This window comes from Chiroxiphia lanceolata, chromosome 3 (assembly GCF_009829145.1).
Source record: "Chiroxiphia lanceolata isolate bChiLan1 chromosome 3, bChiLan1.pri, whole genome shotgun sequence".
NCBI classification, from domain to species: Eukaryota; Metazoa; Chordata; class Aves; order Passeriformes; family Pipridae; genus Chiroxiphia; species Chiroxiphia lanceolata.
Genome location: NC_045639.1, coordinates 102,728,695 through 102,872,873, shown reverse-complemented (window position 1 = coordinate 102,872,873; position 144,179 = coordinate 102,728,695). Strand labels below are relative to the sequence as shown.

General features: G+C 40.0%; 1 protein-coding gene and 1 long non-coding RNA gene across 7 annotated transcripts; one reads left to right on the top strand and one right to left on the bottom strand.

Annotated features, from left to right (window-relative positions):
• Nucleotides 1-7,781: 7,781 nt before the first annotated feature.
• On the top strand, nt 7,782-12,279 carry LOC116785042. Its single transcript, XR_004356358.1, has 3 exons — nt 7,782-7,914; nt 8,083-8,205; nt 11,889-12,279. It is a non-coding gene; the product is annotated as an uncharacterized LOC116785042 (long non-coding RNA).
• A 50,232-nt stretch (nt 12,280-62,511) lies between these two features.
• On the bottom strand, nt 62,512-142,020 carry LPIN1 (lipin 1). Of its 6 annotated transcripts, none has more exons than XM_032684322.1 (22): nt 141,984-142,020; nt 120,976-121,032; nt 101,142-101,342; nt 99,736-99,831; nt 98,193-98,530; nt 97,722-97,841; nt 96,524-96,631; nt 92,355-92,484; nt 90,144-90,453; nt 88,581-88,674; nt 87,239-87,426; nt 86,288-86,381; nt 83,858-83,927; nt 81,976-82,068; nt 80,274-80,347; nt 78,166-78,310; nt 76,398-76,546; nt 74,751-74,837; nt 72,223-72,375; nt 68,980-69,094; nt 66,873-66,976; nt 62,512-66,021 (listed from the first exon to the last, which is right to left on the bottom strand). In XM_032684322.1, the coding sequence occupies exons 2-22, from the start codon at nt 121,021-121,023 to the stop codon at nt 65,862-65,864; spliced, it is 2,877 nt and encodes a 958-aa protein (XP_032540213.1). In that variant the 5' UTR covers nt 121,024-121,032; nt 141,984-142,020; the 3' UTR covers nt 62,512-65,861. The 6 variants fall into 6 exon arrangements, with proteins under 6 accessions (XP_032540213.1, XP_032540211.1, XP_032540214.1 ...); XM_032684320.1 differs by lacking the exon at nt 141,984-142,020 and adding an exon at nt 141,771-141,939; XM_032684323.1 differs by lacking the exons at nt 96,524-96,631; nt 141,984-142,020 and adding an exon at nt 141,771-141,938.
• Nucleotides 142,021-144,179: the final 2,159 nt, after the last annotated feature.

Here is a 144,179-nt window from a genome sequence, read left to right as displayed (position 1 = left end):
ATTTTGAAATCTTTGTCTATTCATTCTTTCATGATTGTCCAATACTATACAGTAGTACATACACAATTTCATCCTAAAACAGATAGGCCATGATGCCTACCAGGCATAATACCATGATGCATAAACAGGCATGCCATGATTAAGATATTTTCTTGAGGACTTCAGACAGCCACTGGAAGTTAGGCAGGATGAATGAAGTCTGCTCTGACTAAAGGAAAATTTTCTTATTCATTCTTATATTCATTCTATGTTGCAATATAAAAGCATATAAAAACAACATGAGCAATGTGTTTTCCTTTACAGTCTCTCACACTAGCCTTAAATATGATTTCCTCCACAGTGACTTCTCAAAGGCATTGGGCAATCTGGATATAATTCATTTGACTTGTATTTTGCAGGGTCATATTCTCCCATGTTAGTGCTTTGCCATAAAGGGACTTGAATGAAGAGCATCCCAGAACACAGGCAGATTCTGAAGGAATTTTTTTTCAAAGTAGTAAGCTGGTTGCTTATTATGGCCTACTATGTGGAACATAGTCAAAAGGTACAATCTGAGCGTCTAGCCTCAGTTAAATGGAGAGGGGACTTGTTTCATGGTCAAATACTTAGACTCCCTGGAACAATTTGTTTGATTCCTGGAAGAGCTGACTTGGATGCTGAGATTTCCAAGGTTCCACTGGATGCCGTGGTACTTGCTGTGGGAGCAGCTTCAGCCTGCTAGCCAAAAAAATTAAAAACCTGAAGTCCTCTTACTTGTGGTAAATTTTACACACTGTGGCAGGTTTCACATGACTCCAATGAGTCATGATCTATGGCCAAACCAGTCCTTGTAGTCAGTGGTACAAAATATGTCATTGTGGTTATTTGGTTATTTCTGTCATTCCAGCTGTAGCTGTAGGTAAAAGTCCTTGGTGATTAGTCATAAAATACGCCTTAAAATGGCCTGGGATAAAAAAAAAGTTTTGAAGTGATGCAACATTCAAAGGTATTGGTACAAAGTGTCCCATAAACTTTATATGGGTTTTAGCTCAGGCCCTGCAGGAACATACTTTACTAAGAGGGCAGGAAAAGTCGACAGTCAGGAGGTGATTGTCATCTTTACATAAACCTCACGTCTGACTGCTGGGAGTAGGAATTCCAGCTGGGAATGTTCAAGCCACTGTCTGTGTTGAAGTTATGTCATCAATAATGTAACTCTTGGCTGGAGTAATTTCAAATAATAAAAGTTTCTGTAGTTTGTAAAACTGGGTTTTGAATATATAGAAGGCAGTTCAATATCTCAGCATTGCTCTCTAAACATCATCTTTCACTCTAAAACAGTGTTAAGGGCCAAATTCTCTGTGTGGATTCAATCCAGACTCTGAAATTGAAGTTTTAAGTTCTGCACAGGATTGATAGCCATCTAAATACACTGGTCATGAGTAGTGAACAGTTTAATTCACACACAACCCTGCAAGGAGTGGCAATCGACCAGCCAGAACATTTCATTTGTTTCTTTTTTTATAAATGTCAGGAGGGTTATTGGGGAATTTTATTAGAAAGGCAGCTGGAAGAAGAAATACATCAGGTGAAATTAAAAAGAGCAGAATGAGGCTTAATAATGTCTCATAATTCATAGTAAAGTTTAAACCAAGCAGAGAAGCAACATGTGATAAGTCTCAGAGTCACTTGTGGAAAAAACCAAAAGCCAAAGAAAGCACAAAAGTGTGCTCTTCCTGCCCTGTAGGAGCAGCAGCATCCTGAAACTGTCACTTCCTTGGGGTTCTTGTGCTCAGCTACCAGAGCAGCTGCAGTATATATAACTTTCTGTTACAGGCAAATGTAACACACTGTGACTAATAGTCTGTTGCACAGTGACTTTGGAGAGGTGAGATTTATTGTATTATTCTCCTATGGGATACAGCCTTCCTAATTCAAGTTATGGATGTAAAGGAAGTAGTGCTAGGGCATGGGCATGAATGATGGAATTCAGAAATCCACCCTTCTCGTTTGTTGGCAGGACTCTGGCACATTTTCAGACAGTTAGTGGTCTTTCAGTCTTGTTTCAGGCACTGGATGCACCAGAAACCCTTCCAGTAGGTGAGTTGTAATTTCAGTGGGGAGAGGAAAAGTGAGAGACTTTAATGGCATGGGTATGGCTACATTGTGCTATGTTGCTTTGGAGCTGAAGACAGGCTCTTGCCATGCTCAGTTTATTAGCTTGGGTCTTTTCTTAGATGCTTAAACAAGCGCAGAGGTTCTAGATCTCTCTAGAAGTGCTCTAAGTATTCAGATTTCTAGATATGGGGAATTTGCAGCGTTATGTTTGGAATTCAGCATTTCACTGAGTACCCATTTGGATAAGGCAGCAAGGTCCACACTTTGATTTGTTACAACTGAGAAGCACCACGGGGTGTCTGCAATTCCTTCCACCCCTCTACAATCATGTAGTGTTTCCAGCAGCAACCTACATACAGTGATCTGATAACATCAATGTGCTCTTAACAGCAGTGATATTATTTAATGACTTATTAAGTATTCCCAGCAAAAAAGAACATGTTCAACAAAATAATGTCTTTTCTTTGAATTAATTATTACAATAAAGCTGAAGATTTTGTTAACTCAGAGCAAATTACTTAAACAAACTCTATCAAGCAGACTAATATTTTAATTGAATAAGTAGTTCAAGGCAGAGAAAACCAGCAGTGCTTACATTTAGGGAGCCATGGTGCTACCATTTCTGAAACCTTCAGAGTCAAACTCACTTCTAACATATTTTATACTCTGCTTTTGACTTTTCTAAAGGTTCTCATAAGATTGAAGAATTTCTAATTTTAATATAGGAGGTGCAAATGTATATAACAGTTATTTCTTTTAAAATACTCTGTATGTTCTACCACCCACGGTAAACTTGTCTTGGCACCAAACACACCTCTGAGTTTGCTCAGCCTTAATACCACTTTGCATCATTCCTTGAGCATCACTTTACATGGATTTGCAGCCCACATTTATTAACAGTTACCCATTTGGGCCCCCTTTATCAGCAGCAACAACTGAAATCATCTGGCTTAGACTTCTCTTTAGCAGCAGCAGTCCTTCTTGTCAAACCAGTGGATTGGGAAGTGTTCCTCCCCATATGGAAGCCATACAGCATCCATATATACAGCAGGCTTTCGCTGATGTTACTGGGATTTGAAGAATGGTGTTGATCCTTATTTGTAAGGCACTAAATAAGATATTTCAAATCTTGCAGGAAAATATTTCCACGGAGCCATTCTGTGATCCAGTTCTTCTTGTGATATCCTTGAATTCATCCATGGGAATCACTCACACCTTGTGGAGCACAGCACCCAAGCCAAGGAAAAGTCTTATACCACTTCTTTCGCATACAACAGCTATGGGAGCTTGAAAGAGGCAGAGGCAGTGTTGAAGATCTCTATTAGCTGCTTGATGCTTCATAACTCATTGTCTCACCCCTTAGGACTCAAAGTGTTGTCCCTATACCTGCTGGAAAATAGCAGCATTTATCATTCCAAGACATGACAGTAGCAGCAGTGGCAGATGGGCATACAGTATCCAGCATGTCTATAGGTCTTTGAGAAAAGTACAATAAGAAATCTTCTGAGGCTGTTTAGTTAATACAGTTTAGGTATCGATGAGTGAAAACAAATCAAAGAGAGAGGAAATTAAATTCATGGGACAGATATTTGTCACACTACTTAATACAGTGCTAGATGCTTCCATGATAAAGACAGATTGATTTTTAACTCACATATTCAAAGAAGTGTTGTGCATTCATGCTGTTTGGGGTATATTGAATTGCCAACCTTTCACAGCCTTCCAGGCTAACCTTGAGGCAGCCCTGAGATAGGAAGGAGTAGGCATAAAGTAATTCAAGCTGCTCGTTCTTGAGCACACAGAAAAAGCCCTTGATTCACTTTTTTAGTATCATTAGATGCTGAGACCACAATCAGGAGTGGACACTTTCTATATTCAGACAAAAAACAGAAGGTAAGCAGGACAGTAATCAGAAATCTCTAACCTATTCCACATCTGGGTGAGATTAAAAGAGAATGTGCTGAGATGTGTTTTTGTTTCCTCCTTAGGAAAAATACCCCATTACAAACGAAAAAGCTATTCATCTTCTGCACGTTGGCTAAAAGTCATGTCAATTAAAGCAATAACAGCTTTAATCAGACCTACCTTTCTAGGTCTTCTCATTTGAATCTAACTGCAGAGAAGTTAAGGCTATGAAACAACCGTCTGAGCTATGAAACAACAGTCTGAGTTATGAAAAATGTCTTTACAGGACATTTTAGGAGAAAAATCCAAAACTTTAGCTCTGTCTTGCGGCCCTCTACTCTGAGACACAAACCCTCTGGTGATCCAACTACTCAAGCTGTCTCACAGGGGAAAGCAAGAGGAAACCTTGTCAGCTATTATTGATTATTAATTCATTATCATATTTTATTGTAGCCTTCCTGTTCTGTGACAGAAAAGCTGTGTCAAGCAATTTATAGGTCTTTTGAACTTCCAGGTTAAAATGACAGTGGCTATTAAATAGTGAGCTGTTATAAAAGAAGCTAAGGCCCCATAAAAGGAGTAAAATGGGATGAAAGGTGTCTCCAGAGATCTTCATCTCATCTCCCACAGACTTACACTAGTCCACTGGTTTCTGATTAATAGCTCATTAGGGGGTGGGGTAAATTTCTAAGAGGAGAGAAAAATGTCTATTAAAGTGGCATGACCTGCTAAAAACAGCAGATATAATCTCCTTCTTCTAAGGACAGTAAACAAACATTTGGTGATGAATCAGTATGGTCATTAAGCATTGACCTTAACTATCTTTATACTGATAATCCACCATTATGTGAGGTGAAATTTGAGAGATCTTGAGCTTTCCATCAAAAGTTATCAGTCTTCCAAGAAATGTTCTGGGCCAGATTAAATAAATCACCTTTTATTCCTTTGCATATGCATGTCTGGGGGAAAAAATATTAAAGTTGTTGGTACCTTTCATGTAATTTAGATATTTAAGTAAACATCATTTAAGAATATTCAACACATTACATTCCATCAGCTGCATGGATGCAAAGGAGATATTTGCAGAATTAGTTTTTTGGGAAAAAGATGTGGTACTTTACTTCATTTTTAAAAGGGAGAGATATAAGGGGTTTTGTTGAGTTGGGTTTTTTTTGCTTGGGTTTTTTTTTATGTTAAAATACAAAGCTGAATATTTGTAGTATTTTTCTTTTTTCATGTGTGTTCAAAAAAAAAGAGAGATGGAGTAACTCTTTTTTACTTAGTTTAAATTCATTAATAATTTCAGCTCAGCTGCACCTGCATTTTTGAAAAATCAACCACTTTTTGCAAAACTTCTTCTTATAATCAAATATATCAGCTCAAAAATACAGTGTCAAGCTGTCTGAAAGTATTCACTCCTTAAAGACAGTGGATGTGCAACTAAGTTTATAGAATTATAGCCTAAGAAAGGGAGGAAGACTGAGTCTCACTCTAAATCAGACATCTGAAGCATTCATAAAACTTACGTATTATGTGAATTCTAGAGCAGACAAGTAATCTAGTTCTATTTTATATGGTCCACTGATAAATTCAGTAGAATTCTCAAAGAAGTATTGGTCATACATACTCAAAGAGAAGTATATGGGAGATGTGGAGGATGACTGTATGCAATGGCCAATTTCTGAGGCCTGTTTTAGCCTTCTTTGCAACCAGCCCTTTCCATGAACTGTGGAAATGTCCATGAGGACCATTGTGCTCACCCAAACAGAGATCTTTGGATTCCCAGGCCCTCTCAAGGACACAGTAGTCCTCTTTGCCCCATTTCTTCTCCTCTCTCACTCATCAGACACAACTGACAATGTCTTTCTGTTGCTCATGTGAGAGCATAAAACAGTTTCATTTTTAACTTTCAACAAATATTTTCAAACAAACAAACAAAATTATGAGCATTTATAAGTGTTTTGAAGCAACTTCTCTTCTGTTAGTTTGTTCTCTTACACTTATGCATATTTTAAACATCCAGAACTTTCTCAAATACCATAACGAACCACCTCTTTTTTTCCTTCTGAAGCTTTCTTTGTGTGGCTTCGTTTGATGGCCCTGTTCTTGCACAGGCCAAGAGAGCAGAGGTAGATGAAATTCCACCCTACATGACTTTCCTAATTCTAGAGAATAGGTACTCTCTGAAAAGTACTTTTCAGTTTCTGCAGAAAGGTCTCTCTTACTTTTCCTGACTTTTTTTTTTTTTTGAACCTAGAAGAATTTTATTTCCTATTTCCCATTCAGAAATGTTCATCCACCCAAATTTGGTGTCCCATCAATTAAAGGCCATCAAGCTGTCTTGCTTGCAGATGTTACGGCAAGGGAACAAATTGTCCACATCATTTTTACTGGAATTGCAGGCCTGAATTCAGCAACTTGTTAAAGCAGTAATTGCAGCAATACTCAGAGTGGGTCTTTCTTTGTATTCGCTTTTATGTTTTTTTCTCCAGTCACTGCAGAATAGGATCTGTCCTAGTCAGCACCAACACAAGGCCCATCAGTGCTTTTGCTTCTCATCCTCTGCTTTATGCAGTGAGGGCTAGCAAAGACACTGCCTTCCCACAGCAGTTTCTATCCAAACATCTGATATTTTAGCCCTGCTGTTCACATCTCTGTGTGTTCATGTTTAAATGAAACCACTCTTCATCTTCCTTGATGGTGTCCTAGTTCTGTGTTGCTCACATCATTGTACCATATGTGCAATATGGATGTGTTATTCCTAGTATAGCAGTTAAACCCCATATGCTTCAGCCTGTGGGAAAGAAAATATTATATACACAGTCAACAGGCTATCTCTCATGTAAGAGTTTGTACAATGCATTAAAATGGATTTTCCAGTAAGACTCAATATTCATCATTCTTGAGTTAATCAAGCAAATTCTGCAACCATGCTTGAAACTCATTTATTTATTCCCTAAAAGTCAGGAGAAGTAAGTACCTCTACAATATGATGTCCACATAAATAGCAACCAGTACAAAAGAAGAAGTGAGGAGCACGTAAAACTCCAGCGTCGGGAGCTGCTGGCTCACAGGATTGGCTATGAAGTTTACTTTACTATATAGATATAGGGTTCTTTAATACCTCGAGATAGCATCAAGAGAATAAGTCGTGGACTTGTTCCCAAGGAATTGCTTAATTAATTTAGGGGAGTAAGGACACCGCACAAGCTAGACAAAAAATGTTTCACTGTGATTCAACATATACTATTAATCCACAACATTTAAGGCAAAATCCAACTAATTCCACAATGCTTAAATCAAGATTCAATCCAACAACAACACTTAAAGTTCAATCCCTCAAGCTCCAAACTACCCCACGCATCAAGAAAGGAAAGAGAAAGAAACAGAAGGATCAAGAAGAGAGAAGGAGAAAGAAAGAGAGATAGCTACCACTGAAGCCTTGTAAAAGACCAGTTCTCACTCAACCAGATAGCAGGGCCACGACACGAGGCAAACACATGCCCTTGGTTTTATCCACTCTGATCCCCATGGCCAACTCCCCCAGGCAGGGTCTCTGACCCACCAGCCACTCTGGGGTTCCAGGCCAGAGTGAGGGGTAGTGTTCTCACTGAATCTGTCAATCTGAGGCTGGGTTAGAGGCTGCAGGAGACTCGGTGTGTTATAGTTTTCCCAGGCTTTCTATGGCAGCTACTCCAGGGCTTCCCCATGTGGGTTCCAATGGCTGCCATGAGGGATATGATGCCACCCCACCTCTGTGAGGTTCAAACTATCCCTTCCCTCTCCACACACATACACACATACACACACACACAAAGTCCCCACAAGTTAGTTCTGACCCAGTAATAACTTATCTGGTGTCTAACAAAGCACACAAGAGGGAATGAGGAGAACATGGTCTCTACAGTCAATGTATGTCACCTTGTATTTTAGTGTTACCTATGTATGCCAACCTTCCGAAGGTTATTCTGCTCTTATATATTATGGCATTTAGTACAACCAAATAGTAGATGATGTAAGTCAATTCTGCAGTTCTTTACCTCTGGAATAAGGTTTAAGGCTAATTCTTTATTGTTCCAGAATCAAGCACTATGTAATGCAGAGATAACCTAGCGCCCTTCCTATGGAAAGAATATAAGTAATGAGACAACATTCCGTTAGGAAACTGTTGATATACACAATAGTGGACTGTGCTCTGTTCAGGTAAGCTCACGATGAATTACCCTTTTAAGAAGTTATCTTCTTAAGTAAAAGTTTAAGACTTCATTGTCTCCCAGGGTGAGATCTTAACTGCAGAGAGATTTTACAATGAAGTTGTGATTTCAATGTGTCTAAAATAACCACTATTTCCTGTATGCCTTGGGAGTACCCAGATGACCGCAAATTATTTAAATAATATGCAAAAGAACATTTGAGGATTTAAACTGTGACATCCATGTTCTCAGTAGAACCACATGGTGTATGTTTTCAAGACTTCTTCATTTACAGATTTTAGAAAGTACTCTAAAATATTATTATTAAAATTAGCACGGTGAAGTGGTTTTTTTAAGTGCCTGCTAGCTACTCAAAGATACCAGTGTCTGTTGTGATTTTTGGAACAACCAGCTGTCTCTCTTCTCCCTTGATGTGGTCCTCCTTACTTTTTTTCAAACATTTCTTAAGTATCTAAAAACAGTTAAAGCCATCAAAACCATTCAAACAAACCCAAAAAGAGAGGTAATTGCCTCAAGTTTGTGTCTTGTAAACACTAATATAGCACATTTTAATGTAAACCTTTTAGCATATCACTTTTGATCATTAATAACTCATGGAAGATGGAATAATAAAATCCATACCAAGTCCAATGCTATTTAACAGTCAGCAATGAGGAACATATATTCAAGCTCCAAGCTGGTCAAATTCACAGGACATTTCTCGCTGTCAGCCTTCCAGCTAGAAAACAGGCCCTGACATATTTTAGTTTGCACTTCTGAAATACAGTTTAATTTACCTCTGAGTCACTTGAAAAGTCTGATACACAGTGATAAGAAGAGAACCCAGTGCAAGACATGATGTATGAGTGTCTGCATAAATTCATCCATCATCCCCAGGAAGGGGAGGAAAGGGAAGGGAATAAGATAGCAGTACTGTCCTGGGGAGATCATCACTGAAGGGACAGCATCAGGAGCACTTGCACAGAATGACACGAGAAAGACCTCTGTCACTTATTCAGCTTTATACAGTTCAAAAAGCCTTTGCAGCTCTCACAGCCTCGCTTCAGACACATCAGACAATATTTGTTCCAAGCACTCTGTTGGAAGGAAAGACAGAATGGCTGTTGAAAATAGCTGAATAGCAAGTAAAGCAAAGGTGTCGATCTCCTCCCCCTCTATGACACCCAGACTTTTCACCAGACAATATGGTAAGAGAAAGGCTGAAATTTGTTTGGCTTAATCTGATGAATTGATGCATAGTTGTTGGTTTGGGGAAGTGGTTGTGCTTTACTTTTCCGATCACTGAAAACAAAGTGCAGATATATTTGTCAAGTTTTGATTTTACCATCAGTGATCATAAATCAACTAGTGATGTAGCACATTCTAGAGTTCTTTGGTACTTAGCAAGCTGTAGAAGTAGTGAATCATCCCAGCAAAAACACTATATTGTCAAAGTAGATCCACTCTGGTCAGCTCTGAGATCACAGTTCTGCACTTAATGAAGGGCCTGATCTCTTCGGAGGATGAGGCCAGATGGAGGCCACATGAGCCTGCCTTGACAGGGACTCTGGCCCAGATTCTGAAATCTGCATGCATATTAGAGAATTCTCCAGTGCCAAAGAAGGGATTTAAACCTTCAGTTTGAAAAATTCATATCTATCTCTTACATCTGCCAAACTCCTCAATTACCAAATTCACCTTTTTTTAATCTGGTTCCTCAGGTAGAAGACTTCCTTATGCTAACAGGAACAGTGAGGGAATGAGTGAGAACATACACACATGCATGCACACAGCCTTCAAAAGGCCCATTAACAGCAGACAGCATTTCAAGCTGTATGATAGTATAGTGCATTAAAATGCACTCCTAATACATTATTTGTTGTGTGACTGAGTAGAAACAGCATATGCAAATTGATTCTAAGCATGCTATGTAATTCCCATGTATATGAGCTGTGCAAATGGGAATTCAAGTTTGTTATGAGCACTGACGGAGACACAATCTCTGGTTGTTTCATTTTTTTCTAACTCTGAGTCATCAGTCTCACTGACTGATAATGAATTTGAATACCAGTCTGTATAATACCTTCTCATTCTCAATCATATACCCTCCTGTCATCATATCATTTCCCGGGAAATACAGCTGGAATCACATCTCTCAGTGATGAGGTGAGAGATTGTTTTTTCTGGAGGAGAAGGAAATATTTGTCACCTCAATAACTTAAAAATTGATGCTTTCAAGAACTGTCTGCATTACAGTGTCGTGGAGTTTGGGAGCATTGTATCACTTACCTGGTGAGTTTTTGTCTTCATGGCAACTGAGAATATGCCCATTAGGCTCAGAGAGGGCAATATGACATGAGTGAGTGAAGTGACACTGAGTGGCATGCAGCCGTGAAAAGCAAATGCACGTTGAATCATCCATTTGCAGGACCATGTTGTTCATTGATGCAATTTTCAGTGTGCTCTTAAAAAATTATGGTGGCTTAGAGGGGTCTCTTTCCCACCCTTCTCATTATTCTATTTTTTCCCCTCACACATTCTTTCAAGTGCCTTTATGAAATTATGGCCATAGAGACAATGTCTAGCCTAGAGTTGCCTGTGGGGGATGTGTGGTTTATTTGCTACTAGAAAAAGAATATTGAAAGTGGGATGACAGATCTACAGATCTCTTCTATGAATTCATCCTGAGTCTTCTGTAAAGTCAAAAAGATTCTCAAGTAACAAATCCAGGATGAATTTCCAAGTGATTGAAGTCTTAGGTTTAAGAAGCCGTGGAAGGATAATAAAAACTGTATGGACTGAGGCAGATGACTGAGTGGCATCTCTCTTTCTGCCTACATGCATCAGAAGAAATTTTCCTTGAGAGCAGCTTAACCCATGATTAATCCCACACAGCCTAATCAGGCCACCAGCACAGTTCACAACATTTCTGATAGGATGTGGTGCTTACAAATGGAGAAAAGCTGGCAACCTCAAAGGGAGAAGCCTCTAGCAGGAGAGCATGCCATGCAGAGTCAGGGGCACAGCTTCCCGTCGCTAAGCACAGCCTCCAATTGCCAGGCACAGCTTCCCACCACCAGTCACAGGCACAAACAACTTCTGCCTCCTAACCACTAGTGCACCTCTTCACCTTTTGAAGCTGCCTGCACACAGCAGAGAAGACAGTTTCCTCCATCTGCCTTTGATACACAACAGTGCACACTGATATCTGTATGAACACAGAGCAGCCTCGAGCTGACGGATAGGAAAACTCCCTGCAGGGTATCCTGATGTCTTCTCTGGAGTTCAGGAACCTCAGTTCAGGAGCTGACAGGCTTATTCATGATCTCTTTCAGACCCATCCAATTTTATACAGTAACCTTAGCAGTTAGGCAGCAAATGATCCAGGTTTCGGCCTCCCTCAGCCAGAGGTCAAGCTGCTTTTACTGGCTCCTCAGATCATCACTGAACAGTTAAGGATGCTCCACTCCTCCTGAAGGAGCTAAACTAAATGCTACTAAAGTTCAGTGGTTGCAACACTTATCCAGGTTACAGGAAATCCTAGCTATGGTACCTATTTATGAATTATTTGTGTACTATACAATGGATGGACAATTTAGGCACAAAGACCAAGATGCAGCCTCTTCTTTTCACTGTCCTAATCACCAGCACAGATGATGATGTACCTTCTACCTCTTATTTTCACATCCTCAGGCTGGGACAGGATGTATGATGAGAGTGATTCCTTGAGTAAGGGGCAGGATGGACAGACAGAAAGATGGATGGAGAACCAATAAGATCAGGGAAAGACCAGAGTGAAAAGCAAAGACTGAAAAACAGAAGAGAGACTTCTGAGGAGAATACCACTGATCAGGAGTTGGAAACAAGTTTCAGGTCACACGCAAACAGAGCACCAATTCTGAAGGGCAGGAAGTGATAATAACAGGAAGGAAGGAACGTGGAGAACTACTACAGGATTCGGGGACAAGAATTTAATAAGCAGAATCCAGAGAGAAGGTATGAGAACAGAAGTTAATGAGGAGAGTAGAGCAGTAGCACACCCTTCTTTCAAGAACTTACTAATTAATATCTTATTCCTCTGGTTTTGCTTTCTAACAAACTGAGACACATTGGCAAAAGTGTATGTCTCCATCGCCCTCTAGTGCCAGGTTCTCTTTGGAGATGTGCGGCAGTTGGGAGCCGTTGGCCACACTAGGAAGGAAGCAGGTCCGAAGAGCCCAAGCTTCTTGGAAACCTGAAAGGGATCAAAAGCAGGAAACTGGGAGATCTTTTTCCCTTTGTTATTAAAAATAAACATAGTAAATTGCATCCAAAAGTCTAAAGTAAAAGATAATTGAGCTCAAAGAGCCATGCACATGACCACTTAACTAAAAAATGTCAACAAGTAATTGTCCTTCAGTGTTGCTGACCTTACTTGACTTTGTGCTGGATAATATTCATGTTCATTTAGCATTACTTGCTTAGACATTGAACAGGATGTATGTAAGAGCTGGGGTCAAATAACAAGAAGAAAAAAAACTTTCCCACTCTGTTTATTCATTTATTTATTTTGGATGTGCAAGTTTATTCTTCTGGGCTTAAAGGTCAAATGAAGATACAAGAACATGGAAACTGGGTAGTGGAGGGAAGACTGTTTAAAACCCTTTTGATCTTCATTTGTCCACACTTTATTGATAAATTTTCTTATTATTTAGTTTTACTTGTACAAACTTAGTGCTGACTGGCAGGATACCGTGCATTCATGTAAAATATAGAAATATGTACTTTCAAAACTGATGTTTATGTATTTCAGGTAGAGATGTGGAAACTTTAAGGAATCCTCTCTACAGGGGATTTATTTCAACAGGTGCAAATTCCTGCTATTAAACCTATTGCTGAGATTTGGTTTAGTCTAATTTAGTCAAACCTCTGCTAAAACGCAGCAATTCTCAAAATGCCTTTAAAACTTGTAGCACAACCTGTTCCTTAAAGCTGTCTTCTCCCACCCAGATGTCTTACTTTGATTGCTTAACCCACTGCAGAGTTTCTCCACTTCTTCCCTGAATCAGCTTAAATTCAGACCTGAAAGTCCTTGGTCTCTAAAGGAAGTTGTAGAATACTTGCTGTTCTCTAGAACCAAAAAATTATTCAAAAACAAAAAGCTTGCAATTTTGACCTACTACATCAGAAGGACTCATCTGAAAACCAAGTAGTGTATGTGGCCACTCTACAGGACCAGAACCGATACCCACTGGAAGTAGAGACAAAACCCCAGAGCAGAGACACTGGTGAAAATTGTCCACTTGACTCCTGCATTCAAAACAGGTATGAAAACACATCAGTTGCTCACATCCCAAAGACCTTTAAACCTACCTCTGTGGCTGGTCACACATCTTAGCGTTTGCTAATCATGATTACTGAAAAGCAAAGCATGGGATTGACAGCTGGATAAGTAACAGCTGCAGATCGTTTCTAGAGCCCAGGACTCTCAGTTCCAGCTGATATGTTGCAGATTAACTAGATACTATTAATTTCCCTCACAGCTCCCCTGGGATACCAATATTCTTGATAGTTCTGAAGCCATAAGCCAAACTGAAACAAAACCATTCCTAACCACTAATCTTTCTTCCTTTTAACTTTGCAAAACAGAATAGTTAAGGTGGAAAGACATCTATAATAAAAATAACTTAGTGCTCCTTTTGCATAAGAACAGCCACATTTTTAACAAATATTAGGGAATCATCCAAGCCTGTTACACTATGAAAAAAACAAGAAAAATATTTTCAGAGATCTGCCTCTGAAACCAAAAGATAGATAGGACTTAGCAGTCAGAATGGCTGATGCACTTTGAAAAATGTGCATGGCCCCAGTATGTGTTTTATAAAACTATGTTTTACACTTTATAGAGCTCGAACTGGCCATGCACACTTTATTAAGTATGTGGAAACAGCTGTTCACAATTAAGTTCTTTATTCTTCAAATACCTACTACTGGGCACAGAACTGACTGCCATATGTTAATCCAAGTCACTGATCTATATCTCCATATAGACATACTCCACAGTATTCTTAAACTGCTTCTCTTTAAAATAATGTTAGTTTTCCTGCATAGAAAAAAAAGGGAAACTCAGAGCCCAATTGTCTTCTCATTCACACCAACATGAATCAAGGTCATGGAGCTGTGCTGATGAAAGCAGATGTAAAATAGAGCGATGCTCAGATCCCTAGAGCCCATTTTAATTTTTGCAAGTCACATATGTAAAAATTAAAACAAACACCTGCCAAGCTGCTACCAATGAAAGAGGTCAAACTTTCAGAGAACAGCAGAGCTTCTCTTCATGACAGATATCCTTTCCACAGGAAGGAGGAATTGTGTGTCACCACTGTTACACATAAAGCATGCAAACAGGCAGGAACAGCCTTGTCAGAAAGCTACTTTCCTTGACTTTATGTACACCTTTTCCCTTGGCATTATTAAAATATGCAGGAATGGAATATTCTGTTACTTCTGCAGAACAAGATACGCAAAGGAAATGGTTTGGCAAGCTTTTTTCCAAGTGTAAAGGGCTTTCTTAGTTCCCAGTAGCCCTGCCAACAAAATTAAAGCTTTTCAAAAACACTCAAGTTAGTCTTTCCTTAGGATGTATTTAAATGTTCCTAAGTCTACTAAGGTACTTCCTTTCTTTAGAATTCTTTGTGTCCAAATGACAAGTAATTACCAAAGATGAACGTGTTTCAACAGATACTTAAACAAAACTCAAGAAAGTAACTCCTTATGTGTAGGGAGCCTCAGACATTTGAGGCTGTCTGATAGAGCAAGATATTTGAACAGGTGTTCAGCCTGAGCAAACACACAATTCTGGATGCAAAACCAGAGTGAAACCCTGAATCCACTGTTTAGAGAAGACACATTTCCTAATGCCTACATAGTAAGTGAAAGTTCAGTCCCTTGTCTGTTTGTTAACTGTGTCCAGCCCCAAGACAGCAGTGACATGGAGCACCAGAAAATCAGGTTTTGTGGCATGTCTTCCTTTCTGGGACATGCAATCAGCCCTGCATGAAGCTCCTTTGGAACTTAATCTCACCAGGACAGGATAAACACAGCAAACACTGCTCAAAGGAAAGCCAGTTCCCAAGCAGTACTCACTGTGAGACGTGAGTGCTGTAATGGCATATGACACATCACAAAAAGTCATCAACCAAGATCATTTGGGATTTCCCATTGCAGCCTGAGTGCTTCATTGTAAGAATGGAGGTACTTGAAATAATACTGAGCCCAGTTATGTAGAAATCAAGTTTAGGTAAGATGTACAGTGGCCATATGGTTACTATAATATATCACAGTCACATAGGCTTGAATATGTGATAATAGATTCATAGGTAATGGTTTAATACTAGCCATATGTTAGCAGTATAGATACAGCTGCTAGGAAAAAGGTCTGGGCACAATCAAAGGGATTGAGTTAGTCAGTGTTTGCCAAACTCACAGGATTTAGCCACAGTAATAACTAGATTTTACCTTGTGTTTTTCATATTAATTTCCCAATGAAACTATGTTTTTAATGGTCACACTAATACTTGCTCCAATAGGCTGAAGTCATGTGAAAACTGGTGTTTCTTTGAAAGTTAGGAGGAAATTGAAGATTAGCTTCAAGGTTCTTGGAAAAGCAACACAAATCTTCATTAGGGCAGTAATGAGCATTAATGCACTGTAACTAAAATGGTCTGTTACCTCTTCTTGTTAGAAACAGGATGATAGATGGAGACCATTTCCTCTTTCTGATTACCATTGCAGTTCTAATGATTTTTGTGCATAAATACATGATTGAACCGATCACAGAAAAAAACAAGAACATAAGGCAGTGATTTGGTCATATAACTATCTTTCTCCCTCTAGAGACAAAGCCATTTAATGTTAATGTTAAGGACATGGATAGTACACAATGACAAAAATGTTCATGTCTTCCTATGAATTCTGGAGAGAAGGTTTTTGTTGTTTTCTCTCTAACATTACAGGACCTACCTGTTGTAGATGATGTATGTAAAAGGAATAACCTTCATTTCCATGGATTTCCTCTTCCTCTCACTATTTCTCATTTATTACCATGCTTGTGGTTCTACTTCAAAACAGATTTCTAGGTGCATCTTATGAGAATATCAGTTAGTGTACTAGACCTAGTATCATACTCCATTAGTGTGCAGTGCTTTGAAGTGCTTGAGAAAAGGATGGTGTTTTGACACTTGTTTCTTTATAATAACTTTTTAATCACAACCAGAAGAAATATGAGTTATAAATTTGCATAGAAACACATATAAATATTATCAAGCAAAAAATCTACCTTGAGACTGAATAAATATTAGTCACTTAAGATTAAAAAGTGTTCCTCATACGTTGCAATTATCCCATTGTTGAGTAGTCAAAAAATAAGGAAGTCAGAAATTCTCCTGGAAAACAATCCAAGTTTTAAGACATTAAATTGTATTGTAAAGACACTAAACATACCTCCACTATCAAGCTGCACCCTGTAATAGGCAAACGAAAAATAAATCATAAATAAACTAACAAAATACCATTATTATATAGGATTTTTAATATTTATAGTGCTTCTTTAAACCATTTCAAAGATAGATTCAATTTTTTTAAATGTTTTTATTCTTCAGTACAATCATAATATCTTAATACCTTGTACAGTATATAATCTAGGTTAACTTTTAAAGGTAGAAGACAAAGAGGGAAACATATGTTGCCTGTTTTGTGGGGTTTTTTTCCCTAAATGTTTTCTAAATTATCTTCCAAAATATTGACAAAAATAAAGTACCTAACTATTTCATCAAAATATTATACTGAGATTCTAGTGTGAACAGCAGGAAGGCCCAAGCATCCCAGCACATATGCAAAAGTACATAACCCAGATATGCAACAGTTCTTTCCAGTATAATATCTTCAGTCATTTCCAATCAAAACACATAACTGGTGGCCGTGAATTCTGGCTCAGAGGCAAAATTGAGGAGAAGGAATGCACAAATTATGTTGCAATGTACAGATTAGGAAACTCCTAACTCCCACCTTCTTCGGTATCCTATGATCTTTATTAAACATGAGCCAGTAATGTACCCAGGTAGCCAAGAAGGCCAATGGCATCCTGGCTTGTATCAGAACTAGTGTTCAGCAGGACCAGGGACTTCCCTAGTCCTTGGACTAGGCAGGGGATCACCTCACTGTACTCAAGCACTGGTGAGGTCACACCTCGAATTCTGTGTTTGGTTTTGGGCACCTCAGTACAAGAAAGATATTGAGGCACTGAAGCATGTCCAGAGAAGGGCAGTGGAGATGGTGAAGGGTCTGGAGAACAAGTCCTGTGAGGAGCAGCTGAGGGAGCTGGGTGTGTTTAGCCTGGAGCAAAGGAGGTTCAGGGGGGATCTTATTGCTCTACAACTACCTGAAAGGAGGTTGTAGCCAGGTGGGGGTTGATCTCTTCTCCCAAGTAACAAGTGACAGAGGAAGTTGTCTCAAGATGTACCAGAGGAGGTTTAGGTTGGTTATTAGCAAAAATTTCTTCACTGAAAGGGTTGTCAAGCATTGGAACAGGCTGCCCAGGGAAGTAGTGGAATCACCATCCCTGAAGAGATTTTGAAGACATTTTAAAGACATGTAGATGTGTCACTTAGGGACATGGTTTAGTGGTGGGCTTGGCAGTGTTAGGTTAACTGTTTGACTTGACGGTCTTAGAGGTCTTTTCCAACCTAAATCATTCTATTACGGTATTATTTCTGTTTTTCTGATATATGGTAATATTCCAATGAGCTTATAGACTTATCTGGTGGCCCAATATGTTCCCCTACTTTCTAATTCTCAGTCCCACAGCAGAGTTGCCAAGAGTAGAAATGTCAAGAGCAGAAAAAATCCCTTACCCAGGAAGACATCACGATTTGCCACATCCCCAGCAGTGTCTGTATGCCCAACTGTATTTGGTTATTATGTCCTGGCACTGGCCCTTTAGGTCAGGTAGCTGACCTGTGGTTTTGTCCTTCCATGCTGAAGCCGAAGAAAGTTGGCAACTTCCCATATCTGTATGCAGATACAGGTTAGGGTGGTTCTTCACAGCCCCAGCCAAAGAAGGAAAATAGCAGCAGCCTTCACACCTAGATTTTTTGTCTTCCAAGAGGTATTAAATCTTAATAGATTTTTACTAATAAATATATCTCAGTGTGTTTTATGTCCCAACATCTCACATAGAATATTTAATGGAAAAATCCCTCTATAGGTAAGTACCAGTTCAGTCATGGAAAATTACATCTCTACAAACACCCTCTGTTGTGGCGTTAGTTCTTGAAGTGATCAAGGAAAGTGTGACCCAAGTGGGACTAATTTGGCCCTTCACATATGGCATATAAAACTGTGCATAGGAGACCACTAATTCAGGGAAGAGGCCAGCCTAGCATTAATTGCGTCTCTAGGCTACACATTCTTCAGCTGATGCAAGTGAAAAAATACAGATGTCATTTTGGCCCATGGACAGACACCATATTTTTTTCCTGATGCCACAGAAAAGTCAATCACAAATGAAGTGGCTAATAAAGAGCACGTATTATAACAGCTCTCAAGCTTAAACAATTCAGTGCTTCACATCAAAACATCCATGCAAATAAAGAAAAAAAGTGCAATCATCAAATTTAACTTTCCTACAGCAAAGAAGTTGCCATATTTTGGCTATAAATTTCTTCATAAAAGTGACACCTATTAATATGAATTTTATATCATATTAAACTACAAAAAGCTCATAAAGAATTATACCATGCAATACAATTTTTCTTTGTGTTCTGTCTTTCCTGTAAACTGTGTCTCCAAATAATTTACAGAATGAAATCATACTATTTAATTTTATGATTTGTATTATTAGTTCATATAACTCTCATGCCATGTACCTGGAGTTCTCCTTGGACCTGGTTGGAATAGACCATGCAGTCACTTTGTCTAGCCTCAACAGGATAAGCAGACAGGGGCCAGGCCAGTGGCCCTTTTTGCCCTTTATGTCTCCCCTCTCTCTTCCTCCCAATAGCAGCCAAGAATTAGTCACAGCTGCATTTCTTCAGGTTTTATAAGGCTGTCTTAAGCCCTGCTTCCAAAAGGGAGGAGAAGCCAAGCTTGGGCACTGCAACCCATTTAAATTCCACCAGCATTTATTATTAAATGCAGAGCTTAATCATTTATTAAGGGCGGAATTGTGGAAAAATGCAGAACCTTGAAATCCTTCTGCTGCTATTACTGCTATGTAGGGCACTTACAGGTACACATTCTCAGTCTTTAGGACATTTTGCAAAGTGCTCTGTTACTCTGCTGTGACTGATTAAAGTCCTGCTCAGACTCCTCTCCTGCACTGGCAGAGCCTCCTGGTGGCATCTGCACACGAAGCTCTGGGACAGTCCATGCCCTAGAAATATATTCCATTGCCAAGGCCTCTGCAAGCATCACAGGACACAGGAAGAGAGATGCCACTACAATTTCATTTTCTCTTGTTTGTCTGAGAAAGACATTGTCTCAGCTGCAGCATGTAGCAAATGTGTCACTATATGGGCAATCCAGGACATGAAACATCATTCACCACGAAACAGTCAAGCAAACTGCAAACTGAGAATCCCATGTCTGTCCTGTCTCTCAGTTTGCTGGCACAGAAGACAAAAGTAAAATTCCCACTGCTTGCAACACCAGAAGGCATCATGAACAACCCTGAAAGGTGTTCACCTGGCTAGCTGATCTGACACTATTTCGGAAAAGAAGACATTTCATTTTCTAGCTCCCTGCTGCAGAGACAGCCAGATGAATTATTTACTTCCTATGCTCAGCCACCCTACAGCTCTGCTGTGCACCACCACACAGATGCAGCTTTGGCCCCGACGGCCACGGGCAGACGAGAGCTGGACTCTCGGCCAGCAGCCAGGAGGCAGCGGGAATCAGGCCGGGGTCAGGGGCAGTGCAGCCGGCAGAGGCAGCACGCAGGGTCACACAGCCCTCACCATCTGCCGAGGGGCCGGGACTGGCTCACACCACGGGAGATCAAGGACTTTGCAGTGGAAGAATGAGGAAGTGAAGCTGGGGGAGATGTTGTATGGCAAGGGCTAAAATTTTGCGTTATCTTCAGAATTGTAACCAGCCTAAAATCCATGGGGCCATGCTGATTCCTTCCTTTTTAAAACATCTCTACTTCATTGGAGTGGTGCCTAAAAACTGCCTCTGCCAAGCAGAGAGTACAGACATGATAATGCCATTACTGAAATGTAGCTGCCTTACATAAAAGAGAATTATTTTTTAAATCCTCTGCAATCCTGAGCTGTTACAATCATGTTATATAAATATATGCTAATATTGTTATTTACCCAACTGTGCCTCTTTCTCTTTTGCTCCTCATTTGCTTGCCACATAGATGATCTCACTATAAAATTTTGCAGATGTGTTTGTGATTCACAAGCCATAATTTTACCAGTTTTCCTTTTTTTTCTTTCACTCACGCTTCTGGCTCACACAATGATCTGAGTAAAGCTTAGCCTCCCTGGTGATGTGCAGATCCACCTGAAGCCCTTGCCACTGTTAACAAATATTCCAGTGGTGGTACAGAGATCATCCCTCAGAAACTGCAGCTTGATTTAAATTCACTCACTGCAGCTCCTCATCTCGCAGCCCTGCTGCATTTAATTGGCCTCTGAAAGTACATCTTTCTTATATCTTGATCATTTGGAATAGGAGTTGAGAGGGGAGGAGGGAAGTGAGGGGGAAATCTGCAAGGAGTGAAAGAGGAAGACACAGGAGGGGCAATAGGCAGGTATTGCACCTTGGAGTGAGTTATCGCAATATGGTCCTCAGAAACGTTATAGCGCAGATCCTCAGACAAGATGAAGAAATGTAGCTAGAAGTCTGGATAATTGCACTTCTTCCTAAGAGAAATGGATTTTAAAATCTTGGAATAATTTATTTAGTAAAGTTCATCAACACCAGTAAACGAAACAGTGCCATGGTACATCCTGAGGATATGAACATCATTGTCTATGCTGATAAATTTTTTAAACAGCACAATTTTGTCCTGAGCCAGGCAGAATTCATCCAGATAATTCCCATTTGGGAACCGATACAGTTCTGGAGTTGGCAAAGGCCAAGGCCCATCCCCGACAGGCAGTCTGGATGTAGCCACCTGTTTTAGCCTGTGAATGAATTCAATGCAATGAATTCAGCTAAACCAGACCAGGACCTCACACTCAGAAAAGAGGTTTCCTCTTTATAGATATAAGTGTGCAAACAGTAAATCCCATCTTGAAAGGATAAAAAAGTTGGAGGAAATGGATATTTTGCTATTTAGGACTAAAGATGTCTTTATAGCTCATCAAGTTCACAGAAAATTCTCAAAAAGACCAAATTTACAGCCATAATCTGTTTAAATCTCCTCCAGACAAACAAATAGCACAAATCTCTTGGCACCATTCCCTGGGTAAGTGCTGCAGCCAGGAGGCTATTTTGAAGATTATGAGCAGAAATTCCTGTCCCGAAGACAGCTGAGGGAAGGTGAGTCCTCTGCAAGCCAGCGCCTGGAGCCACAGCCCTTGGTGTGGTGTGCACTTTGGCCAGCTCTCCACACAGGCTCACCTCTCTGCTCAGCTTGCACTCTTCATCAAGGCTCTTCAGTCTATGCATGTCCCTAAAAATCAAGGGCTGGATCCACATAAGGTACAAACAGTACATCTTCCATGGGTTTCAGCATCTACTCACGTGCTTCTACAGAGGTATTTAGGTGGTCTACAGAGGCTTGGTGGACTCTTCATAAAACTAAAGTCACAAGTCCAGCAAAAAAAACATATTTCTATCTACAAAGCTGTGTACTGGCACTGCATCCTCATGTTGCAGGGAAAATCACTACTGTAATTAATTTAAGAATGTGTCCTTTCTAAACCACACTTCAATCGAGTTGTATTTTTGAATAATTAAGCTTTAAAAAGGAAGTCTAATGAGACTAATGGCTATCAAATTACTAGATTTTGAAAATCATTGATTTTCTCATTTCCACTCATACATGGCTGCTAAAATTAATTGATTTCATTTGCATATAGAGATTACATTTGCTTTGACTTCCAGAATGTTTCTCTCCCAAGTTTCTCATCAAACTTTCAATATTCATTTTCATAAAAAGGCAAGTGATCCTTTAACTATGCTCATTTGCATAGGAACTGAGACATTATCCCTCATCTAAATAAGCACTATTTTAATTATCCTTTTTGTTTGAATATATTCTATCCCAGAGTGCTTAGATATTTCAGCTGTGCTCATCACCATGGTATCTGAACAGCTTCCCAAAATTATAATAGAAATCTCTAACATTATTTTAAACCTTTTGATTTATCTCCTTTCTTAGAGAATTTTTTTCCTTTCTCTTTTCTGCCACATCAGTTAAGCTAAGTAATTTTTTCCACCCCTTACCAACTTTGTGCTTTCTGCCTCATAACTTTCCCTTCTCCTGCCCCTTCTCTCACTCCCTAGTTGAACAGGAAGGCTGAGCTGTTCACGTATTTGGAAAAGGCTAAGGTGTCAAATGACTTGTCTTTCTCCCACTGTAAAATGTAGCATTAGGAAAAAAGGAGATTCTTTCCAAGAGGACTTATCCTAACAGCAAAGACAGGAATATAAAAATAAATCTAGATAACGATATGTCAATTTAATACTAGTGAAATATGTTGATGCTAACCATTTATCCAGACATATGTCTACTTAGTACCACTAGCCAGCTTCTATCAACAAGAAAGATGCATCATGATCAGTACATTTCTCCTTACCATCTCTCCTTCATACCATTATTCTGTTCTGCTAAACTGCCTACATGGTTTATTTGCTATTTTTAAAGTATTAAATGATGCTTATTGGTTCACAAGTTTATTAGTACTTTAGAAAATAGCTAGAAAGTAAAGATCTGTTTTTACAAGTTCCTTGCTGGTGGAGACTTGTTCTTTAATAATTTGTTTTTGTCAAATTATGGACAGGAAGTTAGATCAAATAAGTATAGTTAGAATTATGTTCTGAATTGGATGTATTTGTGGTCATTCCAGTCTCTACTCGATGAGGGAGCCACTGCAGAAAAGTCTTGAGGAGAAGACTTGTGTGAACCAAACTGGCTGTGCCCTGAGGCTGCAGGCTTTAGGTGCTGTGGGAGGCTGCGAGCCCCTGGCTGAAAGGGCTCTCCTAGAGGGGATTTTGAAGAGGATTCCTACAGTCAGACATCAAATCAAGCTACTCTGCCTAAAAGTAACATTTCTCTAATGTTGGTAGAGTGACATTTTGAATCAGTAGCTGTTTTTCTTCAAGGTACAATTTTATCTAAAAATGTAATTTATCAGAGGAAGAGATGAGGATGCCCTGAAAATCTTAGTCTCTCTTGACTGCTGGTACTCTAGTAAGAGAAGGCCTTATTGGTTGGCTATCCAGTATTAGTAAGGACTAATTCAAGTGTAGGTTCAATACATTCATCCGGTCCTTTGCCTGTCTGCTGAGAAGAGTGGCACTTTCACTGGAATAGGAATTGTGACGTGAATGCATTTTTCTGAGCTCTCAGTGAGTTATCCCATTTTATGAGACTTGATCACAAGTAATCTGAACTTGAATCCGGTAATAAGTCCATTTTGGTTTTCCTAGGTAGTGATGATCTGTGTTCTGGATGGCGCTACTGAAGTTGGTGCAAGTCATATGCTTGCTTCTAAGGAACTACAGCATTGCAAAGTGGCATAGGTCCCAACTTCTAGCGTCCTAACATGCCTTTGATGTTTTGGTTTTGTCTTGTGTTATTGCTAGGAGTTACTCCTCTCAAGCAACAGGTTTACTGCATGAATATACTAGCCAGAAGTACGCCTAAACCAGAAATTAGGAGAATATTTCAAACTATTACAAGATTTCAGTTCCTAAAAATTTCATCTACCTGGAGAAATGGAGGTGGAAAATTCAAGCTGAAGTTGATGATTTTCTGCAGGTTTAATCTTCCAGAGATTAAAAAGTTCAAACGGCTGAACCACTAAGAAAACCAGAAGCATATTTAATCCAGTAGACTATCTGATGCCAACTCTGTTCAGAAATGTAAATTGAAAAGTAAAGCAGTATTTTGGAGGCTTGAGCATAATTTAAAATGTGCTGAATCTTGGAATCCTGACTATTTTGACTGTCCAAGTGTTCATACGACTTTTCGTTTTCCAAATCTTTGCTAATATTCTCTTGAACTCCATATTATTTTACCTATGGCTATGTCAGACTGAATGTACCCAGTCTGATCCCATCACAACTAAATAGTTTTGTGCTTCGTTGAGAGCTGGGAATTCCCTGTAGGAATTAGCCAGGAAGTCGTGGCCGAATACTAGAGTACAGAAATCAAATGAGTAGGAATATTTGTTTTGCTGCATCATCATTACCGAAATGATAGATGTGAACAGAATAAAAAATAAAACCAAAAATGTGTGTGCCTTGCCAAAGGAGAACATATTGAAAATACTTCCCTGTCACTGTCTGCACTGGTTTTGAGTGTTATCGTCTGTACTTACACAGCAATGGAACGAGAGTATGTGAGATCACATTACCTAAACCAAATAATTAGTGTCAGATGGTCATTCTCATTTTGGATACACACAGGTTAGTTCTTAGAAAACTATCCATGTAAGTGATATGTCACAAAGGCAGACTGTATGGACCACAACAACAATATCAATTAGGTGCTGACCACTGGTAGTTTCACTGGTATTTGGTTTGTGTATCATTTAGAAGTTGGGTAACTTCTGAAATCTGTGAGCTTTCTGAAGTCTGCAAGAAACATATTTTGGCATTTGTAAGGAGACTACAGAGAATAACAGTTTGAGTGGCTATATATTACTGTACAAAAAAAAAAAAAGGAAAAAACCACAAACTTTGTTCCTGTAAATATAAACCCAAACTCATGATTCAACCAGACACATGAACATATGTGCAACCTTAGGCTCAGAAATTTTACTATTGACATTTAGATTAGGAATGTTGCTTAAATCAGGCTTTTAATTACTGGGATTTTTTTTTCCTCGTGACTCTCATATATCCTTACGGTGATCTGATATGCCCTAAACCAGATTTCCACTGAATTAATTTGAACAAAGATATTGAAGACCTATTTGTATCTTTCATCAGAGATTTTGGCTGTATTCTTATTCAAAATTCGTAAGAAGATCTAGCCACAGAAATTTCTAGGTGTACATTTGAAGAAGAAAAGGAGGTAAGGGGTGTTTAGTTATTTTCAGACACAAATATACTTTCCTGAAAGCACACTGAATTAGGCTTCTCCATAAAAAGTCCATGAGGATATTTAAAGGAGTAGAAATTTATTTTTTTTTTTGTTGATAATGAACCTAAACACCTTCTTTACGTGGCTGCTATTAAAAGGAGAGGATTATTTGTTTGCATACATTTATTTTAACTTGCTCTTAAAATAGTTGGGGTTTTATTTTATTGTAACTGAGTGAGGACTGAGAACACTCACTGCTCATTTGATGAGCATTGCTGAGTGTGGAAAATATTCTGATTTTTGTGTATACAAGTGTGTTAGATTGAAACGTATGCAACTTCAACATTTCTAAACAATAATGCCTCAGATGGTCTTAATGGAGTAAATCACTGCTCAGTACAGTCTCTACAGGCAAAGAAAGGAATGTAGAACAATGCAAAACCCCTGCTTTTTCAAAACAGCCTCCTAATTAAAATTTCATAATGGCAACTTACAGTGGTGATAACATGCTGATATCCTAGAGCCAAACAAATTTAGGAAACAAAGAAATTTTTATCCAACTTACAGTCAAAGTCTAAATATTGTAAATTGATCCCCTTACATCAAGATAAGCAATATTGTCACGAAAGCAACCTGAGGCTTGCTGCTTAAAAAGGCCAGCCTGTGTATTGTTTGGTTTTTGTTTTTGTGAATGTTAATGTTTTCTTATCCTTAAATCAGTCCTTTTTGGAAAGGAAACTGTTAAATTCTGAGTATGTTCATTAGAAGCTCTTGGAGAACAAAATGCAGAACTAAATGAAGCATGAATACCATCCAGAAATTGCTCTGAGGATGTACTGTGAGCCATAGATTTTAAACAGGCTTTGCTGGTTCGGGTGCGCCCCTTGTTTAGGGTTTTGTCTGAGGTTTTTTCAAGTAGAATTACATGAAGGTATGTAGTGGAGTAATGAACCAAGGCATTTTAATGAATAGCTTACTATATGACTATTGGTCATAATAGCCATAAACGTGTTTATATAGACAATGATTTGGGGATGCAGAAATCAACCAAGATGCATGCTCTGTCACTGTAGAATGAACTGACTTCATTCACATGATCATGCTCTACAGTAATGATAATAATATATATAATTATAACATAATCATATAATATAATAATATTATTATTTTAATGTCTGAGTCATTCCATTACTAAAGAGCAGGCATTATGGACTGTAAATTGAGTCTCTAAGGCCACAAAAGAAAAAGTAATGGTCCAGTGTTCCTGTAGGAACTCGCAAAGGCAACGTGCCTAAAGGCATCACCCAGGACAGAAGAACAAACTGTAACAAGTATTTTGCTAACTGCAGCATGTACTCCCCTTGGCTACTCTGTGCTCTGACATTATCCAGTGCACAAAAGAAGGAGATTTCTAGCAAGGCCAGCATCATTAAGGACCCTGTCCCTGTGTCAGTGCTGCTCGGAGGCTCAAGCAAACTTTTATTGCAACTGAAAGGAAGAGGAAGTGCAAACATCTTGAAAACATGAAGGGAAAGCCAGGACAAAGCTGGATTTTTATTTTCCTGGGAACCTGGAGGAGGAACATAAATTATTTCAAGATTTTTTAATATCTGCAGTTACACCTTGGTAATGAAATCCCACCCTCCCTGCTCAGTTCATTTGACCAAGCATAGACATATCATGCTATCTACCTGGTCTCCTGCCACTGCTGCTGTTACTCCAAAAAGTTAGAGTTCTTTCCTAGGTCCTGCATCATATTGCTATGTCCATACAGATGTACATATCATAGAGAATCTCCAGCGGTAGTAGGTGTCTTGTCTGAAATACAGAAAGGAACCTTCCAGGTGGAATTCTACTCAAGCATAGGACACCTAAATAAAGGTAGATATCTGCTGGAAGTGTCTGTTCCCTTTTGTAGGTCACTGGAGAGCTAGTTAGTACACCCAGCACAGTCACTCAAAGCTCCCTATAGCAGACAGGTAGTAGATGGGCATCTAAATTGCTTTTTAGTCTTCTCTGACAGCACTGTCTTTCCATTGACTGTCACTGAAGTTTAGACTCTTCCAACACAAGTGCAGCTTGATGTAGACACTTAGATATCTTGAGGGCAAAATCTTCTGTTGAAAACTCTAACCATTAGGCCATAGGCTGCTCTAATTACTGGGGTAGACCAATATTGGTTTTAATACCCCCTTTAAGAGGTTTTAATACCCCCTTTAAAAGCAGACTCATTTTACAGAGGATAAATAAGAAATCATTGTATAACTGAGAGACAAATGAATAGATTTGTACTCAAGGTCAAAGAGTAGTTCAGGGGACTCTTGAGGTAAATAAGGATCATATATTCCTGCCAAAAAGACATAACATTGTCAGGGTTCCTTACCTTCAGAAAATGTAGATTAGTCTGCCACAGTTAAACGGAATGATCAAGCAAGAAAATTAAAACAGAAAGAATGAAAATATTGAAATTAGGCAAGCAATGCAAAATATTTTAAGTACTCACTTCTACAAATAATCAAGGTGAGTTAATTGCCCCTGCATTTTTTGAACGGTATTTCCCTCCAAAGAAGGAAGCCAATTTTAATTGGACAACTTTAGTGGTGGCGGTTGTGTTTGTTTATTTGTTTGAAGTTACGCTACAGATTCTTGTCAGCTGCTCTAGGAGCAAAAGAGAAATGTTGCCTGCTTAACATCTGCTGTCAGATTATGTTGCCTCTGCTATCAGAAATGAATGCAGAAGACCAATTCAAGTTCCTGTCAGCTGTGATGCCTTTTGGACATGTTTCAATCAAGCAGCAGGCTTTTCTTTACACTTAAAGAACCATTAGAACAACAAAAGTCTTAGGGAAAACACATTTTGATTGCAATTGTAAACTAATGTCTAATTCATTTAAATTATCATGTATTAAGTAAATATTTTAACTAATTTGCAATCCATCACACATAATTCTAGCTCTGTCTTGATATTAAATATTTTTTCCTTCTCCAAATTCTAATCAATAGCAAGCAAAACAACTTTTCAAGTTGGTGCTGCAGCAATCTGATATGTCAGTGTAAATACCCACAAATTCTCACTAATGGTTATATGATATTTCACATATTAACTACTGATGGTTCCCACACCTCACAGAGAACTTGGTAAAAGTTAATGATAAACCAAATCATACCTCAGACAATTCATTTCCATCTGATGTGTCAGCTAAGCTCAGATTTTATGGATCCCATGCCCAGGCAAATCTTTAAGGTGTCCCTGGGCCGACTATCTGTAGTATAGGGAGTTACAATGTAAATTCTCATGTCAAACAATTGTCACAACAATCTGAAATCCATCACAGCAATGAGCAGGAATGAATCAACCTTGACATTTGTGAAAGGGCTGTATGGGTTCCTGTGTGAATCACCTTTTTCCTATCCAAGTACTCATCAACAACTACAGCTCTCTCATTTTCCACACAAAAAGAAACAAAATGTTATGACACCTATTCTAGCAATGTAATTACACCATTTGGTGTTCTCCCAAAGCCTCTATTTCTAGAGCCAAGCAATTAGCCAAGTATCTCAGTTTTCAGTCTCTTTCACAGAGGCTTCCAGGAGAAAGCTTGGAAATGTTATGCTACCCCTGCAGGCTCATAAACCAAAGGCAAATAAGAGTAGTTAATAACACTTCCTCATTTCTAAAGTTCACTATTTTAAGCCAGTCACATGCTTTCGGATGATCTCTCTTGTGATATAGTTCAGCTACACTGTTTTCAGCTGTGATGTTGATGTTAATGTCCACTTACCACACCTGTAAAGGGAACTCTCCTATTGTGGGATAGCCCTTTCTGGGCTAAACATCTGTAGTGCTGTCTCATTTGACATCAATTAATCTGTTAAGTCTGTTAAATCAAATAATCTGTTAAACCAACAAAGTTGGTTTCTGTTTGAGCAGTGTCCAGCTGATCCCATCACAATGGTGGTGCCATGATATTTTTTTTTTAACTAATGTCTGAAGTTTTTCATCAGACCTACTTCAAGATCTACTACCCTCAGCAAGAGTAGATGCATCAGGCCTAGCCTACATGGCTTACCAGGAAAGAACAAAAGAAAAGTAGTTACACAGACTGGAAAGGAGGGTGACTAGCCTCAGAAAGACTGTGCTCAAACACAGAAAAGCAGCTGCTAAGAGGAAAGAAGTGTTCTTTTCTCTGTGTCTAAGGGCAGGAAAGAAAAAAGCATAATGAGCTTAAATGACAATGTAAAGGAGAAGCAAGAAAGAAATGATAGATTAGTGTAATAGACTTCCTGGGAATGCTATGAGGCATCTTTAGAAATAGGATGCCCTTAATAACTCATAAGAGTCAAACGTATCGGTGATCTAGGACTGGAAGGCTGGAATATTTAATTTCCTGTGATTCTTTCAGAGCTGCTTCTCTATGACTTTCTGCACAGGCTGTCTGTGAACTGCACCCGGTAAGTGGGACATGTCCCAGGTATGTTGGTCTAACAGAGGAAATGTTAGGGTTGCATGTGAGGGTTGTACTAATCAAGCATCCCTCAGATATGAAACCCTAGACTGAGATTTACAAGCCTAGACTGAGATTTCTGCAGCTAGTAACAATAATATACTAAACTAACCCAAAAGAATTTAACCATTAAACTGAATTTGGATACTCTGCATTGTTGTTCGGGGAAAGAAATCCAGTAAAAAGCTACCTATGTGTCATGTACTAAAACATCAATTTTTATGTACATGGCACATAGGATGGAATTTATGTCCCTGTATTAAGCTCCCACAGTTCCTACCAAGTTTTTGTATAAAAACTGGTGCATCATAAATTTATTGCTGTCTTAAACTGCCTGTTAGAGGCAGTGCTAGGTGAAAGAAAAAAAAAAAGTGAGAGAATTAAAGTCTTTTAAATTCCAGAGCTTCCTCAGCACCAAGGCACCTCAGAGTCTCAGACATGAGCAGCTTTTCCACTCTGTGTGAGAAGAAGGATGGAGTGAAGGAAGGCAGTGTGTTATCTACACTCTTGACAGTCTATTTTAGTGGAGAAAGCAGAAGGACACTGCCATGTGTATGCTTCAGGAGCAGGCAGGTGCTGACAGGGCTTTAGGGGTTCCTCACTGGCAGCACTGGATCCTGTGGGACCTGGCTGCTGCTCTGCCCTGTTCTCCCCTCAGCTCCCAGCAGGGACCATACTGGGCACTGAGCTGCTCAACACGTGCAAGGTCACACTGGCTGAACACAGGGATCTGCAACTTCAGTGGCCTCAGGTTGACATGTTTTTTTTAGTTGGGTGACATTTTTTTATTTAGGCTCATCATCTTCGCATCTTAAAAATCATGGATCTATCTCTGCATCACTACCTTGCAGGCTTTGATCACTCAAATCCACAATCTGTTCAGCTCATTACAAAAGCTAACACTGACATGTATTCTTTATTGGTTTTTTTCCTTATTCTAACCAATGTCTGTCTTTAAATTCTGATGAGTAAAACAGGTCTCTTTTCAGGATGATGGGGAAATATCTAGAAAATTCCACAGAGAAATAAAGCAATTCTATGCTAATTTCTTGAAGATGGACAAAGCAGCAAAACAAAGAGGACTTCTCCTTCTGATGTGGGAGCATTTTTATTTTCTGAGAGCTGGAATCCAGCAAACTTTCCACTCAATTCACATTTTGAAAAGATGGATTAACTTGTTCTCGGCTGGGATTACCATCTCCGAGGTCCTGTAGCAGCAGAGTGGCAGGGTAGGTCATAGGGAGAAGCCAAAACAAACTTTCAAGACAAACTCATTTGTAACCTTAGCTATGAAGAATCACGCTGTAATAATGTTAAAAACAAAATCAATGCCAGTGAGTGGAAAAGGAGAGGAAAAATACTGTACATACTGGAGAACTATGTCTTTCTGCTCTGCTGACTCACAGCTTAAACATGGTACAAGTCAGGTGACATTACCACAGTGATAAATCTGATCTGTATCTACAGGAGAAGGCTCCTGAGCCAATCTTCTGTTGAATCCTAAGGAAATCATTGCCATATGTGAATATTTTTTAGTGGTGCCTTCTGACAAAATACATATTTTCCATTCTTTATTGAGCTGTTTATCTAGACTGTAATTATGATAAACTTCTCCAATGGTTCATTTTCCCCAGATTCATATGGAACAGATTAAAAGTAAGTTTCCATAACAAAAATTACTTAGATGTAGAGCTATGAGACCTCCCTCTCCTCTTCCTCTCAGACGAGCTTCACAGCCCCATGCGAGTGGCCCCATTTGTGGCTTCCCAGAACTCAACTGCACATGCTGAAGAGGCACCACCACTCCTCCATGAGGCTGCACATGGCCAGGTGCTGCCATTGAGAGCTCTGAACCACTGCTGCAGTGTGGTGAATGCAGCAGGATACCATATATTCACATTTTCCATTCCTTTTAAGGTGTTTTCCTCCTCAGTGAACAAAGGAATCTGGATCTGACTCCTAAAAGAGACACTTAAGGATGGGGAAAGGCGTTTGCTTCATATGTGCACACCTATATAGTCTTAGTCAAAGTACTTGAATACAAGGACTAGAGATAATAAAAATTTTTGTCTCAATAATGTATGTGAACATGCACAGCAGGTCCATTTGTACTTCAGCTGGGTGTTTATCCTTTCAAAGCAGCCAAGGCTACCTGACATTTCTTTTTGTATAACCATGTTTTCGTTTGAAGCTTGGAGAAACTTTCTGAGATTTCATACTTGCCATTTTTCATGCTACCTGATTTTTTAAAAGTTGCTAAGACCTTTAAAAAGAAAAAAAAAAGAAGAAGAAGAAAAAAGAAAAAACAACTGCCAAGAAACATTTTTAAAAATGTACTTGCAAAGCTTTGGGATTCTGTGTTTTGCAGGAACCCTGTGTGGCGGAAACAGTGTGGCTTTTGTTAAGGATAAACCTCATTTATTCATTTTTATTCCCTGTGAAATATATACACATCCTAAAAATGTACAAGTCTTTGACAAGTGGTAGTTTACACATATTTCATAAAGACTCGCCAGAGTTTAACAGCTAAAATCTCCAGGCAGTCTGTCTTCACTGAGCATGTCCCAGCTTCTCAGAAGTTCTGCATATGCTGAACTCTATGTGTTTCACAGTCACTGGAAAAAGAAAGTTTTTGAAAAAATAGTATTTAGCATCACAGGTTATAGGAATGGAAAAAGTTTTTCTCTGTAAAGGCTGTTCCCCCATGTCCTGAGGCAGTCCTGAGCACAGGATGTGACCCCAGGGAGTTGGTGTCTCTTGCACTCTCAGTCGACCCACTGCTGAAACAAAGTATCACAGAGAAGAGTGATATCTACCTCCTGTTGAACAAGGATAAGTAGCAGATCAAAAGCTATCAAGAAAAAGAAGTATGTAGAAAAGTGGAGTTTTGTAAAGGAGAACACTATGTCTAGATATTGCCAAGGAATAGAGACTGGGACTAATCCATGGAAATACAGAAACATTGAATAGTTTGGTTTGGAAAGGACCTTTACAGGTCATATAGTTCATACCCCCTGCCATGAACAGGGACATCTTCAAGTAGATCATGTTGCTTAGAGCCCTGTCCAATCTGACCTTGAATGTTTCCAGGGATGGGTCAACTACCACTTCTCTGGGCATCTCTCTCATAAAAAATCACTTCCATATATCTAGTCTGAATATGCCTTCTTTTAGTTTAAAATCATTCCCCTTGTCCTATTGCTCCAGCCCTCGCTAAAAATTCCATCTTCAAGTCTGTCTGGGAAGGATCCAGCACACTGGAAAGCCTGGAAGGGGCATAGTGGCTAGAGCCCTTAAACAGTAAGGTGTGCCATAGGTCCAAGCAGTGGCCATAATCATGCTGAGGGAAGAGATGGGAATATTTGTGTGCAAAGAAACTGTGCTCAGGGATGGGATGAGGTCCGCATTGCAGAGACTGGATACCAGTGCAGAGGAATAAAGGTCACAGAAAGAAGTTTGAGGGCTGACAAAGACTGACTGAATATTTGGTGAGGGAAAAGTTTTGGGAAAGGAAAAGAGTGAGAATGGGATAAGAATTCCCAAATGGGGCATACCTTGACTTTCTGAGACTTCCATAGTATTAAGTGAAGAGCTAGGCATGGGACTGGAACAGGACTGGAATGGGACTGAAACAAAAACAGGAAGCCCAATAGTTCTACTTAAGGGGTGGAAAAGCTGAACATGACCATCCTCAGAGCTACTAAGCCCAAAATCTTTCAGCTCAGTCCTTTGCCTGACTACCTCTCCCATTCCTTGCTAGTGTACATGTGTGAAATTTGCAGCATCCCTGTTACATCCAGCAGCCAAGTTCTGCTAGATGCAGATAAGCTTATAAGCATTCAGTTACCTGCATGGGACAGTACAAAGGAATTACTGGGAAGAGGAGATCAGCTCAAACCTCTTGAATGTGAACAAAATCTGATATTATTTAGTTCTAAAACTTGAGGAAAAGATCATGAGATTGGTGACCTCGATGGTCCTCCCTTGTTGTAGTGCACAGTCGGTACCCTTAGCTCTCCTAGGATACTTCTGCCCCGTCCTGAGCTTTGGAAGTGCCACAGACACTGTAAGGCATTGGCCAAGGTCCTGGCACTCTCTGTACTGGATGAGGGGACTCAACTCACTAGTATGCTCTCCAGAGCAAGGACAAAGTAGAAGGGCCAGAAAAAGCTTGGTTGTAACAGGGAGATCCAGGAAGGAAATGATTTTATATCTGTGCAATGGGAAGCTCATAATGTAATTTCTTCTTGTTCATGGCTGGATATAACAACCCTGGTTTAAATGGTTTGCAGAGTTTCTTATATGATCTTTGTGTCAGAGGCAGGGAGGAAATCCAGTTCTCCTGAATGACACTCATCTACCTCAGCCACCAGACAACCCGCTTTCTCCCTCTTCCCCCTTCATTCATCTCACATCTTCCAACTTGGGCAACAAATGAGTCAGGGGACTTAACAGACAACAGATGCCTTCCCAAGTCTGATTCATCCCCCTGACTGAGTGGGAAAAATCATATGTAACTATTTAATTCAATATTGTAACCTAAGAAAGTGAATGGAAAACCACAAACATTAATTCTGGTATTTTGTTAATTTTTAAATCTCTGCATCTGCAACCATAGAACTGTTCTTTTAAGAGTTGTTGGATACTGGATGAGATTTTTTTTCTTTCATTTTGTTTTCTGGTACAACCTAGCTTAGACTGCACCACATAAAATCAGTTTTGGAATCCCAGGGCAACAGGAGCACAGAGATTCACTTTGATTTATCTTTTCTGACTCACTATAGTAAAAAATCTGAAACTGCTAACTTATTATAGTTCAATCCAAAAAGATAGTCATATCCAAACAAAAGGATATAAAAAATACTTAGACTCATTTGTATTTCTACATGTACTTGGTCTCCTTGTACTGTTTCTGTATATACAGATGCATCTTTTCCTGATATGTGCTTTTATAGGAGTCCTAATCCTTGAGGCCTTTGGAGAGCTGCAGGCTGGCCTGGTGGCAAATGTGTTGCACAACACAGAGAACAGTTCTGAAAATACACACACACACACAAACACAGGTTAAAATGCTCCAAATGAGTCACATGTTTTCATTATCCATTCCATGAGCTGCAAACATTTGCCATGAATTATAATAATGCATTCAATTCCCAGCAGAAAAGTTGTCGGCAAAGGAAGAAAAACAAAGTCTTCTGCAGAGTGTATCACACCAAAGCTGTCAGCTGTGCAAGGGTTCATAGAACTGGCACATTCAGATCAGATGAGCGTTCATTTTAATACACTCCTAATCCTCTTTTGTTCTCATGAGCTATTATTTGAAAGGGATTCTGCATTCTCATTATCTTCTCTTTCACACTCCTGATACACGCCAGAGAAATGCAGAGGGTCTGGATAGCACTAGAAAATAACCTCACCAGACATTTCCTTCCTGACTACAGGTATACTTGCTGGATTTGATGATGAGCTATGAAGATTTTTCAAGTATCAGTGTTAAGGGTATGATTTCTAAGCAAACTCTTAAAATGTCTCTAATTTAGAGATATTTCCCAATCCTACCATTAATTCTTCAAGTACTTGGCAATAGAAAATTCTCCATAAAATAAATATGAAGGACATTGAAATATTTTGCCCTACTTGATATGGCTAGGCTTTTTAAAGCTTCTTGAACTGTTCATGAAGAAATGGGAACAGGGAAAGAGCTATACTTACAAGATCAGCCTGAAATTTAGCTAGTGGCTCCCGCTCTGTGCCTGACCTACTGACACAGGGGCTGATTTGGATCCAAAATCCTATCAACCAGTTCCCAAAAAGGGAAAGATTATAGCACAATAAGCAAGTGAGTCTTTTCAGACTGTGTGATCTTGTCCACTCTTTGATTATGAAGGGTACAGAGGAGTTATTTCTACCATTATTAATTCTAATTTGCCAGTTTTAAGTGCCCCTAGTAGTAATTGAGAAGACCACTCAAAGCCAAAAGCCAGCTTACTCTGAGACAAGATCTGTATCCTCTTTCACAGCAGTGCTTGAGACCCGAAATCCAACTGTAAGGCCAGTAGGCTCAGAGCTTGGAGAAAGCTCACGAAGATTCCTGCCTGAATCTCCCTACCTGCAGAACCTGCCAGCTCTCCCCAAACAAGTCAACACAGAGGCACGTGCAGACTGTACTGAGATGTCATCTCGCACCCTGAGCTTATCTGACAAGCTTATCTAAGGGTCCCTTATGAGCATCTGAGTCAGACTTTGCCTCTGAATCACCTTCTGGAAACCTTTTCTTACCACTGTGAAGAAAGAGAATTTGGGAGATTTCCTAAGTAATTCACACTTGACTTTGTGAATACCACGTTCCTTATACTTGCTCTTATTTACAAGTCAGGCAAGCTTTTAGCACAGAAACAAACCAGAGAAGTTCAGACCCAGATATTTTCAAGGCCTCTAAACACAGCTTGGAACTCCAGCATCTCTTTAAGTATCAATTGATGGGTCTTCAAATTCAAACAGATCACTTGGTCTATCATGCAGTGTTTTATTAACTCCAACAAACTTCTGTATTTGCTATTAGTTGTTTAGTTCTGCTGGAAATATGAATAAATTGCTGTAAATATGATGCTGTTAAAAAAGGGCCATCATTTCATACCTACACTCCTCATTACAGAAAATGAAATATCAAGGAAACGTCAAGTCAAGAGCAGAAAAGCACTAAGATATAATTTCTAGCAAATTTTCAGCATGTCTTTCACTGAGTCTTGTAATTTCACTTTTAGGCACAAAGGGTGTAGTACACCAAGTGCAAATGTCATAAATCTACAGTTTACAGTCTTTCTAACCTGAATGGCTAATAAGTCTAACACATTCGTTTTTCAGTACAAATTAAGCCTGTCAGAATGACTCACACTTCTATATAAAGGAAGTTCTAAACATATTTAAAGGGAAATTTAGCTGTCAAAGTCAGTTAGTTTGTTGGGGTAAGAGGAATCCCATGTTTCTTTGTAACCTTTCAGAGAACATGGTATTTGGCAGATTGCAGACCTGTTCAAGATAAGTGGTTTTAAAATGTGTTTGTGTATGTTTGTGTGTGTGAAAGAGAGCAATTACAGACTCTGGAGAGCAATTCTGGAGAAGTTGAAGTCATACTTCTTTACCCATTATTATTAGCCAGGGTCTTTCTGTAAGTTAGTGAGGTCTGAGGAAGGGCTTGCATACCCGTTTTTTCTCCACAATTACATAAGATCATATATTGAAAAACTTTACTCTCCCTACAAATCCTGCCTTGCTAGTGCCCCCAGTTATAACACTGCTGCTTCTTGCATTTCAAGATCATCTTTCATTGCTAGTTTCTGAAATGTCTTATATAAATATTGGTGCACAGAATGATCTTTTCCTGAAAAAAGATCTAGCAAAGCAAAATCTTGTAAGCTAAACATGGCTGAAAGCCAAACAATTCTGCTTTATAATTTTTCCAAGCGAAATGGGTAAAATTTAGAGAAATGCAGAAGTTCTTCATCAATGTCATTGGTCAGCTAGCTAAGAAGCTAATTTTCTCTTCAGACATTGTTTCAGTGGACATATTCGGAGCAGCTCTTAGTGAGTCCCCTCTTATTGTTTGTGAAAGAGACCCTGGAAAGGCGAAATGATGTGCCAAGAACACAGAGCAACTTAGTTGCTTCTCCTGGTGTTAGTATACACCCTACTGCGCAAAGAGACACAGGGACACTTCCCATGGCACTTTGAGCTCACGATGTTGCGTTCAGACCCTCATTTCCCTGTTCATACCTGGAGGCCCACATACTGGATGAACCACTGCCTAAAAGGCAAGCCAGTAAATGCCAGTACGTCTGTCTCCAAAGCACAGGCTAAAATTCACAGCTTGAAGTCCCACCAGAAAGTAAGAACATCATTTGAACCACAAGTGCACCAAACCTGCAAAAGCTCTGAGACAAAACAAAAGAGAAGCAAGAGGAAGTCTGAGTCTGGAGCATGGTTGTTAAAGCACTCAGCCAGAAAGAGGAGGATGCTGCTGGGGGAAGGATGACTTATAACTAGAGAGACAGTGGGAAAGGGGCCAATACCCTTGCTGATTTACCGTGGGCTATGCTGCTTCATTCTGAGGGAGCTGGCAATAAGGGTCCCAAGATTCTTCCCCTAAGCTCTGCTCCTGGACTACAGCTGACATCCCTGAACTGAGGTTAATGAAAAAAAAAAAAATCTGAGAAATACAGGAAGACTGAGGTACCAGGGAAGAACTCTGTTCTACATTCTAAGACAAACTGGCCTTACCTCCAGGTTATATACATAAGCTTCTTCAATTTACTGCCCTTAGGAACCCCAGGCATGCCCCTTAGGCAAGCTGGATCACAGTAAAACAGCTAGAGCCTTTCCCTAGATACCTGGAAAACTTAACCAGAGAAGTCATAGTTAGCACTGAGTATGGACCCTGTGATTTGCAGTCTTAGGCTTTAAACACTGATAAACCATCTCATTCCTTCCTTAGCAGATATGGCCTTCTGTGTGTTTCAGCTCCTTTTTCACCATTAGTGCAACATGCCCCAGATACTGCTGGAGCTGCAGAGGGATGTCACTCCTGGCTTTTCCTCCTTCTTAGTATCCCTTTCAAAGAAAAAATTTTCAAAAAAATATACCAAAGGAACTTTTAACATGCCACTGCCTACTTTATCTGTGGGCAGGTAATGCTGAATTCACCCACTACTGGAATTCTTGGATTTTAATGGCACATTTGAACTTTTAATTTCCATTCAAAAGAAGCTAAATTAGATGGTGTCCTGAGACAGGTGGGCACAACATCCTTTTGCAGGGATAATTTTCAGTTAAAACTGTAGCCTACTTTCAAGCTCACTTTTCTTCGAATTCTTTATTTCTTCTAACTGAGAGTGTTAATAAGCCAATATGGCATGAACAACAGATCGTGAGAGATTGCCATTAACTAATCAAAAGAAAAATTGCCTTTCTAAAGGATTATATTTAGCTCCTTTTTTTGGGAAGGGAAAGGAAGCTCAGCATCAACTGAACTGTTTCAGGTCAGGCCAGTCACCATGGCAACAAATTTTTCTGATATTAGAAAGTATCACTTGGGAAGTGTGGTTGGGATAATAACATCATGAATCATTTTCATATATTCACTCTGGACTCAGGACTTAAAGGAACTACATCCTTTTCTTTTGAAAAAAACTACAACATATTGAGCAAGATACAGATATGCAAATAACAGCGAGTATCAAAGAAACCTGGTGATCTCAGCCAAATATAGGCCTTGATAATTTTGGCTGGCAGAAACCCAAATTTAGCTACCTAGTAACCTGATTGACACTCATGGATGTCCTAACCTTTCTTTTCCCTTCTAACTACAGTACAACAGCATTTGTCTGCTATTTAGCTATAATTAGATGCACAGATTCAGAATATTTCCAAGCAACAGAATATTACCTTGAAGAATATTACCTTTCTGACCAGCAAAATATTACCTTGTGACTATACTTGAATTGTTTCAATTCTTGTCACACTGGATTGAGCTGCATTTAAAATATATTGGTTTTGATTTTAACAGGAAGGATAAATATGTAATTTGACTACACTCAGGGATTTTCAGTCTGTATGGTCATCCTTTTCCCTTTTTTCCTCTCCAGAGGTAGGCACATAGCTTCTGAAAGTACTTGAAAAGAACTGCTTAATGATATGGTTGCTTATTAAATTAAGTCTTTTGGAGGTTTTTCTCTGATTACATGAGAAATGTTGGATTCAGTGCTGGTATTAGGGATGAAATCTGATGTGTACAAGGTAGAAGGTCAGACACATCTATAAACTGTAATAAAAGCAATGAAGACTTTTTCTTGTCATCTAAACAAGGCCAAATTCTCTGATTGGACCAAGGGGCCAGTTACCTCAACTTCATTGATTCAATCAAATATTACACTGCAGGATAAAGCAGTGTACTACAAGCACATAAATGTGTCTTACAATTTTCATCCAGGAGAGTAAAGAAAAATTTTCATGGGTATCATATTGTGAGGAAGGGTGAGCCAAATTCTGATTTCTCTTTCATGCATGTAAGCCCTATGTTGCCAAGTGAAACTTCTCAGGATTTAAAAGATGGTAAAATGAGCTCAGGATACAGCCCAACACATTACATGAGGTAATGCCCACCCATATAGCTGGCTGGAGAGTTTCCCTATGGCCCAGGGAAGAAGGGCTCGTTCTGCGCAGGGGTCACCTGTTGAAGCTCCACAGCCTCTGTTCTGCATAAGGTCAGACTAGATAATCAGACTTCTCCCTTTTGGCCTTGGAATCTATGAAGCTATTAAATGAAAACAAATGTTACAATTAATCAAGATGCTTTTCCTCTGCTCCTACCCACCAGGTTAGTCATAACAAACTGGCCTCTCCAGACATGGCTACTTCAACTGTTGTTTGGTGCAACACTGGCAAGAATTAAAGGCACAAGAGGTGTCAATTTTTCAGCTTCATTTTTGCATCAGTTCCCTGCTGCAACTGAAATCCTGAAATCCTTACTCAGTTCTTGCTTAGCTAAAGCTCAAATCGAGTTGTGCCTTTGGAAGTCCTGATTAAGTAATTTCAAGGACTGGATGCAGTAGGTGTTGTTAGACTGAGTAATATGTCAGCTGCAGCCTGCAACAGAGCATTCATCACTCATGTAGATGGAGTTTAACCTCCTAAAATGGAAACCTGTTGCATCAGTTTTGTGCAAAGGATTGAATTATTATAATTAAGTGCAAACAGGATGCATCAGATATTTTTACTTGGATTCTGACCTCCTAACATATATGGCATGGTCATAAGGCATGTCCAATCTGTGCTGCAGAACCTGAGACCTATCTGTGGGATCACAAAGCACACGAAAATAAAGATTCTTTTCATAGTAAAAATACAACATCTTAACAATACTACCAAATTATTGTTATCCAAAATAATAATACTGAAATAATAATATTGAAAATAATCATTCTCAGTCATATTAGTTGCTCAGTGTAATAGTTCAACTTCCTCCTGTGAATAAAAAATTAGAAATTATTAAATCTGAAATGCTGAGTGTTTTGCCAAGAGTTGACACCAAATAGAATGTACACGCTACAAGATATACACACTTTGGTTACAAAATTTGATCTTTGTTACCACATAAAGCCTTGGAAAATGGGATTTATGAAGCTGAAGTTTTCTTCTGCTGTGTATAATGTAGGTTGTTTATTGTCCTCAATACAATGATCGGAACAAAGATCTTTGCTCTGAGGATAATCTTTTCAAAGAAATTTTCAGAGCTTAATTTCCAGACAAGATATAAAGTGAAAATACATGCTTCCTCCTTTTTCCCCTCGTATACCTACCAGCCTGTACTATTTGAATCACCATAACGGAGTAAGAGAAATGGCGGAAGAGTAAGAAATTTTCAGTTATTCTGAGAAAAAATAGAAAACAGCAGTTGTAAGATTGGTTGAATATGAAAAAAAATATACACTATTTCCTGTTTAAATGTATTACAGTTAACCTTTGCTGTCATTCTTCAGGCTTAGGCATGTGAATTACCAGACATGCTGGTAGAATATAACCTGACAATTTGATGGAGTGAGTTTGAAATGGCAAGATCTCCTGTGATTATCAAAACTGGGAATGGCTGATATGGGCTTTCCTATCAGATTAAATAAAACCTTCTAATACAACTATTATATAAATGAACATATCGTTATATGAATGACTCAGAGAGTTTTAGCATTTGTATTGAAATGACTTTGTGTTTTGTATCCTACCCTATGAGAAAAGGCAGCACTTTGGTGCCCACATGTAGCCATTTTGCACTTTTTTTAGGTGTCATAAAATGTCTGAGATCCCCACATGGGGCTGGCAGAGACAACCTGCTGCTTCCGAAGGTAGAGCTGGAGGCCAGCCAGGATACTCTAGAGCATCTATCATGGCAATCATCATCAAAGTTCAGTCAGCTGACCTGAGCCTGAGGCATCCCAGTTTGCACTGTATTAGCAGAGATCTACTGGATACAGTCAGCAGAGTCTGGAGGGTGACTCAACTTATCTAAGTGTAGACAGACAGTACCTAAGCAGCCAAATGACACGCTGGTTTTCAGTGACTGCATTAGCTAGATCTCCACCGATTATAACAGTCTAGACACCTAGTTTATGTATAAATGGGTATACATGGACATGTGGAGTCCTAATCTCTAATGGATTCCCAACCACAATGCCCAACTGCCCAAAATGTTTGATGTTGTTTCAGATCACTCATGGCATCCAACTGCTTTTCAAGGAAGGCAAAGGTCTATCGTGCATCCTACATTACACCTGCCATCGTTATGAGGATGCTTCAGACACTTTTTAGCATATTAGCTGGCACTAAAAACATAAATTCAGGCAGCTGACCTAAGTCCATAACTCTTTGCCTTCCTTCTATAATACCTTCAGCAACTGCCAGTGTGTTCCAGACTGCAAAGACTGCAGCCTCTAATAAAGACTAAGCACACTTAAGGTAACATTGGGTAGAATTGGGCAATTAATTAGTCAATTGGTCATCCAGTCTGGGTGTTGGGAAAAACTCAACTCACTAGACCCTTAAGCTGATGGCAATCGGCACCCTTGCTGTCTCATCATCCATCACCACTCTCATTTAGTGGTATTTTAAATCTTTCTTGTCCATGACTGCATTGACAAAATAGATTATCAGGGGCAATCAACCTCAAACTGCCCAGAAGAGGGTCAAATTAATAACTGGGAGGAGGTGCTCCAAAATTGTCAAGGGCAATCAGAATTAATGCTTGAGAAGAAATAAAACCAAGTAGATGAAATCCAAGAAATTGGGGCTTCCCTGAGGGATGACGAAAACACTTTAGAATAATGGCCTAATTATTTAATTCTGAATTTCAGTGAAAATCCTATAAAAGTACTTAAAACACCCCCATTAGCACTAAATGAGCTCATCTTGATTAATGTTATTAAAACAATTGCCAAAGGGTTTAGTAATGATTAAGTCTTTTATCTCAGGTGATAAATTCTTAACATTCTGGCTACATTAGGATAAAGCATAAAAATAAAAGTTTATTTGCATTTTAATGTTTTTAATTTATTATATTCCTTCTTTGTCCCTCAATCAGACTAAGCAACACATGCACATTTCCACTCTAATCTTAGTAAATGTGGCACAGGAAAATTATGCAATAATTTTCCCACTGTTTCAGTTGGGTACTGAGGTGCTTCAACCTATTCTTCCCACTAAGTTTGAACACTATTCAAGGCACCAAATTAGAAGATTAAACTCTTTAATGACTCTTCACAGTTAACAGCATGGGATGGGTTCAGTCAGAGAGTCTGACCCACTGCCTGACTCAATCTGCCTCTTTGTACTGTTCTACCTTAGACACCTTCATCAAATACCTACATTTAGGTGGATGACTCCCAGTCTTCAAACCCTGCCTAGGCACGTAATTAGAGTAAGAATCCGAGCCCAGCTGAACCCATTAAAAAGACCCCTGTTGATTTCAATGGTGAATTTGCCTAGACTTACTCTACTGGTAATTGAAAATCACATTTGATAGCTTTCACATCTATCCCACCGTGTCCTGGCCTTTCCCTCTCAGGAGTCTCAGAAGAATAAAATTGAAACCAAGCATGAGTTTTGTTTGTGACAAACACATGAGGGAGCCAGGACACAGGAGTCCCGCACCACCCAGGAGCAGGACATCTCACATGTGGAGAATGTTTGTCCTCACCCACCTTCATCCTCACCAGGACAGCAGGGAGAGAAGCAGAGGAAACAACTGTGGTGCTGCCTTCCTCTGCCAGTGCTGATTATGGACCATAGCAGAGAAAGTCATGTTATTTTTCCAAGGTAGCTCTGTTGCTACTGTGGATCAGACAACCAGGAAAACTCCAGCTGCCCTGTCTGCAGTAGAGGAGGTCTCACTCTGAAATAACTCTTAGTGCCCAGAATCTTGTATGTAAGTGCCATTTGCGGAGGCAAAAATATGCAGGATGTTTTTATTTGCATGGGTCAAACATTAGAGTGTGCAGCAAACAACCTTCTTTGAAGAACTTCAGAAGTTCTAATCCTTTTTCTTCATACATATGTGTGCATATGTCCTTCTATCCCTCAATCCCAATGACAAGTGTATATTGATGTCACTCTAGAGATGCTGGTAACAGTTTTGTTGTTATTCAGATTCAAATGGTGTCCTGTGCATGTCAGAATATCTTGAGAAGACCCTTAGAGTCCTTGCTTTTCTCAGGTTCCTGACACATCCCCAGGCACTTTCCTTCAGTCAGGGGTGAGAGCAAACTGTGACTCATGAGTACTCAAGCTATGCTGCACTGAGAATGATAACGGGCTGCTTTTCCTTATCTTCTCTGTTACAGGCTCTTCTGGCTGCATCAGGGCACGCTGAGGTTTGCTTTTGGACAGATGGAAAAGGCAGATTTGGCAGGCTTTCTTCTCATGTGGTGTCAGATGAGCTGCAGATGAGTGTCAGATGTTCTTAGCACTGAGTAATTATACAAATATCTCTGTGATAGCCCTGGAAGACAGGTGCAGGCAGCACCATTGCCCTTCTTACTGCTTTTTGTATACGTGGCATCATCATCATCATCATCACCATCATCATGGCTCGGCTTCACGAATGAAGATTTGGGAAGGCTCTATCCACATTTGTTACAAGTGCGCTGGTGGCTAAAAAGGCCAATACGAGATAGACAAGCCTGGTTGGAAAAGGTGCAGCAGAAAGACTCCTTAGGTGGTATATTCTGCAAGACACGATTCTTTCTGCGTTGTCTTTTCTCCTCGAGAGTGATCCTGCGTGTGTTCTCAAAGGAAGCAGCAGATGGTGTGTCTCCAGGCCTCCCGATTGGAGGCCAGAGTAGACCAGTTATGTTGATCAATATGGCCAAGGCTGAGATGTTGTTTCAGGGAGTCCTTGTATCTTCTCTTTGGGGCTCCTCTCTTGCGGCAGCCAGTGGCAAGTTCACCATAAAGCAAGATCTTAGGGAGGCGGTGATCTTTCATCCTGGAGACGTGTCCTGCCCAACGCAGCTGTGTTCTCAGCAACATGGCCTCAATACTTGTGACTGCTGCTTGTTCTAGAACAGATGTATTGGTCACATAATCTGACCAGTGGATGTTTAGGATTGTGCGGAGGCAGCGTTGATGGAAGTGTTCTGAGAGTTGCAGGTGGTGGTGGTAGATGACCCATGATTCGGATCCATATAAAAGAGTAGACAGCACTATGGCTCTGTAAACACTGATCTTTGTACTTTTCTTCAAGTGTTTATTTTGCCAAACTCTTTTATGGAGTTTTCCGAAAGCTCTATATGCCTTTGCTAACCTGTTGTCTAACTCTCTGTCAATCTTACCATCCGAGGAGACGAGGCTACCTAGGTAATTAAACTGCTGAACTGATTTGATCTTTGATTCACCAATGGTGATAGGGGGATGATGGAAGACTTCCTGAGGTGCAGGTTGATAGAGAACGTCAGCTTTCTTTAAGCTGACTTCCAGCCCAAAGAGCTCAGCAGCCTCTGCAAAGCAGGATGTTAAACGCTGCAGAGCTGCTTCTGTGTGAGTGACAAGGGTGGCGTCATCAGCATAAAGCAGCTCTCAGACATGGCATCATATACATTTGCACAGGAAGTTCCACCTGAATATGAGGAAGAACTTCTTTACTGTGCAGGTGATTGAGCACTGGAACAGGTTCCCAGAGTGGTTGTGGGATCTCCTCACTGGAGACATTCCAGAACCGTCTGGATGCAATCCTGTGCAATGCGCTCTAGGATGACCCTGCTTAAGCAGGGAAGTTGGACCAGCTGGTCCACTGTAGCCCTTTCAAACTGACCCATTCAGTCATTCTGTGATCTCCTCCTCAGAGGTACTGAGTGGCAAGAAGACCTGAGGATCTCCCATTCTTGGGTAAACACGATGCAAAGAGCTATAGGCAACACGTGAAAAGCAGACACAGTGGACTTACAGCCACTAGCTGCAAAGCCAGCATCCTGTGTGAGCATGTACAGCCTCTGGCGAAGCCTGAAGGGCCAAAGCTGGGCTGTTCTAACTGGTTATGTCATCTCTGCATGGACCTCTGTCACGTCTCTGGAATGTGCCACAGACCTGGCTTCACACCACACAGTGCCCCCAAAGCCCTGCAGACATCAGTAATTCCTTGTGTTTTGCACAAGTGACACACAGAGCAACCCACTATGGCTTGATAGAGCACTACAGGTATAAGAGTCCTGCTAGCAACTCCCTTTGGTGACATCAAGAAATGCTGAAGAGGAAAGAAAAAGGTGGCTTCAATCTTGTTATGTCTCTTGGTCAACCTGCTTTCACATATTGTTATCAGGTTTTAGAGATGCTGACAAAGAGCTCATTTGATCTGAAGTGACCCTTACCCGAAGAAGGTTTCTGATGCTGTTTGTGTTCCTGTATATGGAACAGCTCTTGGTCTGTACAAAGGGAAGTGACAAAGAAACCTGAGCCTGTAAATGAAGACCTGGGAAATAAAAACACCAAGGGATTTCATGAAAAAAAGTAAACCCAAACCAGTTTTAATTTCTTTCTCTGACTGGAGTAGTTTGGTTTTTTTTTTTAAGTTACTCATAGATTGTGCAAAAGCTCTGCTTTTCCACTTCCTGAAATTTCTTCAACAACTTGAAAGTTCTGATGAATTCTCTGGAAATGTATAGAGTATGAAATGTCCTCAAGCCTTTTTTCCTTTCATCCCACATTTTGCAGCATGTAGTCATTACTGTATAGCATTTTGTAACTTGCTTGTCTTCACCAAAGCTTTTGCAAAATGTCCTTATTTGTTGCCAGTGAAAAACCCCCTTGATGTTTTGATTAGTTTCTCCCTACATACCAATGAACTGGCAGCAACATGTGCTTTCTTACAGCTTTCTGGAAAATATAATATCCCACTTTAATTCACAAACTTTGACTCCCAAGGATTCACTTGGCCCCTGATTTTTTTCTCTCTGGCTCTATTTAGTCTCTTACAGAAGTCCAGAACTTTTCCTTACCCAGAATTGACTTTCAATCTTGATTCTCTCCCCCCTATCCAGTTTCTCCTGCTCTAGGATGTTTTTCTTATTTCCAAAATGAAGATTCCTAGTCCTACAGGTGAACCCTGTACAGCCCACAGGAGTCTGTCCAACCACATCCATACATAACAGTTAAGTAGAACCAGGACACAAGAACAGATCACCATCATCCAAACTGGAGAATAGTTAAGCAATGCCAGGACCACTTCTGAACTGGACCTGCCAGCATCCTACAACCAGTTCCTGGGTACATCTAGACCAGAGACTGTTCACTAGCCTAGTTAGATGCAGCCACCCTGTTTTGAAGGCAGAGAGTTTAACAGTACAGACATTGCCAGATGGCTTCAGAGACAGAAAATGAGTCCTGAACAGATGTACTCTTGGGGTCCCAGTGGTGCCTTCTCAGAATCTGCTGCATTTGTTCAAACAAAAGCAGGTGTATTGGAGGCTGTTAACAGTCCTGACCATTTAATGTGTCTCCATCTTTCAGAAGAATGTGTGCCCACATGAGCCCTGAACACTGTTTGCAGGTGTTCATCTTTCAATTTCACTCTGGCATGGGTTCTTCCTAAGCCTCCTCCCCATCCAGACACTCCCCACACCAACGAAGTCCTCATCAGTGGGGTTGGCTGTACTATGCCAAGTGACTACTGCTACTCTGGTTAATTCCCACTGAGAGGTAATGCTGAATTTAGCTGTAGATGTTTTTATCCCAGCTAAAACTGGCAAGTCTGTGTGCTTTCTGTATGGGGGAAGGGACTGTGAAAAAACAGAAGAGCCCCATTCAGTTGCACAAGCTTCATGAGCAATTAGTAACTCAGAGTGGAAAGAAATCATGAACCAAATCATAGGAAATGGCAACGGAGCTACAAAGTTGACATCATAGTTTATTGGAATTATTTAAACATCTTAGACATATGTGCAAAGCTCAGTGGAGAACTCCAATGCTACATGCCAGTTAAAATTAGCTTTTCATTCAGGATCAAGTCAAATATCCTTCTGACTTCATACTGGAGTGCTTTACTCATCTTTTTATACATGGCATCTAAATAAAGTCTCTGTCACAATTAGCTGTGCTGAAACAACCTTGGGTATCACATGATGATGCATATGCTTTAGCTGATGTGCATCCAGAGAGAAAGCTAACCAGAACCACAGGATATTTCAGCCCTCGAGGGGAGGGAAGTGAGCAACTCTGCTGTGGAAAGTAGCTGGAAGTCATCCAGCTTCTCCAGGGCAGTCAGTCATGAATATCCTGCTTTGGCCACAGAGGGGTTGTGGAGGAAGCAGGCTCACAACAATTGGGAAAGATTTGTAACCACAGGAGTCAAATGAATGAAGCCAAGAGCCTGCCAAGTGATGCAATTCATGGGGAAAAGGGAAAGGAAAAAAAAAAAAGGAGAAGAAAAAAATACCCAAACCTCCTCAGCTCCTACACAGGAGCATTCATCATTCACTGTGACCTTCCAGGAATGTGCTGACAGACACAAAGCATTTTGTATGACATTGTGCCAGTGAACTGGAATGACTGTGCTCACAGCATTGTTCCTAACAGCAGGGCACCATCTTCTGGAGGCTGCACAGGCTGTCCCACCACTCCCGGGGCAGTGCAGGCCAGGCAGCGGGGGGATGATGCACCATCCCTTTGAAAGAAATCGAGGATCTAAAAAAAACCAAAACAGTGTTCAGAACTCATATTAAAACCAGCCGCTGCCTCAATTAGGCACAGGCGCCTGAGTGCCTGAAGGGGTGCTGGAAGGGTTGGGGTGCTATGCTGGGATGGGATGGAGCTGGGGAGGCCTCTTCAAAATGTCTTATGTTCTGAGCTGACATTGTTGTGCTGTTCATTGGCACAGCACAGCCATCAATGGACAGACAGAAAAGGAAAAAAAGGTGTTACCAGAGAATCGTAGAATAGTTTGTGTTGGAATGGACCTTAAAAATCATCTAGTTAGCTACTAAAATCACTCTGGCAGCAGAAGTGGAACAAGATGGGATGTGGTTAGGGTGGCAGGCATTTTTCCTGCAGCTGCGACTCTGCTGGGGACCTTGCTGCCCTGGGTGGTGTCAGCGGGGCTGTAGCACCATGGTGTTTGCAGACACCGTGTTGCCAGGGCAGCTCTGCTTCTTTACCAGCAGAAGATGTGGCTTTGGGGGTTTAGAAGTCATATCAAGCCATGTTAAGTGCAGATGACAGTGTCTTATTCTTCAGAAATACCTCAAGGGCTCTGTTCATTTCCTTTTAAGTGGGGCAAACCTTATTCCCTGGTCATGAGCCAGGCAACAGATTGCTGGTTTGGTTGTGCCTCCAGTGTCATCTTTCAGACTCTCTTTGTAGACTCCATTGCCCCACCTTTTCTACCCAGTCCAAACACTAACTCAGTGTAATTTACTTTTGCTTGAGTACAAGTACAGTCAATTGTGTTCTCCCCTGTCCAATGCTGTTGTCCAAACTCTTAGACTCATTAGAAAAAAAAATTATCTGCTTCATTTTACATCTGCAAAACTAAGTCCCAAGACTTTTGATGTCTGACATACATATCTTGCTATTCTGTTCTTATTAAAACAGACATCACATATTTTAGCTGAGGGACAATGCCATGAACAGAAGTGTCTGGGCACCTGGGTATGTCTAGGAGCACAAGCTGTTCACCCTCAGCTGAAGCGTGGCTGAGCAGCTAGAATGTTTCACAAACTCTCCTTTTCTGTCTTTTTCCTGCAACCATTCCAGCACATCACATCATGAGAAGGGAGAAGTGATACAAGGGTACGTGGCACTAGACTGCCCTTGCCATCGCGGTGTCTGCCTTGCTGAGGACTTCAACTGGTAATTCAGAGGAGGCAGGACAGCAGGAAAAAAAATCACTTTTGGTGTGATTCTTGGGACAGAAGGATAAAAAAACCAAAACCATACATGGTATAACTCTTGGGACTGCCCTGTGCAAGGCCAGGGGTTGGACTTCACTGTAGGTCCCTTCCAACTCAGGATACTCTGTGATTCTGTGATTTTATACTGTCGCTAGAGATGGTACAGCTGCACAACAGGCCTGGATGCTGTTGGACAGACCTTGTGCCTGAGAGTATCTGTCACAGGAGGAGAGAAGTGGAGCCTGCCCAACAGGAGGAACTGATGTTGGGTAGCGAGGTCCTGGAGATCCTGGCCACAACTGTGGGTGCACGCTAGGAGGTCCCCATATGTCTTCCTGGATTTCAATAAAGCAGACTGGAGTAGGTTCATCTGGACAAGAAGAAATAAAATTAACAGTTACAAAAAAAAAGGCACCAAGATACCACTGTCTCCATAGTGTCTTCTACAAAGGCAGGGAAGACAGGGAGAGAACTTGCTCAGATGATATGAAGACAGAGACTGGAAAGGTAAGTAGCCAGTACAGGAATAAGTGTAGGATTACAGTCCAAGCTAAGAGAGGTAGGATGTGGGAAAACATTTGGAGGAAATAACAATTGCTACAACCCTCTGACAAAAAGTGAGTAGAAGATGCCAAGATAAACTTACTCTTCTGTTCTTGCCTAGAGCTACATTTTCAGGACCATCCATGTGATGAAATGATCAGTCAGGCAGAGATAAAGGATTCACAGTACCTCTGTATAGTACTGTTACTGTAAAGCTGGGTGCTCAGAGATGTCCAGTATGCTTTAGACAAGCATTTGCGTTTCTCACTTCGAAACCAAACACGCTGCTGCATTTCTCACAGTCCAGCTGTAGCCCTCTGTCTACCACTGATGCTGTGGGCTGCGGTCACAAGGCTGTTCCCATGCCCCTCACTAGCTTACTTCTTGGCATCCACTTCTGGGAACAGCCATCAATGTGCCCTGTGTATCTGGGAGCATGTGATCCTGGGCAAGTCCCTTATACCCTGCATACCATGTCTAAACTTGCCGGAAAAGTTCCCAGGGATTTCCTCACTAATTGCCCAATGGTCTCTTAGAGTGTTTATTGGAAAGTGAGGAGTCAATCAAAGCAAACCTGTAGGAAATCATAAAAAGATCAGATCTGATCTCAGCTGTGGGTAACTGCCTGGCTAGACAAAGTAAAAGCTTACAGATACAATTCCTTTAAGAGACTCACTTCCTCCTATTCCACGCCTGATGCAAGAGCTGATTTTTATGAGATAATCAGCCAGAGTTCTCCAGTTATCTAAGAGAAGGCTTCACCTCCCAGTGAGCCACGATATGCTAAGCCCACCTGGTGCCTGATGGTGTAATTTAACTGGTGGTAGTTTGCACCAGCAGATACCAAAGACAGATCTGACTCGGTATCTGCAATGTTAGTGAAAGGGAGTGTGTCCACTACATAACAGTGGGTTATGTGGGTTTCTGGCAGCGCAGCATCAGAAAGTCTATCAAATAAAGAGTATTGTCATCTTGTGTGGGACATTCATTCCCAGGTATTCCAAGCCTCTTGTGCTTGCAATGTCCCACTGAATCACTTCTCTCTCTATAAAGACAAGAGATTTGTGTCCACCTTTGCAAAACAAAGGCTGAATTTTCTCACCACTTCACTGATTTATGCTGAAGATCAGGAGGACTGACACAACGCTCTTTAAAAACAAGGTTATGGTGAGGTCTCCCATGATCCCTTGCTACATTATGGCTATCACAATTTATCAGAAAAGCAGGGCTACCACACTGTGGTAAGCAAATGAACACAATGTTTTCTTTATCATAAATTCAAAGCATATTGCATTCAATAATTGCCAATTTCTTTCTTCTAATTCCACACATATTGAGACATGGAAAATTTGGCATAGGGAGGCTTTTAAGGAGGAAATTGCATCTTAAATTTTTTAATATATTTCCATAACTTCTAAGCTTTTTGAGAGTTCCTGATGTATTAGTGGATCTCAGTCCTGAGAGCTGAATTTAAACGACCATAAAAGGACTTAAATTTCAGATGATGGGTGCTCAGCCATTCTGAAATTCAGGCATTATTACAATGTTTCCAGTTAAGCACCCAAAGTCATTAGTCACTTCTGAAAACCTTGGCATAGAGTAAAAGAGAAAATCTCCAACTGAGCTAACATCCTTTATGCAAAGTCTCATAAAACAAAAACTAAAAAAAATGTCCTAAAGCCCGTGAGTGAGTCAATCTCATTCATTGTGACTGTGGTAAGTTGTAAATTATTTTTATTTAATAATAGCTAATACCTGGCTTTTATAAAGCTGCTTTTTTTTTATCAATGCACTATAAATGTATTATAATCTTTAAATGCAGCATCGTGGAGCCATTAGCACAAGAATTTAGTCAGTGTAGACAGACCATCATAGCAAAAGAATCTAGCTAAACAAAATATACACCAAAGTATTTGCTCCTTAGAAGACAATGGGAAATTTTAAACAGGCAAAAATTCTGATGCCTTTCTCACATATTATTCTTGAGAATACTTTTTTCAGGCAGATCAAAGACAGCTGTGTTAATATTTCCTTCTCTGTTTTCTTTTGACTCCTCCTACCAAGCCAAAGGGAAGGGGGCTGTATCACAGATCCCAGCAAGGTTTTCTATCCTGGCCTCCAGATCAGAAAGGTAGGAGGTTGCACCATGGTTGCACAGAGCCTCCCAGGACCACTTGCAGAGCAGTTGTTTAGGCATTACCCCAAGACTGTATCCAAAACGGACTCCTGGCCAATAAGCCCCAGCAACTGACTCAACAGTCAAGGAGCCAAAATTATCCTCAGCACCACCATCAGCCTAGGGGATTTAAATATCCCAGGGTACTTACGGGGGTACCAGCAGTTTGACTGCAAGAGCAGACTCATTCAGGATGTGGCAGCACTGTGTTTTACCACAGAGCAATGTACTGCAAGACGAGCTATCACCCACCTGCATGGACCTCATCAAGCAGAAGAGCTGCTTGGCAGATGGGTCTTGCTCTTTCAGACTCAGGATTTCAGCCTTGCACAGTCAGCAAGCGACAGTGCTGGGCAGTGACCAGAGAAGCCAAAGTGGCAGTGGTTGCTCAACACCCCTGTTTCGTCCAGCACAAGGTCTGTGCCAGACACATCACCCTGCAGCTTAGATAAGCTCCAAACTGAGTCTAAGCTGGACTGAGCTCTACTTGTCTCACCACAGTACTTTTGCTGTTTGGGGCCAAGTTTCCTGAGCACTCTTACACAGGGTTGAAAATATGTGAGAAACCAGGATGAAGCTGCGAATGCAGCCAGTCACCTGGCTCCTGTATGTAGGCCTTAGAAAGATCACTTTATAAGTATTTCTGTGCCATGTTTCCACATGAATCCAGTGCATCATTACTCCTAGCTAAAACTGCTTGCTGGAGAGGGCAGTCTGAGGGTTGATAAGGGTGGGGCATCTCTGGCAGTTTTCAAGAGGTTGGTAAATAAAATAAGTCCTTGTGAAATCTTTGCAGTCAGCCTTGGGGCCACAAGCAGCTGTTGTTTGGTTCCTGCCACAGCCCAACAGCACAGCCTCCCAACAACAGAGAAGCAGATGGACATATAGGCAGGATCAGGTCCAACACAGCCCTGTCTCACATCCATCTGAAATAGAAACAGGTCCTGACACTTGCACACAAAAGAGAGCTCGTGAGGGAGGTAAGGACTAAACACATAGGAAGAGTGCAATTTGAAATGCAGAAGAGCTGGATGCAGAAGAAGAGAGAAATACATAATAGGCACTTAGCCACCCAAAACACAAAAGCAAATGTCCTGCCTAGATGCAGTAAACACATTTTTCTGGATATTTGTCTTTCTAGCCCTATCTTAGAAACCTGCGGTTATGTGTTAATTTTATGCATTCATTTAACAGTCAAACCATCCCTCTGTCTCATTTTTACCTAGTTTTAGAAGTTAAAAAGGAAATCTCATTTGCAAATCAAACAAAATTCTAAGTAAAATAATTCCAGATAAAAAACCCAAGTCAACACCTGACAAATAGTCACATAAAAAAAAATTTAAAAAGCATTTTAAAGAGTTAAAGATTGTAATATATTTGTAGTGCCCATCATTAAAATAAATATTACTTTTTCATCTCTAAGTGCAAAATATGAAATAGTCACATACAACAAAATATTTCACCAAAAAAGGAACATAAAAATTATTATTCCACTCCCGAAAACAGGCAGTGGTTTTATTTGACTTATGTGCTTACATCTCTTGGATTTAATAAGTGTTTGCTTACCGCTATTGAAGGTCATACATGTGGTTATTTACTCATACATACAAATCAGTTTCACAGGTAAATCACAAGGAAACTAATTTGACTAGACATTTGAAATTTGCTATATTTTTGTAAGCATGAATTGCAATCAAAGCATTATTTTCAGCAATGTTTATTGGTGTTATCTGCAACATTCCCCACCAAACACTCTTTCTTCAAAGCCAATGTTTAGAAATTCTCATTAGTCAAAATTCTATCTCTGTATTTGTCACAGGGACATTTTGGAAATGTTATCCCCAGGTCAACACTTATCTTGTTGCATTTTAATGGACAGTGTGAGCCCTTCTGATTTGCATAATAGCTGATGGTTTCAAATCCTGCTGGAGCTAACACCATATTATCCCCTTTCGCAAGAGTACCTGGGTAGCAGTGACCTGGACACCTCACTGTGGTCATTATTCAGACGATGTCATAACTGCTCAGAGCTTCTGAAAACCAGCCTGCATTTAATAGGTAGCTAAAAATACATAGGTATGGGTTTGCTTATAAGCCAGAGCCCTCTAGCCTCCCATCCTGCCCACATGCCAGTGTCATCAACTATTTCATTTTCTCCTCGGCAGTAGGGGTTTGCAAGTGCTCTGATACAGAACTACATTACTGTCACTTAGCAACCTTTGCCATGGCCCTGAATAAAGTGTCTTATCGAGGAATTCATGTAAGTTTGGCATTTATAACCAAATCAAAGGATTTTCTCTCTCTCACAAAATAATTAAAGGATGGTATTTAAAGATTAAAATAAACCTATGAGGGCTTTTTCTCTCTGACAGAAATAGAAACAAGGAAATACTGATCTAAAGTTCTGTTGCCAGTTACTGAAACTGCATTTACCTAGTTTTTAACCTTTTGCCTGGTTGTTGTGAAAGGACATTGCTGAGTTGGGAACCAGGAACAACTGGCTTGGACATTGCCCCTTACCAGACCCTCCATCAGGTTTTTGCTACATTTAAAGCTTAGTTGTAAGAACAACTTTAGTGGGAGATGTGATTGTCTCCTGATTTATTCATGTAAGTGTAACTTTTAGGTTGGATGACTTTCAGCATTATGGTTTATTTCCTTTTTTAATGTAAATAATAATAAAGTATTGTCAAGTATACATGAGAAAATTTGAAGCAGCATAACCACATAAGAAACTCCTTCAGATTTAACAACACACATATTGACAATGTGGCAACACTGTTTGCATATATCAAGCCAGTGACTATTTAAAAATACATCCCAGTAGCCTTCAATGGCTGAAAATAGCTGTAAGTGCACGTTCATCTGCTGAGCAGACTGTGGGTGACCGTCGTCTCTCTGCACCTCTTGGCACTCTCCACCAGCAACCCGCCCACCCTTGGGTACCTCTCCCTTGGCTCATGGAGACAATTCAGGGTGGGGAGGGAAACTGAGGCAGGGATGTGTGTGGCTGGAGATACCTTGTACTGTGGGTTTCGCAGCAAGGAGGGCCTCGAGGGGACCATGGATGCTGGGTATACAAACCAGGACACTGGTGCTCAGGTCCATCAACAAGGGTCAGGATGGGACTGAAAGCCAGGAGCTGGCTAAGCCAGCTGTGAGGGTACCAGTCCTGCTTAGCCTTCCTCAGAGGAGGGGTTCCCACGCCTGGCTGAGAACGGCCCCCTGAGTGGCCCTGGGAGGCACTGAGCAGGAGATACAGGTGTGTCAGGCTCTTGGAGTGATTTTTTTTTCCCACAAGACACCACTAAAAAAGGAAATGAGAAGTGGCCTTTTTCATGGCTGAGATTCGCTCTGGAGGGCTGTTTCTTGCCTGCTGCTTTCCTCCTATGTTGCAACACAGGAAATTTGCTTCTGCTAACACCTGGTGTTGTTTCAAACAGCCAGATGGTCCTAACCTCAGTCTCCGGTAATTGATGGCCTACTTGTCTAACCCTGTAACTATCTCTCACTTTAGACACAGATGCTGCATCTCTCTAAATACTGTTCCACATTAAAATATCCTACCTTCCTGTTTCGTGTATCAATCAATGCAGCAATTCTTACAGAAGCCAGCAATGGCCTGTGTAAACCAGGAGACAGTGGGTGTAAGCAAGCAGAGATAAAATTATGCAGACTTAAATTACAAACTGGATGTGCGGTTGAAGGATTTAGGCTCACATTGCAAAATTAGCTGGGACATAACCAGCAAGCAAACAGACATCATGCAGTGACCCCAAGAGTAGATGTTAGTCCACAAAAGCCAGGATGCCCTGGTGTATATACTGTTCTCTGTTACAATGACTAATGCTAATTTGGTGCCTCTCTGCACCAGCCTAACTCACTACCTATTTCCAGCAAATCCAAATAGCCTTATACTTGCAATATCCATTTTTCTGGGTTCTTCTGGTAGATGGCTCTCTTCTTCTAGGTGGGCTCTATTTGTAGGTGGTCTCTTACTGCAGGGATCATAATGAGGCATCCTAAAGACTACCACAGTACCAGGAGGCATTATTAGCCTTTATGAGTTTAAAGGCCAGAAGCTTTTACTCGACAAATTAGGATCTGCCCCAAGCTCCTTGTCTCCTCTCAATCTTGTTCTGAACAGATTGAAGGCTAACAGAGTACCTGGGCTGACAACAGACTCAGGAAATGGAAGCTTAAGTTACTGAGGCTACCAAGATGTTTTTGTCTCCTGATGCTAAATGGAGACAGTATTCTTCACTCTAATGGGTCAAGAAAGATAAAACTTGACTGTCAGAAGCTGAACCACTGGTGGTTGTTCAAATACCTTTTTTGCATGACCCTTCAGCTTCATATCGCAGCATCTACTAGGCATTAGTGCCTTGTTAGCAAAGGCATATAGTGCTTTCAGAAAACTCCATAAAAGTGTTTGGCAAAATAAACACTTGAAGAAAAGTACAAAGATCAGTGTTTACAGAGCCATAGTGCTGTCGACTCTTTTATATGGTTCTGAATCATGGGTCATCTACCACCACCACCTGCGACTCCTAGAACACTTCCATCAACACTGTCTCTACACAATCCTAAACATCCGCTGGTCAGATTATGTGACCAATACATCTGTTCTAGAACAAGCAGCAGTTACAAGTATTGAGGCCGTGTTGCTGAGAACACAGCTGCGTTGGGCAGGGCACGTCTCAAGGATGAAGGACCACCACCTCCCTAAGATTGTGCTCTATGGTGAACTTGCCACTGGCTGCTGCAAGAGAGGAGCCCCAAAGAGGAGATACAAGGACTCCCTGAAACAACATCTCAGCCTTGGCCATATTGATCAACATAACTGGTCTACTCTGGCCTCAAATCGGGAGGCCTGGAGACACACCATCTATAACGCTGCTGCTTCCTTTGAGAATGCACACAGGATCACTCTCGAGGAGAAAAGACAATGTAGAAAGAATCGTGTCTTGCAGAATATACCACCTAAGGAGTCTTTCTGCTGTGCCTTTTGTAATCGGACTTGTCTATCTCGTATTGGCCTTATTAGCCACCAGTGTGCCTGTAACAAATGTGGATAGAGCCTTTCCCAAATCTTCGTTCGCAAAGCCAAGCCATGATGAGTACCTTGTTTGCAGATCATGCCTGGAACAGAGGAACTGCCATCATCCCTGTCTTCTGCTTGAAGCACAGCGAAGGATTCACCTCAATCAACACAAGATTTCTGTGTCAGGGCACGGACTGGATCCAGTTCCTTACTTGGGACCAGGTTTTTCTTCCTTATCAGTCCCTCTATTTTGAGCAGATGGTTTTGATCCTGCAGTTTCTTTACATATGGTGTGGTACCATTCATGGACTCATCCGAATGTGGTTATGTCCATGCTCTCAAGTTCACTGATAGACACCAGGCATGTCACTTTATAAGGTCTGCCCACAATTATACGATGATTACTATAAGAATAAAGAGGTCAGGTATAGAATTGGCATGGACACAGTAAAATTGAGGTTCCAGTTTCATGTGACATAGACAGAAGCATAAGGTCCTGCTTCCCTCTGAGTCCATTTAGTTCACTAACACAGAACAAAACTATCCCAGAAGTACAGTGGAGCAGAAAATCAGGAGGAATAAAAGAGGAAACAGAGAGAGTGACTTTTTCCTTCAGGCAGTAACAAAACTGCAGATCAGATCAGCCACCCAAGAATACATAGCCTTGGTTTACAAGAATGTACTAGGTCAAAAGAAATGGAAGTGTTTCCATATCAATGATGTGCAGAAGAGCAATCCAGAGCTAGAGGAAATGAGCTTTGCAGAGAGGTGCAATACCTGTGCAGGCTCTCAAGTTGTGCAGAGACTGCATTAGAAAGCAATGCAGGTGTGAACAGCTGAACTGCTCCCTAAGTCACTGTAATTCCATACAATCTGTTACTGACACAAAACAAACAATCCCCCCAAAACCCACCCCACTCCATCATACTTTGAGAAAAAAAACATTTCTCATGTTGTTGTCATTCACACAATACATCAGCAAGAAACAAAGTTCACAATACAGAGTACTGTATTTTTATATATTTGGATCCCTATAGGAAAGGAGTATGATAATATTGGGTCTTCCTCTTTGTTTCTTCTCAGTACATTTCCAATAAAACTCCTTCAGTTTCTGAGTCTCACAATTTTTCCTTCCAATTGTTGTCTCTGCCAACTCAAGAGTGGAGAAGGGTAACAGGAAGGTCACATTTGAAGCATGATCTGTTGAATTTCTGCATTTCCAACATGCTTATTTGCTCTCAGGTATGATTTTTCTGTATATCCCCATTCACACTTCAACTCTAAGAAGCCTGTGCTAGCAGAGCTTTTAGATTTTTCAGGCCTTTTGCAGAACTGCAGCTTCCCTAACATAGGTTAATATTGCACAGGTTTGCACCAGACAGGTGAAAGCAGTTCAGGATCAGAGAGTGCCTCCTCTTGAGTTTCAACTGAACTACAGATGAACTGAAGCACCTTCTTAAGGCATAGGAAGAGCCCAGCTCATACCAAAACCTCCAGAAGGAGAGGTCCCAATATCTCATTACCCAGCCAGCTGGGACACGCATAAGGAAAGGATCTACAGCTCAGCCCCAAACCCCAGATCTGGCTCTTCCCAGGTACAGCGTAGATACATAAGCAAAGTGTCAGGGCACAAGCCTCAGCTCTGGCACACAGTATGCTGACAACAAGGTCCCCAGCATGACCTGAGCCAGGGCAACCAGCGTTCATCCAAGCAAGGGCTGGGCAAGCCTGAGGGTCAGCAGAGGCCAGCAATTCCCCTATGTGGCAGGCAAGCAGCTGTACACTCGCCAAGCGAGCCCGTTGGTGAGGGTGCCTAAAAACAACCCCTGCCCTTTACTGGGCAGTGATTTGTCTGCACAGACATAGCCACCAAGCCCAAAATATAAATAGTTGTATCTAGCAATGGGGAATGGAAACTATCCTGGTCATTGGTTTTGATGTATTTATGGCTGTTTTTAACGTAAATCTATGTTTTCAGTGCTAACGGTCCGAGCCCGCTGAGGATTCTGCCCTTCCGCCACCATATTTTTGGCAAAACTCAGAAACAAATACATCCACATCTCCTACCTCTTTGGCTCCAGTATTCTAAAGGGATGAGAGGGATCATGAATTCGACAGAAATCTGTAGCTCTTGCTATTCACATTTCAGATGGCAATTATAACTGTCCATATCTGAGCAGCCATTCAGATGCTAAGGGAGCTGCTCCTGTGTCAGTAAAATCAGAGAAAGGCCTCCACTGTTTGGTTTATAGCCAATAAATATCCAAAAATTAAAGGGCCAACACATATTGAGATACCAGGAAAAATGTCTTTTTTTGCCCGTGTTAACAGCAATGTTCTAAGATAAAGCTGCTATTTTAAAATATGACTTATTTTCACTTTGCACTAGTGTTTTTAACTGTCCCGAAAAGAAGGATGTTTATACAATTTTGCAAAGAAACATGAACTGTTCTACTCCATTTACATCTCTTTGTTCCAAAATGTATTCCTCTTGTTGAGATTCCAGCAGACAAGGAAAGCAGACACAGCGGTTACTTTCCAACGTGAAACTTAAAACCACAATCTCCCGCTCAGAAAACACAGAATGAGTCACAGGAAGGGGCCACTTGCTTGCAAAACTCATTAAAAGCAAGGCAAGGCAAAATGGATTTCCTGTATCAATAAATAGATTGCTGGCAGTAGGCAGAACACCTGACAGTGCTGGAGGCTAAAAACCAGTCCAAGGGTAACCATTAGTAAAGCCAGATCAATTCTTCAGCTCAGAAACTGTATCTTCCCAGCACACAGTTTTCTTGGAATTACTTAGCTTAATCCAGCAAAGTGCTTAAGAACATGCCTAAGTTTCAGCTCAGGGAGGGATGAGTTAAACACTTGCTTAAATAGGGTGAAAAATGATGATGTCTGTATTTATTCACTGAAGTAAGCCATATTAAAAGGATGCACGCATGGTACCACAGAGGTGTACATACTGCAGGTGAAAACTTTGTTTCCCAAGTCCATGAAATAATAAAGAAGCCCTAGTCCTTACATAAGCTTAAAATTTAGCTGTAACTGCAACTTAGTTTTGCTCTTAGCAGTGTCCCTTGGACACTTGAGTATAGATTTCCTTTTGTTCAATGTTATTCCCTTCTGTTTGGGAAATGAAGCCAAAATGGCTTTCTCACCTTTTCTGTGCAGCGCAGACATGTGGGATTTCAGGCAGTGCTGCTTAAGGGGTAAAAGGCAGAGCTCAGTACCTGACCCAGTACCACCCACGGTCAGCACAAGGGTAGGAACAAGAAGGTGCTTTTTACCCATTTTTTCTGGTTTTGTTCCCTTTTTCAAGTTCCTCCTAGAAGAAAACTAATTTCTCATTTTACCTTTACTTTTCTCCCTCACATCCCAATGACTGGAAAGGTCTTAATGAAGATCTCTTCCCAAACCATCCAGCAGCTGTAATTCCTCAGCACCACTGCTGGGTGCTCCTTAGAGCCAGTCTCTTGCCTCTGATCTACAACCAACCCTTTCATTGCATATCTCCAACATGCTACAGAAGAGAATGAGGGGCTGTATTTTACTGCAAGCAAAAGAGTGGGGACTATCTAAGGTTGTGGCACTGTGAGTATATTCCATTCACCACCATTCTTTGCTGGACTTCTATGAAAAGAAAAAAAAAACCACACAACAAAACAAAGAAAAACATACTAAGAACAACCTTCAGACTTCACTTTTTATGCCTTCATGGAAGAGCTGAAAGTTATAATAATAATTTTAGGCACTATCTCAGCACAAGCCATGTTCTGCCTGCCTCTTGGAATGAACTATCCTGAGGTACTTGATAGCATATGCAATGCATATTGAATTGAGACTATTTATTTATAAGGACAAACACATAGCATTCTGGAAATATTCCCTTCATTACTCATGGCGTCAAAAAAACTCTAACAACTCCATACTCTTCCATCCTCAGGAGCTTCCTCCCTCAGACTGCTGTATCTCTAGTGTTAATGGGATATTCCAGGAGCAATGAGTATGTCCTTAAAAAGTTTTGTTTGCTGATGCACAAGCACCATTTCTCTGACTTCGGATTAAAAGGGCACCTTCATTTCAAAGTCTGTCTCCAGAGCTCCAGGGTAAATGTTTATACAAGCAAGAGACACACGGAAAATAGAGAAGACTGAAGAAGCAGTGACCGCAGGCTGCCCAAATACGGCTGCTTTTGTATTTTTAACAGAGAACTTGAGATGTCGCAGAGCCTTATCAACCCCAAACATCTTTGTTTTCATACCAGCACACACGAGCCTGGCAGCATCATTACACTGTAGTCAGTTTGCTCAGCAAACCTGGCAGTGGGAGAAAAAGGCAGCTCAGTGTTCTCAGGGACAGGAGATAAAAAAAGGGTATTGGTTTCTCCACAGCAGAATGGCCAATGTCAAAGAAGAGGAGAAAGAAAAAAGACACAAAAAAATAGACTATCTGGTCTCACTGCCATGAGTGACAACATCTCCATTCAAAACAGATGGCTAGTTTTTGCTTAGGTCACACTAGGAATTACACAAAATGAAGATTCAAAAAAATTCTGGGGTGGGTTGGATTCCCAGCAGCTCCAATTTGCTCTAGTTCCTGTCTGATTGCTTTTGGCTTCAAAGTGCTGCTCCCATATCCCAAAACAGCTAGACCAGACCCTGGTCCCATCTCTCTCAGCAAACTCTTTGCATCTGAAAAGGCTCTGGGTAAAACACTGTAGCCAAACTGCAAAAATAGTGCAAGTTACACTGATATCCCCAATAAGAAACAGGTAACAGAGACTGGAGCTACAAAAGCCACACTTTACAGGTTTCAGTAGTTCTTCAAAAGCACTCTGCCATTGTCAAAGGATACAGAAAAATAGAAAAGTCAGGAAAAAATTTATATTTGCCTTTATTACAATATATATTTCTACTCTTGTTGCATTCAGATCAAAATGAAGCGTTAAAATTATTTTCATCATTGCAGTAGCACATACATATACAGAGTAAATACTGTATATAAATAGGCTTTGAAATAATAATAATCCATATCTATAAATAAAAATACCCAATACCCTCTTTCTCATCCCTCCCCAAATTACAGCAGTAACATTTTATCTTCAATGTAACTAATGCCACAAGTATGGTATTCTTTTCCTCTCGTGACCCAGCTGAAGTGGTGTGGCCATCAGCTTGAAGAAAATAAACTGCTGCATATACTGTTGCATGAACTGAACATAGTGTGATTTAATGTGTCTGCATATTTATGTTAGTATATTCTTTCTGTAACAAAACCCAGCATTACACTGCAAACAAAGTTGGTATTTTTTCTTTCACAGAAAGAGTAGGAATTCATTAAACGATCCCTTTTTCTTCTATATGAATTAACAAAGCAGTTTAAATATTATGCTAAAATTAATCAGCTACCAAATCAAAATGTCTTATACTTTCTGGAAAAGTATGGTGATGTTTCTAGCAGGTCAAACCCTTGATTTTCATGTGTCTTTTTTGTGAGCAAATCTGATAAACATTTTACAAACACACATTCCTGACACTGTTCAGCTATATTTCAACTTTCAGATACACAGGGGTACAAGCATGTCAGCGGTAAGGCGTTTAATGTCACAGAATCGCAGAAATGTTGGTCAGAAGAGACCCCTGGAGGTCATGCAGTCCAACTTCATCCTTGAAGCAGATGATTGCCAGCGCTGGATCAAGTCAGCCATAACCCTGTTTAACCAAGTCTTGAAAAGCTCTGGGACAGATTCTGCAGCATCTCAGGGTTACCTGTACCAGCTTCACCACAGCTACAGTCTGACAGAACTAAAACAGACCCTTATTCACACTATCATTTGGTTTGAAATACAAATGGTGACAAACAACCTTGGATTACCTATTTATTAATTTATAAATAAACATATCACATCGTTTAATTGTGGAGAATTTTCAGGGAGCATATTTTCTGTTGGGAGTTGCTTGTGTAATATCTTAGGAAAATAGATATTTACTATTGTTAAGGATAAATACAACAAAACTGACAGCCTCTAATTGAAAAGAAGGGTTAGTTAGGTTTATTTTACATAATAAATGGATTGAAATAGGCCTTTACCAAAACTGAATTTCAATAGGATGCAGCTAGGACATTTACCCATTTATTCAATCATTAATTATAAATATTATTAGATGATTAAAGGAACGTGTGGCTATATTTAGAGACGCAACTATCTCAGTTTGGCAACCTGCAATCCCCACCGACTGTCTTTCAGAAAATCCACCCCACATTTCTTCCATCTTTAAGTACAAAGATATTTGCATTTTCTTCAAACTTCCAAGAGAGAACAATCAATCTGCATTTGTTCCTCATTGTGTCTAATCCTGGTATCTCCAAAGGGGACATGCATCTTGCCTGAAGCAGAAGCGTTCATGTGAAAGGAAGACCTAGGGAGTGCTCACCACTGCACACTGCAGCTGTGTAAAGGATTGCACTTGTATTCATTACTATTGAAGGCACAGAGAAAACTCATAAATTGGCCCACTGACATCCCAGATAAAGTCTGCAGTACTAAAAATTAGAAAACCCCTCGTACAGAGTTACCATCCCATCTATGTTGCCATCACTCTTGATGCAAAACCAGAATCTGTTGTAACAGAAGAAATGTGATACAGAGCAGCCATTCCCAAACTTCTGGGTGATAACAACCATAATCATATCTTAAAATTTCTCCTGGACCACTCTGCCTTCCTGTTATTAAACTCTTAACTGAAAAAACTACAAAGCAGCTGCAAAACGTACCACAGCCTCAGAGATCACAAGCTGGCAGAGACCACAGCTTGTGAACCACGGGTTTAGCCATACTGAAATACAATATACATAGAATCCCATGCTGCCGTTTTCAGTGTTTCAGAACAATTAGACTTTTCACTATATTTTAGAAGTAAAAAAAAAGTTACTTTCCTAACTACAAGCACATTTGAGAATCATTTGGCATGTGGGCACTTGAAGTCCACATTTGAACTACCATATTGTGTAAAGGCAGACCATTTGGAAAACATCATCAACTGATCTGCAGTATTGCTTTTAGCACGCATATTTAAGTCTTAAGGCTGTCAAAAGCAGGTAGCAAAAAAAAGTAACTACAGCTTGTGTCTGGATAAATAAGGAAAAAAAAACATGAAAGAGGAGAGTTCATTACCTTAAAGGAGAGTAAATTGCACTAAAAGTATCCATTCTTTACACTACAAGACAAAGCAAAAAAATCCATACAGTAAAAACCTGAGATGCATCATTCACCGGCATCAAAATTCACATTTTAGTCACAGTAACGTTTCAAATAAAACTATTCCATTTTGACAAAATCCTCAGTGTTCTTGGCTCAGTAACAATCTTGAACCTCAGCACATTGTGTGGGTAAAATGCCTTTACTGAAAATCACCCACTTCAATAATGTGAGCATCACGCATAGTATAGCCTGTATCTTCCACTTGCCCACTTACCTTGATCCAAATAGCTACTCTTGAAGCATGATACTTCTCAAATTGAAAAAGACTGGAAGAATCTGGCCATCCTATTTCATTTACCTTCTATTTAGACTACACATAATTTATTTCCTCAGAAATATCCCATGTCAAAACAGGCTGGAATAAATCAACACGGCTCAACTGGCTTTGACAGCCATAGTGATGTATATCAGTGAGGATCTAGACCAGTAATTAACTCTTAAACAAACAATTGTTGGTCAAGCAAGGGGAAATGGGAAGAATCATTTGCTCCTTCAGAAAGAAAAATTTTGATGTATGGATTGCAATCCCTGTCCGTGTCACCAGATGATGTCAGGAACGGTGAGCACCTTCAGCTCCCTTACTGGCAGGCGGTTCTGACGAGATGAAAGATGGCTTCAGTGATGCAGAACAGACACGGAACCACCTTACAACCTTATGGCACGTTTAACTGCAACTCCAACATCAGTTCACTTTTATTTGACCTTACACAATGAAAGTGCATGGCACAATTTGAGGAGCCAGGTGAAGACCTAGAAATGCAACTCGTATTCCCAGCAAGACTCCTCTTGTCTGGAAACGTGACTAAATATGAAAAAGCATTTCTAAGTGTGCTCACAGCAAAAGAATACAATGCTCACATCATCACTGATTCCAGGTGAACTGTCAACAGCAAAAGCCACCTGCTGTCCTGGCAATACAAGCCAACTCATTCTTTGAGCAGAGGCCAACGGTGTGGAGATGCAGTTAAGACGAGGTTGGATGTACATCCTGAGTTTCAAACGGTGGCAGAGGTTCTCTCCAGTAGGTGAACTGACTGTAGGTGTCAGAACAAGGAAAGTCTGAAGAATGGCTTCTTTTTAGCAAAGGGAAAATGTGATCTACCACTTCAAAGAGTCTGACATAGCTGGAAAACAAACAAATAAAAAGAATGCCGACCCATTTCAGATCATCTTATTTTGAACTTCTTTAAGTCCCCAACCAGTAAGGCATGACTACTACCAACAGACAAGGTGGACAAGTCACCCTCCTCAAAGGAATAAAACTAAACTCAATTTTGGTGAATAGTTTCCAGAAAGGATTCACAGCTCAGATAAGAAATTCATTCTAATCCATTAATTCTAACAAATTATACTTACCTAGTAAGAAACAGATGCCATCTTACACCCAGATTATCTGATCAAATACTCAAACACCACATTCTGCATCTCCATTTCTGTCCAGCTTCGCTCAAGCAGCTCCCTGCTCAACTGATTATTCCTATTTTATACCCATATGGCTCTCCTTCAGTTAAGGACACTCTTGACATTACTAAACGCCATTTCCAGTGGTAGGTGCTACCAGTGCCTAAGCGTCTTGCTGGAAGCACTCGGCCCTCTCTTCAGATTTTGTTTTCTGGCTCTTCTAGATAGGAGCTCCAGAAAAAGGAAATTTGAAAAGGCCATGAAAAGACAGATGGCTTCAGCAAACTAGTGAGTCTCATTTTTATGCAGACTAAATCATACACTTAAAATTCTTTTACATGATTAAAGTAGATGGGATATATTATATTATATACAGAAAAAAAATCCTTTTGTCAGTTTAACTGAAGGAAAGTGGAAAGTCTGTATTTTATGCCAAATTTTTTATGTTTTCTTTTAAGTATTCTAAGGAATCTTTCATTACTAAAATTGAATGGATCTTTGGGCAACTTGAGTCTCAAATTAGCACAGCAAATTAATTTAGTCCATAAGATGTTAGGGATAAGATATTACTTACGATGAGATGTTTGTCTTTGCATGCTCCTGTATAAGTTCTCCTTTGGGGTTAACTGTAAATATCCTGTTTAAAGAAACCCCCACCTGTTTGTATGAATAAACATCCTAAAAAGAAAAGAAAAAAAGAGAAATCATGATTCTACCTTTGCACTATAATGTTTATTCTTGCTGGAATATATTACACAGAAGAACATATTCACACAGTATTGGTACTAAATTTACTTAGTTCTTGTTTACCTGAAATTCTCCATTATGTTACAAATGAGGTAAATCTAACTCACGATTTGCTGCTAGGTAAAGAGTTTGCCACTTCAGTTTAAACTATTGATCTGTTTAAACTAATAATCAAAATCATGGTCAATTTTTTCAATAACTTTCCTTTGACATAACATTCAATAAAAAACTAGTGATATTTGGTGTAAAAGCACCTTCTTTTTTTTCTCAGAGAGTATTTAATTTCCTGAGTGCATTGTACTGTCTATCTAGTGTACAAAGGTTAAAACGTAACTGACACATAAAAGAGGAATTGTTTTTTAAGGACAAGGTCACAAAAGGAAGTCATAGCAAATGTGTCTACATTAAAACCCCTGGAAATATCTCTTAGCTCCTGAGTTCAGATTTGTGCCATGCTCCATGTCAGAGCAAGAGGAAAAGAAGGGAAAGCAAGAAATATATGCCAAAATAGCAGCAGTGAACCCCAGCAGGTAATGGAGATGCAACTGTGGGAAGTACAATTAGAAGTAAAAATTAAGAATGTCTTCTAAGAAGTTCAGATTGCTAAGGAAAGCAATAAATAGGTTTTGATCTCTTCTGAAGAAAAGCTTGACAAAACCAAAGATGAAAATATCTCCCATAAGATCAGAGTAAAAACAATCTTCCATTTTGCTAATATAAATCATGGTTTTAAAAGTCAAGGTGGTGAAAAAAAGTGAAATGTTAATGAAGATACAGAGATTATTTTTATATCTACATCGTAAAGACTGTTCCAAAAAAATTAACTGAACAAAAGTGAACAGCAGTCACTTCAAGAATTCAGCAATCTGGCAGTCCATGCACTGTCTACACCTGTAAGACCTGTGAGCACAAAAATTTCCTAGAGTTTGTTCTTGGAAAAACAAAACAAAACAAAAGCAAAATCAAAACAAGTAGAGTAGAAAACTGAGAAAGCTATGATCCTGATTTTCACAAAGCCAGTGGCACATCACATACTTGAACCCTGTACACTGGCAGCAATCAGAGAAGTGAATTATCAGCAATTACTTCAGAAACATTAACTTAGTGTTTTACTTGAAATTTTATTCAAATATGAATGAATTATTCTATTTTATTTCCCTGAGGTTCAAAAAAATGGAACTGGAAATAGATTCATCCATAATACAAAATCATAAAAGTTTTTAAAAACTTATTTCAGAATCATATGTTTAAAGGTATCTTGATAACAGAAGTTAAGCTGTGTATGATATAACAATTTAATATAGCAATTGGACAGTAAGGACCTTCTGTCACCTCTGACAATGTTTTTAAAGAAGGGATAAAGACATGCCACGGTCCCCACCTCTGTCCTGGCTCCTGTTCCCTTTTCTAGATGCATAAAATTATTCTTTGGCCTAGGGCAGGAGTGAGAGCCATCTATGGCCCAAAGATACAGTCTCCAAATAGGTGACAGAGATCTATCTTCCCCTCTCCATGTCAAACTTATCACTTTCCATACAAAGTAGAAACTTTTGACTTCAATGAGACATCCAAGGTCTTTTAAGTGTACTCAGAGCCTGAAGTGTTAGTCCCACCAATATTAATCTGAAATATTTTCTATCTGTCCACAGGTATCTCACTGACACTGCAGTTTTGTGGATTAAAAGTAGATCAGTGTTTCACCACAAGATTAACTGCCAATTTATGCAGATTTAACATAGTTATTTTGCTGTTCTTCCATTTCTGTATCCTACATTGTGGTATTTTTGAAGAACCTTTATATTTTCCTTAGTACAGGGCCTAAGAAAATATTCTTAACTCTCATTTACAGCTTCTAGGCTCTAATGCAACAGAACCATGAAATAATAGCAACCTTTCTGTTCTCTGCAATAGAAATAAATTCAGCTATTACTTACAGCAGGTCTGTTTCCAAAAGCAGCATAAAAGGGTTCTGTGTTAGGATAAAACAAATTTTTGATGTCTGTCAAACACTGAACTTTAAATTTTTCTGGCTTCTTTTCTATGACCTCCCTGAAATTATAAAAAAGGGAAGCTGAATAAGTACACATGAAATACAGAACAAAACATTTTATTTTCTTTATTCAACATTTTTGCCTAGCTGGATACTGATACAGAGCACCCACTCTTCTCTTACTTCTTTTGGAAGTCAGAGTGCTCATGAAGACAAAAACCAAGCATTCCAAAGCTTACCTAATGGGCACAGTAAATAAATCCAAGGGAACTTCTATTGAAACGTACATTGCAAAGATGGTTACTGAGCAAGGATGGTGGATTACAAGGAGTAGCTAAATCAAGCCCTCTGAGACATAAACTGTCATCAAATAAACTGCCTCCTGTGAAGTGCAGAATGATTCAGAGATTACATTAGCCCTCACTGTGTATAGCGTCTTTTTTAAAATTTTATTTTTAAAAGGACTGCAATCACCATATGTGCTAGAAGCAACTCAGCCTGTTAAGATACTTCTACAGTCAGGGTCCTCCATCAGGGCTAATTAACAAAAGTTAAGGAATAAAGGAATCTTCTATTTCTCTTCAGTTCTCCTTACAGAATATAAAATTCATTAGTGAACAGAGCAGTTATCTCATCCCTGGGCAAAAGCCCTTTCACAACAGCTTCTCTTGGCAAGAAGACTGAGCAGGTGGCAGAGTCTGGAGTTCCCATAACATAGGAAGATGCCAGCATGACACAAAAGCGCTTAAGAAGCTCAGAATCCCAGATACTAGCACCAACACATATGTCAAGGAACATGTGAATAGGACAGAAAGTTCATAGGAGTAAAACAGCCCTTTGGAACAGGAGATCCGTGTATAAATCAAAGTTTGAGAATGTGCAATAGACAAATAAAACTATCTTTCCTTGCATACACCTGATTTCAAACCTAGAATAATTAAATCTATGGATAACAACGCAGTAATTTATTGCCCACACACCACAGCAGCTACCACAGTGTACACTGAAAGATGGGCATTCTTTAGTCTAAACAAGATACCAAAAATAGTATCACTTTAAATGTATTTCTAGATATGAGGAGCATAAGATAACAGTAACTACCTTTTCACTGCATTTATTGTTTAATCAGTCTGAGAAGTGCACAGTAATACCTCCACAGTTTCTTATATTTAGAAGGTGACTGGTAAGATTGCCTGCAGCATGTCACTCAATCAGGAGAACATCTGAACAACCTTCCATTAAAAATTCTAATGAGATATATCCTGTCACAGCAGCTTTTAACTTAGCTTAAAATATTTTCAGTAATCACTTGACATGCTTCACTGAATTAGGAAGAAGGTATGATATTCATAATCTGTGCTATTCTTATTCACTTATTGCAATTCAACACCTAGAAAAGCTAACACTGTCCACACAGAATTCCACAGTGCAATCAGGCACATAAAAAGTTCGTTTCATTTTCACACAAATTTCTTCAAAACCCAATAAGAAATAATCTCACACAAAAATACATTTATGTCAATTGGAACACCTTACAGATCAAGACAAGAAGGATTGCTATTAAAATGTCCACATTTCTCCTATAGCTAAATACACACCATATTAAACACCCCCTATGAGGTTGTGAGCTATGCTGGTGAAGGTACATGCGTTCGGCAGGGTCTCCCATGCCAGAAAGGTCAAAACTGAAGGGTCAGTTAAAATGTCCTCCTGGGCAGAATGGGCTCACTAGTCTCCTGGCAGTCATCCCAGGAGAAGGACAATTCTATTTCCAAACCCGGGCAGATGGAGCTTGCTTAACCCTGTAAGGCCATCCAGCTAAGAGGATACTCTAATTAAACCTACATCCTGAGGACCTCACTGCTACCGTCCAAGTTCGCTCGGCCCTGGCAGATGAACCTTAGGATTAAAGGGTGGGTCCAGTTCTGCACATGCTGCGTCTCACCTGAAAAATCCATTGCACAGGCCTGAAGGTTATACCCATGTTTGTAAAGCCCTGTAGCAACAGGTGAGGGTCAAAACAGCAGGTGAAAGGTGCACTGGAAGCCGCAGACCCAACCCAACCCCTGCATGCAGGCAGTTCAGGACACTGGTCAAGTGACCCCAGAGATGACAGTCTCTTTTGGTAGCATCCTGAATGACCAAGCAGCCTTTTCCAAGGACAGCACTGCTTGCTCCACACAGAGAGGGGCCCAGAAAAGGTGGCCTAAACAAAGCTCATCTCCACCCTTCACCTGGTTGGTTAACCGCAGCCAACGGGCATCTTCTAATTGTGGTCAAACAAAGATTAAGAGACTAAGGCATACATCTGCCTTCAAAGTTGTACCCAAATTGACACTCGCATTCTGGAACATCAGAGCCATGCTTGATACTGCGGATAGTGGACGTCCTGAGCGTCACTCTGCCCTAATTGCCCACGAACTGTCACGTGTATGAGTATTGAGGCCATGTTACTGAGAACACAGCTGCGTTGGGCAGGACACGTCTCAAGGATGAAGGACCACCGCCTCCCTAAGATCCTGCTCTATGGTGAACTTGCCACTGGCTGCCGCAAGAGAGGAGCCCCAAAGAGAAGATACAAGGACTCCCTGAAACAACATCTCAGCCTTGGCCATTTTGATCTTCATCACTGGTCTACTCTGGCCTTCAATCACGAGGTCTGGAGACACACCATCTATAACGCTGCTGCTTCCTTTGAGAACGCACGCAGGATCACTCTTGAGGAGAAATGACAACGTAGAAAGAACCGTGTCTTGCCGATTCCATCCAAGGAGTCTTTCTGCTGTGCCTTTTGCAACCGGACTTGTCTATCTCACATTGGCCTCTTTAGTGATCAGTGCACTTGCAGCAAATGTGGGTAGAGCCCCCCCCAAATCTTCATTCACTAAGCCTAGCCATGAATTAATGAATATTAAACACATGAAGTCACCAAGCAGTAGCTATTGGTAAACAGAGAACACAGACATGCCTCAATATACATCTAAGACATAAACTACAAAAACCATCTATTAACTATCTATTGAATTTTGGTCTTTCTCTAACAAAATTTCTTCTTAGTGAAATTTTGCACCAATATGTAAGAAAAAAAAATCATAAATTATTTCAAGCACTCCCATTTAAAAAAGCTGAGAATTCAGCCTCCACCAACCTTGCAGTTTCTTTCTGCATAAAAGTAAAATTGCATTACCTGTGAAGAGCTGAGAACAGGCTGCTTGGACTCAGCAACACTGGCCCCTGAGGCAGCACAGTTCCTCGTTCATTGACCCAGTGCAAGTATCCTCTGGTCATGCCTGCCATTCCAATAGCACGTGCTGAGCAGTACAAAAACTTATATCCATTTCTGTGAGCAGATACAAAAGAAGAAACTACTGTAAAAATAAAGCAGGTATTTAAGTATTAATAATTTTTGGGCTTACTTTTACATTAACCAAGTCATGGCTATTAGACTTATGTTTAACGTAACTTGATTTAAAAGGAATAAAAACATTTTTGTCAGAAACTTGAATAATTAAAACCTATCTAGTTCCACTGCATTTTGTGATTGCACCTAAAGAGGGGTCATTTATCTCTGCTCTTCTCATGACTTATGACTCCTCATGGTTTCCTATCCACCCCTGCATGGTAGAACCATGAATTAACTGAAATGACAGCTGTGAAGATGAAAACACTTGGCATAAAACAGATAATGGTGTATAGGTCTTTGTTTTACTAAGACTATTGCATTACTGCCTCTTGGGCCTCTACAAAAACAGATTAGTTTATGTGCAGCAGTAACATATTAGTTCAAGTTGAAACAAATTTGAACTTCAAAATACAGTATGAGAAGTAATCCTTAACTTGACATTGAAATAAGTCTTGGTAGAAGTCATAGGTTGCCTTTGGTTCTGTTCATGGTAGAACAGAGTCCTATCTGATACTAGTTCAACTTAATAGCAGTTTACTTTCCAATTCCTATAAAGAAATTACTGTTCATAAAATACAGACATATTGTATTCAGTGCACGCATGGTCATTAGATCTAACTACTGAACATTTATATGGTGTTCAGCTGTAATATCCAGCCACTACGTAATTAACTCAGTAATTTGAAAACCAACATGACTCAAATCTATTTTTTCCCCTATGTTTATGATCACCAAAGCCCTAACAACTGACAGTGCTGGTAGGCACAGAAATAACAACTGCAATTAAAAAAATTAATTAACATTTTCACCAAATGTAATGCAAAGCTTATACACAGAACTCAGCATGTGAATTCCCAGGCTGTCTTGTCTTTTCTGTGTACATGTATGTTTACACACAGACAACTGTCTCTGGTATAATTAGATTTCATCATCCATAATTTATAATTCATCATCCATGTAAAACAAAAAGCAATAAACGAACCTTAGCATAACCCTAGCACACAGAACAAATCAGATTAACTAAGAGGACAGTTGTGATGTGTACTAGAGGTACATTTATGGTAATCTGAATATCTAAGAAAAGCTGACTTTAATATAATAAAAGAAAACAGCAATCAGTAATCTTCCTTGTAAAAATTAAAATAAGATACTTTATCTGATCCCATTCAGACATCAATTAATTTTTCCTCATATCCTTTTTTCTCTCAGTGGGTAATTACAAAATTCACCATACTCTGCCTTTCCAGTGTACACAATGGCTTGACTACATTGTAAAATGTATCAACAGAACCAACAGTACACCTGTACTTCTGCACCAGTCTTGCTCACCTAGAAGCATTCCCACACATCACCCCATGTGATCTGGTACTGTCTGATTGTTTTTCTACTGTTCATATTCATCAGAGGAAACATCCCCAATTTTTTGGAATATATTGCTCTAGGTAATACCCAGATAGTCTTCTTGTTAATGACATTAACTGACCTAGAGCACAGCTGATATACTGTTGCCCAATATTTCTTCAATAACTAATGGGAAAAACCATTTTTTTCTAAACATGGTTAGATCTCAGGTGTACTGAGCCACTTTTTGAAGATGCCCACCTTTTTCCATGGATTACGGAGAATGTAAAAGCCACACCTAAACATGATGAATCCAATCCTTTACCTCCTCCAATGGCATGGAAACTATTTATCACTGTGGACCAACAGGCATCAGTGCAGGTCAATTACTGGATTATAATATGGTAACTGGTGTTGCCAGGTTAAAGCCTTTTCCTTAGGTTGTTCACAGCATATGCCTTACTGACTTTCAATAACTTTAAATTGTACTTTAAGCAATGTTTACTTATCACCTACTCTCAAAATTAACCAATGACACAAAAATATTTTAAGACTGATCCTTCCTAACATTTCAACTTAACAATGGAATAGCAACGAACACTTGTATAGAGGAATAACAAAACAAATTGTATAATCATCAGTATTAAAAAAATTACACGCTGCAACTCCATAACTCGTTCAAATTACTACAGTCTTTGGAACTAACTGCAAGTATCTGTTTGGGATGGTTGGAAGAGCAATCACTACTCATAGATAGGGGGCTTTTGCTTTTGGTATCACAAAGCAGGTTTTGCTCTGGACACCATGCAGCAGATGTCTGCACTGTGTAAGCATCACTGAAGTGATAAGATATTGATGAAATTTTTACCCTTATAGGTTAAGAGAAACTTAAGAGAAATTGTAATTTTTATGTGCATATAAATAAACACAAACAAGCCACAGATGCATGAACAGATTTACTGAATACTCACTGGCTCACTTTATGGTACAACTTTGCAATCCCTTGGTGTGTCCAGTCTTTGCCAAGAGTTGGTAAAATATGGCCTAAAGTATCTGACCTGAATAAAGAAAAAACAATATAATTGAACTGAAAAAAACCCAACACTTATAATAATAGTTGAGGATAATACAAACCCCACTACCTTACTTGGCTAGCAGCAAACGAAAATGTTTTCTGTAAGGCACGGATTGTAATCGGAGGAGGATTATTTTATTCCCCTTTCTTTTGAGACAGACTGATGTGTTCATCGTTGGCCACACTGTTTCAATTACTCTTGTGCCCCAAGACAGATAAACTTGTGACCCATAAAGTAACATGGAAATTACAGCACATAGGCCATCAATCAGACACATAGGAGGCCACCAGTACTAAGCATACCTTTTGAGGTTTACATTAAATATTTTCTAAATAAACCAAATATATTCATAAGGGAAGTTTACGGGAAATTGAGAGCATGAGATAAGTCACATTCTAGCTTACTTCAAACTTCTCCACATAAAGCCAGGAGTTGGTCACATATGAAGTATTTTGAAATATTTATTCTGGTTTCAATATATTTCCTGCTTTATATGAGAAAATTATTTACAGTATAATAACAAATGGTGCAAACAGACACCTTGCTTGACTAAGCATTGTACAGATACACAGCAACAAGTCCACACCCTGAATATCTTGCATCATAGAGGGAAAACCATTGGGCAGCAGTTTAGGGTGGATTTGCACTGGTATTGTAAGGTGAAGTGATTAAGTAACTCTGGGCAGCTCAACAACAGAGTGAAGAATAGATCCCATTAACTTTACTGAAGCTTAAAAAACAAAAGTTTACACTGAAAAAGAAGTCTGCAATACAATGGATAAATCACAAGAAAGAAGAGAGTTTCAGTTTAAATCAAGTGTTTTAGTTTCTCCCAGATTACTCTTGGAAATTATTTTTCCTCGTTCTTTTTTCTCATTACATAAAGTTAAGTTTCATTTTGAAATAAATTGATTTAAAAACAAAATCTAAGCATTTCACTTAAAAAGACAATGTTTTTGTGTTTCCTCTGTTCCACACACAATTGTTTTCCCCAGTGTTAAATAACTAACTAAATAAAAATCAGCGAGTCAGTGAATCATTTTGGTCACTTCAAAATTCTGGGTTTTTATCCAAAGTACTGATCTGAAACTTTCTATCAGATTCTAATTCTGAAACTGATTCTGGAGTCTTGTCTTCTAAATAATAATAATGCCTCTCACTGGAATGCCCCAGTAATTTCTTCTAAAACAAAATTCTCGTGTTTCTTCTTTTTAATGCAGCAAGTGCGCTTCGTAAGTGTCATGCAGCAAAAAAGTTAGGATTTTGCAGAAAGTCCTCCAATACTACTGTAAATACTATCATGAAACACCAATAGATGAGAAATAATGGGAACATATGGCATGTATCTTTATTAAATTAAGAATTCAGCTAAGGATTCTTGCACTGTTTGACAGCCAAATTTTTTTAAAAAAATAAACACCCTCAGAAAACACTGGAATGTAATGATTCTCTGACTCAGAATTCCCTGTTAATTATTTTTGCCTTTAGTCTAAAGGGCAACTTGTCCTTGCAGATAAAGTCTCTCCCTGCTCATGAACTTACCGTGTGATGGTTCCATCAATGTCAGAAATAACAACTTTATCATCCCAATTCCATAGGTAAATGGTGCCTTCGCAGCGGCAAGTGCCTTGATACTGTGTTGTAACACTAAAGGTCACATCGTTGGGGCCATTCTTGAGCTTTAAGCTTTTCTGCAAGACATTATCAGCAAGATGATCAACAAACTGAACATGTGAAATGGGCACAGTGCAAATACAAAGCCACAGATGATCATTGCCTCCGTCACACTGAATCTTACTGCTTTCAGCAGAGCTGTGGTCTAAATAAGGACAGCAGAGGTTTGTCCTCTGTTGTGTATATTAGACATTGATATATAGGACAGAACAAAGTAAATAAAAAAAAATCTGTTTCACAATTAAGGTATATTTAAAAAAAATAAAATCCCCAGATGTTCACATAAACAGCAACAAATGGTGGAATAGGGACCATCTCTCGGGATTTTCTATTCTGAGATATAGATACACATGCCAAGGCATGTGAGTAACATGAAGTTCCATAAACTCTAATTAAGACTGTTTATATGGGGATTTGTGTTCTGTGGTATTTCATCTCTTTCATATAATAACCTACCTCTCACACCACATGACCTATTACCCTTCAGTCTCCACTAAATATCCTTCACTCTACTCTCCCACTTTGCTGACTTTCACTGTTTCCTGTGTTACTCAGTGACATGCTGGACAAGAGACTATTGATTTGACTTTATTTGTGGACCTACCTGTTCATTTTCCCCAAACCTGTAGGAATTTAATACTCTAAGTGTATCTTTCTTAGTTAACTTTCACGGCTGTTTTTCAATTAGTAAAAAAGTGAAAAGGAGGTGGGAATGAAGAATAACTGATGGGTAACTGATCAGTCTCAGCCACTGTTTCATCAAGAAAACAATTTAAGAGCAGTTTTAGCTCCAGTTAATTTCTGCAAGGTTTCTGAAACTGAAACATACCAATATATTTATGCCACCCTCGCTTTCTGTTTGCTATAGAAAATTACCAACACATGCCATCTATCTCTTGGGAAAAATTCAGTATTTCTTACAAATTATCGAGGCAGTGAGCAATGGGCTATTTAATGTTGTACACCTTGTGTACATTTCCTTCAGAAAACTGATTGCCTGTAGGTAAGACGACAAGAAGTATTTTCCTGAAGTAGCCCATTTTTCCAGATCAAATTGAAATGTACAGAACACCAAACTGAAACAGTTTTGTCACTATTAGTCAAAACACCTCTGTCACAGAGGAAAAGAAATGGCTTCAAAGCAGTTAATAGTCTGGCCTCATGGTAAATTCACAAGCAGCTCTTTTACAAGTTATTAACAGAAAACTGTATTTATGCAAAATGTGACTGTCTGCCTATGAATGAGAGGAAAGGAAAGAAGGAAAGAAGGAAAGGAGAAAAGGAAAAAAAGAAAACAGAGAGGCTTGTGGGTAAACATATACACACTATATATACTACAAAAAATGATGTGGCTCCAGTACACTTTTACACAGGTGAAAAATACATACTTCGGAATTTAATTTTGGCATTTTTCTAAATGGAATCCCACCTCTGAATGCCAGCACTTGCTGCAAGGAACAACATTCATGCTTAATATATAAAAGAGAAAGGGAAAGTTGATTTTTTTTTAAATGTAACAAGAGAGAGAATTAAATGGAAGACATGAGAGGTAATTAAGCTTTGCAAGCCTGAATAACAATGTGGTTCATATTGTACTAGAAATGACATTTAGGACAAGGACGTAAAATTAACTCACAAGCTGGTCAGAAGTGAGTCGAAGTGATTTTTTGTAACTGACTCCAGACAATAATGAGAGATGATTGGAGTTGGTTTGTAACGACCCAGGGTTTTGTTTGGCAGCTCTAGGGTCTTCATCGCTTGAAGAAGATTCATCTTTTATTCTGGAACATTGCACACACAGAAAATGATGTTATCATGTCAGTAAATGCATCTCAGTATCCATTAAAAATGCATTAACAGTGAGTCACCAAGTAAGTCCTTGATTCTCTGCTTCCAAGTACTGTCTCACAGGAGGTCATTCACAACATGACTTTGAATATATCAATGAAGCACTGAATTTTCATTCATTAATGTTCCCCATTATTCATAGTTGGATTTCTCTAGCCATTCACTTGTTTTCACTATTTAAATTTAACAAATATAAATTAATGTGCTGTACTGACTCAAAAATCTCATAGTGGTAAAAAAATAATACCCACCAGATACTATAACTACAAAAAATACTCTGTTCTCAGGAGAAGAGAGATGTATTTGTTATTCTGGTTTTCTCTTACCCGTTCTCTCCTTCCCCAAAGAATTTAAAAATTAATAAAAAAGAAATGCAGGTGGTGGAAATTTTATTATAGAAAGTAACTCATCTTTCTCTTTCATTGACTAAATTCAGCTTATTGGATTATTCTTTTCCAGAATTTTCAGGATTATCCCATTCAGGATACAAGGATGAAAAGTCATAAAACCTGAGCTCCCTCACACTATTCTGTTTAAATATGCACTGGTATAGGTTGGGTCTTTTTTTTCTGGTACAACCATTTTTTAGAGATTTGTTAAGGGTATTTTTCTTCAGAGAAAAAGTTTTCCTACAGTAAAAAAAAAAAATCTATCACTGTAGGCAGAAGGTAAAATACTCTTTCAGATCCTACAAATCTTATCTTTAAAACAATCAGCATTTGACCTCTTATTCAATCACACCTGGACACTGTTTGATGTTAGGAAGTCTTGACCCAGTATCAAGGTACTGTATGTCGTGACTAGCAACATTTAAAAGCCTATTTTATCTTTTTGTGACACCTCATCTCAAAAGCTTTTCTCAACATCCCACTTGTCACATTGTGATGGCAAACAGTAAATTTTTAATTACAGACTTCTAAGGTCAGTTAAAATTTAAACAAAGAACAATTTCAGAATCTAGTCTGCTTCAAGTCTTAATCCCACTTTAAAGCTTATCTTTAAACAACCATGTAAGAAACAGATCTAAATGTCATGTGTCATCCTTAAAAGTAAAATCAGCCTTCCTGATTTATTCCACGGTTCTCAATCGCAGAGAGGCAAGAGAGACAATAGCCAGTCTCCTACAGAATGAGGAATCTTCCTTCCAGTCCATTCACCTGGATTGCAGCTGCTGACCACCAGAAAGAACAACAGCTAATGACTTTTTGTTTCAGAAATGTGACTCCCAAACTTAACATAATGAGAATATTTGAATCTGGTGCTTTTCAACTGTAAGTTTAGACAGCACATAGATGAGCTGTCTTTACATTAAGATCTGTAAGCCCAGAAAAGGGGCAAGGTAGAAGAGCTGTTCCTGGGTAACTCATCCCTCCAAAGCAAGTTAAAGCTCATCTTATGAAAGCTTCCTAAAGGTGAGATTCTGGCTATACACTGTGATTCGTTTGGAGCACAAGAAGGAAGAGACTCCTGCAACCCTTGAAAGAAGGAACAGAAAACATGGCTATCATCTGTGAAGAACACTCTGGAAAGTCTTAGGCCCCTGAACTTCCCAAAATATGCAGGAACAATTTAAGTGGCCAGGCCATAAATTCAAGTAAATTGAAAAATTTGGCAACTGGGATCTGACAAAAACATGGGTTCATCCATGATGTTCCCTTGAAATGGGAATGTGTGCCACAGAGCTGCCAGCCAAACCACAGAAATGCCAGGGTGCACCCACTAAGTCTGCAACCCTGCCACGGGCAGAGCCCTCCTATCTGCACTTACGTTGTGCAATTAGTAACAAACTAAATTTATTTCACTGAGACAGTATTTCTTTGATCAAAATATACGAGGTGCTTTCACTTTTAAAAGGTAATTCTTGCTTATTTGAGGTACAGATAATTTTGAGGATACCTGTTTGCCCTGCTCATCTGTGAAGAGTCTTCTATAAGTCCACTCTCACTCATATCTTGCTCTGGCTTTGCTTCCTGTAAAAACACAAGTATGAGTAGCTAGGCATCTCCTGTTGAGCAGAAAGCAAATGTCTTCAGAAAAACACTTGAAAATCAAATTCTGTCTTGTATGAACTTGGAAAAAATCAACAGCATAGAATCATAGAATCAGCTGGGTTGGAAGGGACCTTCAAGATCATCAAGTCCAACCCCTGATCCACTACCACTGCGGTTACTAGACCATGGCACTAAGTGCCACATCCAGTCTCTTTTTAAAAATTTCCACGAATGGAGAATCCACTACTTCCCTGGGCAGCCAATTCCAATGTCTGACTACCCTCTCTGTAAAGAAATTCTTTCTAACATCTAACCTAAACCTCCCCTGGCACAACTTGAGACCATGCCCTCTTGTCTTGCTGATAGTTGCCTATCAGCATGTTTGTTTCCTTTGCTTGTAGGTAAAGTAAAATCTCATGGTTTCCTTAAAGAATGTAGGCTGTTCAAAGACCTAAAAAATTAAAATATAAAACCCAGAGAGTAATTGAGATTTAGTTTCGCATGGAAGAAGTAGAGAAATATCAGATTTTATATCTAGTACTGTTGAAGTTCTGGGATCAACTCCATAACTACTCAGTTCATACACCTCAAATAGCTAGATTTCATCTGAAAAAGCAAAGTATGACTCCGGAGATGGAAAAAAATGCAATTCCCTTTCATAGAATCATTAAAATTTTTAATCCAATAAAACTCTCCAAACTGCTCTTGAGTAAATCCTGAACACTACTGATTGTCATTCCACAAGATTTTTAAATAGTGAATAGTTCTACAACTCAAGAGATAACCAAATACTTCCAGAGGTAAATTCTAAAAACTTCAAACAACTACAAAACTAAAATCTCATGCTCTGAAGCCCATATCCACAGAGCAGTACAATGGTTATTTCAAGGCTGAAGAAGTTCCTGACTGAGGCATAACCATAAAATTGTATTAGAAGTCATTTTCTCCCCTCAAGTACTAATGCTTCAGTAGAATAAATTAATATGAAGAGGTTTTATTAGAAAATTTTAAAGATTAAATATGTCTAGACAGGAGATCAATATTTCATATAAAGCTTTGGTTTTTTCACTGCTCTTTAATGTTCATCCATGGCTTTAAGACTGTTACCACAAACTTTTAATGCTTTGAAAAGAAACTCCAGAAGACTTTCAAACTAACATATATATACAGTTTTCCATCTTAGGTTTTGCTGAATTTTACAGCTCACACTACTCATAAATATGTCTGTTCCTCAACTATCAAAAGAAAGTTGTGGAAAGGTAGGTCATCTGCGTTAAAACATTAAATTAGTGGCATAACTATTTGATTCTAGGTTCCCAAAAAGAGATTTAATAGATTAGATAATACTGCCTCAGATTTCTTTATAAAAATAAAGGCAGAACCAAAACTCTTCAGTCAAATGTTTCAGGTAGGGTCTGATCCAAAGCTTTCTGAAGTCAAAAGAAATTAGACTCCAGACCATGTTTAAATATCTCTTAATGTCTATATCCTCAGTCAAATTGACTACTAAGTTGCTTTCTGAAGTAAAGTTCTGAGGGATGAATATGGAGATACCCAGCCTTCCCATTGCAACAAAAAAGAAACTCTTGCTTGCTTCTTAAACTTACCTCTTTAATAGTGCTGTTCCTCCCTCGCCATGAAAACCACCACCTTCCACCTTTTTTGGGCATCTTGTCCCTCATTATAGATTCCACAGTTGCCTGTGATAAATGGATGGTAACATAAAAAAGGCCCAAAACAAAGGACAACCTGATATATGTAAAAGAAAAAGTGCCAAACACACAATTTTAACTGATAATAAATAGAATAAAAGTAAACATACTGTCTGTGGACCATACATTCTACTAAAGCAAAATCTAATGGTATCCAGAGCTGCTCTGAAGTAACTTAAGCATGAATACTTATGGTATATTTAAAAGGAAAATGAAAAAGAAACCAAATCAAAGAAGAAAAAAAGCATAAAGAGATATTAGTATAATGTCTAGAATGGAGAACCTACTGTTTTTAAGTTATTTAGTACAAATTATATGTTAAAAAAAAAGAAAAATATCACTTTCTGAAGGAGCTGTCATGCAAAACAGTAAAAAACTGACATGCAAGATGGCTATTCTCATTTAAAAATAACTGCAAAGTTCATCATTAATCACCAGTTTAGAAAAAAAGCGAAGACATTACTAGCTTTTATGACAATGTTAGAATTGTTTGTGTTTTTTTTTTATAAACCCTGGATACTTTTCATTGGTTCTATGCACTAGACATAAGTAGAGAAGTTTCTTTCAATACCCATAACGACTAGAGCCTTATGCATTGCAACAAGGAGAGTTGAATTCTTTCACTCAGAGAGTAGCAAAAGATGAAAAGGGAAAATATTATAGTAAAGGTGGCCACAGGGTTTAGTATGCCCTGGAACAGCTTAGCTACTGCCTTTCTGAGATGCTAGCTTCCACTGTAAGCAAAGTCACCAAAAGAAAAAGCTGTGATGTTCATTAGTGATTTTTTAAAAATTGAAAAAAAATTCAAAGAACTCTTAGCAGTAAAGGGAGGCTTCACTCAGCTAATGTGTGGAACAATGCACCCCTTTTCTCAGTTTTTCCCTAGGTTCTCTCCACTGTATTATTTAAAGTATATGAGGTCAAAAAAGAAATTACAGAGGAATAAAGTTGAGTAAATGACATCTTTTTAAACAAAATAACAAAAACAGAGCTACTGAGAATGGAATGCCACCACTGAGAACAGCTACAATTTAAAGAGGTTCTCAAACATATTGATAACTTCAAGCAGATGTCCTATTGACTTTTAGTGAGAGAATTCATATGCTTAAAATTAGACATGCATTTAAGTCTATTTTGCAAAACACAAGTGATTTCTTTTTGCAAAAACTTCAGTTTTCAATCACTTTACAGTGTCTGTTTTAATAAAGTATCTTAGTATTTCAATTCCTTAGTTTCATAACTATAGCAAATCAAAACTCTAAATAACAAGTCATGAAGAAAACCAGTAGGATGACTGGTAGCATAAATGAGTAATTTTAGTTTCAGAGGTACAGTTCAACCAAGTAAATCTTCCCAATCATACAGACTGCTCCAACTATAAATACCGGTTTCTCCACTAAACTAAAATTGCACTGCCTAAAAAGTTATCAGCCTTCAGAATACACATCAACCACTAAAAAAAATATGAACATACTGAATTTCACACTCATAGATGATTTTTCTCAAACACTAACATGGGCCAACATGTTTACAATCCATATTAACGAAGTAAAAAAGGAAGTTTTCTTCTTCAAAATAGTTGTAATCACCTGGCAGCCAAACACTATTCACAAATCAAACTTAGTCCGGCTTATTTAGCCCTTAGCATAGGCTAGACAAACAGTTATGTGTGGATAGATAGTACTGTGTTCTCTTGTACAACAACTCTCTTCCCTCCCTTAATCAATGGCATAATTTCACAACTCCTCTTCTTACCAATCTTCACGTTCAATCTCACCTTTGGCAAAGGTTTCTGGAATGCCTGCATTGCCAGCAGAAGGGGACCAGCTGTCGTCCAGTTATAGTACCTGGGCATGCAAGAGAGACAATTGTAATCCCAATTCACAATCTACTTCGTATTTATCATCTGGCACGTTAAAGCCATGAAACAAAGGTCAAACTCTGGCCTGCACTAGTAATAACAGACCCATCTTATTCCACAGGTATTTATGGCATATACTTCTCAGGGTATGTAAGAGAAGCTAGACCCTTTAGAAAGGGTATTTGTCATACATTCCTCAAGTCATCACAGAATCACAGAATGGTTTGGGTTGGAAGGGACCTTAAAGATCATCTAATTCCAACTCACCTGCTAAGGGAAGTGACACCTGCCACTAGACCAGTTACTCAGGGCCCCATCCAACCTTGTCTTGAACATTTCCAGGGATGGTGCATCTACCACTTCTCTGGGCAACCTGTTCCAGCGATTCACAGTAAAGAATTCCTCCTAACATCTAATCTAAATCTTTCCTCTTTTAGTTTAAAACTGTTCCTCCTTACCCTATCGCTATCAGCCCATGTAAAAAGTTGCTCTCCTTTTTTCTAAGCTCCCTTGAAGCAGAAAAAAGCTGCAATGAAGTCTCCCCTGAGCCTTCTCTTCTCCAGGTTGAGCAGCCCTGTCATTCTGTATTCATAGGAGAGGTGCTCCAGCCCTCTGAACACACCTTTGTGTCCTTCCTTCAGACTTGCTCAAACAGGTCCATGTCCTTCCTGTGTTGGGGACGACAGACCTGGACACAGCACTGCAGGTGGGGTCTCACCAGAGCTGAGTAGAGGGGCAGAATCACCTCCCTTGACCTGCTGGCTACACTGCTTTGGATGCAGCCCAGGATGTGGTTGGCCTTCTGGGCTGTAAACACAGACTGTTGGCTCATGTCCCACTTTTCATTCACCAGAACCCCAAGTCCTTCCCCACAGGGCTGCTCTCAATGAGCTCATCTCCCAGTCTGTACTCATGCCTGGGGTTGCCCTGACCCAGCCACAGCACCTTGCATTTGAACTTGTTGACCTTCATGAGGTTCTCATGGGCCCATTTCTCAAGTTTGTCCAGGTCCCTCTGGCTGGCACCCCTTCCTTCTGTTGATTCAACTGCACTACTCAGTTTTGTGTCATCTGCAAACTTGCTGACGGTGTGCTCCATCTCACAGTCTACGTCATTGATAAAGATACGGAAGAGCACCAGTCCCAAGACAGAGCCCTGAGGGACACTGCTCATTATCACCCTCCACCTGGACATAGAGCCATTGACCACAACTCTCTGGCAACCACCCACCCAGCTAATGTCCTTACTATACCTCATTATCACAGCATGAGCCACATTTTTTACAAGGTTTTCCATTTTTTCATCAAGGAACTACGTAAAAGTCAAGGGATGTAGTCTGTAGAATGTCAAGTTTCTGCTATTACATGTTGAACAGGGGTCAACTCTTGCTACAGACAGTAGGACAATTACAGTATCCACTGCCTAGGGAAGCTCAAGCTCACACAACATTCAGAGAATATGACAGTAAGATCCTCACTAAGTACTCTTTTATTCCCAACACATTCAGTAGGCAGGTAAATACTATCATCAAATCCAAATGACTCTGTCAGGGAAGCAGGAAATGACTCACCTCAGAGCACAGAGAGGGTCAGGTAACATACACAGGCCATAACATACACAATACACCCAGTACATGAGATTTGCATAGGCAGTGTCTGTGACTAAGGGTAGCCAATCCTCTAAGTGCAGCACAATGCCATGATGTCTCCTCTATCCTCTAACACTTTGCCAGATGTAAGGTTTTAAGTTAAAGAATCCTTCAAATAGCTGCATCTGCATATGGCATAGACTACAGCGCTGCCCTGCTGCTGGCAATATAAACATGAAATAATCTTAGCCTTGCAGAAATGTCTCATCCTCAGTGGTTGAAGTTTGACAAGTCTTGAAAAGCAATGCCTCCAGAGAGGCGTATTAGCAAAATATTCAGTACATACAAAAAAATTGCTGGGTACTGAGTGACTGCAAGCAGACTGACACATCCCTGCAAATATTAATTATTCAAACTGGCTCAGGGCAAGCCTTAGCAAGTTCATATCATATTTAATTTTTACTCTGTCCATTGAGTGTGAATACTATCAGCATTTAATAGCAGCTTCTTGAAATTCAAATTGTGTCAGTTAGCTCTAATAGGTCATTTGAAACTGCTCTTTACTTTCAATTTAATGGAGGAAAGGTAACTAGAAGGGGCTGAATTCACCATGGAATTGAATCTTTCTGGATGAATCCAAGCTACAGACATTCAAAACCTGTTTTTCAGCTATGGCTAAACTTATCTAATGCACTGAAGTGCCACAGAAGTGTCTTTGTTACAACAGTAATTTTTTTTCTTTTCTGAAATATACTTACTTATTTCCAATCTTAACCACAAGGTTAGGGTCATCGATGATAGCAGGATTGTCCACAAACTGCTGGTATGTGACTGCATGTTCTAAGAATTCTTCTGGGGGGGGAAAAAGTTACATTTGTAAAGCATGCATTTATAGATGCCTGAGATGGGCCAACCTAAACCTCATAGCATCTCTCAGGTACACAGGTTTTTTTGTTTCTGGGTGTCCTTCCTGTTCAACATACAATCTAAGTGAAAGCTCACGGATGTAATTATGAGGGAGGAAAACTTCCTTTTAGAAAAGTTATAAAATTTACAAGTGATTCAGATAACAGTATGACTCCAATAAATCACAGTATATTTGAAATGTTTTAATAAAAAGCTTCTGAGCAGCAATCAGTGTAGCATTAGGTTCATATGATTTTATGATGCCACAATACTGCAGGAAGTGTAAGTCTTAACACATTTATCTTCTCCTTATGCCACTGGAAGTTTAAGGAATAGAGTATTGTAGGTGATGTACTTAAAAGTTACACAAGAAATTGGAGTTGAGACGGGAACTCATGTTGAGCATTCCAACTCTCTATCCTCGTGTCCTCATTTACAGACCACCTTTTCATTCCTGACAACAGCTGTGAATTTCCTAGCTATATACTATACCAAGTGGCAAAAGCACCACTAACACTATTGTGATACAAAACATAGCACTATCAGGAAATAAAAATACCAATAAAATACTTTCAAACATTTTTGTATGTAGTGGATTACTAAAACATGTTAAAAATAGTAAGTTCTATATAAGTCTACTATTCTAAGCATAAAAAGTTCTAGAAGACTGATTATTACATGGCCAGTATTTATCTTCTCAACACATTTTTGAGCACAGCCACAGGAGGGCTCTGCAGCCTCAGGCTGTGATGCTCAAACCTGGCTGCCAGCAAATGCCTGCAATTCAGAAAATCATTCTGTACCTTTGGTTATCTCTTTGTTGTCAGTAAGGCCTCCACAGAGAGAAATGGCAATGGAGGGCAAATCCCGAATTCCATCCGAGGTGCTTTCGGCTCCACTGTCAACACCTGAGCTCCCAACAGACTGTGGAGAGTGGCTGGCTGACCGTGGCCCCGTGTCATTTGTGCTCTTACTTTGGACATTATCCCCACTGGAAAAGAAAAATCAGGAATTCAGTCTTCATGTATTCCTTCCCAAATTCACTCCCTTTGACAAGCACTGTATACATTTGGTGCATACTAAGATTAAAAAAAAGAAAAAAAAAAGAAAGTAAAAAAATTCGTTAAATTTTACAGCACATGGGAACAAGAATAATGTAAATTAAATAATAAACTAATATGTTTAATTATATAAACTGATAGCTAAACCCAAACAAAAATGTGTATGTTTGTGTATTTATGTGTCATGTATCTATAAATAAAACACTCTACATATAAACTACTAGGATTAAAATTTTAAGAAACAATAAATCATTATGCCCACTTAAAATTTTTGTATAGATGAGATAATTATTACAAAATTCAAGCTCATCAAACTGTGCTTTTCACTCCAGATTTATAAGAATGCATTTAAGAAATTTTCAGTCTGACATTTTCTCCATATAACTAATCTTTTCCAGTTTTTTTGAAATGCTAATATTACAACAGCTGATTTTAAGCAAGCAAATAAGAAAAATAAAATACACAAGCTACTTTAGTTATGGTTCAATGACTTTAGTCAAATGACTAGAGTATGATGTGGAAAGAGGAGCTATAAATGTTACAAGAGGATCTAATAAAGATCAGAATGAGTTGGAAATCGTATGCTCAGGGTGCAATATTTTCATATATAACTCTGTCATGGATCTTCCAGAAATTATTTTCTCACATTCATATTTATAAGTGATCACCCACAGTAGAGCAACACTAGAGCAATAATTTTCTGCTAATACTGCTAACAGTAAGATATGTTCTTCATGGTAATAAGCCAGGACACGGGGATAAATATATCCCAAAGCCAACTGCTCTCCAAGGACATGTGAGTAACACTCATAAACATCAGTGTATATTACATAATGATCTACAATCAATATATGATGTTTAACTGACCAAAACAGAAAACAAGCTGCAAGCACACTTCTCAGGCCCAAATGCAGCACCTTCCAAAAGCTCTAATATTCCTCTCTAGAGTTTTATTTTCCTTCTACCTTCATCTCTGCTTGGACTCTGAAAAAGAGGTCTTATCTGGTTGGCAATGAGTTTGATCTAAATATGGAAGGTGACAAGAGCTCTTTAAAAAGTAAAAATATAAGAAAAAAACTTATACTTCTTGGGGAAATAAAGTGCAGCAACTTCTGGATCCATGTCAGTGAGGTCATCTAAATAGACACCATCAGCACCAAGATGCCGGCTTCGTTTGTCTGTAAAGAACAGCACAAATCAGCCTATTAATTAATATTTTCTGAGTAACAACCCAGAACTGTTATTACTGTTTAACTATTCATTTTAAGATTGAGAAACCAGACAAGTTATAACAGTTTGTGAACTGTATTTGTACAGAATGGTACTGCCAAAAATTTCAAAACAAGTTGTTCAAACTATGAATATACAAAATGGGACAGCAGAGGACTAGTTTTGAGACATGCTGAAGACTCCCTATGCCAGACAAGATCACTAAGAATCAGAAGTCAGTGGTCACTGCAGGAAAACAGCAAGAGGAAAACCTAAGTATCTGCAGAGGCCTAATGTCACAGTATGGCAGTCAGAGCATTTAATCTCCTAATCTTCAATCTCTCCTTGCAAAAGGGAAGTAACAGACTAGACTATAGTCTCTAACACACTATAACTGGCTTGTTAGGAGACAACTCACTGTTGAGCACATACAGCTGATGTGCTGCCTGTGCACATGCACCATTGTAGGGGACAACACAACGCTCTTAAGTCTGTCACAAGGACCAACACACAGAGCCATCACTGTCCTGTTGTTGCTAGTACATCTAGACAAGTAACCACTGCGGGACCAAAAACTAATTTGGAATTGATTCTCAAATGCACAACCTCTCACTATCCCAATTTTCAACACCAAATATCAGAAAAGTAATTAGAAAAAAGTTATGCAAATACTGAATAGTAAGCAGAGTAACACATTAGGTTTTTTTTGTTTTCAGAGACAGTGGAATGCATGGGGAAGAAGCTAAGAAACTTCTATGTTTACTGATTAAAAAGCAGCTGCACAAATTAGGCTTATATAAAGCTTATATAATTATAGAATGAGTGCTCTAAAACAGAAAATTTGTAAGCAAATAAATTTCATGTAAAGATTGTAACACTTGTTATAAAATATCATTAATATACAGCCCAGAAATTAGGAAGTAGAAAAGTAGATGGAGTTATATTTCACATATGCAGGACACGATATTTACCACACAGAACTGAAAAGGCTCATGTGAAACAAAAGCAGCTCATTTTAAGGCAAAACTGCTGTTTGTGCAAAAGGCATACTACAGTGTTTTACTAGAGCAGAGTTTCCACAGTTATCAGCAACATATAACTCAGGTGAACCAGCAGATCTACACAGTGCTTATCTACAGAGTGAACCCCCTGAATCTATCAAACATGAATGAAATTGAAGCAAGTTTTGCTCACAGTCTTGCTCATATGCACAGAGCTGCCAAGAACTCCAGACCAAGGAGAATTTTCTAATACATATCTCTTGTGAACAGCCTGCTGCACAACTCAGGTTTTGAAGGCTCCTTCCAAACCTTACTCCTTTCCAGACCTGAAAGTGTCTCCAGGGCACAGATTAATTTATATGGCAATGAGGTGCTTTACCACCATGAAATTTGAAGACAAAATCATATATGTAAAAGTGCAGAATCAACAGCTTTACCTTTCTTTCTCGAAGGGGAATCTGTCTTGCCAGTCGGTTGGGCTGAGCAAGCTGCAGCTTGTTTTATTTCTTCATTGGCAGGCAACGGTGGTACAGCTGCTCCTGGCGACTCTGTCTCTGGCTTATTTGTCTCAACTGGTAAGGGCTCACTTTCATCAGCAGTTGCTGCATCTGCTTGTCCAAGGGCAGGCGAAGGAGACACTGTATTAAGCTCCTCTATAGGAGAGCTCTGGATGACCCGAAAGTGAGTGTTTTCAGAAGGATTTACGTCCACCACGCTGGGTTCCTTTGCTTTGAGCAAAGAACTGGCCTGTGAGGAAAATGAAACAGATTATTATAAAGAAAAGCTCTTAAAAAATGCAACAGCCAGAGTTTAACCTGTTCAGTTCACTCCAGTGAGATGAGATTCTCAGGATAACCAACCACAGCAGAAAGCCATCACTAACTGAGATGGAGACTACAGTGCACAAACGACCTTTCTGCTGTGTGTTTGCTTGCACAAAATTCACCTGTATCTTGGGGCCAGGAAAGATTTGTTCTGCAATCTGCTCTACAGTCTTCATTTTCCACTCACCTGCACACCCCACCTCCCACCCTGCCTTCCTCCCTTCCTGTGAAAATCTCAGCTTTCCTTCAGGAGGTAACCTTGACAAATAGGAGAAAGTAGTGCAGACTGAAGTCCTTGCACAATCAGGATGTTCTCAGGCACCAGGACATTGTCATTCATCTATACCCCAGATTTAGATTTTAAATCACTTTATAGGAAAAATTTCAGATCTTCTCTGAGTGTGGGATAGGAAGTGTTCTTACAGAGGGGAGCTGAACTACAGCAGCAGCTGTATAGATGCTATAACCTTCACGTCATAGCAAACAAACAACTCTTACATGAAGATCAACAGCATCCAGAGTATAACTCCCAGTTCAGGTATGGTCAGATCAACTCAGAATAGCTCGTTTAAGGACACAGACAGGGACTTCAGAGGCAAAAGCCTCTAGGAATCAGATTTGCAACACAGACCAGGCTGTGTTACTGGAATAAAAAAGATATGCCTAAATCTGCTGAGAAACCCTGAATTCTAGACTGCAAATGCCAACTTGAAACTCCTGCATGGACCTGTGCACTTAAATCAGTTCTCTATGAGCAGAAAATGGCTCCCAATTTTCTTCTAATACACATGAGGAGGAAAATAACACAGAGCTGATGGTACAGCTCATCCTTGGCCTGTTAAAGAAGAGACCAGAACTCTTCTGAAGAAACTAAGAATTCAGGATTCCCATCCCTGTTTTTGTCACTAGTTACAGTGAATTAAAGATAAATTATAATAGTGCCATAACTCTGGTGCCATCACCAGAACACAGAAGCCTTCTTTCTGAGCAAGATACCCACCGCCCTGGCCTGCAAAGCAGGATTTTCTTTTTTCTTTATACTGTGTGTGTGAACCCATCTCTCCTGCGTTCCTGTCTGCAGAGAAGCCAGCCTTCAGCAGGAAGGGTCAAACCCTGCACTGTCCTGGCCCCCACAGTTGCAGTATTCCACTGAAACCTGACCTTTATTTCTCACACCCTAGGGCAGGCACAATAACTCCCACTTTCCCTTTCCCATAGGGATGCTCTGACTCCACAGCCATCACAAGGAGCTGACAGTACCTGAGGGAACTGCAGCATCCACAGCTGCCACAGTCACTGGGCAGCACAGGAGACAACGTTGCTGGGACACTGCAGATCCCACCACCTAATTGGGCCAAATGGCACCAAGCCAGTCCTCTCAGCCAAGAGAACAGCATGTCTGGGCATGCAGAAATATAGGTGTTTCTAGATGCTTATGTACTCAAGGAACACATTTTAATTTTTGTGATGCATACTGCAAACACCAAGCACCTAATTTCCATCTGAAGACCATTTATGAATTTCGATGATTTACCAAAGGACATTGGGTTTGATTTTATCTGGTTTTTACACCTGCAACTTTTACAAAACTAAGTCTTAGGTACTTCTTAATTTTCTACTGTATATCATCAGTATTGAGAACATCCATGGTGTAAGATCCAATACCTCCTAAGGAGTAAGATGCAATTCTCTTACATAAAAAACTGTAATTTTATGTAAAACAAGGATCCATTCCCTCTTCGGCAGTTTGCAGTAGAATAAGTAGATGTGCCCCATTAAAGCACAATATATGCTAGCAGGAATTAAACAAGTTACGTTGTATACCTTTGCAGCCTGGGGTAGCTCTCCCCATGCCCAGTGCATGTGGGGATTATCCTTCAGTCCACTTCTGTCCATAGGTTTACTAACTAATTCCGAGTCACTTTGAGGAGTAGGAGGGCGTGAATCTGATTGGCTAAAGAAAAACAAAAAATGTTACAAAACCAAAAGTAACCACAATGCACTAAGCACTTTCCAAACTGATATCCACCAACCCAAAGCACTGAAGATTGAAATAATCATGAGCCAATTGAAAGTATAAAAGGATGGCAAAGTGGTTAAACAGTTCAGGATCCTCTGATACTGGCATTCAGAGGTCTCATCCATTTTATAGTAAGTGCTGTTAAGGAAGTAGGATTTGAGAAGCTGAAAGAGATGGAACAAGAACACTGGACATGAACATTTCTAGAGGATTTTTGGTTTTCTGTATGGAAAAAACAATGTGGATGGTCCCAGCAGCAGTAGATGAATAGTTGTTAGTATTGTTATAGCGGATGTGAAGTGCAGAAATTACTCACTTGCATCAACAAGACACCTCATCCTGACTAAGTAATAAATTAGTCTAAGTAATCCAGTTGACTCCTTTATACTAACTTGTTCATGTTTATATGGAGAACAGCAGGAGAGCTACACAGAGAATTTGATCCCTTTCAGTTCAAACACAGTTAACTGTTTGTTTTGAGAACTACCCAATATAAACTATTTAATAATTAATTAGTATATTATCAGCTTGTAGCATATTTTTAATGTGGTGAAGACAATAACGTGATGTCAAATCAGTCATTAATAAACAATGATTCACTGATTTTAAGGGCAATAGGAAAAATTCCAATTATCTACTCTGTCTTTCTGCATAACATAAGTCATAGAATTTCACTGAGAACCCCCTAAACAAAGCCCATTATTTTTTGTCTGGTCCATAACATGTGTTGGTATACTCATCCAATCCCGATTTAAAAACTACAAACTACAAAAGAATCCACAACATTCCGAAGTCAAAGGTCCAGACTGAGTTACTTTCACTCCCAAAAACAGAAGGCTTCCTATCTCATGAAGTTCCTAACTTAATGAAGGTAGAATCACAGAATCATAGAATGGTTTAGGTTGGAAGGGACCTTAGAGATCATCTAGTCCAACCACTCTGCAGGGCACATGCCAGGAGACTGGGTTGCTCAGAGCCCCATCCAGCCTGGCTTTGAACACCTCCAGGAATGAGAAGTCCACAAATTTTCATGGCATCCTGTTCCAGTGCCTCAACACCCCTGGACTGAATAATTTCTTATCAAAAGTCCAATCTAAACCTACCCCCTTTCAGTTCAAATCCATTGCCCCTTGTCCTGTCCCTACATGCCCTTGTGAAAAGTCCCTCTCCCTTTTAGTTACTACTCTAAGGTCTCCCTCTTTCAATGAAAGGTAGTTACGTAGAGCTATCTGGTAGGGAATTCATTGGTCACAGCAAAATGATTACTCACAGTCACATCTGAAATAACATCAATCTAATTATCTACTTTATTCACTGTTTTCACCTATATTGCAATAAGATACGCTTTGAATATGGACAAATACTATGACTTTTTAGCTACAGATATTTATGTTACCTAATTAAATTATAAAATTTATAAGCCATACCACTGTGGCAGATCTTTTTAGGTCCTAAGAATTTCAAGTTTTTATCAGTCCTTAGGGTATAACCTACAATTTGACAGATGAAGGAATAATACAATGCAATTTTAAGTATTTTCAAGCTCTAGGAATTCAAGAAACTCCTAGTGGGTTTTTCAAAAACTTCTACATCTCCCACTGAAAATTTTGTAGGATTTGCAGTATTTTCCATGCTTAGGGTGCATCGAAACTTTGGAAATCAGGACCCTGGGCACTTCAGAAAATCTCAGCAGGCAATAATGCTCCTACTGCTGCTCTAAGCCAAAAACACCCTTTTAAAGAAGTCTTGTCACTTCATGACTTACCTAATCTGTGCACTACAGCCATTTCAACCTTCACAATACCTTAGAAAAATCTCCAGTCTGGCCTTTGGAGTGTGTTTAGCCAGGTTCAATTAGCCAACCTCAGAGAGCAGAGGTATTGTTTCCATTTCAGCTAGAACCTCTGCATTTTGCAGTGAGAATACTGATTTGGGGTGGAGAGAAACCTGGTCTTTTCCATAATTTTCATGGAAAGTACAGTTTCCTTGTACACACAGCTGAGTAGGGAAGAGCCCAGGCTGTTACAAAGCACCATGATTTACATTCCTGGACATACACATGCAAGTACCAGAACTATGGCACTTGCACATGTGTGTATGTTAAAGCAGGCAGAGTTCTGCTCTGTGAAGGCTCTTGCTGGAAAAGGCTGTTTGATGATCCATGCACACATCTGGGTTTGTCTTGGGCAGAACTATCTCTTGCAGTTCCTCTGCCCTTAAGTTAGGGACTGATGCAGCCCAGTTGAAATTCCCCAGCTTTGCAAAGATTGCTGAGATATTTCAGATCAAACTAGAGCCACCCATCCTGGCAACACTGTACAAGCAGGAAGGGAGACTTCAGCCATTTAGATCAGCATCTCTGATTCACATCCCATAAACGATGAATACTTGTGTCACAATCCTATGTATTCCTGAACAAGCTATGATTGCACTTAATCTAATTCAATGTCAAAGAACAAGGAACTTGGTCTGTAGTTGGCAGTTCTGCAATAGCAAACCATGATGATCTCTGCAGTGTTTTCCACTGGAAGAAAAAAGATCTCTGAGAAAGCAGAAGTGTGACCTGAGAAAAAGTCCCATCTTGACTGATGACAACCTGTGAAAACATAGTCAGAAGAAAGAGGCCTATGCCATGTACACAGCATGCTCACAGCAATAACTGAGAGCCTCCAAACCTCCTCTTAGGTCAACATAATAGAGTTTCTTATTTCACATGGAAGGAAAAAAATTGCTGAAAGACCCACCAGGCATTTATTTCAACAGTTGCAGACACAGAGAAGGCCTCACTCAGACAAGTTACTACAGCACTTTAGCTATCTAGACTCTAAGACAGGTGAACTCCACAGTCCACGAAGCGACCCAGAGCACACCATTCTTCCCTTCCAACCTGTGCAACTGCCCTTCCTTGCAATAGAAAACACTAAGGCAAAGAGCTTTGAATATCCCAGGATCTTGCTTTGACTTGGTGCTGCAACACAGTCGGGGGCAGACCTAGAAGCTGAGAAACCCTCAAGATTATCAGTTCTGATACAGCCTTAGGCACCTAGTACAGCAACTACATTGAGATAATGAATGAGCAATTTAGCCTGATCTATTATTCAAAGCTTTCCCAGCATTAATGGAGATTTGTAGAGGTCATATTCAGACATCTACTTTAAACTTTTTAACTGAGTTGCTGTGACCTCTCTCCCCTGACTTAATGGAGAGAAAGGGCCTGACTGCAGAATCTTGAGACTCCTCAAATTTAAGATAACACAAAAAGTGTCTGTATCCAATTTCACCTTTGTAGAAAAGAGTCCACCCTCAGAGGAATCCAACCTACAGAGAAGGTTTAAGTCTTAATCTGCTAAACCTCCAACAGGATGCCTTACCTATTGTCATCTTTATTCTGCAATGTTCTCCCCCAGTCCAATTCAACACACAGAAACTCTTCCCCTCTCCCAAATCAGGGAACAAAGGAAGAGGAGTTTTCTTTTGGCACTGGGTTCCTCCCATGACAAGTTTTTCATTTCTTATTGATCACTTAATCTCTGAGGTTTTTGTTTTGCTTTTACTTTTGCAACCTATGCACAAGCAAACAACTCAGGAAAACCATGGGATAAAAATGTCATTAAAATATACACTGACTGTAAAAAGCTACGTGGAAATGTCAATCTTCAGAGGAATATAAGTTTTCACTAGTTATGTTCTTCCTTTTTGGTGTTTTTATCACCTTAATCAACTTGAGTTTTAACCCAGGTTATATCAGCCATCCTCATTGAATGGATGATTCAACAAGGTAACTTACCTCCAGTCAATGCCCACAAAGAAGCAAAGAGAGGAAGTGGTTTTCAATGTCACTTTCAAAGCATCTGGGTTAGCAGCAAGTACAGTTATAAATTCAATGAAGTTCACTGAGTATTAATGTGTTAAAAGTGCATTAATGTGTTAAAAGGAGTAAAAAGCAGTCCAGAAAAGAGGACAACCGTTCTACCTGTCTGGAAGAGAAAAGTGGGAAGATTGTTGAGGACAAGAGTTAGATAGGCCTCCATCTGCTGGAACAGTGAGGAGAGAAGTTTGCCCTGCACAATCTATAGGCTTACTGGGCAGCAAAGCGTGTTGGGAGAAAGAAAAACAGTGCTGATTAACATAAACTCTTTGTGCATTAGCTACATGAATGCTGAATTTACATCTAGAGTTTTCAAAATCCAGAATACTGCAATCAAGAAACAAACAGAGCACACAGTTCCAAAAGCCATTGAAAGGACAGAGCACTGACATATGCTATCACCAGACTGGTGAGGTTAATCACATTCAGCTTTACAGGTAGTGGAGAAAGTTTCTCCCAGAGTAAAATTCAAAACATTTAAATTGAGCCCTTGCTCTGAAATAATCTCCTCAGGTCCCTTCCTCTGCCCCTCAACTACAGAGGTAGGATACTGAGATTAGACTTCTTAAGGTCTTGTGAATATTGCCGTACTCCAACAGTCTGCATGGAGGATGTGGAGCACACGTGCATGGGGGCACACTCATGCAGACCTAATTAGAATTATAATGCAATGTACATTAAGCAAAAATTGTCCCTTTTTGCCAGGGTTCCACAGACAAGAAAGGAGATCCGAGATGCTCTGATTTGACATGAAAGGTATACACATGCACACAAATACACATACAGGAAAAAGCAAGCAAATTACTGTATGTGTCCTCTTCACAATAAATATTCCATGTCTATACTAAAAGGGACATGAAAAGCTCATATTCTTATTCATTAAAAAAATCTTATTTTTATACATAAATTCCAATCTTTATTACACTCAGAGTACTAAAGACTTATAGACCTGCATCCACTAAAGTCTTTACAAGGTGCGTGCATCAGGCAAATATTCACATTTCACAAAACATTCATCCTCTCTACAATATTTATAAACAAACAGTGACATTAACAGATAAAAATATTTTTCAGAATTTGTAGACCTGCATTTGTATGCATACACTTGCTGAATCAAGGACAAAGCTTACCTGAAGTTTTTGTACACTATCTGAGCACAATTACAGAATGCATCTAACAGTGGTCAGTGACCATGTTTGATATCAAAATTTTTAGTATGACTTCACTTACTCTGGCATAGAAGACATTAATGGAAAAAACAAGATGAAGGTACTACCTAGGATTCTAGCATCAGAAAAAGTACCTTTGAAGAGGTGACCATTCTCCATCTGAACGAGGGTAAGGTGCAGACTGAGAAAGCACAGAAACTGCAGGAGCCTTTATGTCAGAAACATCATCAACAAACACATCTGGAACAGGGATCCTAAGTATGGGGAAAGATGTGACATTTAAAAAACATATCTGAATAGTAGAATTGTCATATACATCAGATAACAAAAAAACCCTACTGCAGAGAAGAACTAAAAGGAGATAGAGAAATGTTATGTTTCAAACCTTCTACTTCACACCACCACAGAGGATTCTTCTTATGTTTTCAATGTCATTTTCATTACTTTTGTTACTAACATTCCCAACAGCTCTCTAGCCTAAAGGATTTTTTCTTAAAGTAACATATTCATCACCCATGTGTTCTAACTTAGAAATTACTGTTGGAAGGCATGGCATGGAACATTAACACAGGTTTCCATTACATATCTTAATTGCAATGCAATACCTTGAATTGTCCAATGGTTCTTTTTCTTCCTCTGAGCTAATCTCTATAGGAAACATGTCTTCATCTTCTGATGTGTCTCCATGTGTGTCTTCTCTTTTTAAGCTGTCTATTTTATGGGTAGACTTCCTCCTCTTCTTCCTCCTTTTTTTCACAGAGCTAGAGACTGGAGGTGTTTCAGTAGAAGGCTGGGATCCATGGGCTTGGGTTGGTAATTGTGAGGATGCACTGGTGTCCAGGTTTCTTATCCTGTCTATGGAATTCCTCTTCAGTTGAGATTCCATTAAAGCAGTTCCCTCAGACAGAATGGGAGATGTGGAGAGATGATAAGGAATTACCTCCTGGAAAAGAAAAAATTCAAACCATGAAATATATTAGTTCTTCCACCAGTCATACAACTGGTTCTAAAACCTATGCACAACTACCAAAATATAAGTCATTTATTCCTCAGCTCAGCATGCTTCTATGGCATATGGAAATTGTTCCACAGCTGCATCTCCTTAGACAAGCCAGGAACAATACTCTTAATAAAGAGCATCTTCTGAGCATCTAACATTGGCCAGGTTGTGGCATGAGTCTCTATCCACCTCATGCTAGACACAGAGCAGAAACAAAATCTTAGTTTACAACCTGAGCATTTTGTAAAATCCAATTCCCCCTTACAACTCAGATGACACACAGTAGTCAGACAGGTCAGTGGTTTATAACTAGGTCACACAAACATCCTGCTATTCAATCATATATATACACATCTCTAAATACTCATGGAAATATTTCCAGCAATTTTCAGTCACCAAATAGCTGTTGCCACATAAAAGTTTTAAAATAAAGATATAGAAATGAATATTGCACATGCACACAGCTCTCACCTGAAACTAGTAATATCATATTCAATACAAGAATTTGAAAACTCATCCTACTCTGGACATGGACAAAAATTTTTGGGGATATCTGAGGAGAAATGCCTGCAAAATTTTCTTATGTTACATTAGGTGTGGACTACTCAAAATTAATGTGACCATAACTTATATAGATTAGTATTTAACCACAGCTTAAAAGCAGACATTCTCACTTAAATATAATTCCACATGAACAATAGTTGTGAGATCATGTTTACAGTGAGTACCAGAATTAATCTGTGAACAGATGTTTACAGAGCATGTGCACTTTTACTGGCAGTTTGTCTGAGTGCATGTGTTCAAATTAAAGATTTCCACAAAAAATCAGATCCTTGGACATTAACCTCTGTTGCACACAACTTTGGAGCATGTGAACTCTGTACATGCCATTTCTGTTCACACACTGGTATGCATGATTTATTTTTCAGTTACGTGTTAACTTTAGATTTTTTCAAATCTCAGCAACTCAAAGAAATCCCAAAGTAAGAGCACAGCATTTAATCTCCATAGCTGAAAATTGTCCAGAAACTTTCAAAATTATGAAATGGGTAAAAGTATATTTTTTCAACAAAATTCCTAAAATCAAAACTGACTCTGAAGAGCAGGCATTGAATTTTTAATGAATTAAAAGTACTTCTGACTCTTACCTGATCATTATCTGTCTCCTGCACAAAAAAGGCCTCCCCATTGTCTCCTAGTTTCATGTGCAAATCTACAGCCTCTCCATTAATTTCTATGTCAACCTGGAAGAAAATAAGTATATTCTCATATGAAAAGAAAGTTATTTTAGGTACACAGTTCCTGTTCAGCTGTCCTTCTGCTGTCACTGAGCAAACTCTTCTCAGGGAAGTGTAGGAAACCTTAAAATAAACATAAAACAGTAAACCTCTCTGTTGCTTTCCTTACCCCTTCACAAGGCAATCAATTACAGAAATGTTTTCCTAACCTGTTCAGCTCATTGCTGTTTTGTTCCTTTATTCAGAAAGGTTTACAGACATTATATAAAGTTCTGAATATTTTTAAATATAATTCTGAATGCTTCACTTGCCACACAAATCTGTTTGGTCTTTTAATTCATCGCCTAATTTTGAATTGTGCAAGAAGCACTTCCAAATGCAAATTCTTAATAAGCTGTCTTTCAAATTCATTAAACAGACTTCTCTTCACACTATGAGAAGTAAAAATAAGAAAAATCATTTTACATTCAATTCATGTGTCTATTTCTTCCACACATTTATCACATCACTGTACAGCCTTAATTATCTCCATTTCTTCTCAGGAGGATCCTTCTCTTTGCCTATAAACGTTCTTGCCCCCAACTCCATTTTCATTGTAAATTTTTTGGAAATTTGGACAAGTCTACATTTATGTTGTATTTCAGGACACAGTATTGGCACAGTTACATTTTCAACTTTTACCCATCCTAGGTATTGGAATTTCTTTCTGATCCATGTAAGAATTGAACAATATCCACGTTGACTTTAGGATCTTTCTGCTGAACAATTATGGCTACATTAGAACCTAGACTGCATGTAGTTACAAATTATTTCCTAAAATAATCTGCCACGCATTACTCAATGGCAACTTCATATCTGATATCATATTGCCATGTCATTCAGCCTGGTTACATTTATTTCAAGGTCCTCACTGATTTTTCTAGCTTCAATTAACCTCAACATTCTATTATCTGAAAATATTACTTTACTAATACCTCCTTTTTTGCAATTATCATTGAAACGTGTCAAAGAAATGGGTTTTAACACACAGTCACTAGTAGAGTCTAGTATAGGCTCAAATTAGCACATTCAAAATTTTGCTTTTTGAAAATAAACATTACAGATTTCATGGCTTTTTTTGTTTTTTGTTATAGCCGATATCTCATAAATTATACTCTGAAATGCAAGAATTAGTAACAACCATTTTAATTGAACCCTACCTTAATTCAGGCGTGTCTAAAGAAAACTTGATTAGCAGACCACAGCACATTCAGTAACCTTCACGCTATTAGAGCTAACTCACAAACAAAATATACAAAAATTCTCAATTTTCTTACCACTTTCTCCCTAGAACGTAGAACTCCCATTTTCCCAAAGCGAACATGGAAAGGGGAACACTGAAGATTTCCATCTGGCTGACGTACAACAATTATATCTATACATCCCGACAATGTGGCTGGGTTCAGTCCCTTATAGAGCTCCTTCACAGTTACAAATACTTGCCCTGCTAACTGTCCAACGTAATTCATGGTTTGGACCTGAAAGGCAAAAGACAGAACAAATTAGATTCTGATCCCTGATTTGTACTTTAGAGATATTTGAGAGACGGAGAATATAGCAGTAGGGTATTCTCCTCTTTCACAAATTAACAATTTTACACAGAATCAGGACTTCCCACCTGATTTATTTACAGCTGATGCACGTTTGTAAAGAGCTTTTAAAAGAAAAAAGCAAATGAGATCTTGTAAGTCAGCAAATTGTAACAGCTTCAAAAGTTCATTAAAATCAGTTGCCTACGAAACCACTGTCAGACTTTAGACTCTAAAGCTCTTAAATATCTCCAATTATCTCTGAAGAGAAAAGCATTACTTCCAGAATAACATCTCCTATCATTTATTGTGCCATCAACACCAAATTTACTTTTCTCATTATTTCCACAGGCTTTTAAGGGCAGGACAAGTGAATGGTTTTAAGCAGATCCAATTTTCCACTGCACTGAAGTCAAAGACTATTTTCCCACTTTACAGGGATTTCTCCCATTTGAAGATTATTATAATGCATACAGACAATAGATATGCATTAAGGTTGGACAAGCAACCTTCAATCCAGAGTGTTTGAACATTGGAGTACTTCCTAATGCAACTTCACTGTTCTTGTTTCAAACAGCCTTTTACTATCAGCAGTTTTATTAAAAATCAGACGTGCTGATGGCTGAAGTTATTGGCTTTATTTCCCCTGCCCCTGGATTTCTTTAGTGTTTAGTATTTAGCATTTAGTTTGCTGCTTCTACTCTGCTAATGCACATCCTATTTAATACATTTAGCCCCCCAGACATGACAGCATAGACATACTTATAGGATAAAAAAGACTTTTAAGAGCTCTCAAAATATAAGTGAATTTAAGCAGATACCATTCTGAACAGTACAGATTTTAAGGACTTCCAGTGTCTATTGTTTTCATTATTTTTCCAACACCTCTTGCAGATTCCAAGGCATTGGTTTCTGCAAAGTCCTTGCGCACTCAGTACAGAGCACAAGACTTACATACAAGTTCTTAGGTAGGCTGTACTACATCACCTGGACATTAATAAAAGAGACACTTGCACAATGGGCAATGCTAAAACTCCCACTGATGGTGACAAGAACAGAACTGAGCTCAGAGTCTGAGACAGTCACTGTGCAGCAGCAGCATCTGCTACAATACTCTTTCAGCTTTGTTTTTTCATAAACAGCAAAAAGATGTACGAGATGTAAAAATGGCTCCAAATTTTAACTGTTATTTACAGTTACAAACAAAAAACTATTTAAAGAATACAAGGAAAGAATTACAGTAAAAAATCAGAAAGTTAGGAAATGCTATAATTAAGGCAGGTCTCTTCATGCACTGCTGTTCTATTTAATTAACATTCACCTGTGTTTTTTTCCAAAAAAACCTAGGATGGACTGAGGCTTTACTTCCTTCTCTGTTTCTATTTTAATACATGGGTATCAGGACACAAACCATGCATGCTCTGAAGGAAGAATTATTTATGTTAGTCATCACTACATTGCCCCTGAAAAGCAATTATGGTCTCCCCATCTGACAACTGGGGGGCTGAATTACAAAAAGCTTAAGATTAAAACTAGGCATTAACTTCAAAAATCACACACTTTTTTTTAAGTATTAACTATACGAGATGTTGTCATGGTTTAACTCCAGTCACCAACCAACCATCACAACGCCACTCACTCACAACCAACTCCCCACCCCAAGCAGGATGGGAGGAAGAATCAGAATAGTGAAAATGATAAAATTCATGGCTAAAATAAAGACAGTTTAATGGGACAGAAAAGAAAGAAAATAATAATCATTACAGTAATAAATTATATAATAATAATAATAATGTAATAAATAATGGTAATAATAATAATAATAAAATATTTTCACTATACAAAACAAGTGATGCACAATGCAACTGCTTACCGCCCGCAGACTGATGCTCAGCCAGTACATGAGCAGCAGCCCATGACCAGTTTTCCCCCCAGTTTATATTCTGGGCATGACAATATATGGTATAGATTATACCTTTGGTCAGTTGGGATCAGCAGTCCTGGCCATGTCTCCTCACAACTTCTTGTGCCCCTCCAGCCTTCTCACTGGCAGGGCATGAGACACTGAAAAGTCCTTGGCATAGTCTAAGCACCGGTCAGCAACACCTAAACCATCAGCGTGTTACCAACATTATTCTCATCCAAAATCTCAAACTGTACCATCCTCTTAGGATGAAAATTAATTGTATCCCAGCCAAAACCAGGACAGATGTTAACTAATGGAAGAATAATCCCTAAATACGGTTTGGAGAAGCCTTTCTGCACAGCCCTCAATACAGGCACCTAGAAAGTGTACTGAAAGTACTTTTCAGAAAGTACTGAAAAGCCAACAGATAGAAATTTCATGACAATTATATTTAGTTTTGCTGCACTGAACTGGTATTAGCACTTTTGGGCTCCTATTATACATTAGAAACATGCTTTCTTAAATGCTGTTTCATAGGGAATGGCACTTCAAAATCAGGCCACACCCTATGTTGTGTCACAGAACAACAGGTTGGAACAGATTTCTAAAGGTCACCTGGTCCAAAAGACTGTCCAAAGCAGGGACAACTTGGACCACACAGCCCACAGCCTTGGTCCAGCTGAGTTCTCAATGTCTTCAAGGACAGATTTTTCAGCCTTCCTGCACTCCTGTTCCTATGTTTGCCTGTCCTCACAGAGAAAATTTTCTTCCCGATACCTAATTTGAATTTCCCTGTTGCAACTTGTGCCATTGCCTCTTGTCCTATAACTGTGCACCTCCTAATATTCCAGCTGTTTCCTCTATACCCCCTAACAAGTAACTAAATAGTCTGAAGACTAAACAAAACTAGGTTTCTCCGCCTCTTAAGTCAAAAGTTCTTAGTCTCCTAATTATCTTGGTGGCCACCATCTAAACTTTTTAACAAGATGGCACCACATAGGCACAGACTTCAGTTCAGAAGTGAGCCTCCAGGGTGACAGATGTAAGGAAACTTTTAAAATTATCCCTGTGCTGTAGAAAAATACTTCAGTTTCTACTGAGGATTTTTCCAGCCTAAAGCGCAATAAGAAACACATTTCTCATTGAGCTAAGACTAAATTTAACAATGGTTACAATTAGGCTCAAAATTACACTGCATAGTTCATCCCAATTAATGATTGGTTTGCTGAAGTAACAAAATTTCTAGGTGCAAAACAGCCACAACTTCCTTGGCAGGGAAGGAGCTGCTGGGACAGTATATACACCCCACTATTTGGAGAGTTATGGTCAGACAATCCAAATATGAGGACTGATGCATCCCCTTAACAAGTTACACCAGCACGGCTCCTAAAATCATAAACAGAGAATTTTGCAAATATTCTTGTTCAAAACAAATCTTAGCTGCACTGCCTGCCCTATCTTAGGACACAGAGATTATTTTTATACTCACAAATTAAAAAAGTTAGGCACCATCCTCAAGCTCTGGCCAGGCCAACTGGCACAGTACAGTTTGCTTCCATACAGTGGAAATCTCCTATCCCTTACAAAGAAAGTGCCACATTCAAACTGCTGGTGATGGACACTCCTTTGAAGCTGGGCTGAACCTGACGTGCAACAAAATCATTGTAGAACTCAGAGACAGACTAGGAGACTAATCACATAAACCGCATTTCCTGACAAAAACGGTTTATATTTCACATGTAAGGAATAAAAGATGCTGTAGTTAAAATGGGGGAGAGTTCAGAAATTAGACTCTGATGGATGTAGGCCCCTTATTCTAACTTTTATACATGCCAATCAAAGCTGAGATTGTTTGGAGTCTGAAGTTTGTAAGTTTATACTCCGAACCTAAAGTCAGTCCGTACTATGTCAGCACTCCAGGAAACCAACATTCCTCAAACCCCAGAGAGACTGCATGTGGTTTTGGAGCAACACTTCACTCTGGCCACTCCAAGAACTCTTTCACTTACTGACCAGGCAGCAGCAACTTCAGCAATAAACATGAATTTACGTCATGGGCTAAAGCCCCTGTGCCTGTCTAATTATACTCAACTTAGTAGAACTCTTGTTCTCATACCATGCTAGTGGACATAGCATAGAATATTTTTTTTCATGCTGGGAAAATTCAGAATTCTTTTAATCCAAGCTTGCAGCAAGAGAGAACAGTCTGTACTGCTTCTGTCAGGATTTTCAAATGGCTTGAGTTTTATTCTTTGCCAGCTCTAAATAAATGTATCTATTATAAAATTAAAAGTATAATTTTTAATGTAAATTTAACTAGCATCATCTGCCAGGAGGTTTAGAAAATTTCCAACTCTTTTGATTGCTAAAGACAGCAGTCATTTTTCAGAATTTATCATCATGTGGAAAAATGAGTCAAAAATAAATAGCTAAGTATCTTCCTTATTACTTAACTGATTTATTCACTTAGAAAAGATTGACCCAGCAAAGTTAATTCTTTAAAGTCCTGCTCTGCTACATGCCACAGTAAGATCAAATGCATTGCCATCTCGATAATCCACTTCTTTCATACAGGTACACTAGACTGTCCTAATTCCACTGGAAAAGTCAGTAATTGTGCTCTTTGTGGCCCAATTTTGATTGTTTGGGTTTTTTTTACAGCTCAACTCTTGCCCATACCTTTTCATCTTTCTTTACTTTCTTTTCATAAAATAAAATACTTAAAGTCATAGGAACTAAAGGCCTTTTTTCCCTTTGCAATACCCACTGTCTCCTCAGGTGCCACAACATAATGAGTAAGAGATTAGATATCGACACACATACAAATTACTAAGGGATACAAGTGCTATTCAACATGTTCTAATGTCAGACACTTGATTTAGGTAGCATGCTGCAAGGATAACTAAAAACTGGAGCACACTTCCTCTGGAGATAGGGAATTTCCAACACAGAAAATTTTGAGAAGGACAAACATCTGCTAGGACTGGTTTAAGAACAAGTAACTGTAATCTTTGGGAAAGATGTTGCTGTTCCTGTGACCAAAACAGTAAACCAAACCATATCTCATCACAGAGCTGACCATTACAATCTGGACATCTCAACTGAATCTATTTAAATTTCAAAATCTGCTTCTTTTAGGCACAGGCCAATAAACACTCTCCCAACAATTCCCAGGCACAGCTAATGAGAGATGATGGACTGTGGACTACTCCCATGGCCATTTAGTAGTCACCTTCTTCTAGAGGTTAAGAGAGCTTTACAGAATAGATGTGAGCAGATGGTGCTAGCTGGTCGGGCCACCCAGAACGAACTTTGGCATCATTTCATTCAGTAGGAGGGATGTAACATTTAGGTCCCTTTCTGTCCCTTTACTCAGGTTCTACAGTTATGACTGTGCATTGGCCTTGTAGGCCAGGAGAGAAAAATTTGCAGCAATGGTAAACATAACACAAACCAAATGCTTAGCACAAGGAAAAACAACACATATAGACAGTTATGCTTTTAATACCTGGTGTGATGATGAGACCTTGGTCCACCACTGAAGTGGTGGGCATAAGCATAAAACAAATCAACCTAAGAACTTCCATACAACTTGTGAGATTATGAAAGGAAGACAAAAATTGATGAGCCAGTGTTCACTTAAAATACATTACTGCAACTCTGCTGCTAACACTGAAACTATGACAATTTTATAAACCTGATCTGCCCTTGGCTTCTGTTTTAAGGATGTAAAGCTTGAGAGAGACCAGACTACATTTGGGAATCAGACTGTGGTCCTTTCAAGAGAATTATTCCATATTTACCAGAAAAAAAAAGAAAAAAAAGTGAATGACATTATTCAAAGTCAGTGCTTATTGCCACTCTTTTACTGCATATCAAACACTTATTTTCTTGACTCTGAAGCAATTTAGTACTGAACATCAACTCCCTCTACTGTAATTAATGGAATTTTACTATTGACTTAAGTCTTTACCATATTGAAAACAGTTTCAGAGGTTATGTTCTAAAAAAGATTTATGACAAAAATGTAGGGGAGAGAAGAAAATATTTTAGATGAAGATTCCCTAGATGATTTTTTTAAAATTAAGCTGTACCACAAACATATTAACAGTGACTTCTTAAAGACAAAAGCTCATAATAACTATCATTCTATTATTTTTAAAAGAGGTACTTTTGTTTATCAGTAAGTACACATTGTACAGCCACTAAAGCTGTGTGATTGTCACATTAAAATCTCTTTATATTTTAAACAATTTCAGGTTGGAAACTGAAAATCATTAAGAACTTTTGAAAGCCTTTTTCTTAACTATTTGTTAGCTCCCACGTCAATCAAACCCAAGGTCACTGCCATGAATTCTGATCATACTTTTTTTGAGTAAATTCCACACCAAAGTTGTGCACTTCTCAGAGCAAAGTCAGAACCTGGATTTACTTTCTCTAGAGGAGCCATGCAGACATGGCACAGGACTTTGGGAGCCCTCAGTTTAGGGCTCTACTTTCCTACAAGATTTCTACATAGTTTTTAGCAAGTTATTAAGGCTTATATCTCAGAGGGTGTGTAACTCCCACTGGTTTTAAGCAGGGTCTCCCACTGTGGTTGTATATCAACTGCAGTATGGCAAGCTCATCCAAGTGAGACATAGACAAGCACTCTCCTTGCATATTCCTTTTTCCTGGGAAAGGAAAACTGGACACATGACCTGAAAGGGAGCCATAAGTAGCCATGACCCTGATTTGGACAAGTAGCTGAGGGAGAACTCCGGAGCACTCTGCTGAGCAGCGTGACACTGGTTGTTCTGTAAATAGGAGTGCAAACTCTGTCCAAGTCTGATTATAAGCACATTTGTTCCAGACTTCTCCACAGTCACAGCTGCATGGGACAGACCACATTCCTGCAGGTGATCTGACAATAAGTCTGGTCAATCAGGAGACAGGTGCAATTCACATGTACGTCCCACATCAGAAAGCAAAATTTGGCATGTGGCTGGCTCTAAACAAAGTAAGAGCATTGTGATTTCTCTGCCAGCCAAATCTCCAGAAATATTTTAGGATTGAGATTAAGCTGTTAGGAACTATTTGACTTCCACTACGAGTTAGCCAAGGTCAGTGCCAAAAATTGTGACTTCTCACAGCAGCCAGAGAGTCAAAAGGATCAAATGTCAAACTTATCTTCCAAGCTGCTGGTCCCTCCAAAATACCACCACTCACACTCACTTGAAGATGTGGACTCTGAGATGACTATTCATTTGGTTCTGATATTCAAATAGTTGAGACTTTACTTGGTGCAATACTTCATAAAGTTTCTGTAAAAGGCCTATTATTTTCTTGAGAGCAGGTGAAATCAAAAATTCAAACCAAAGACTCAAAACTTGTCTGTAATGAATCCTCATTTTCAAACAAATGGAGGACTGGCCAATAGCCCCACAGTCAGGGTATCAGACTGGTAACCAAGAGTCCAGGAGAATTATTTCAGGGCCAGCTGAAGTGTACAACCACAGTTCCCACACCAACCTCCCAAATGTACATTCCCCACTCCCCTAAATCTTGCCCTTGTCTCAGCACTGAAAACTAACATCACTAAAACCAGGTTCAAAATAAATATTTAAATTTTATATTTTAAATTTTAAATTTCATATTTTATTATTTTAAAATAACTTCTAGCTGGATCAACAGGGTGATCTGACTCACCACATACCCATACAATTGCTACTACCAACTAAAGAAAGAAACTAAGAGTCAGTGTTGTGCGGTAAAAAGGACATCTCTGTTGACTTTTTAGGCAGCCCTGAAATCATACCTCAAGACTTGCCTCCTCCTTTCCCTGAGGTTTCCTGGGAGACCTTCCACATTTCCCTTCATCTCTGTGTGCCTCAGCTTCCCACCTGCACAGTGCTTCCCTCCTCATGGAGACACTTTGAGGGAACGTACAGAAGGGCTGAGACCCCTTTGGACTGACCCTGCATAAAGAGGTGCACACTTTACAAACAATTGAAAAGTACAAACTGATGCCTAAAAATGAGAACTCTTGAAATAGCTGGAGGATATATGGTAGGTCATGTACAGTGCTGCCCTGTGCTACTGCTCTGATGTCAGAGAGGGAACATAAATTATAATGGAAAAACAGTAGTAGCTCTACTCTATACTGACATCTCATGTGACTTGGCATCCTTTCTTTCAGCAGGACTGGAAAACAAACTTGTTTGTTAGGCTCTAATTTTATGTTTTCCACATATTTAGAGTTTAAAGTAAACTCTTACTGTATTTCAACTGTATATATGTTCACAGATAAACAAATGTGCACCTCCACATCTTCAAGTATGGAAAAGGGCCAAAGACTAAAACTTGCCCAACTCCTTACAAACAGGCCCTACTACATAAGGTAAACAAATATTATCAAGGGCTACCCACATTTGGGGCTATCAGAAAAGCAGGCTATCAGAAAAGCAGAAAGTATCTAAAACCATAAGAAGCTATTTTAGCTATTTTCATGGCTTTATGCTTAAAATTATAACAATTATGTTAAGTGTTTCTCCTCTTCACTGTCTACCTACTTTTTCTCCATCTCTCTTCATGGAAGTAGGCTCATTTTATTGTAACAGGAATTCATTCATCCAACTTCTAACAATACAATGATGACAGCACAATGTTATGTATGTACACTAAGCATTTGCCAGTATCTGTTTCCTAGGACAGCAGAGATACAGATAAAGCTATCCAGAAAATAAACAACTCCCTAACACCCCCCAGACTATGCACCAAATTAGAGGGATAACAAAAATATTGAAGGGTTTTGTCTCCTTCCCCTCCCTTCACAAGATACATTTGCTTTCAGTTTTGCTTCTTGAAGGTAGGGGAGATACCCTAATCAATAGAAAAAGTAACAAGTATTGGGGCAGGGAGGGTGGAGGAGGGAAAAGGGGCCCATATAAAAGAAATACAAAATATCTGAAAGTTCATATTCATATGCAGCCATTGCACTGATGCCAGGCAGGCTCTGCTACGTCATTAAATCCCTCTGTACTATTGCCGCTTTCATTATTCCAGATCAGGGAAAGTATTAGTGAAGCAGTGGCACTAACGCAGAGATTTGCATCAGCAGCTGCCAGCCAAAGGGAGGCAAAAAATACAATCCCGAATGTGAAAGGGAAAGCAGCAGCAGCACACAGAGGGGCACTGGCCTCCACCAGCTCACACCCCAAACCAACACCCCCGCGCTGGACGCCTTTCCCGAGGGTAAACCTGGGAAGCATCGGATCTTCCCTCTCGCCCGCTGCACAAAGCACTATCCAGCCACGATGTGCTCAACAACCCCGGCGCTCGCTGTCACTGCCAGAGCCGGGCTGTCCGGCAAGGGAAGGCAGGGACTGCGGGCAAGAGGGAGGGCAGGGGGAAGGGCAGGGGAGAGGGCAGGGGGCGCGGGCAGGGGAGAGGGCAGCCGCCCGAAGACCCGCCAGGGCCGGCAAGATGCCCAGGCCGACCGACCCGCTGCCTCCAGCCGCAACAACGCCCGGCGGGGCATCCCAGCCTCGCCTTCCCCGCCCGGGGGCAGCCGGAGGAAGGAAGGGCCTCCCTGCCCGAGCCCCCGCACCCACCTGTGCCTCGGGCCGGCTCCCGCAGGCTCCGCTCGCCGCCGCCTCTGTGGCCGCCGCGGCCGCGGGGACGCCCCGGGCCCGGCGGTGCCGCCCCGGAGGAGGGGCCGCGGTGCCGGGGCGGGGGCGGAGCGCGGTCCCGGCCGCGCCTGAGCTGCCGCAGCAACCGCGGGTCGGGGCGGGGCGGCGGCCGCGCCATCGCGGGGGGCGGTGCGGTGGGGTGGGGTGATATGTCCCCGGGTTTGTGATGGGAAAAGCGGACAGCGGAAGAGGGAATCGGTCAGCCCAGCCTGACCCGTGACAGGCGCCGGGGCAAGTTTGAGCTGCCAGAGCCCAGCCATCGGGAGCGCGTCTTTAAGCCTCATGCGCTTTATCGCTGTAAATAAATGCGATTAAATAAAGTTTTGCCACCGGATAGTGGTTCCCTTCCATTTAAACCGTATCGAAACCTCCTTCTACACTGAGAGCAGCCTTACACCTCTAAATAGGGAAGTGGGTGTCCGTGTTAAAAATGACCCGATGAAGGAATCTTCCAGGCTCTTTGAAGTCTGTTTACAGAAGGCAGGAGAGGGTGGTGCTATGTGCAAAACAAATGAGAAGTAAACTGAGTAACACACAAAAAAGAGAACAAAGAAAAAAATACATATATATATATAAAGGGAACAAAATTCATTAGTTGAAGCACCCTGCTAATTTTAGGCCTGAAAACAAGTTTTTGAGAATCGGATTTCATGGATCTGCATATTCTAGTCCCCAAAATGTGCATGCAGCTGAAGCCTGGGAAGAGTTCCCTGTCGAGTAATTAACGCTTAAGCCTTCCATTTTCTGTTAACTTTCCAGTTACACTGTAAAACAATCCCAGTGTACATCACCCAGTCATAATCCTTCAGACTTGTTTTCTGTGACACATCTTCCTGCTGTAGCTCTATTAGCTCTGTGTCTATGTTGGCCAGTCTTTGTACAGTTCACAGCCACGATGGAGTTGCTGGGTGATGGGGCCTGGTGTACACTCACAGACTCCAATTCCTGCCTCTTGTTCTCCTCCATTCCGACTTGCACAGCTACACTAATGAGTTTACTTCAGTTTTGGAACACAAAAGTCAGTGAAGATGGTTTCTGCCCGGACACAAGGGTCTATGCTTAATCTCAAAGAGAAAATAATACATCACTGAGCCCAGAAATACCTGCAGTTTCATTACCCAGGCATATCATATCTAATCCCTTGTCAGTGGGCAGTCAGTAGGCAATGAGGAATGCTGGTAAATAATCCCATCCTTGATATTAATACAAGGATCTCTGTCTGTGTTGGCTGTGGATCCTGACCAGTGCCCACCACTTTTGTGTGGACTGTGATCCCATATTGTATTCCCTCTGAGAGGATGGTAACCGCCAGCCATCACCATCCATGTTAGGTGGGAGGACTGCTCTAATATATTGGTCTAATATGGTCTTTCACTACTATACTAAAATCAAACAGTAACACACTGAATCAAAACCCCTGTCTTTCCACAGTCTCAACAGCACCCACCCTTCTTGCTTCTTTCAGAAATCCAGAAGGTACAGCCTCAGTTATGGAAGTTCTATATTGTGTTTATAGCTACTTATCATGTCCAACCATATGTTGCTTGATGTAAAATAATCCACAGAATAATGGTCTACATTTTTTATGGTTTCACATGCAAGATCATGGAAATACAGCCATGATACACACAAGAAGCTGTGGGAAGTGCCAAATGCTCGCAGGGCAACACTGAGCTTCCGTTAACAACTATGCTTTTTTACTCTGTTCTTATTGATGGTGTGACCAGTGTGCAGAGCAGTGTTCCTCAGATTACTTCCCTGGAACAATCTCTGCCAAATGGTTCTGAAGTCTTTACTTGTGCTGCACTTTAGCTCATAACTGTTCTCCACAGTTACATCTATCTGGAGTACCAAGCACTAATACATAATCTTTGATATTGTCCAAGCCTTAGCATGGTTATGCTGTGATTTTGACTTAGCCCAATGCAGAGTTTGGAGGACAGTATGGTCAGGGGTGGTTCCTAAAAAATATTCTGGAGTTACCCACAGACTAGTTGGCAGAGGGAGTATGGTTAGGAGGCATGCTCTGCTCTTGCAAGAGGAAAGTCCCTGGTGGTATCATTTCCAAAACACACTCGGGAATGATAAAGTTCTGAACTATTACTCTTTTCTTCCTGTAATGCTTCCCCCTTGACAAGTTTCTTTCTGGGGGCATTGTGTTAGTCAAAGCATGTTTGTATCTCAGGGTTTGATCTAAAACTGTCCACAAAATTTTGAAGGACATGCTCATGTAAGTTTTTCTTTCCATTCCTTTGGTGGTCAACTTATATACATTCATTATTACCTAATTCTTGATTCCTGTCCCAAAGACCATATAGGTTAGGTATTTACTCTGTGTTTGTACAGTTCTGGCACAGTGGAGTTCTAGCCTATGATGTGGGCACATAGTTACTATGAAAATACAAGTAAGAAGAAAGTTGAGCTGTGTAGTCTTCTGTAAATTAATAAACCTCAATTTATAAAAAAATCTACAAGCACAGAAGATTTTAATAATACTCAAGAACAGATTCCTAGAGAACACTGCATAAGTTCATGCAAGGGAAAAAAGGCCTTCCATTCTTACTTGGGACACTAGATTTTTCTATCAAGTATGTTTCCAGAGAGCAAAATAACCACTCAAACCATTGTGCATTAGCAGTAATGTCTGGCTTTTTCCCCACTAAAATCAGAGTTGATGTTCAGGCACACAGTACCTGGGTCATGAATGACTGCAATTGTTAATGCATGCCCACTGTGCTGGTAAAAATTATTCAGTAAATAAAAACTTGAACTTTTAGCTTTTAATTTATAATGAACTCATAAGCAAACATAGCTCTGGGGTCTGGTGCTGACATTCTTTGTATTAGCAATAAACTCAGAGTAGCTCAGGCATTGTAAATTAATAGTTGATCTAGTTTTATTCCAGTGTAAACATAAAAAAGCAGTTTGACTCTGACTATGTAATTATCTAATTAAATGTCCCACAATCCTAACCAAAGGATTGTTCTCCTAACATAAGTAGATATTTTTATACAGTACCTACAGTTACCTGTGATAATTTATTGAATTCTCTATCTGGTTCACTTTTTTTTCCCCTTCATTTTTCTTTTCCTTTCAAATCCAATTATCTAGTACTTCATTAAATACTGACATTTTATCTATCTCTTAGCACTTGATTGATTTGAGAATTTTTTTTAAAAGTATAATTAGGTGTTATTTAGTTGCAGATATTTCTAAAACATTTGGCCCCTCCTTGAATTTAACTTGCTGCCAGTTTTGACTGTCCTGCTGGTTTTGCTTTGTCTCTATTTCTGGGATCGACTGTTCCAACTGTTTCAGTATCAGGTGCTTGAATGTCTTTCTTCTTTGACCTCTGTGTTAAGAGATGAGATGATGACATCATCCTCAGGAGAACTGTGATGTCACCAGAAGTAGTATAAAGTGTAAGCCAATAATGAGGCAGGGGAGTGACCGGTGAAAAGCAAAATTGAGAGGCCTATTATGTCAAATGGACAAATGTGGGATTGTAATTTTCCAGGAATTGTTGCAGGTGGAATTAGAGGCAGGGCAGAAGGCACTGGTTATGTGCCGAAATGCTCATCTGTAATGATAACAGCTCTCATGCCATCAGGGCGTGCATTGCATAACTGAACTTGATTTTGAACCAAGTTTTTTGGACTTGGTTTTATGACAGATACACCCTTTCCTCCCCCTCACTGAAAATACAGCCCAAAAAAAAGGATCTGTAGCAAATGAACCACCAGACAAGTTTGGGGATTTTTTTTCCTTCTCGGAATATAACAAGTCATGATGATGAAAGTTCTCAAAAGAGCCTTTCTTTTTCCTCTAGATCCACATCCAGCCATGCAAAACCATGAAAACCTCAGTGCTTCCTTTATATCCTAGGAGCTCTTTCCCCAGTCAAAACTCATTTCTCTGCTACAAAATACTTGGCTCCTGAGAAACAGAGGCTTCTGTTGACTTCTATGACCCAAACATCGTCAAAGCAAAAGAGTGCAGGAATATTTAAATTAGGAACAAGAGAGGTTAAATTTATCAACCTTTCTGGACATACACTTGTACCAGTCCAATCTCATCAGAAAGTAATTTAGCTCCAAATATGTAAATGGCCATGGATAAGCTCTCTAAATATAATCTTAAAAAGCTTAGAAAAACTTGAGACCTGATAAAGCAAAGCAATCATGATGTATGAGATTAAGGATATAACAGTGAAATCATCAACGTGTTGTTTCTTCAGCCAAAGACCACAATTCCTGCATATGCTTGTTCAAACACAGACCTGTAGTCTGTTCAGGCAAAATACATACTGTTGTCTAAATGCACACACGTACAAGAAATAAGAGATCATGCTCAACTGCTTGGAAATCCCCTCCATCCTATTGTGGACAGAAATGCTTTCCAGCCCCAAAGCTAGATTTTCATCAGTCCAGTATATCGATGCATGACCAGCAAAGGTTTTGCCCAGAATACTGTTTTCAAAGCACAGCAAAATCATCGGTATTATTTGTTTAGAACAAAACAGTACAAAACATACTTTGAGAACTTCAAACAAAGCTGGTCTGCTTCCCAGGGTATAATCTTTTCTTTACTGTTTGCAAGAGTTTGCAACTCTTGCAAACTAAAACAGCAATCCTAATCCTGAAGAGGAAAAAGAAATTTGGAAACCATCTGGTTCTGTTGAGAGGTTTGTTGCTTTTTTCTCAGGCTCGTGTCTGCAATTTCTACATCAGACTGCCTACCAATATGAAATTATCCTTGCAAACGTTTCTGAAAGTTATTGCTCAGAGGTTGGAGAGCAGCACACCTTGATTCGTTCACTATGTTGCTACCTCCTTACTCTGCAAACTGTAGCTGGAAAAGATGTAACAGCTACAGCCATGATAATGAGAAGATAAATAGATATTTTATTTAAAGCTTTTTGTTCTGATGGACTAAGCATTAAGTGCTTATATAGCTCAGGTTGAAGTTCATTCTATAACTCCACTGAGGGAGTGGAGTATCTAAAATGAGTTTTACAATAGAGGTAGCAATATTTGGTGCTTCTTACTGTGACAGAAAAATTCTTCACTTCTGTGCAGACCAGGGCGTGGAAGGGGTTGTGCTGTGTAGCTCCTGATGAATGAAGGGGCACTCTGTCCCTGGCTTGTGGTTACAAGAAGCAGGTTGGCTTGGCTTTGAAGTTAAATAATTCTGCACTATCTCAGATACTGTCACTAGTTCTGGCTGTCATATAAACTGGATGAAAAGAGTTTAATCTCCCCTCAAGAAAGAGGCAGATGGAGGATTGTGAGCAGGCTGCCGAGAGGAGAGGCAGACCCTGGAGCTGATGGGGAAGGTCTCTGCAGGCATTGCCTGGAAATTCCCCTCTTCAGCCCTGTCTTGTGACAGATGCTGAAATAAAGTGAGATAATGCGACCCATTGCTACTTTTCTTTCCTCCCCCCCTCACTTATACTCAGTTTTCTTGAATATTTGAAGTGGTAGAATGTAACCACGTTACAGCATTTTTTTTTCAAATGGCTGTGTGTAACATTTAAAAGGGTAATTTTCCCAATTCACTCTGTGCAGCAGGTGCGGGTCCTGTGCCTCTGCTTGAAGGGCCCCTGCTTTCCCCCCACCGGGCTGTCTGTAATAGCGAGGCAGGAACAAGGGTGCAGGTCTGTTCATGAGCTCCTGCCCTAAGGCATTTCCACACTGTCTGCTCATTCCTTCTTGTGTGTCAAGCTGTGAGGACACCTTAATCTGGCAGCAAGGATTTCAGATCTCTCTGATCTTTAACCTCTAGACTCAGTACCGGGTGATTCGGGGGAGAGGTGAGATACTGCTTTGGGATAATCTGCCTTAGAAGCACTTTCCTTGTAATTCCATTATTGGGGATTTTAGTGATTGTAGTTTATGCCAAGGACTGTGCTTGTTCTGAATTTAAAGTACAATCATCCTTTGAATGCTTGCCATAATATTTTTCATGCAAAATTTGAGCTATATGGAACAATGACAATGTTTAAAAGTGTATTTTGCTCAAGCAAATAATCTTTTCAGTCTTACTTGCCATCAAAGCTGACTTAATTTTATTGTTATGGGCTGGTTTGTTCTTAAAAATATATTGTTATATATACAGTTAATACTCAAGATTGTGTGAAAATCCTGAGGCACACAATTAAATCCTGCACATGCAGTCACAGGACAATAAATTCTCTTTAATTATTTGCATCAAACCTGGGCAATAAATCAGTAAATAAGGTTGTTAAGTGCAGTCTTTCTCTTATCTAAGCAATTCATTTTCCTGGTCAGGTGTATTAAAGCAGGAACATTGTCATTTATTTCCGTTTTGTACCTGCTATCATTCATTACATCTTCTTTAAGGACATGCATATCTATGTGATATTATCTGAGGATTGGGCTTGTTATGATTTCTACATCTGGAGTACTAATATAGTTAATAGAATTGATTGACTTTGCAAAATAATGAAAATGGTACTTTATTTTATGTCAGTTTCATGTCCAAATTTCTGTGTGTGGGAGAAGCGTCCCTGGTAACTCAGTTTTCAGTTTCCCTGAAAACATGGTCAGTGTCAAAATGAGTGTAGTCTCTCCAGAAGTATTATAGCACTACAATCCCTGAACATAGGAATGAATGTTATTTCAGAACTGAAATTAAGCAGAATTTCATCTCCATCAGTCTAAAAATAATTATTTGGAAAACTAAATTTTGGTTTGCTGTGACAAAGGGTATTCAGCTGATGGAGAAACTACAGTCTGTTATTTGAAAGGAGGTATTTCTCTCTTTTTTTTCGGATTTTTGCTGTTGTGATGAAAGCTGTGCAAAAATTGGAATTTTACTCTAATAAAAATTTCAGTATAAAAGAGTCTTGAAGTCTAAAATGCACAAAAGTTTTTGCAAGTGAAACACCTGTCTTAAAATGGTCAAAAATTATGATATATTGGAATGACTCTCAGGAGGCAATGATCCATTATAAGAAAATGTAATTCAGTGTTGAACTGAGAAAGTTGAAACAATTTTAGTTAGTCCAGTATTAAGATATTATAATTTAATGTATTACCAACCCCGCCTGCTCTACATTTAACTCTCTATATCCTACCCTTGCATAAATGCCAGTGAGGGTCAATTCTGTCTCCATGTATTCCTGTTTACAGTTTGAAAAGAGCTTACAAGCACTTGCACATACATACAAGAATTCTTTTTAAACATTCTGTTTCAGAGTTATTTCAATAAAATAGCTGCATTCAAGAATTAGCACACTGTGAAAATTATTCATCCTTGTTCCATAAATGAGGTAGAGGTTTGTCTTAAAACAAGCATTTTATGTAAATCTATGGAAATCATTTACTTTGGTGAATTTAGTGAAATCCATTTCATTAGGTCCAGCATGTCCTGGGACAGAAAGCCTTTGTCCTGGTAGCCTGTATGCTTTCCATATTCCATTATGCAAATATGAGAATTCATCAGAGACTTTGCCTCGTTCCTGTTACCCTCATTCCAGTTGATTGTACAGTTTATCTACTTCAGACAAATCTATGCACAGGCTCCCAAAACTAGCAGCTTCTGCCCACAAAAGCAACATAAGCTTGTTTTACTATTACTTACACATCAGTGACATTGTGTTCAGTGTGTCAGGCACAAAGAGAATTCCCATCCTAGTGAGTTTAGAGCCTGAAAGTATCAGGCCTGATATTCAGTTTACACAAAACAATATAATCCCATTCAAGCCAGTGAACTCTGTATTACATAAGAAAAGGGCCTTGCTCATTGTTTCAAACAGGTGAAGATTTTTTTTTTTTTTAATAGCAAGACTAGGAACAAACTAGACAAGCAGTGTTTTTATCAAGCTCTGCCATAGTACAAGAAGAGACAAAGGACTGGCCAGAAAATAATTCTATTTCACAGAATAAAAACCAAAGTCATACCCACAGGTAGTTCAGAGTCATGTCAAGGTACATGTCTGCTTCTGATCTGAACTCTTCAGACACTGTTTTCCTCATTCCCACCCCCACACTGCAATTTGTGCACAAACAGAAAGGCTTCCCTGTGCAGTCATCTCGGTGATATCAGATGTCCCTCCCCTGCAGCCCTAGGTGACATCCCAGCTCATTCACACTGCGTGTTTTTCATGTTGCTTGCGTGGGGTTGGGATCATACTTATTGCTCATCTGCTTTGTCCAGGTCAGATGTAATCTGTTCTGTGCAATTCTGCTTCCCCTGGCAGATTAAATCTGATGTGGGTTTCTCACTTTCTGTTTCATACTGCTATCTTCTCTGAGCAGACATAGGCCCAGCTTAGTGCAAATATATCTTTTGTCTGCAACACCCATGAGATTTCTTTTATTATTAGTGGTTTGCTAATTTCCCATGATCTTCTTTCTGTGCAGCACATTTTAAATATGGTACATCCACATTACAAAATTCTTCCTCCTCCTCTTCTTCATGTATTTCTGTACTAGATTATGAGACATTTAGGGCAAACAACATAGTATTGATACCTAAAGAAGAATACAAAATTTTTCCCAAATAAAACATAACATGCTTCTTCTTAAAGTACAGCCTTACTGGAAGAATGCATTATCCTTGGTTCTTTCAAAGTTACAGTACAAGTTCACATGGCATGTTTTGGTTAGCCGGGAGATGTTCTTGTAAAGTTCAGAATCTCACCTGAATGCAGATCTGAACGTTCCCAAAGTTTGGAATGAAAAGATCACATCTGTAATATTGCCTTACATATGTTTAATTTTCAGATTTTATGCTGTCCTTTGTTAATTGGAGTTCCTTCTCTGTTCATTTTACTGGTGTTTTGAATTTCAAGGTACCTTTCTGTCTGCAGAGCTCAGCTACAGTCCAAACCGAAGCCCTGACAACAGCAACCAACCTCATCCTCATTTCAGACTGCCTGTTTGGCTTTTGTACCTATCCAGTTTACATGACATTGCTAATATCAAACTCTTCATGAAGGTTAGATTTTCAATTTGTAGAAGCTGACATACCTTCCTACATCTACCACACCCAAACTGAGAAGCTGCCAGGTTCTACCAACTAGCCACCACACACTGAGGAACTACATGTGACTCTCCACACGCTCTTGGATCAGGAAGGTTCTTCTGTAAATCATAGAATATATCCTACACTGCACTGTGTAGGTTGTTTGGAAACACCAGAGTGGGATTTACATGAGATAGCACTATAGCTATGCTAAGATTATACTCCACCCAGACTAATACATCTCCTGTGAAACCTACACAGAGCTGTGTGGTGACTCCAGTAGCTCAGCTCAGTGGATATGATTGCATTGCTCTGCTTGATGCTGGGTAGAAATGCCATGGTCTTGCATATGATTTCATACACGTCAGCATCTAAATACTCTGCTCCACTATCACTGTAAGAGTAGGTCACTGAGAAATACAATCCAGAGTCACTTCGAAAATCATCAGACTGATCCCCAGATCTACCTCTTTTCCCTCCTCCACTAATCATTCAGCAGTGGCGGATCTATCACTGGGGTGGGAAGTGCCATTCCCCCTCTCTCATTTCTTCTAGTTCTTCTGCCAATCCATGGCTGTGTCCCAAGACCACCACCTCATAGATATGCTCTCTGCCTTCCAGGAGAGCAGCCACAGGGATGTCTGGGCATGTTTTCCCTGGCTTGGGACATGTTTTGCATCTCACATTTGCCACAGGTTTGCTCATTCTGTGCTTATTGCCCAAGTCAGGTGCCAACTTTCCAAACTTTTGTGCTGGTTCCGTCCTTATCCTGCTGGTACCAGCCACATGTGAGTGCCACTGGAGCCACCCAAACTTTCCAAACAAGAATAGTAATATCACAGGGGACATATAGTAACACAGTGTCCAAAGGGTGATACTTGAACAAGCTGGGTCCCAGAAAGCGGAAAGAGTTAACCACTGCCTGATCCTGCTTTAGCAAAGATTTCCTGGGCTTCAAGCTAGGCCTGCTTTATGGCACTGAGTTGAAAAAGCAAATGAACAATTAAATTCCTACATTTAGATTGCGAGTCCAGACATTTCGAATCCAACCGGGATCTTTCATCAACGGAATCTGAAAGAAACAAAAAATAATGAGAAATAATGTAGTTAATTAACTATACAGAGAAGTTAATGTATACAAGCCTCAATCATGGTTCTTGAAATGCAGCTACTCTTAATGAATACCTCTCCTGTGATTCTTTTGTAAGCCACATTGCCCTTGTGTCATCCTCACTCTTTATCTGAACTGAGAAATGTTCTCAGTTCTCTCTTTCTGCCTCAGTTTTTAGGGGTTTTGCAGAAGGATTTAGTCCTCTGCTGGTAAGATCTGTGTCATCAGCTGGAGAGAACTTGGAAGGAGAGGATCCCTGCAAGCTCTGAAGAAGCAGGGACCACAACAGTCTCTGTTTATCCTTTTGCAGTATAGGGATGCCCAATACAAAGGGCAGAGACAGAGCTGTAATTTTACCCCACTGCCTAGGAAAAAAGTCTTTTCATAATGCAGCATTCTTAGACCTGTTCATGGCACAGGAAGACCTCTAATATCAAGTAAGATAGGAAAAGAAGTTCTGTAGGACAAGAAGAACACACTTCACCCCCTTTGAAGCAACATGGGGCTCAGGAGCCTCATAGCAGAGCCATGAGTTTATTCCATGAGCAATGCCCTGCTGACAGGCAGCACAAGAGCCTCAGCAGAGTGGCTGTACCTCCACAGAGTCCCACAGCTGTCTGTCCCACACAGTTACTGTGACAACCTCTTTTTGAATGCAGAGAAGTAGCAGTGAATGGTGATTTCATTTTTAAAGAAGTCACAGTTACAAGACACACTGAAATAAATTAATATCCACTAAATAGGGTAAGCTTCCAGTGTTGTTGGAGAAGAAGGGCTACATGTTTAAAATAAAAGGAAAAGTTATTGAAAAGAAATTCTGTACTGCATTTTATACTACTTTTTATTTCATACTGAAAGAACTAATTCTACAGGATCAACAAATTATGCTGATGATATGAAAAATTAATTTGAAAGATTTCTCTTTCTTGCCTTGAAGAATTAACTTCCAAATGTGACCAGGTTTGCTGGTGGTGTGTTCTGAAAATACTCATATTTCCTCATATTCAAATATCAAAATTTTTTAAACACAAATGCTCACCAGACAAAATCCAACCCATTCTGCTCTCTGTCATTTCCAAGTTATATGAAACCTAGAATACTCTGTGGAATTTTACTGAGTAAATAGAAAAGGCATGAAATTATTCTTTTTCTGAACTTTCTTTTATTTGAATTAAGATAATGAAACAATTACAAATAAGGAGCAATCAGAAACCGAAAAACAAGCATTACAGAAATAAATTCACCCAGTTCTAGTAGGTGCAGTTCTTAAGGGTTCCTTTACTGTTCATTACACTCACACACTCTGGTATATGTATAATTAAAATAACATTTTGTGGGGGGGATGTGGTAAGTGAGTTTGGGGTGGCATCATCAGAAGACATAGAGGTTTGGCACACAGCCCTTCTCCGTTCACCATAATATCTTGCACTGGAACATTACACTAGGGATTGCACAACACTATTCAAACAGAATTTACTGAGTCTCTCAACAGTCTTATGGACCAGGAGGTATTATAAATTCTGTTTTTCAGATAAGGAAACTGAGACACACCCTGATTAAATTACTCATCTGCATTACAAAGGAATTCTAGCATCTGAATTAGAAATAGATCTTTATATGCGGCCCATTGTTTTAACTAGTGGTCTATCCTTTCCATTCTCAGAAGCAGAATAAAAATACTGGCATTATTGCATCAATAATTAAATGAACAGAAACACTCTTGCAGGCTAAATTATTAGTTGAAATACACATGCATATTGTATGCAAATGTTGAATTCAATATAATTACAATTTCATGTTGCGTGTGCCTGTTTGTGTCTCAGAGGTGTCATAGAATGGTTTGGGTTGGAAAGGACCTTAAAGATAATCTAGTTCCAACTCCCCTGCTATGGGGAGTATAAGCTTTATGAGACCAGCTTGCTCAAAGCCCCATCCAACCTGGCCTTGAACCACTTCCAGGGATGGGACATCCACAACTTCTCTAGGCAGCCTGTGCCAGTGCCTCATCACCATCATAGTAAAAAACTTCTTTCTAATATCTAATATAAATCTACCCTCTTTCAGTTTAAAGCATTCCACCTTGTCCTGTCACTACATGCCCTTATAAAAAGTCCCTCTCCAGGTCCCTTGTTGCCCATTTAGTTACTGGAAGGTGCCCTAAGATCTCCCCCTGGAGTCTCAGCTTCTCCAGGCTGAACAACTCCAACTCTCTCAGCCTGTCTTTATAGGACAGGTATTCCAGCCCTCTGATCATTTTTGTGTCCCTCCTCTGGACCTGCTCTAACAGGTTGTCTTGGTTTCTCTTTGGTGTTGAGGTAAACTGTGGGGAGGTGGGGGAAGCTTAGAGATTGGATTTTTGTGGGGTAAAACCTCCACACAGGTCCACACCTTTCCTGTGCTGAGGACCCCAGAGATAGAAGCCACAGTCCAGGTGAGGTCTCTCCAGGGCAGAGTAGAAGGGCAGAAACACCTCCCTTGACTTGCTGGCCATGCTGCTTTGGCTGCAGTCCAGGATACAGTTGGCCTCCTAAGCTAAGTGCACTCATTCTTTCCTTTTCTTTCTTTCTTAAAAACAATCAAAGTTCCCTGATCCAAAAAATAAATCTCCGAAACATAATAATAGGAACCGCCACAGGAAAACAGTATGTTTCAGCAGCAGAAAAGTCAACAGTGTGTTGCAACAGAGTTGGTAATTGTACAAAAGTGCCTGTGCATTCAGTTCGTCTGAAAAACAGTGATCAGAGACAGGCCTGTAAAACATTCTTTGTGTACTGGTGCAACAACCACGCGACTCTCCAGGATCCCTGCCAGCAGTTTGAAAGTACAGTTAACGTTGCAGTTTAGTATTTGATCTTTAGAGTTTTCTAATTGGTGCTCCTGCCCACTTTTGCAAAACAACCCTAAGGAGCTTTCATTCAGTCCTGTAATTAATGGAAAAATTTAGTATTTATTGAATGATATTTTGTCTATTTTCAGAGTGACTGTTGTAAATCGACTGTCTGCTTTTCCTACTTAGTAGGCTTGGAAATGCAAACTGACAGAAGCAAAAATTATTTTAAAGCGAACACAATGCATTAAATCTTTTCTTCAGTTGTGCCAGCCTCTGTAGGCACCCTGCTGACCTCAGAGAACAAGCTAATGTGGGGAAAAGATAACCTCGCACTTGAGTTAGTGAAATAGGACACAAGTGCTATTCCTGTACAAGACAATCAGAGTCAAGGCACAGGCAGAGTCATTGGGACGCTCTGACCTGTGCCCTGTCACTGGAAGAACAGCACTTGGCACGGGTGCCACGGCCAGCTGGCAGCTCCCAGTTTGGGAATGAGCACAGAGCATTTCCAATAGGCATCTGAAGGGGGCCGACCGGTTTTGGGTGCTGATGGAGTTTAATAGCATGGAGGTGTCTAGATTACACCAGTAGCATCAAAGCCAGAGAATGGCCACTGTCACTGTTTAGTTCATTAACACCAGTGTGGCAAAGAGATCCAGACTGCCTCTGGAGCTACCTGAACCTTCTTCCTTCCAGGAGTGTGGGCATGCCACAGGCCTTATTACTCAGTTCTCCTGATGACTAAAATTAATATTATCCTCCTAAACTGTCAGGGTAAATTCAATAATATTAATAAGGAAACTGTAACTTCCGGTGCAAAGCTAAATTTGCCTTTTGACCTCTAAAAAGGGTCTTTATGACCCTATATTGCCCAGTCTGGCAGCATTAAGCCAAGCTGTATTTTTCCCAACTAAACATAAAACATTTAAGAATTAAGAAATTTATTGTAGCTGATAGAAGGTGAAGTAAAACAGAATACTCAGAGGTAACAGGCCTGATATCTGCAAGAGAACTTCATACTCTCACTAGAGGGAAAAATACATGTTAAATAAAAATATTTCAAGGAAAAAATGAAAAGGTAATAACTGTAATCCATGTCTCCTTGGGAGAGATATAGAGCTGCAGTGAGCATGAAAGAAAACAGGAAACATTTAGGCATTAGGAAAACTTTATGATAACAGGACCACACAAGCTCTAATATGGCTTGGTGGAAGAAGCTGAGATCTTTCAGAGCAGGCTGAACATGCATTTTTCAGGAATGTTTTAATTATAGCCGAATTTGCCTGTAGGCCTAGAAATGGACTAGATGATCTCTGAGTCTCTTTCAGCCTTGTATTCTATTATTCTGTGGTGAAGTGACACAGCAGAATGAGTGTGTATTTTCAGGAGTTCTTTTCTAACAATGAAATCTCACAGTGGAAAAAAATTCAGAAACTTGTGGTGAAAACCCTGTTACATTAAATGTTTTGAATCTGATTAAGGAAACTGCAGAAATGAGGTATAAGGAAGCATGGCAGAGTAGCCAAGGGATGGGCAAGGTGACCTAAGCAGCTCTTCTGTCTCAAACTTCTGACTCAGTCTCATGATATCACCTGACTGGTGTTTAGCCCGTCGCATTGATGCAACAGATGTTGTAAACAAAGTTACTCATTTGTGAATTACTCAGGTAATTTAAATCAGGTTCCTACAGTAATCATGCCTCTAAATGTAGTTAAGTATACCGTGTATGTGTGCTTCATTGCTGCTAATATCAGATTGAAACATCCAATTGCTTCCCTTGAAGAGCATTTGATTTTACAAAACAATTACAAGAGCCACACCTGCTGCCCAGAGGTGAGTTCCATTTTCTCTGTAGTGTGGGTGCCTACTGCAGAGCAGCTGATCTGTTCTGTTGCAGTGACCCAGAGCTGGTACCTTTTGTGAGAGGATGCTACCTCCACGACAGAGTAGATTTTAAGCAACAAAGAGGAAGGACGGACACCTTCTTTCAAAATAAGATGACGATCTAATTTAGGCACATGACCAAATTACCTTTCTAAGTGACCTAGAGTAAGAAAACCATTTCCTAGTATCTGGCGTATGTCAGGTTTGACTGACAGCTTTAGTTTTTGCCTGGAGAGGTTGTAATTAGAGTCAGATGAAGCTTGGGACATCAGTAAATAATGATTAAAAAAACTAACTACAGAGAGTTCTATCGAAAACTGCAGTAATGATTTCATAGTCAAATGGCCTGATGTCTTAACCCATCAAGCCAAAAAATTCCTGTCTACATTTAGCTTCTACAAGAAGGCTACCTAAATATAGCCACTGGTCTGTAGGAGGCCAAATGGGGCTACAGCCCATGGAGATCTCCACAGAACAGTTTAAGTACTTCGCAACACAGAAATCATATTCAAGTTTTACTGTATGAAGCAGAGGAGGCATGACAAAAAACCAGTACTGCCTTATCAACTCACTCAAACCTGGCCCATGTAGTTGCTTCCAAGTCAAAGGAGCCATTATAGTCAAGGGGTCTGGTAGCTCCAGGGTCCCAAGACATCACATGGAGACAGAGGAACAGGTGTAGGGTGGAAAGATCACAAGCAGCTTGGAGTCTCCAAACTTGCCCAGCCCTCACAGCCTCTATTGCTCTGGAGGCAGCATGGGAGCCAGGGCAGCTCTTACAGTGCAAACACGGTATTGTCCCTGCCCCATCACTGCTAAAAATATGGATAGCTGCATTTTAATCATAGAATCATGGAATGTCTGGGTTGAAAGGGATCTTAAAGATCATCTTGTTTCAACCCCCCACTACCATGGGGACAGATGCCACCTGCTAGACCAGGTTGCTCGAATTCCCATGCAACCTGGCCTTATAGACGTCCAAGGATGGAGCATCCACAACTTCTCTGGGCAACCTGTGCCAGTGCCTCACCACTCTCAGTAAAGAATTTCTTCCTAACATCTAATATAATCTTCTTTTAGTTTAAAACTGTTCCCCCTTGTCTTATCACTACATGCCCTTGTGACAAGTCACTCTCTTTCTTTTATATAAGCCCCCTTCAAGTACTGGAAGGCTACTCTGAAGTCTCCTCTTCTCCAGGCTGAACAGCCCCAACTCCTTCAGCCTGTCTTCATAGGAGCAGTGTTCCAGTGCTTTTGTGTCCCTCCTTTGGACCTGCTCTAACAGGTCCACATCTTGCCTGTACTGTGGACCCCAGAGCTGGAGTCAGTGCTACAGATGGGGGTCTCACCACAGCTCCTTCTGATGCAGCCCAGGGTACTCTCAGCTCTGGCCTAAGAGTGCACGTTGCTGGCTCACATCCAGCTTTTCATCCACCAGGACCCTCAAGACCTTCTCTGCAGGACTGCTCTCAATGAGTTCATTTCCCAGTCTGTAGTTCTGTAGTACCTCAAGTTCCTAAGTGATTTAAAAATCCAGACTTATGCTGATTCGATGGCATTTCTGTCCCAGAGCTCCAATCTTCTTACTCAGTGTCAGTGGGAGAAGAGGAACTGTCGAGGTGCTGCAATCTGCAGCGGGGCTCGGGCATAGGGGATTGCTAACAACACTGGAAAGTGAGTTTTAGTAAAGTTAAAAATAAGGACTGGAAGCAAGACACTACATGGCAGTTCATTTAGTCCCACACCTCAGTAAGTACATCCCAGCACTGGGTTAACACAGGGGACTCCAACTGTGTGGGTTAACACAGGGGACTTCAAAGACTCTGGTCTTTGAAGTACATCCTGAAAGATCTAGGTCTGGATTCTTCCTGCTTAGCTCCTCCTATTTCTTAACCTCACGTTAGTCACTCACAGAAAGAATTATCAGCTGTTTATCTAAGATCTTACAACATAGGTTGATAAAGGCTGTTTTGTCATCTCCCACAGACCATTCAGCTGGGTGGAGCATGTTTGGCTGCCACCACCATTGGCAGAGATGGTGGCCCCACCACCACACCTGAGCTTGCTTTTGGCGGATGTTTTAATGGCTGCAGTTAACACTGCACCTGGGAATGTTTCTCTTAGGAACCACCTCAGGCTACCAAAAGGTGTTTCATGAGGTGATGTTTACACATCACCCGATCTTCACATCCTCCCTCATGGCATCAGCCTTTCCAGACTCAGAGGCCTCCCAGCCCACTCTTTTCCAGGGCAACTTCACCATGAGCCCTGGAAAGGGGGGCTACTGGCCACAGCTTACCCCAGACCATTCACCAGAGAAGGATTTAAATGGTTGCTTCTCCTCACAGCCAAGGGCAGAAAGCTGGCAGGTAGTGGAGCTGCATGACCGAGGTATCTGCACTGCACATGCCCTTGTGCATTCGGTTGGACTTGAGGGAAGCTTTGGGCCATCCAGACCCTCGTTGTTAAGTACAAGACAGAGGAATTAAGAGTACTGAACTCTGGCAGAATATAGGATCTGCAGCCATGAAGAATCTGTAAATTTGGGGTTTTCGTGATATAGAGCACACAAAGCTGATGGTGCCCCACTGATGTTCAGTCTGAGTCACAAGAAACATGCTCCGCCATGTACCCAGAGGACCCTCAGGAGGCAAAAAAGGCAGGGACTGTTAAGAAGCTCTTGGCTTAGTTCAGAGGGATTCTGGTCAAACAGGTACAGCAGTGGAGCTGAACTGGCAGCAGGCCTGTTTACAGTCTTGAGAAACTGGGCATGAGCCACTCTTTGGATCCCCAGGCTCCACAGCACCCAGCAGTACACAGAATAAAACTGCTATGGCTGCTGTGCTGTGCCTGATCTTTAAATAATATTGGGCACAGATTGTGTTTTGGCTTGCTAGTAAACTTCACCACAGGTCACATACAAACACCTTGTAAAAGGCTTTTGGAAAGGAGCATTTCCCTGCTTCCATTTGTTTTCTGTGCAAATTCAGGCATGAGTTCCAGTAGTGGGGATGGGGTTAGGAAGATGACAGCGCAAAACTGGGTGCTGTACACTGAAAAGCTGTGTGAGCCTTTCATGTTGTGAATTGAGCCCTTTGTCCATTTGCCTACAGCAGCTGCCTCCATAGTGCAGCATAAATATCGTGGCAAGTGGGAGGTAATGGCCTCATCTGGGGCTGACCTTTAAAAGTCAGTTGGACTTTTTTTCTTTCTCTTTACTCACTTCGTTTGCTTGTAGACTTTTACTCAGAGGTCTTCCCTATGGGTATCTTGGCTATTTTAGGCTGCCAGTGATGTTTTCCATCCTCCTGGCCATTGATTTGTGGTAAGCCTTCCATCAGAATGCAATTTATTCAGAGAAGATTAAATTTTGCCACAGAGGTTAGTTCTGTCAAGTCAGTACTGATATCTAAGTACTTTCATATAAGTCACTGTCCAGAGTCAGCAAGGGCACCAACAGTAATGGGCACAACAGGTTTTAAGATATTGCTTCATGACAGGTTTGGAATAGTCATAACAAGCCTGCATTAAAATGCAAATGAATTTAAATATACTTTTTTTCCCACTTTTCTCTGTCTACCTAGGATAAAAATACTGATAATTATGCTATTCTTTCAAACCTTTAAGAAGTCAAATCTTAAAGCCTCACATGTGCATTACTAACAGCAGAAAAAAAAGTACCATTGTCTTGTGTGTAGTTTTCATAGTTTTTAGAAGGATTTACTAGCCACAGCCTTTTAGGGAGTAAGTTTAGGTCATTTTGTGGAAACATGGGTATGTTTGTAATATGGAGAGGACAGACCTTTTGTCCCACAATCAGATTTCTGCAGTTGAAACAACAGGCGAGGAAAAACAATCCCCCATCTGAGAGGTAGGTCAGGAAGTTTGGAAACTTCCATTGCAGCTGGCACTATTGCAGGCTGTCTGTGCTCTGCTGCACAGCCCAGCTAGCCTTACTCTGCTTCTGTTTTTTCAATTTAAAATAGAGAAAACATTACCAACTTCAGACTACCATTATGAAACTGAATTTCTCAGTGTTCACAAAGGTTCTGAGCTGCTTGACTCAGTACACAGGGCTCACATGTAGTAAAAACTGCGTGTATGCAAAAGTAAACACACGTTCATAAATAGACTTTGAAAGCAGTTCCCTACTGGCTTTTGTCCAGAAAGGCAGAAAAAAAGGAGGAGGGGAAAGCTCAGTGTGCCTTTTCATTGGAAGTGATTTGTTTTTCTCACTAGGCTCACATTGTTCAGGACTATTTCTAGGAAGAAGGCAGTCATAAAACCCAATCAACATATGCTGACATGTTGCTGACTAGAAGAAAAACAGCATGTGCAGAACAAGGGGAAGTCTTTGAATCAAGTTCTTGGAAAGTATCTCAGAACGCAATGGGGCAGGAATGTATTATTTCTGTGGTGCATGTTTAGTATTTGTTCACACAGAAAGCTTTAAAAGTCTTTCAAAATATTTTTTTAAATGTCAATAATCCCTTGTGCTTAACTGGGCTTTAATTAATACTAAAATAATTGCATTGGCTTTAAAATTTTTTCACCATATAACAATGTCAAACTTTTAGAAGTCCCCTGCCTCTCCTCCTTTTTCGTTCAGTATTTTGCCTAAACCAGGCTCAGTGGCATGGCAGCCATTGATCTCTTTGTTAAATGTCATATAGTTTTTCTCCAGGCAGCACAATGCTATGGGTGAAGCTTTACAGATCCCTGGCTGTAGAGAATAATGTTTATATCACCAGTTTATGTCACCACACAGGGCTGGCTGACTCAAGATAGAGCAACTCCAAGTGTTTATTTAACACTCCTAAAGGTGCCACTGCACCTAGGCTGGCAGTGAAGCAGGTGCTGGATTAATAGAGCATAACCAGATGCCCTCAGGAATGCTCTGGGACTCTTGTTTTCTGCATTTATAGTTTAAGAACAATACAGAGAGACAGGTAGTAAGATCTACACCACAAACCTCACCCAGCATCCAGCAACAGGGCCAAGGACATCAGAGATCCACCTCTGTCAATGGAGGATCCCAAGCGCTGTTTATGTTGACTAAAAAAGAGGTATTTTCCCCCAGAAGTTAAATCAAGGGAACATTCAAACCTCCATTTTGTAAATAATCTTTTCTTGAGTGCTTTGGGCTTCAGAGGCAATCCTGCATTCAGATAGATGAAGAATTATTAAATGCTCGGTGAGAAATTAACACCTCCTCATACTCCAGACTGGCAGGATCCATTTTTAAATTACCTTCACAGATTAGGTAGTCAACAAAAAGAGAGATGGTGGCAGGAGATAATCTGTTCACTGTAGGAGGCTAAAGTGCAGTAGAGACTACTTATAGTCTCTTCATTATCCAGTGCCCATAATGTAATTATTCATGTGTGAAGGGATTCCTGCAGAGGGCAAGCATGTATGTCCAGCTGTTCTTGTTTTGCTTGAGCTGCCAACACAGGACTTTACATTTTCAGAGCCTGTCTCATGCAGGTCACAGTCTTCATTATGTGGCATCAGTTGAGCAGCAAGATGTCCTGCCTCTGGGCTGGGTTGTTAGTGCTAGTGTTAGTGAGATAGCACTAGATTTGGAGTCCTCATGGCATATAATCCAAAGATGTATTCAGCTCAAATGTACTTGTCTGACTTGAGGAACAGAGAATAGTTCCCCTTAACTTCAAGGTCACATTTCTTAAGTAGGATCAGATCTTGGAGCTGCCCCTTTTACCTGAGATAATCTTAACAAAGGTGGTTATACCTGGATTCCCTTTCTAATCAACAGGAAGTGTAGCATTGCTAAAGCATGATCCATTTGAGCTTCCTTTGGACAGCATGACATAGAGCACTCAAATGCAATCTGTTTTCTGTAAATGTACCTCTTGCCTGTCTTGGAAAGACCATTTCCAGAACTGCCTGCTATTCTTTTTACATTATGTTTTTCACCCTTTTACCCTACAGGATAGATCTGCTTTTGTACCTTCTCTAAAGCATACCACTTCCATCAGCAATTGCAGCTCCTTGAAAATAGTCAGCTTTTCTTCAGCAGAGCTCTCGTAGTCAGTGGAAAAGTGAAAACAAATGCAAATACATACTGCAAATCAGTACAGCAGTCAAAAGAGCTTCCTTTTTTCCAATATTAAATTATCCCAGGGTTTATAAAGGAAAAGGACATGCACTAAGACTCATATTCTATACTGCTGTTTTCTCGCCTTCAGCGGTGCTTAGAACCTTTAACTGTGGCTCACTTTGTCACATGCTGTACAGATACAAAACAAAAACGTTGTGCCAGGGTGTCTGTTTTGTGAAATCCTCCTTACTTTAAGAAAGTGAAGTTTTTCCACATCTTAGGGTTCAAAAGTCTGGGCAGTCATTCACTGTCTGCTACTTGCCACCAGCTTAATAAGTAACAAGTCCTCATTAATGTAGGCAGCGTAGGATGAGCTGAAAAGTTTGCTTGATCGATATGGCAGGTAAGAAACTTGCTGCCCAGCTACAGGGACAGCAGGTAGTCAGGAAATATGTCTGTTCTAACAGTCCCCATATCCTGATTTCAGGGATGCTTGTCTGGGGATTTAAAAAGGGCTTTTACAAAGCAGAAAATACTGGCATTACCAAGCAAAAAAAGGCACCTATTCAATAGCTGTGAACTGATACAAGCCAGTTAAAGTGAGGAACTGCCTCTCCCATGTGGAAATGTTGTGCAGATCCCCAGTGAGTAGCATCTTCTCGAATCTTACAGGAAGCCTGTGAACTCACGGTTCCCTCTGTAGGCAGTGGAGAGGTACAGACAGTTGCAAGGACTGAGTTACTCCAGCGGGATTGTTGCCTTTAGATTGTGGAAACGAATCCTTCCGTGGCTTCAAACAAAGCCTCTCTTTCCATTGAGCACAAATGAGGTAAAAAAACCTGCAGCATCCTATTTTGTTCCCTCCAATGTGGGTAGAGATCAAATCAGTCCACAGGAAAGTAGTTGGCGGGAGCCCCGGGGAATCTGTGGGAATCTCTGGAGTGGCTGGGATTGAGGCTTCTTCCTCAGATGCCATGTGAGGAAGAGGTAAAGGCTGCTGCCTCTGGCCTTTGGTAGCCCTTCTCAGTGGAGGGTGAAGGCTCCCCCCAGCTCCTGTCAATAGCCAAGGGAAAGCATTGCTGAGCTGGATGCAGCCCAGCTCTTGCATACAACTTATGTGGGTACTCTGTGGAAGCGAAACCTTTTCCTCACCGGCTAGTGTCCCCATGCCCCTGGATCTGTCATGCCTCACCCTTCTCCTCTTCTTCACTCTTACCATTAACCCCTATCTCTTCCCAGCCTTTCTTCCAAACCTGGATCCATCACCACAGGCTGTTCTGCTAATAGACCTTTCCCACTTACAGGCTAAAAGAAAAGGACCCAGCCCATGCAAAAGCAAAATATCTGGATCCTGCAGTAGCATTGGGTTAATTCTTAGTCCAGTACATTTTCATAGTTCCTCATCCATTGCAGAAACTTCCCTCTCCTACCTAGCTGCCCTGAACTGCCAAGAAAACAGTCAGGAAACGTGACCATTGCCTCTCCTGCTGCGCTAACCTGCCACCCATCAGGCACAGGATGCCTGCAGGAAATTAGACACCTGCTTTGGTCTTCTTCTTGCAGTCATTAAGTGTTGTATGGTGTAGTATGTCTGCCAAATGCCTATTAATAAGCCATCTTTTTGTGTGTCACAGACTTATGCCAAGATAAAATGACATTCCCCTTCTACCATCCGTCTTCTTTGTGTTTCCCAGGTCCTGGTAGAGTTTCTTTTCTGTGCTGTTTCCTGATCTACAGAGATTTGTGCAGCACTTACGAAAGGAGGAAGAGTGTAAAATTAGTGAACTAGACAAATAAATAAGAGCTAAAGGAAACTACATGTACTCTGTTATACAATTAGGACCTGACTATCCACAACCTGCTACCCTGGGGGGGAAAAGAGAGAGAAAGTATATTAATTTTGAGCAAAACATCAACTTTATAACATAGTTTATATCCAAATGTGTTGCTGCAGAAATGATCTGTGCCCATCTTCATGAGCTCCTACTTTACAAGTCTAATACAGCTTCTGAAGGGAAACAGAAAGGAGAAATGAGATGAAAAATAGAACTAAAGTCCTTCTTTCATTTAAACTCCAACCACTTAATGTTACTTTTCACATAGAAGGGGAAGAAAAGTATTATTGTGTTTATAACCTGTTTATTAACTGCATCACCCCGCTCACATACAGCACAGCCTCAATGAATCTTGCAGGATATTACAAAAGATGTTATTAGCATAATCCCCTTGCAACTGAGCAACTGAGAAAGTTGCAGATGGTTGTTGAAACTCATCCAACACCACAAGGGAAAACAGCTTTGTCATCCTGTCTCAGTCCAGGACTGCACTGATTAGGTCAACAGCTACAGATCATTTCTCAATCTTAACTAAGAGTCAAGTCTTCTTTGACTTACATTCAAGTTTTGGCCTCTATTGCACACATAACATAAAATTTCCAGGAGAAGGGATTTATGAGTACCCAAACTTTTCTTACCAAAGGTCGTGTTGGTAATTGCTTTAGATTAGCTCAGTTGCAATGACTGTTGCATTTCCACTGACCTTACAAAATTACAGGGACTCAGACAGTGAATCCAATTTAGCTAAGGAAATGAAGGACATTTAAACACCTATTGGGAAAACTCTCCTTCAAGTTTAATCTGTTTTGTTTTATATAAGGGTAAAACAGATTAAGGAAACTGTTGTTTTGCAAAAGAGTTTTCAAATAAAATATTTATTGCAAATTATTTATTTATTAAAGAGCATATTTCCACTGAATTTCCAAAATGTCCCTCTGAAGGAAAGGTAGCCCTCAGATGTCTTTGACTCATGAAAATCTCTAAGCAAAAGCTGGCAGATTGGAGGGGCTCAGAAATTTATAATGAAAGGAAATCCTTGAACACTAGAGATTTCTCAGAAATATTTACTGGGATGGAAATCCCTCAAAGCCTCTATTTATATCCCTACTTCATCTTTCTCTGCCTTAAAATATTCAAGAAGTAATGAGTCCCTGGGATCCTAAAATACTTAGAAAAAAGATAGGGCAATCCATCCTGATTTCCAGATTTTAAAGGAAAACCAATGATTTTATTAGCAAAGCTATGCAGAATCCCTAATTGCTTGGGTAACTAAAAATTACCCTTGAGATGCCTGATGATATATTTGTTTTTGAAAGGTCACCTCTGTCCTGTAGCAGATTACATTAAGGCTGATAGCATCAAAGCTGTACTATGTGCAGAGGGTGAGCAAAGAGATCAGGGCCTTATACCCCTCCATAATGCAGAAAAAACACTCCTGAGATGTAAAACATTGATTTAGAAGAAACTTTCATACTGTTTAGCAAGTGTATAAAATATCTGGATGTAAGGATACATTCAGATTATCCAACCTTTTTTTAAAGGGTACATCCAATTTAATTGGCTGCACTTCCTTCAAGCTTTAAATATCTCATGGTCTCATTTCTAAGAAGAGGAAGATAAATACCAGGCACCAGCCATAAATAATGTGTGGGACCACTGGAGGGCACTTTTGATCCAAAAATCTCTTACTTTAAAAGCCTTTTGGCAGCTATACAACTTCTGCAAACGCAGGAGGGAGCACAACTGGGGATTGCAACCTGTTCATGAAAATTCATTGGAAAATACTTATTTCATTTTTATATATTTTGTAGCCCAAAAGGGCTTCAGAGTGCTCTAGCAAATTTCTAGCCTTAAACACAATTACATTAATGAATCAATGAATTTTGAAAAAAACAACTATAAGATTGGGTTAGAATGTCTGTGTGGCAATGCAGACACATTACTGGCTCTGCATTTAAAAGAAGAATATGCTAAAACTATTCACCTGATTTGTGGATCAGTTATCTTCCACTTAGTTCAAAGGCTCCAAGTTTCTGGCTTTTATCACTGAAGGACTAAAAAAAGAGCAAAGAAAAGTAGCAATATTCTATGTACTGGATTAATTTCTGGACTAATCCTGCAAAATCTTACTCCTCTGAAAGATCTTCCTGAGATGTTTGATTCAATTGACTTCAGAGGGAGAGTGTGTCTGAATAAAAAAAGATTCTTTCAGACCAACTGCCAATGTTCAGTCTCGCTTTCTGAAGTTTTTTTCTTGTTGTTTCAGGCCTTTGTGAAAGGGGGCTGCTTCCTGGCCTCCCTTGCTTGGGAGCAGATATGCAATTTCTTGGCCTCTTGTGTTCCCCATCTCTGTTGGGCAAAGGACAATTTGCTCATCCATTACAGCAGAGCATTTCAGGATGAATGCCACAAAAACAGAATTACTCCAAGATCAGACCAAGACTTTTGTGAAATTCAGGAGACAGAAGGGAAAGAAGAAAAAAAGGAAGGATGGAGCATGTATTGTGAATGGGCATGTCTCCATTGCCTGGTAACAGTGCCTGTAATATTGTACCTGCTGTGTTTGAGTAAATGATTGCCCTTTTATGCTGTGGTCTGTGGTTTTGATGATGAATTTCCTGAGGGACTGTGAAGATAAAAACCACCACTTGCCACTTGCTGAAGATTTAAAGAGCTGTAGCTTCTAAATGGTATGAGTGAGGGATAAACAAGCTTTTGCCTCCTGCCCTTGAGCACCACGGCAGTGCCTCAGGAAGCTGAACCTGAACAAAACTCACAGTGAAACCCACAAAATTCATGCCTATGAGGGGACTCTTGGGCCCCCATAGGACAGAACACAAAGAGGCTTTGCAAAGCTGATTGAAGGCTCTCCTTTGCTGTCAGCTTTGCAGGGAAAACACCTCAATACGGCACTGATAGACAGCAGCACAGGTGTAGAGAACTTGAGGATGGTGGTGAAAGTGCAGCAGAAGCTACAAGCTCCATTTGGAACAATATAGACCACAGGCTAAAGGAGGAGCAGTTTCAGGAACTTCTTTTTCTCTCTACATCCGTTTCTGTGACATTATACTGGTAAATTCTCATAAAAATAGTGGGTGATTTTCCTGTGAGTGAGGCTACTGGTGCCAAAAGAGAGAAAATCAATTCTGAGGATGGTCTTGAGGTCGCTTTCCCTCCTCACTTCATGAACTGTGATTCCACGTACCTCGGTTCTAACACACAGTGCATTTGAACCGGGACCTTGGGGGCTTGAGCTGTGAGGCAGCATGCCCTGACAGGATGGCCATACACAAGGCTTTGCAGCAAAACACATCCTTCTCTTCTCATTGCTCCTTTACTCCACAGGCAAGTACAGCTTTGCTTTCTGCTCCCAGGCTCACTTCCAAGCCTGTCTCTAGCCCTCTCCATATGCAGCTCCATTTGCAATTTCTTAATTATTTCTAGCTGTGTAAAAGCAATGAGTTCCACAAGATCATTTGGTCCTGTTTCCTTAACACAGTCTACACCCCCTGTGTATCATTTTGAACAAAGCAGAAGACAGTTCTGCTTTCCTGAACCGTTGTGCCATGAAGGCTCTTCTCCAATGATCTCCCCAGCTTGTGCCCATTAAAAACAGTGGGGACACATTCTGAGGTGCCAACAAGATGGTCCCTTTTTGTGTGCACCCCATTATGACACTCATGGCCTCCTGGCTCCCTGGGTGACGGCGCTGGGAAATGCCCAGCTGATGACAGCCCAGCCCTTATCTACTCATTGATTTGGAGCAGAAGCTCTTTGGGAAGCTGCAGTGGAAGTGCCAGACTTCCGCTGCTTTTCAGGAAGCTTATTCTTATCTACCAGAGACAGAGGACTTTAAATGAAAAAGAGTTTTAACCTTTGCCATGACTAGTAAGAGCCTGATAAATTTTAAATGCACATATCTAAAGGTAGGTAGCAGGAAACAAATATGTATCACTGACTTCAAAAATCTCAGATTTTGAGACAGCCCTGGTTCTTAGAGATGTGTTTGTGCTTTCTGACTGTTTGTATTGGGTTTTTCTTATATTCTCCACTCTTTTTGGAGTGTTTTGCACTTGTGGCTCAGATCTCAGGATAAGTTTTGCTGAGCCACTTGGCTGGAGCTGCTGAAGCTCACCCCTGGGCTGACCAGTTCTTGGGTTATGGCCTTGTCATGGTTCAAACTCCTACTCTGAGTGAGATTGAATTGTCACAGACCACTATAAGGAGTAGGAGAGTAGGAAGCAGAGAGGTTAACACTTTATTTGCATTTATGGCAGCTTAAGATAAATGTTATTAAAGCATTACTCATCATGCAAAGAAAGATTATCATGCAAAGGCAGTGCAGGCAACAGGAAATGGGGGGCAAAGCAACTGACAGCCATGACACTATTTGCCAACCACTTATTGCCCTCACAGACTTTTATCCCCATGGACCAAGCTGAACTTTCAGATCTATATTAAGATATGGCAGGCTTTCTGAGACATGATCTCCAGATACAGAAGGATTGCTGACCTCCAGCAATTTGCCCTAAGTAAAATGCGAAAGGACTCAGCCTGCAACCAGCTCCCCAGAGAGGTGCTCTGTGAACCCTGGGGTGAACCATGGGGAAGGGTCTGGATTCAATTTACTGTTTGTTCTTTAGTAGGTGTGAAGGCAGCACATGTGCTTGATGCTGGAAGAAAACAGATCTGCACTGAATACCTTTGAGACCTTGCAAAAATATATCCTCCTGTCTCTGAAGTGTCAGCCTTCCAAAATGAGAGCAAGGAGCTGCAACTAGGCAGCATCTGCTCCCCTGGCTACAGCTGCTGACCTGCCAGGCAAGGCAGGGTAAGACCACTGTGGGGGAAAGATGCTTCTGCCTCTGAAAAGTCTGAAGTCTCCTCAGGACATGGCTGTAAAATGCCTACCAAAATGAAAAAGAAGAGCTCACACCAAGGCCCCTGTGCATAGGGCGGTAGTTGAATCCCTGTGCCTGACATGGTACAGATCAGCCGCAGGTCAGAAAGCAGGGAGGGGGAATCAGGCCCTGTGTGAGAGTTCCTTCACCAGTAAAGGGCCACAGGATGGAGCAGTCCCAGAGCCCAGACTATTCCCATCTGCTGGAACAGCTGGGAAGAGCCCTATTCTCAGAGTTGCTGGGGGTATCCTTTCTGTAAAGTGCAGGACTGCAGCCACCAGGCAAATGGGCTCTGGTCTCTGTCTGCTCTGAGCTCCAACAGGGTTGGTGGGGGGAGACCAGGCTCTGGCCCTGGCCCACTCTTTCTGATTTACACAGGAAATCTGTTTAATGTAGTAAAAGTCTCACAGTGAAAGACGTACAGACACTCTCAGCTTTCCAGAGAAATTGATGCTAATTACATTGTTAACCCCACTGGAACTTGGTAAATCCAAGACTGCCTGTGACCCTGGAGAAATGACAGCATTTTATCAATGACCAGTGGTTTGTCTGGGACTGGGCAAAGATTGACAGAAACTGAGAAGTGCCCTGCGAAGCCAACCACTCCCTCTCCCTTGGCAGCATCAACTGCAGCGGCAGCACTGGCAGCAAGGCATTGCCTTTCTGGAAGGATTCTCCCAGAAGACCTCAAAATGCAACATAAAGTTCAGGTTAAATTAAGTTTAAAATGTTGCAGGTAGGGGGGAAATGAAGGTTACAATTTTCAAGTGTGCCTGTTTAATTTGGGTACCCAGTGCCAGCGGCTCAGGGGGTATTTTCACAGATGTTCGGTCCCTGTGGTGCAGGTGAAAGGTGTAGAAATTCCTCTGAATATGAAGGTGTCGAGTTGGAATCTCAGAGCAGAGCTACTTATTGCAATAAGTGGAAACACTAGCAAATGAAACCTGAATTTTGCCTAGGGCCATATGGGAAGTTTGTATTTGATTCAGGAATTTGCACAGTCTTTCTTGATGTCTGCTATGCTTTGACAGGCTCGGTCCTGCTTTAAAATTTGGTGATAATGAGGATGTGTGAGTACTTTTAATGTCCCTCCTAGATATTTCTGTAATTATATATGAACAGCATTGACAGTACCTGTTATGTAAGCTACACAGCCCATAGTATTTTGTTAGTTGTCAGGTAAAAAAACCCAACTTTAAGAGGTCAAATTGAAAGAAACACCACCATGTGGAGAGCTTAGGGATGTTTTAATAATATTCTCAATATTGTCTTTTCTCCAATATGGGTTTTGGCAGGGTGGGGGGTGTTTCTTTGCTAAATATGTTAGTGGTTTTCAATGCCCACCACAAAGTCTAACTCAGCAAATTCCCCCATGGCTCAGCTGCTGTGGCTGCTGGGGGACACAGCAGAAGGGCAACAATGCCCAGGGATGCCAGGGGGCAAGTCAGGCCAAGCATCATGTCTCCATCTGAGATGATCTGATCACCCTGATGAATATGATTGCTCTTGGCCCCAGGAGGGAAGAGAGCAGAGGGAAGAAGCATCCTCACACATGACCCACCAGTGGCCATTTTGGTCAATATTTAGTTGAAAGAGAAGCTCCACAGCCCTCAAATCTGACTGCCACCAGCAGTCTGTGACACAAGCCCAGCTGCCACCACATGGTCCATGTGTGCCTGTCCCAGTCACAAATGGGAAATCAGGTTTCTGTGCCCAGCATATGGCCATCCATGTGTAATTTATTTGTTACTTTTTATTTATTCCTACTCTGGAAAGAACAAAAATGTACAATCTCATTCATATCTTTAGGGAAAGAAAATGTCTTTATGAAATGATATTTGTGTGCTCCTCTTACAATATCCTGGTAAATCAGAGGAAGTTTGAGGTCTAGATGCTTACAAAAAGAAATCTTTGCTTCTGGAAGCATGTAAGTTTTTAATCACCTGCTACATTTCAAAGCCTAGGGCTCATGTATTTCTCTTTGCATACCTCAGGCATCTTTTCATCAAAGAGCTCTCTATTATTAGCTTTTAATATTAACAGATATATATAGTCTGTCTTCCTCTCCAAGGACCACAATTTTCTCTGTACTCTACAGGGAGTGACATGCAGAAACACTTTAGTAAATATATGGAGGCAAACAGTCCTTCTCTTCCGATGTCCTTAGGGGAAGCCCAGAGTCAGCAACTTCTAAAGGCCAATAGCAACAGTTTTGAATGATCTTTAGCATATCTATTTCTATTAGCAGCTAAACCAATTTATTCCATGCTTTCTACCTTCAAAAAGCAACTGTCTCAGGTAATTCCTTGGGTACCCTCAGGACGTATCAGTTCCATGCTATCACACACATTCATGCCTAACATTTAGAAACCATTTCAAACATTGTCATTCCCAGAAAAATCATAGATGTGTATGTCTATCAGAAGATAAGAAAACCATATATGAAACCATAAATACTAATTTCAAAGCATATAACTGGTTTTTAATCACTTTATTTTTTTTTTAAGTAATTGAAAGCCTTGGTTGTATCCCCCCCACCTTTTCCTGAAACTTAGAGAATTTTCAGACCATGCAGTAGAGCTGTTCCTATTTCTACTAAAAGTCATTTCAGAATGAATTCATCCTCTATCTTTCTGCCAGAAAACTGTACTGACTTACATCCTCTTTAGCAGCATTAGGCATAAGCCCAGATCTTACAGGACCATGCAGCCACTGTTAGAGGACCATCAGTGTAGATTGTATTTCATTAAGGCAGCTTCAATCTTACTGAAAAAAAATGGCAAGACATTTCTATATTTGTAATACAATCTCATGGGCTCTTTTCTTAATGCAAACCTGCAGAGCAAACATTTACACTACTGTTTACATCCTTTCGCCCCCATTATACCTAAAAGTTACCTTTCAACAGTGCTGCTTACATGGCCAGGAGTACAGAATCAGCCAGGTTTTCTTGTAGCATCTGACATATACAGCAGAAGCAAAAGAAGCTTTTCCCCATTCAATTCTTTTTAAGATGTCCACACTGAACAGGAACAAATAATCTAACCACTCATGAAACACAAACTTCAACAGGAGAGTAAAACAGCTGCTGATATTCCCTACTATGGAGGGTCACACAGCCCAGGTTGTTACTTTTTTTTCTAAAGCTTTAAGTGTGATTTATGCAGCCTTAGGGCATAAGCTCTTACCCAAGACCAAGGGGAGCCAATGGGGGTCTCTGGCTGGTCTTCCTCCTCAGATGACATCCTGAGCTGATAATTTTTCCCAGTTCTCCGCATACACCACTAAACCCACTCTTGGTTGCTGCCATATACGAAAAGCTGCCTTCAAGTTTTAGCTGTAGACAACAAAGCTGCAGAGAATATAATTTCCCTGCGATCGTGTTTGCTTGCTAATTTTACCTGCCGAAGTTCTTGGAAGCCCAGTCAGAGCAAGAAACCTGAGCTCAGTAAACCAGAGCACACTTTCCTTGCAACTGACTCCTCAAGTGCCCTAGTTCAGTCAAAAGGTTCAGTGAAAAATTAGAGCCTGACAAACACAAATTCTCTTCCAAACAGTCAGTACCCTTACTTGCATATGAGATTTTATGGGCAGACAGTTTGCTGAGTTATAAACTCCGGAAACAGAATATAAGGAATTTTTACTGACATTTTATTCTCATCATTAATTATATTTTTGTATGGATTTTAATAGTTTGATTTTGTTTTCAAGACAGGTTCTTAATGCCAAAATCTAATTCTGCCTTTCTGCATAGTTGCACAGCTCCACAATAACTGTCTGTGTGTGAAAGCAGCACAGCTTTTCTGTTCTTCTGTGCAATAACATTTGAAAGAGGACCATTTTCTTTGCCATTTGTTTCTTTTGTTTTTCTCTTTTTGTCTAGTTTAGTACCAGCATGTAGAATCCAATTATCATAGATCACATACTATGTAACTTCAGATAAACTTGTCCTGATGCCTGTGAGACTTCTGGCTGTTTGAGGGGACAACTGAGTCCAGCATCTTGAAATCACGTCTGGCAGCTGGCAGGGATAGCAGCTTTGTCACCAGCATCAGGCCTGAGGTTTTGTGCTCAAACTGACCACTAATTCACAGCTATGATATGCTTTCAAATTCACAACCTGTGGCTTGAATTTTATTATTTATTATTCCTCTGCTTATAAGGCATCCAGCTGCAGTAGCTGGTGAAATAAAACTACCATCAAAACCCCTGAACCTTCTGTTACGTGTCTGACTTTGGTCAAAGGCTTCTAAGTCTTTCCACTGAATTATATAATGAAATGAGCTATTTATAGCACCCCACTGCAGGAGAGTCCTAGTGTTAGCTAGGAGCTGATAATGCTTATCAAATGAACAAATATGCCCAGCTGTGCTTCATAATTAACCTTAAGCTATGTGCAAATTCAGTAAGTAGGAAAATTACCAATTGATAGAAAAAGAAAACTTTGGAAAAAATGGCATTGAGTAGATAAACAGCTTGTTGCTACTGCATGGTCTCTTGCTGCTGTGTCACTAAACTGGGCAGCACGTAAAGATAGAGAGGACTAGAAAGTGAGAGCCCCCTCTGACAGCTGGGCAGCCCACCAGGCACCATCAGCTTGAGGATCAGGGTACCACAGTTGCACAGGCCATGATTTGATAGCGTGTCATTTTCAACTGCAACATCAGCATCAGCTGGACTTGCTTCTGTCATCCTCCTTACCCCGAAATACAAAATGCAGGGCTTTTTAAAGTCTGAAACAGTTTCCTAAAACAATTTATTCTGGGGTCTCAAGAAGAGCTGTGACATCCCAGCTGACAGGGAAGTTCTCTGCTGTGTGGAGTTGCCTTCAAGCTTTGGGAGTATTGGGCATGAGTTTTATTCCTGTGTATCAACCAAAACTACACAGCTGCCAAACTACTGTGAATGTCTGACATGGCAAAGGAAATATCAGTTTGTATCACAGGACAAGCATTATGTGCAGGAAACATCTCTCAACTCACTCCAGTTACTCATTGGGCCTATGGGAGTCTGCTGGGCTGCCCTCAGCATCCCTCAGGCACTGTCACACTGTCATGCTGTTTGGTCTGACCTGCTCTACCCCTGAAACTCTGCCACTCTGGCCCACTGGTACCAGTCTCTGATGGACTTTCAACCTGATGAGTGTCTTAGGATCACAGAACAATGACGTGGAAGACACAGGGAAGAGATTTTCAGAAAAAAAGGTGCTTACTTAGATGCTTTCACATTTCACATTAGAAACTCTGAATCTGAAGTGGCCCAATAGCCAAGTTGTAGGATAAATCTTCCAAGAGAAAATAGCACAGCACTTAAGTTACCAAGATGCTCAAGTTACTCATTTCTGTTGTACACCAAATGTTAAGACTGTAAGCACAGAAACCCATTTATTAGCTATCTGACAGATCGCATTTTCTTTCTGGAACAATTTCAGGGAAGGAAATTCAACACAATTCTTCTTATTTCAGATAAACAGGGAATGCCACACCTAATGAATTTCAATGGCATTCCTGCCTCTGCTGAAAGGTCTATTCACTAAATTTAAAAGATAGGAACCACTGTTTGCTGGAGTAATTTTCCACTGTCCCACCCATTTCTTC

What these genes read in the sequence shown, in the direction of transcription:
- LPIN1 (XM_032684320.1), bottom strand. Translation starts at nt 141,860, where the DNA reads ATGCGGAGAACTGGGAAAAATTATCAGCTCAGGATGTCATCTGAGGAG. An exon ending in CACTTTTCTCTTCCAGACAG is followed by an intron (nt 92,485 to 96,523) that starts GTAGAACGGTTG and finishes GTTTTTCTTTAG; the next exon opens with CCAATCAGATTCACGCCCTC. An exon ending in TCCAGAAACCTTTGCCAAAG is followed by an intron (nt 82,069 to 83,857) that starts GTGAGATTGAAC and finishes CATTTATCACAG; the next exon opens with GCAACTGTGGAATCTATAAT.